This window comes from Acomys minous (genome assembly GCF_964271855.1).
Source record: "Acomys minous genome assembly, chromosome: 1".
In the NCBI taxonomy this organism is placed as follows: domain Eukaryota; kingdom Metazoa; phylum Chordata; class Mammalia; order Rodentia; family Muridae; genus Acomys; species Acomys minous.
In genome coordinates, this window is record NC_140483.1 from 94,870,614 (window position 1) to 94,989,523 (window position 118,910).

The following is a 118,910-nucleotide window of genomic DNA, read 5'->3' on the forward strand; positions in this document are numbered from 1 at the left end:
CAGGACAATCTATCTAGGCTGTTTTGAGATTTCCTTTGTCAATGCAATGAATCTAAATCTCTTCACTTTAGCTTTGGGCAGACTCTTCAGACACGGGCAAGACGCAGCCACATTCTTAGCCAAAATCATAAGAACGGTCTGCAGGTCACATATTAAATTTCTTCTTTGCTGAAACCTCTTGAGCCGGGCTCCCACAGTTCAAGTCACCCTTAGCACACTGCTTCCAGGTTTCTACTAGTACGGCCCATTAAGCATTGCACTGCTTTCTTAATTCAAAATCCCCAAATCCTCGTTCTTCCAAACAAAAGCATGGTCAGGTCTGTCAGAGCAATAGCCCACTCCTGGTACTAACGTCTGTCTTAGTTAGGGTTTTACTGCTGTGAAGAGACACCATAACCAAGGCAGCTTCATATTTTGTTTGTTGGTTTGGTTTTTCAGACAGGGTTTCTCTGTGTCACCTTGGCTGTCCTGGAACTCACTCTGTAGACCAGGCTAGCCTTGCCTGCCTCTACCTCCCAACGTGCTGGGATTAGAGGTGTGCACCACCATGCCTGGCTCTCAGGCAACTCTTTTCTTTTCTTTCTTTCTTTCTTTCTTTCTTTCTTTTTTTAGATTTATTTATTTATTATGTACAGGCAGAGTTCTACCTGCATGTACACCTGCAAGCCAGAAGAGGGCACCAGATCTCATTCTAGATGGTTGTGAGCCACCATGTGGTTGCTGGGAATTGAACTCAGGACCTTTGGAAGAGCAGGCAGTACTCCTAACCTCTGAGCCATCTCTCCAAGCCCCCAAGGCAACTCTTATAAAGGCAAAGAGTTCTTTAGAGCTGGCTTACAGTGTCATAGGTTTATTCCATTATCAGCGTGGCAGGAAGCATGGTGTCCAGTTCAAATTTGAATCAATGGCTGTGGTGGCTAAGAATGAGAAAGCCCTATACAGACTCACATATTTAAATGTTTGGTTCCCAGTTGGTAGACTGTCTAGGAAGGATTAGAAGGTGTGGCCTTGCTGGAGGTGGTGTGTCCCTGAGGTCGGCTTTGAGGTTTCAAAAGCCCACACTGGGGCTGGAGAGATGGCTCAGTGGTTAAGAGCACTGCCTGATCTTCCAAAGGTCCTGAGTTCACTTCCCAGCAACCACATGGTGGCTCACAACCATCTGTAATGTGATATGGCGCCCTCTTCTGGCTTGCAGGAGTACATGCAAGCAGAGCACTGTATACATAATAATAAATCTTTAAAAAAAAAAAAGCCCATACTGGTCACACCCGGTCTTTCTCTCCATCTGCCTGTTGCCTGTGAACCTGGATATTAAACTCTTAGCTGCTGCCCCAGTGCCATGCCTGACTGCCATCACACTTCCCACCTTGATGACCATGGACCCACCTTCTGAAAACGTAAGCGAGCCCGCACTTAAATGCTTCCTTTTACAAGCTGTCTTGGTCGTGGTGTCTGAGAACCAAGCAATAGAACAGTCACGAAGACAGTGGTATTGGGAAGGGCGTCAAGACCAAAGCAGGAGCTGAGAGGTGTCCTCTGGAATTTGAAGACATTTTGAACTGGTCAGTTTCAGAGGCTGGCCTGGATTGGCTCACACTGTCTGTTCCTGGCTCTGGTCTTTAATCAGTCTTGGTGTGGGCATGGTGCAACCACGGCATGACATCTGCAACTTCAAGAGCTGAGGGAATGGTGGGGATCGGGCAACTCCTTGTTCACTGTCAGCTGAGTCTTTCCAGCACTGCTGGTCGTCCTCTGAGGCTTTATGAGGTCTTGGAGGTCCTCTGAGGCTTTTAGGAGCAGTGGAGGTGAGATCCAACATGATCTCACAAGGAAACTACATTTAAGAGGGTGCAACACAGCCAGGCCTGGTGGCGCACGCCTTTAATCCCAGCACTCGGGAGGCAGAAGCAGGTGGATCGCTGTGAGTTCGAGGCCAGCCTGGTCTACAAAGCAAGTCCAGAACAGCCAGGGATACACAGAGAGACCTTGTCTAAAAAAAAAAAAAAAAAAGAGGGTGCAACACACTCTAAATAGTACAAGTGTCAGAATTTCTGGCCATAGGAGGTCTGTTTCTTGGCGATGTTGGGCAGTTTAAAAAATCCTATTCATTCTCTCAACCCAGGTTGAAAATTGAGGGTGGTACCTTGTGTGCAAATTCCAGGTTAATCCTACTGTCTGGCCCACCTTGCTGACAAAGGCCGGTCTGTTATCTGACCCTATAAGCCATTAGGACCCCAAAGTGTAAGTGTAAGTGATCCACCTGCCTCTGCACCACCACACCCGGCAGGACTCCTATTTTTGTGTCAGCATGGGACCTTGCATCACTGCTTGAGATTGTTCTGAACACACTGGCAACAGCCTTTGCTAGCCTGTTGGATCAGTGGTGGCTACCGTGGGACCATCAGATATCTTTGCAGCAACTCTTATAGAGCAGTTTTTTTCAGGGTGGGTTGCTTCATAAGCTTACCAGACCAGGTTGGGAGCTGTCATCTCTAGAATCATTACTGTTCTATCTGTGGTGATCAGGCAGCATTCCTACTTTTCAGTGGCTCCTTCATTGGTTGCTCTTTTTCTTTCTTCTGCTTTAGATGAGGGCAGCTCTGGGAGCAGTGAGAGTACAAACCTACCTCCTCAGGGGGTAACAGGAGGGACTGCAATACGGTGTCCTCATGGAGGGCAGTCTGTTTGGCTATCTGGTCTACCCTTTGCCTTCTCTTTTTTTGTTGTTGTTGTTGTTTGTTTGTTTGTTTGTTTGTTTTTCGAGACAGGGTTTCTCTGTGTAGCTTTGGCCATCCTGGACTCACTTTGTAGACCAGGCTGGCCTCGAACTCACAGCGATCCGCCTGCCTCTGCCTCTCGAGTGCTGGGATTAAAGGCGTGCGCCCGGCTCCCTTTGCCTTCTCTAACTCACTCAAATGTGACTCTGTGAGTAGCAGTGCACCACTGCCACATTCAGGGCCGGGACAACTTCTAGGAGATGGAAGGTTTGGTCTGTTTCTTTCTGTTGTTGTTTTTCTCCCTAAGGTAAACAGTTCCAGCAAGGCGTGGTGGTGCACACCTTTAATCCCAGCACTCGGGAGGCAGAGGCAAGCAGATTGCTGTGAGTTCGAGGCCAGCCTGGCCTACAAAGTGAGTCCAGGACAGCCAAGGCTACACAGAGAGACCCTGTTTCTATGTATTGTTGCCTTGAGTCTCTAAATGTGAGGGGCTATTTCCCTTGTGTTGGCTTCAGCTCCCATCAGTAAGAAGTTCAAAAGGACTAGAGCTGCACATTGCAGTTTTTAAGAATTACATAGGCACAATAACTTAAAAAGAATTGATACATAGTACGTTGTAACCAAAATATAACCTAACTTTGTATCTATATCATTGTAACCAAATATAACCTTAACTTTGTATCAATATACAGAGGTCTGTAAGAGTAGACTTAATAATCTACCCTTTTTTCCTATCATTCCTTTGTTATTTCTATATCTCCTTTTTTGTCTAAATAAAAAAAGAAAGACTTTAATACAAGCTGGGCGTGGTGGCATAGGCCTTTAATTCCAGCACTCAGGAAGCAGAGGCAAGTGGATCACTCTGAGTTCGAGGGTAGCCTGGTCTACAAAGCAAGCCCAGGACAACCAAGGCTACACAGAGAAACCCTGTCTTACAAAAAACAAACCTCTACTACAGTAGAACTATTTACGAAAGTTAAGCATTTTTTTTTAAAGTTTTCCACAGTGTCCAGCTTGGTTGTATTTGGAAGTTTTAGGATTAAGTATTTTTGAGTTCAAAGTTCTGTAAAATGTTGGGCTCATATGAACTCAGCAATTTGAATGTCCTGAGCAGCCTGCAGTCCGAAGCTGATCCTTGCGTGGCGTCTGTCAGCTCAGTGGCAATCCTGGCTAGGCAGAACGTAATAGTCAACTCAAAGGTGTCCACTGTTTGCGCAGAACCAGGCAGCAGAAAAAGCATGGAGCAATTTTTCCCAGTGGTTGGTGTCACACAATCCAGGTGGATTCATCATTGCCCCGGCCCATCATCTTATAAACCTAAAAGGTTACTGTGAGGAGTGGTAGAAAGCCTAAATAAACCTTTTAAATGCCATATCCAGCAGATCTCAGAAGGGTTTGAGGGCCATATCTTCTTCTTTTTTTTTTTTTTTTTGAGACAGGGTTTCTCTCTTTAATCCTTGGCTGTCCTAGACTTGCTTCATAGACCAGGCTGGCCTTGAACTCACAGCGATCCACCTGCCTCTGCCTCCTGAGTGCTGAGACTAAAGGTGCACCTGGCTCCTTGTTTCTTAAACCACACAAAGATTAGCAACACAAAGAATGCATTGTGCACCTCAACGGAACCTCCCAGCAGGCGTGGATAGCACAAAGCACAGCACAGAGATTTCAGGCAGAAGTGCAGCTTCTTCTCAGCATTTATAGCCACAGGCTGAAGGCAGCTTACAACCCCTGACAACTATCTGCAGCTGGCAAAACCATCAAGGGCTACACAGAGAAATCATATCTGGGGGGGGGGGGGTGGTGCGGGGCGGGGCGGGGAAGAGTTCTGAGATACGTAACATGTCTCAAAATAAATCACAATATAACTGTGGGTTGGAATCGCAGTTTAGTGATTGATAAGAGTATTTGTCTAACACTCAAAAGATGCATCATTATTTTGAAATTAGACAAGAAGAAGCTATGTGGTCCAGTGGTTAAGAGTGGGTGCTCCAAAAAAAAAAAAAAAAACGAGTGAGTGCTACGGGCTGGAGAGATGGCTAGGCCTTTAAAGGCTAGGCTCACAATCAAAAATGAGCAGCAGACTGGAGTTTGTAGCTCTCAGACCTCTGTGGTGGCGGCTTCAGGGAATCTGACACCCTTTCCTGAGCTCAGCTGACACCTGTAGTATGCACACACACACCCCCGGACACACACACCCATAATTAAAAAGAATTTGGAAAATATTTTTTTATTCAAGAGACTTTTGAGTGCTTGGTTCACTCCCCCCACCCCCCCACCCCCCATACCCCCCATCCCCCCCCACCCTCCCACCCCCCATCCCCCCTTCTCCGCGGCTCACTAGCCCACTTCCATACTTGGGAGTGCCCCTTTCTTAATAAACTGCTTCTTTTCTAGTACTAAAAAAGAAAAATAATCAAGAAAATATTGGGGTTATACTTCAATAACAGAGTAAGTGTTTAGCATGAGTTCAGTTTGCAGCATTCCTCTGAAAAAAGGGGAAAAAAACTTCAAGAAGAAAAATTATAGCACTAAAAGTTGTATCAGTTACCAGAAAATGCATGGGAAATATCCAGCTCCTACTGATTTTAAATTCAGCAGTGGGGGGGGAAACAAAAACAACCCTACGAACAAAAGAGAAGCCAAAAAAAAAAAAAAAAAAAAAAAGAGAGAGAGAAGCAAGGGAGGAAGGCGGGAGGGGGGCAGGAAGGGGGGCCACAGCTTGTTGTTTTCAGCTGTGCCTAAAGCAGAGACAGCTCATCCATCAGGCCAGACACCGCCCTTGAGAGATGAGATCATGCCTGCAGAGAGAGAAGGAGAAAAGGGGGAGGGGGAGGGGGGGAGAGGGGGGGAGGGAGAGAGAGGGATCACATCATTATTGACAGTCGCAGAGTAAGCTTCATCTGCGCTGATTTTGACTCTCTCACTGACAGCCCCACCTAGCTCACCCATGTTTCCACTCTAATAATAGAGAGAACAGAACGGTGACGCTCACTAGCGTAGGTAATGAGACCGAGAGGCGGACTCCACCCATTACCCCACCCTGTGGTGCTGGAGACGGAATCCTTGACTTCATGAATACTAAACGCATCAGCCTCAAAAGTGCAAACTTTGCCCAGTTAAGAGAGATTTTTTTCTTCTCCTTCTAAACTAGTTGCTTATATAAATACTTCAACTACATATAATTTGTCAACTTTATGTTCTTTCCACTCTCCAAGGAGTAAGTTCTTGTCCCATTGCTAACAACATGATAAACATTATCAATTGTTAAAGATATTCAGATTGAGCCCAGTGCAGTGGCTGTCACCTTTAATCCCAGCACTGCAGAGGCTGAGGCAGGTGGATCGCTGTGAATTCGAGGCCAGCCTGGTCTACAAAGCCAGTCCAGGACAGCCAAGGCTACACAGAGAAACCCTGTATCGGAGGAGGAGGAGGAGGAGGAGGAGGAGGAGGAGGAGGAGGAGGAGGAGAAGAAGAAGAAGAAGAAGAAGAAGAAGAAGAAGAAGAAGAAGAAGAACTATGTCTTTTACTTCTCCATCCATCCATGGATTGGATTAAAAACAAAACAATAACAACCAAAAACAAAACAAAAAAACCTCAGAGCATGATGGTGCACATCTTTAATCCTAGCACTCCAGAGGAGGCAAGAAAGGAAGGAGGGGAGGGAAGGAGAAAGGAGGAAAGAGAAGAAGCTCAAACATGGAGCTGGAGAGACAGCTTAGAGGTTAAGAGCACCGTCTGCTCTTCCAGAGGTCCTGAGTTCAATTCCCAGCAACCACATGGTGGCTCACAACCATCTACAATGAGATCTGGTGCCCCCTTCTGGTGTGCAGGCACACATGCAGGCAGAATACAGTATATGTAATCAATCAATCAAAATCAATTAATCAATCTTTAACAAAATTTACAAAAAAAAAAAAAAACCCCAAACTTCAAACAAGTTGATACGGGACGACTCCAAATTTGAGGCTGATCTGGGCTACTAATTTAGAGCTTCCTCAGTCTGATCTGTAGAAGATAAATGAACCGGGCCAGGAAATCCTGTTTCCTGCTCTTGTCCCCATCCTGGGCAGTTCTTTCCAGAGATCCGCTTCAGTAAATTCTTCTCAGTCCAGCAGAGGGCAGGAGAACCACACTGAAACCTCTGTGTGAACCAGGCCTCGTGGTGTCTTAATGGCGAAGTTAGATTCATTTTCTTGATGTAGGCCAGCGTGTCCTAACTTGAGGCCAAGGCTGGGGAAAAGCCAGCACGGCACGCAATTCTCGCGGCTCATGGCAGAACATGGCGTGCTCCTGCGTTGAATGTTCATTTCCCAGCTCTTGACAAAGGACCCAGTTCGTTTTTGAAATGTTGGTGTATGAAAGCCATCTGTTTTAACTTGATACCCAATATGCTCTTCCTGTAACTCCCGAAGGGCGAGCCTGTTCCCTTTGGAGGTTGCACTGTGTCCTGATCTCAGAGTAAAAGGAGAGAGTTCCTCCTCACCGATCTGGGTTTTTTTTTTTTAATCCCCCAGAAGCCACGCCCCCCACACCCTCATTTCTGCTGATCCACAGGCCAAGGCAACCTCACATGCTCCTTGTTGAGTTAAAGACATCGCTGGCAAAGGGAACGGAATGACTGTGGTTGACGAGGCCACAGGGCTATGCCCCCCGAGGCAGTGGAGGACCGCTTTCCTAAGCATCTGCACACAGCTGCAGATCGTTTGGCAAGGAAGACACAGAGCCTGTGGGATGTCTTCCTGGTCTGCGCTGTAAAGTTGGTAAGGAGTTCTCAAGAGCCTCACCTTCTGGCCTAGGAAGGAGAGAGGGGGAATTGAAAAGGCCTATTCAAACCTCACAGTGAGGGACCCCCGAGCTCATAGAAAACCAGTTCAGCCATAAGACCTAGTTGGGGGTGCTGGCTCAGTGGCTAAGGGCACCGCCTGCTCTTCCAAAGGTCCTGAGTTCAGTTCCCAGCAACCACATAGTAGTTCACAACCATCTGTAATGTGATCTGATGCCCTCTTCTGGCCTGCAGGTGTACATGCAGTCAGAACACTGTATACATAATTAATAAATAAATTAAAAGAAAAGAAAAAAAAGACCTAGTTGGGACTTTTGTTGTTGTTCTTTGTTACTGTGGTTCAGCGGTGGACGCATGGTGTATGTGCACGTTTGGACAAAGGCACACTGGAGTTGGGTGTTCAAGGCTCCCTGCTAAGGATGCTGACTTCAGGCCCTTGCAAATGCTTAGTAATGGTTCTACCAACTGATGGAGAAGCCCACTTCCTTCCTTCTTGCAGAAATATCCAAATCAGTGACTGGAAATTCCATTTTCACTGTCCCAGATGTTAGACCCATGGGAGGAGAACAGGATGGCTTACAAGAAGCCTTTCTCAGAAGATGAGGGAATGGGATTAGCAGGGAAACTGAGGACGCGATGCTTGGTCAGAACATGCCTAGTTCACATGCTTATCAACCAGGCGGTGTAAGGCTGAGGGACTGTCGCTGAAGGTCTTCTCGGCACTGGTGACTGTGCACTACATCGTGCAATTTCAAACTTCATGGTGGTCCCGGCCCATTGGATGAGTGGTATGCACACCAGACCAAGAACGGACAAGCCATAGCTGACCAGTGTCTCACTTCCTGCACTGGTTCACAGTCCCAAATCAAGCTCTTCGGTTTTTCAGGCTTTGGAAGCTGAGCGGGTAGAGAGAGCAGGGACACCAAGGGACTTGGGAACGAGTGCTAAGGTCTAAGGCAGCTTTAGCTGAGAGAAAAGGTGCAACTGAGGGGGTGAAGCCTGTAAGAGCGCGGGAGGCAGGAAAGGAAGTGCGCTGTTATTGTATGTCCATCCATCCAGACATGCGCAAAGGAGAGCCTTGGCCCCGCCCTGCTGCCAAGAATGTGCAACTCCAGAGAACTTCACTTTCCAGGCCTGGAAGGGCTCCCCTGCCACTGCTGCACACTTTTAATCTCTGCACTCGCACGGATCTCTGTGAGTTCGAGGCCAGCCTGGTCTACATAGCACGTTCCAAGCAGCCAGAGCTGCATAGTGAGACCCTGTCTCAAAACAAACAAACTGAGCCAACCAATCAAAAGCCCAACCTATCTATTCTCAGATTTCAGTGCCTTCTACTTCTTCCTTTTAGTCCTGTGTCTAGCCTTCGCTGACCCTTCCTCCCGTGACCTTACAGGGGGCTCTGTCTTGCAAAAGAGCCTAACCAGCTACTGTAAACCTCCCTCAGGGAGCAGCAGCACCAAGAGGCCTCACTGGCAATTCCAGGGTGTGCCCTTAGGACCTTTCAAAATTCCTGAAGATCAGGCGATGGTGGCTCATGCCTTTAATCCCAGCACTCGGGAGGCAGAGGCAGGCGGATCGTTGTGAGTTCGAGGCCAGCCTGGTCTACAAAAGTGAGTCTAGGACAGCCAAGGCTACACAGACAGACCCTGTCTCAAAAAAAAAAAAAAAAGGATTGTGCTGTCATTGTCATTTGGTGAAACCTCTGGAGTTGTGGAGATGGCTCAGCCCTCATGAGCACGAGCTGCTCTTCCAGAGGACCCATGTGTGATGCCCAGCACACACGTAGCAGCTCCCAACCATCTGTAACCTCTAGGTTCCCAGGGATCTGATGCCTCTGACCTCTGAGGGCACCTACATTCATGTGCACATACCTATAGACACATATGTGCGCGTGCACAGACACACACACACACACACACACACACACACACACACTGTCTCAGGGTTTTATTGCTGTGAAGAGACACCATGACCACAGCAACTCTTATAAAGGCAAACAGGTCATTGGGGCTGGCTTACAGTTCAGAGGTTTAGACCGTCATTACCTGCTGGGAAGCATGGTAGCGTGCAGGCAGACATAGTACTGGGGGGAGGCGGGGTAGCTGAGAGTTCTGCATCTGCATCTGCATCTGCATCTGCAGGCAGCAGCAAGAGACAGTGAGCCGCTGGGCCTGCTGGAGCTCTGAAACCTCTAAGTCCACCCCTAGGGACACACTTCCTGCACATCTGAATCTTTTCAAATAATGTCACTCCCTATGAGCTTGAGAGAGAGCCATTCATTCAAACTGTCATACACACCTATACATAATTTATTTTTTAAGTTTTTTTTTGGGGGGGGAAAGATGTAAAAAAAACCTTTGTGTTGCTTATATTTCTTTTTTTTTAAGATTTATTTATTTTATTTATTGCATATGAATGCTTCACCTGCAGAAGAGGGTATCAGATTACATTATAGATGGTTGTGAGCCACCATGTGGTTGCTGGGAATTGAACTCAGGACCTGTGGAAGAGTAGGCGGCGCTCTTAACCACTGAGCCATCTCTCCAGCCCATTGCTTATATTTCTTAACATAAAGAGAAAATGAGTACTGTAAGTTGGAACGAGGTCTAAAACTGTCTGTGTGGTTCTGGAGTGAGGGAACAGTGTCCTCTTTAAGAAGATCCTCTGCCTCCTATTCCTGTCAGCTGGTCCTCCTGTGGCTCTCTACTTTGTCTTGACCCCCCCAGCATCACTACGTGGGTCCCGCTGGCCAACTCAGCCTTTGAGACACAAAGCCACATGAAGGATGGGGCTGGCACCTCCTTTATTTGGCACAGGCTGGAACTGGAATGTGAGGCTGGCGCCCCCAGCCCCCACCCACTTGGCACTTCCAGTTTCCAGAGGCTTCTCCCCTACACTCCTTTGATCTGGGATCTGAGCAAACAGACTCCTCAGGGCCAGGTCACGAGGAGCCCCAGCGGCTTCCTGTACTTTCTCTTCAGGGATTTCCCAGAGTTGCCTTTTAAATGGCATCTTTGGCCCTCCTTCCCCAAATGATTTCCCTACAACCTCAGGGAACTCTGGGGCACAAAATCAGCTCTCCGCTTACACACCCGAAATTTCTCCCTTTCCTCTGGCTTAGATGAGGCGGAAGAGTCTGCCCTTGCTCCTCTTCCTAGCCTGCCTGTAGAACACCAAGTCTCTGTCCAAACGCAATGCTAAGTGTAAGGCCTGAGGATCTAAGAAGTGTTTGAGGGTGAGAAGATGTTTTAAGGCTGGTAATAAAAAAGTGATTTAAGCCAGGTGTGGTGGCGCACGCCTTTAATCCCAGCACTCAGGAGGCAGAGGCAGGTAGATTGCTGTGAGTTCGAGGCCAGCCTGGTCTACAAAGGGAGTCCAGGACAGCCCAGGCTACACAGAGAAACCTTGTCTCAAAAAAAAAATAATAAATAAATAAAAGTGATTTAAGGTACATAAAAACTCCCCCTCTCCAACTATGCTACTGTTGTATTTAGACTGTTCAGAGCTTTAACATTAATCGGATTTTAAATTGTCTCCCAAGCCAATTCATCTCTTTTTGTAAACTTAAAAAGATTCTTGTAAGCTTCAGGAGATGCACTGGAATCCACAGGTCACACTCCAGAGGGTGGGATTCTTCCCCCCACCCCCCCACCCCCACCCCTGTTCCCTGGTTTTGGGACTCCCTTCCCCCAACTACCAAGACTATGGGCCTAAAAGTTTCAAATGTAAACTCCTTAACTTTATCTTCTGCTCCTAACATATATATTATGTCCCAGCAAAATGCCAGGTGCTGCATCCAGAACGCAGCAGGTGCTCCCACTCAACCCTGTTGAGCGCAGTTTCTTAGCTACTGATGGTCTCACAGATCCTGAACAGCAAATACAACGGCCTGCCCTTCCCAGACGTGGCCAACACCTCAGCCTTCTGACCCCCTGTCGCCGCCCTACTGTCAGCAGGAAGCAGTCAAAAACCAGATTATTTCTTTGTCCAGTTATCCATTTATTATCAACAAAAGGCGGGGATGTTAGGTCCCGCTGCAGGGGCGGGGCTTCCCCTCGCCCCAGAAACCCGGTTACCAACCAGCTCTCTCTTCCCTTTCCTTCCCCCTCCTCGCTTCTCCCAACAAACCTGCACTTATATATTATAGCTTCGTCGCCAATTAGCACATGGCACACTCATTTAATCAATCAACAAGTTCTGGGGGACTGGCAGGCAAGCTCTCTGTCAGCAACAGGGTGGGACGCACAGCCCAAACCTAGTGAGTTGGTTTGCAGGCTTCACTCAGATGAAACTTGGCTGTTTTGGGTGGGTTTTGTTTTATTTTGGTAGAGCGTTTTTGGGTTTGGTTTTGGTTTTTGGAGACAGGGTTTCTTTGTGTAACCCTGACTGTCCTGGGCTCACTTTGTAGACCAGGTTGGCTTCGAACTCACAGAGGTTCACCTGCCTCTGCCTCCCGCTGCCATGCCTGGCTTGTTAGATTGTTTTTGTTTGTTGGTTGGTTTGGTTCTTTTACTCACTTTTCAGAATGAGTCATTATGAAGCAAATTTGGATTTATTTATTTTGGTTTTGTTATTAAGATTTATTAATTTATTATGTATTCAGTATTCTGCCTGCATGTAATCTCATTATAAATGATTGTGAGCCATCATGTAGTTGCTGGGAATTGAACTCAGGACCTTTGGAAGAGCAGCCAATGCTTTTTACTTTTGAGCCATCTCTCCAGCCCTATTTTGTTTTTTCCTAAGACAGGCTTTCTCTGTGAAGCCTTTGCTGTCCTGAACTCTCTTTCTGGACCGGGCTGGCCTCGAACTCACAGAGATCTCTGCCTCCCCTAGTGCTTGGATTATAGGCTTACGCCACCTTGCCTGGCTGCAAAGTTGGATTTATTAAAAAGAGATTTTTTTTTAAAAGTAAGAAAGTGTGTACTTGTTGTGGTTAATTTACCAGTATGGCCTAATAATGTTTATTATTAGGCCTATAATTTTTTTTTTAGGTTTTTTAATTTCTGTGCATTGGTGTGAGAGTGTCAGATCCTGGAGTTACAGACAGTTGCCAGCTGCCATATGGGTGCTGGGAATTGAACCCGTGTCTTTTGGAAGAACAGGCAGTGCTCTCAACTGTTGAGTCATCTCTCCAGCCCCCGGCCTATAATTTTTTAAGGCAGTATTTTCTAACCTAATCTAATTAGATTTTCTAATCTAATCTATGAAGACACAGACATCTGTTATATTTTAAAATAGCCTTCCGGGCAGTGGTGGCGCGTGCCTTTAATCCCAGCACTCGGGAGGCAGAGACAGGCGGATCGCTGTGAGCTTGAGGCCAGCCTGGTCTACAAAGTGAGTCCAGGATGGCCAAGGCTACACAGAGAAACCCTGTCTCGAAAAACAAAAAAATAAAAAATAAAAAATAAAATAGCCTTAATTAACGTGGGCAGGGCAGGTATTAATCCCCTAAACTACTTCCCATAGTGGGGCAGGTATGGGATTCCTGCCCCAATCCCATGCCATCTGGTTCTAATAATTTCTATCAAACTACCTCCCATCCATAATCCCAAATACTTGCTAATTGTCATCTGGGCCAAGTCTCCATCCATGCTGGCCATGTGCCTCTCCTCCACCTAACCCATGGCCTTCTTCTCCTCCCCCTCCTCCCCAGGTTCCTATGCCCTCTCTCTCTGTCTCTCTCTCTCCCAAGCCGTGCCCATCCCATTTGCCCTGCCCACGTGTGATGGCCTTTTATTGGTCAAACAGGTTAGGCTCTTAGGCAAAGTACAGGTGGGGCAGAGACAACAAGCAGTAATTAGAATCAAAGTACATCAGACCAACCTCCAGCACGTACTTAGATCTGAAGTGCAGGCAGAGGAGAGATGGGGCTCTAAGTATCTCAATAATGGCTATGTGTCTATTTTGTGGCTTTTCCCGTTTACTTGAGACAGGGTCTCATGTACCTCAGGCTGGCTTCAAAATTGCTATGTAACCACAGGCAACCTTAAAGTAACTCCTCATCCTCCTTGTTAGGGCTCAGGAATAGCCACATACTGACCACTCCAGCCCCAGACTCAGGTTGATGGAAATTTATTTGAACGCCGAGCAATCACTGATCAGTCAAGGCCAACATTCGAATTCAGGAATCAAGCAGTGACATTGGTCTGCTTCTAAGGCAAGTTTTTTTTTTTTTTTTTACTTTTATTGAAGGTGTATGATTTACACGTCATGCACCAAAATTCCTCTCCTCCCCCAAGTAAAATAAAACAAACAGACAAAGGAAAAATCTTATCACAGGAGCTGTAGTTTATCACGCAGCATAGCCTTTTATTCACATATTTTACTTTCAAATGTTCATTGCTATGAGTCATGGGTCTGGTTGGAGGCCTACACTATCATTACTGGATCCTCACTGGGACTGCTGTCGGATATCCCGTTGTGTGTCAAGGAGATTCTTAATCTTTGGATCTGCAGGTCTGGCCCCTTCATGTGTTCCAGCAGGTCATACATGGGGTAGATGTTGGGGTGAGGTCGACTCAGAGCCCTAGACCAGGGCCTGCTCCCTTGTCCTCAGGGCAAGGCCGGCTCTCCTGCTCCCGTGTCATCAGAGCAGGGCCTAAGGAAGGCTTTTTATAAGAAAAACCATAACCAGGCAACCAAGTAACTAGGTGGGAAGCAAGAAAGAGGGCAGCATTACAGCATTTTGACAGTTAAACACAAGAGGAATCCATTTTGTTCTGAGCACAATGCATTTTAAACTGACTGGTTGGGATTTAGGGAACTCTTGGGGGCGTTCCAGCCATAGCAGGATGTTGTGGCCTTAACTCTAATAGAGCATCATTTATCTTTAACCCAAGCAGAACGTGCGTTTCTCATCTATTGTTTTGTTCTAAGCAGCAAGCATTGAGCCTTCCTGGTTTCAGGCTCCTAGGGCCTGAGAACTTGAACTTAATTTCACCTTATGACCCAAATGGAGATTTGGAGTCAAAATGGTTTCTGTTATGCTAGGAACTAAAGTAGGTCTCAATGGAGGGGCTATAGAGTGTAAGCAGGTTAAGCAGGTTACAACACTCCGAAGTGCTAGAATTACAGATATGCACCAACACACCTGGCTTAAGCAGTGTGTGGGATTGAACCCAGACTGTGATTCTGTGCTAGGCAAGATGTTTGTCAACTGAGCTGCACTCCCCAGTCCAATTTTCCGACTCTTGAAGTTACATTTTCAAAGGATGTAATTTACAACCAAGTTCAAAGATTAGGCAAATCTTTAAAAGATCCATGGCAATGTCCCTGACAACATGTGAGTTCCGTCCTTTGAGCTCATGAGATGGAAGGAGAGAGGCTCCGGAGAGCTGTCCTCTGACCTCAGTAAGTGTATGCACACATACACACGAGTGAATACAATTTTAAGAAACTGTTTAATTGCCAGGCAGTGGTGGTGCACGCCCAGGACTCAGGGAGGCAGAGGCAAGTGGGTCTCTGTGAGTTTGAGACCAGCCTGGTCTACAAAGAGAGTTCCAGGACAGCCAGGGCTACACGGAGACCCTGTCTCGAGAACCCCCCCACAAAAAGAAAAGAAAATATTGTATTAAGTTTTAAAATGCGCTAAGAGAAGAGAGATGAAGAGGAGGCAACAATGATGAGAAAATCTATTTATGTGTTTATATGTGGCATCTGCAGCCCGTTCAGACCTCTCCTCTATAAGACACACTAGACAGGTCACAGAGATTATTGCCTACTGTGCACAGGGATGTCATCTATTACAGAATTCATCTAGATGAGCTCCCGCTGGGTCCAAATGAACCACTCATAGACAAAGAGTTAGAAGAGAAATCTGGCATATTCTTTGAATAGCTAGTAGAATGTGATACCAGTATGGCACCCAGCCTTGCCAAGATTCCAAAAGCCTTATGGTTACATTAAAAAAAAAAAAAAAAAAAAAAAAAAGCTAAATGGAGCATGGTAGCTCATGGTTATAATGCCAGAATGTAAGAAATTGAAATAGAAGGAGTCCAGCAAGCTCAAGGCTAGCCTGTGCTACACACTGAGACCCTGTCTCTTAAAAAAAAAAAAAACAAAATAATATAAAAACAAAAAAAGTATCCCCATAAAACAAAAACCAAACAAACAAAAATGGAGCTACAGAGACAGCTCAGCTGTTAAAAGAAAAAGCACTGACTGTTGTTTCAAGAGTTTGACTCCCAGCATCCACATGGTGGCTCACAACCAGCTCTAACTATAGTTCTGGGAACTCAAAGTCCTCTTCCAGCCTCCATGGGCACCACACACAGTGCACAGGCATACATACAGCCAAGACTCTCATACATAGGGCTGGAGAGATGGCTCAGAGGTTAAGAACACTGGCTGCTCTTCCAAAGGTCCTGAGTTCAATTCCCAGCAACCATATGGTGACTCACAACCATCTGTAATGAGATTGGATGCCCTCTTCTGTCCTGCAAGTGTACATATAGGCAGAGCACTGTATACAAAATAATAAATAAATTAATTTTTAAAAAGACACTCATACATAGAGAATAAAAATAAGAGCCGGGCGTGGTGGCGCATGCCTTTAATCCCAGCACTCGGGAGGCAGAGGCAGGTGGATCGCTGTGAGTTCGAGGCCAGCCTGGTCTACAAAGCGAGTCCAGGACAGCTAGGAATACACAAAGAAACCCTGTCTCGAAAAACAAAACAAAACAAAACAAAAAGTAAATTTGGTCTCCAAATAGAGTTCCAGGACAGCCAGGGCTATTACACAGCGAAACCCTGTCTTGGAATAAGTAAATAAATAGTTAAATTCAAAGAGAGAAGGAAGAGTTCTTTTTTTTTTCTTTTTCTTTTTTTAGTTTTTTGAGACAGGGTTTCTCTGTGTAGTCTTGGCTGTCCTGGACTCACTCTGTAGACCAGGCTGGCCTCGAACTCACAAGTGTGCGCCACCAGGATCAGCTTTGTTTTTCTCCTGGAAAATTCCCTTTTGTAGCTGGACTTGTGAGGTGGCTTAGGGACAAGAGAGGAATAGCATCTGTAAACTCTTGGGCTCCAGACCAAGGCCCTAAGCAAACAGCTCATCTGTTGTTCTGACTCTTAGATGTGTCAGGAAAGTGAGCACTCTCTCCATAAAGGCAGAGTCCCTGGCTATCTCCTATTGAAGTTCTTGGCTCTCCATCTGGAAGTGCAGACAGGGTCATAGGGTAAAGGACTCTGGCGCCCCCCCCTTTTAAAAAAATATTTATTATGTATACAGTGCTCTGCCTGCATGTACACCTGCATGCAGAAGAGGACATTAGATCACATTATAGATGGTTGTGAGCCACCATGTGGTTGCTGGGAATTGAACTCATGACCTCTGGAAGAGCAGCCAGTGCTCTTAACCTCTAAGCCATCTCTCCAATGCAGGACTCTGGTCCCCTTGTTGGTGTCCTCCTTGGATATCCCTACTTTTTAAAGTCCTGCCTCATCACAATTACCCTTTATTCCTGTGCCCATCCAGCCACACCCAGGAGTGCGTCATGGGAACCACCTTGTCATCAGGCATCTCTTTTCCCACGGTCTTTAGCTGGCCTGGGGGTAGACAGTGAGCCAAGGTAACCCGCCTGGATTTTCTTTTGTGGTTGTTAAGGGACAGCAGAGACCGGAGAGATGGCTCAGCAGTCTAGAGCACTTGTTACTCTTGTTCAAGACTGGGGCTCAGTTCCCGGCACCCACATGGTGGCTCACAACCACCCTAGCTCCAGCTGCAGATGACCCAACATGCTCTTCTGACCCCTGAAGATGCCAGGCATGCAGGCGGTGCACATTCATAAAATAAAATAGCATTGTTTTTTTTTTTAAAGTAATACTGAAGTATTCTGTTTCTAACCAGCCTGACAGGTGGAGATGTGAGCTTTTCCTTTCTGTAACATGACTAGGAAGGAAAGCTACAGTGAGATTAAGACCCTCACCATAGAGCAAACGAGGTATCAGAGCTGCCAAGACACTTTCTGGGTTCTGATTGCTTTTCTTCCTCATAAAGACATGTGGTAGGGAATTTTAGCCCCGTCTGTCCTGGATTCACTTTATAGACCAGGCTGGTCTTGAACTCACAGCCTCTGCCTCCCAAGTGCTGTGGTTAAAGACATGCACCACCATAGCCAAGCATAGTAGGGAGTATTAATGTCCTATTTTACAGATGTTGAAAGTGAGACAGAAGCGACAGATTGTCTAAATGGCATCAGATGATCTAGCTAGTCCTAGAAACGTACAACGTTGGGTTCTCTAGTTGTGTGAGCTATGTAGCCCGGTGGTAGATAGCCTAGGTTTGTATGAAGCCTGGGTTCAATGCCCATCACTTCTCTCCACCTATAATTAATTATAAGAACTGACTTAGGGCTGGAGAAATGCTTTAGCGGTTAAGAGGCACTGGGTGCTCTTCCAGAGGACCAGGCAGGGTTCAATTTCCAGCAACCATATGGCAGCTCACAACTGTCTGTAACTCCAGTTCCAAAGGATCTGACACTGTCTCACAGACATACATGCAGGTAAAACACCAATGCATAAATAAATAAATAAATAAATAAATAAATAAATAAAAAGAACGATTTAGATTGAGATACTTTTTATTAAGGAAGGCCTGACTAGCTGGGAGTAGTGGTACATGCCTTTAGTGGAAGTAATTGGGAGGCAGAGGCAGGCAGATCTCTGAGTTCAAGGCCAGCCTGGTCTACAGAGTTAGTTCCAGGACAGGCAGAGCTACAAAAGAGAAACCCTTGTCTTGAAAAACCAAAAGAGGACGAGGCTGTCTAAAATGGTGTGTGTGTGTGTGTGCGTGTTGTATGGGTATACACTGGGTACTGAACTCAAGGCCTCTTGCATACTAGGTAAGTGTTCTACCATTGAGCTATGCCCCCCATCCTCCCACGGCCCCCACCTCCTGAATCAGGCAGTTTCTGTAGAATCTAGATGCGAAGAAAGACAACCCTGGGCTGGAGAGATGATGGCTCAGTTGTTAAGAGCACTGTCTGCTCCTCCAGAGGTCCTGAGTTCAATTCCCAGCCACCACACGGTGGCTCACAGCCATCTACAATGTGATCTGATGCCCTCTTCTAGCCTGCAGGTGTACATACAGGCAGAGCACTGTATACATAATAATAAATAAAGCTTTAAAAAAGAAAAAAGAAAGACAACACTAAGCAGCAGAGGGTGCAGTGGCTACAGACAGAGCTGGAGGCTGAAGGGACAGGAAGTGGAGGAGGCTCACACCCTTTAACCTCAAGGCTTTATCTGTGAGGTAGTTCAAAGCAAGGTTTCAGGGGTGAGGAAAGGTGCCTGGTGGCTGGAAAACTGGAATTGCTGTAAACAAGAAAGGACAAGCAGCTCTCAGGCGCTCCAGGTTAGGCTTGCCTGCAGTTAGGAGAAGCAGGCAGGGACATCAAGGGAGGCCAGGAGGGACTGTGTAGGGGTGACGGTCTCAGAGAGACAGGAGGGACTGTGTAGGGGTGATGGTCTCAGAGAGACGGGAGGGACTGTGTAGGGGTGACGGTCTCAGAGAGACGGGAGGCACTGTGTAGGGGTGACGGTCTCAGAGAGACGGGAGGCACTGTGTAGGGGTGACGGTCTCAGAGAGACGGGAGGCACTGTGTAGGGGTGACGGTCTCAGAGAGACGGGAGGCACTGTGTAGGGGTGACGGTCTCAGAGAGACGGGAGGCACTGTGTAGGGGTGACGGTCTCAGAGAGACGGGAGGCACTGTGTAGGGGTGACGGTCTCAGTGAGACGGGAGGCACTGTGTAGGGGTGACGGTCTCAGAGAGACGGGAGGGACTGTGTAGGGGTGACGGTCTCAGAGAGATGGGAGGCACTGTGTAGGGGTGACGGTCTCAGAGAGACGGGAGGGACTGTGTAGGGGTGACGGTCTCAGAGAGACGGGAGGCACTGTGTAGGGGTGACGGTCTCAGAGAGACGGGAGGCACTGTGTAGGGGTGACGGTCTCAGAGAGACGGGAGGCACTGTGTAGGGGTGACGGTCTCAGAGAGACGGGAGGCACTGTGTAGGGGTGACGGTCTCAGAGAGACGGGAGGCACTGTGTAGGGGTGACGGTCTCAGAGAGACGGGAGGCACTGTGTAGGGGTGACGGTCTCAGAGAGACGGGAGGCACTGTGTAGGGGTGACGGTCTCAGTGAGACGGGAGGCACTGTGTAGGGGTGACGGTCTCAGAGAGACGGGAGGCACTGTGTAGGGGTGACGGTCTCAGAGAGACGGGAGGCACTGTGTAGGGGTGACGGTCTCAGTGAGACGGGAGGCACTGTGTAGGGGTGACGGTCTCAGAGAGACGGGAGGCACTGTGTAGGGGTGACGGTCTCAGTGAGACGGGAGGCACTGTGTAGGGGTGACGGTCTCAGAGAGACGGGAGGCACTGTGTAGGGGTGACGGTCTCAGTGACACGGGAGGCACTGTGTAGGGGTGACGGTCTCAGAGAGACGGGAGGCACTGTGTAGGGGTGACGGTCTCAGAGAGACGGGAGGCACTGTGTAGGGGTGACGGTCTCAGAGAGACGGGAGGCACTGTGTAGGGGTGACGGTCTCAGAGAGACGGGAGGCACTGTGTAGGGGTGACGGTCTCAGAGAGACGGGAGGCACTGTGTAGGGGTGACGGTCTCAGAGAGACGGGAGGCACTGTGTAGGGGTGACGGTCTCAGAGAGACGGGAGGCACTGTGTAGGGGTGACGGTCTCAGAGAGACGGGAGGCACTGTGTAGGGGTGACGGTCTCAGAGAGACGGGAGGCACTGTGTAGGGGTGACGGTCTCAGAGAGACGGGAGGCACTGTGTAGGGGTGACGGTCTCAGAGAGACGGGAGGCACTGTGTAGGGGTGACGGTCTCAGAGAGACGGGAGGCACTGTGTAGGGGTGACGGTCTCAGAGAGACGGGAGGCACTGTGTAGGGGTGACGGTCTCAGAGAGACGGGAGGCACTGTGTAGGGGTGACGGTCTCAGAGAGACGGGAGGCACTGTGTAGGGGTGACGGTCTCAGAGAGACGGGAGGCACTGTGTAGGGGTGACGGTCTCAGAGAGACGGGAGGCACTGTGTAGGGGTGACGGTCTCAGAGAGACGGGAGGCACTGTGTAGGGGTGACGGTCTCAGTGAGACGGGAGGCACTGTGTAGGGGTGACGGTCTCAGTGAGACGGGAGGCACTGTGTAGGGGTGACGGTCTCAGAGAGACGGGAGGCACTGTGTAGGGGTGACGGTCTCAGAGAGACGGGAGGCACTGTGTAGGGGTGATGGTCTCAGAGAGATGGAAGACTGGTTTGCTGAGACTCAGAGTATGAAAGAACCGAAGTGAATTTTTAACCTAAAACATTGGATTCTGAGACTAAGCTGGAGCCATTTAAAAATTTTTTTTATTTATTTTTGCTTTATTTGGATTGGTTGAAGCCATTAGATCCCTTGGAACTGGAGTTACAGACAGTTGTGAGCTGCCATGTGGGTGCTGGGAATTGAACCTGGGTCCTTTGGAAGAGCAGACAGTTGTCTTAACCACTGAGCCATCTCTCCAGCCCTCCCCCTTTTTGGGAAGGGTTTAAGACAGTGTTTCTCTGTGTTAGCCTTGCCTGTCCTGGACTCTCTTTGTAGACCAGGCTGGCCTCGAACTCACAGCGATCTGCCTGCCTCTGCCTCCCAAGTGCTGAGATTAAAGACGTGCGCCACCACCGCCCAGCGGGGGAGCCATTCTTAATTGTGGCAGTAGCTGAGACTGACGAGAACAGCTAGAATCAAGGGGAAGCCTCAGGCTGGGGGCGCGTTAAGGACACGAGGGCCAGCTACACACAAGCACAGAAGAACAGAAACCAACACATGGGTTATTACCAGACAGAACCACAGACGTGCAGACACAAAGCACAGGACGGCGTTCACACAGTAGTTACCACTTACATCACTTTTGTCTTTTTAGAACTGGTCTTCCTGCCGGGTGGTGGAAGTTAGTCCAGGACAGCCAAGGCCACACAGAGAAACCCTGTCTCAAAATAAAAAAAAAAGAAAAGAAAAGAAAAAGAAAGAAAGAAAGAAAGAACTGGTCTTCCCACTCAAATGCTACCCCAGGGCTCTCAGTCACAGGAAACAGCGTTTCCTTAGCCCAAGGCACACCGAGACAGCAAGTCACCTGCTCTGAGCAATTCCCCAACCCAATCATTGTTTATTTCTCTTCACTTACTTCTTTTCCCTGCCAGCAGACAACACAGAGAGGCTCTCACAGGGACACAGAGACATGTGTGTGTAGAGCTAGGAAGAACGTATGTAGAGATGTGTGCTGCTCCCCAAGACCAGGAACAGAGACGAGGAAAGGAGGAGAGAAGACAAGTGGATGACCGTAGGGAGACTTGAGAGGCGGGGAACAGCTGGTTAAGGTAAACCAAGTGTTGGCTGAACAACTAGCTAGAGAAAGCAGCTGCTGAGGAGAGGCTGAGGAGCAGAGGAAAAGGAAATACTCGAGACTCAGGCATATGCAGTACAAGATGAAGGTCTTAAAAGCCCTTTTCTTCTGGCTCTCTCTCTCTCTTATCTCTGTTTCGCTTGCTGCCCGTCTGACTCCTTCCCCTCTTGCTCGCTTGTTTGCTGTTTTTCTATCTATCTTCTTGCTTGATGTTTCCCATTTTTCTATCTCTCTTGCTGTTCCGCATCTCACTCTAGCCCTACTCTTTCTCATTTCTGTTACTTATTTTCCCCCTTTTCTTCTCCTCAGGCCAACCCCAGTATTTTATTGAGATGAAGTTCAATTTTTTTCAGTACAGATTACATCATGATTCCCCCCCCCCCAATCTTTACAATTACTAGGACAATCAAAAATCAATAGAGTTACAAGGAAATACAAAAGGGCCTGTAACCTACAAAAATAATCAACTAATTTCCAAGCAATGGTCAGCATGGTCTGATCATTATTTTTTTAAACAATACATGGGAAAGTTTAATCATAAATTTCCCCGGGCTAAAGCCAATGTGTTTACAAGATGGCCATAGCAACATAGCTTGAGCTAAATATTCTGTAAAGAAAAAAACTGACCCAATTCTGGTCCCAGACCTACAAGTGTGCTATCCAAGCCTAGGCTAACTACCAAGGGGTCACCTATTATAAAATATCTGTAAAACATGACGCTCCAAGCCCCCCTTCTAGGGCTCTCAAAGCAGATTCTAAGGAAACGTTTCTACAGCTAACAGTATCTAGCCAGGTACTGTTATACCAAGGTCTCAACTTTCTTTCATGCAGTTTCTGCTTGGGTGCCCACAGTCAGAACAAAATCTTTATCATTGTCTCAAGCTCTTGGCCAGATGGCCTCTTTCAACATTCTCTATGGGAAAAAGTTTTCCCTGTATGATTTTCCTCAGGGCTGAGAAATAAAGAGAAAAAAAGTTTTAGGAGAAATAGCACAGATTTCTAAACAACATTACAACTGGACCATACATAATATTTAGGGGCAGTGGTCATCAGCCGGAGGTCTCTGGAACTTTGTCAAGCAAACAAAGCCTCTATGACTTATCCTTATGTCTGCGGCAGACGTGCATAATCATGTGCTTCATAATCTTTGAGTCACTCCCCTCAGTCCTGTGACTTGTGAGTAAGATTTCCCCTGGGTGTTGCCGTTCTTGTTGACTCTGGCTGTGGTGCCTGCGTGGCACATTCACAGTTCTTGGGGGGAAAGGCAGACAGACGCCTGACATCTCTCTCAAGTTAGAGAGAAAGGCCTTGGCCCAGCCCATCCCTGGCTTACCACTTTTTTTTTTCTTTAGAACTGGTCTCAAATGCTACCCCAGGGCTTCCCAGTCACAGGAAACAGCCTTTTCTTAGCCCAAGGCACACCAAGACAGCCAGTGGCCTGCACTGAACGAACCTGGGGAAGTAAGATCTTCCCCAACCCAGTCACTCTTTTCAGCTCAACAAAGCAGCCTTACCTCACAAAGCAGTCAGCCTGGAAGGAGGGACCAGGGCAAGGCGGGTGAGTGGAACTAAAAAGTTAATTAACCTTCTAAGAGCTGGAGAGACACGTCCAGGGCTAAGAGCACTTACTGATGTTGCAGAAGATCAGGGATTTGGTTTCTGGTAGCTTTTAACTGCCTGTAATTCCAGTTCTCAAGTGATCAAATGCCCTCTTTTGGACTCAGCATCAGACATGCATGTAACATACAAACATATATGCAGAAAAAAACCCACTCATCCACAAACGATAAAAATAATAAATTAAGCTGGGCGAGGTGACCCACACACCTGTAATCTCAGGACTCAGGGAGGCAGAGGTGGATCTCTGTGAGTTCGAGGCCAGCCTGGTCTATAAAGTGAGTCTAGACCAGCCAAGACTATACAGAGAAACCCTATCTTGACAAGCAAAAACAAAAAAGAAAGAACTAACTAACTAATAAATAAATGCTTCAGCCAAAGGAAACTATGAGGCAATAGATGTTGCTAAGAGGGAAGGGGCATGCTAAAATTTCCATTTAGAGCTGCCAACTCAGATAGTACCTGGCACCAATAAACATGACTGCTTAATGTGGAAGGGGCTGGACACCAGTGGCCCTGGAAGTAGGAAATCCAAACAGAAGCATCTGATAAGGGAAGAGCAGGGGTTTGGTCTGGGATCAACACCCTACTGGGGTGAAAAGAGAAAGCAGAGAAGTACCCCAGCACTCGGGAGGCAGAGGCAGGTGGACCGCTGTGAGTTCGAGGCCAGCCTGGTCTACAAAGTGAGTCCAGGACTGCCAAGGCTGCATAGAGAAACCTTGTCTCCAAAACCCAAAAACAAAGAAACAAAAATTGATAAGAAAAGCTGGTTGGTGTGAGCTCATGGGCTCCTACTAATGCTAACTAAAGCACCTACTGTGAGGCCGACATAGAGAGGGAAGGACAGCGCAGCTTTTATGGAGATGAGAAACAACAATGTATAGAAATGCACTGTTTTCTTCCCCTCTCTGAATTTCCCATCATGCCCCTTCACATCTCCAACCCTCTCTCTCTGCTGTCTTTCCTGCCAAGCTTTTGGAGTCCCTGAGTACTATGTGCTTTTACTTTGCCGCCCAACCACTTTGCCCGTACAGGACTTTTATCTCTATATGCCAGAGCCTTGTCATGGCAAAGTCATTAATGATGTCCATGCTACCAAAGCCAATAAGAAGGGCTGGAGAGATGGCTCAGGGGTTAAGAGCACTGTCTGCTCTTCCAAAGGTCCTGAGTTCGATTCCCAGCAACCACATGGTAGCTCACAACCATCTGCAATGAGATCTGGTGCCTTCCTCTGGCCTGCAGGTGTACATGCAGGCAAAACACTGTGTACATAATAAATAAATAAATAAAGCTTAAAAAAAAAAAAAGAGCCAGACGTGGTGGCGCACACCTTTAATCCCCCAGCACTCGGGAGGCAGAGGCAGGCAGATTGCTGTGAGTTCGAGGCCAGCCTGGTCTACAAAGTGAGTCCAGGATGGCCAAGGCTACACAGAGAAACCCTGTGTCGAAAAAACCAAAATAAAATAAAATAAAAAAGCCAATAAGAATATGTAAGTTCTCAACTCCAGAAAGGTGACGCTTGGAAGATGGAGAACTTAACTTCTCACAGTTTGGGCTCAATGAAGACAAATGGAGAATATATAAATATCTGAAGGCACAGAAAACTAAAGGATGCTGACTCCTTTTCCCCTGAATGGTATCTGCCAATCAACGCCAGCTACAGCAGACAGCTAGGAAGTGTTTGTGGGTTTGATTTGGTTTTGTGTTTGTTTGATGAACAGAACAAGGACTGAGATGGTTTTGAACTGCCCGAGTGAGCGCTGGTGTGAGGCTCCCTTTGGCTACGACACTAAAAGCTGAACTCCAGAAGATAAAGGGGGTTGTTAGGGTCAAAGAGCACCCCCAAAAGGCAGTGTGGGTGACACTGTGCTGAACGGGACACTGGCAGAGCCTAAAGGTGGGTTTCTGTAAGGACCGTTTCTGTTTATCAAGGACCTTCCTTAATCTGCCCGCAAAGATGAACTATTCCTGGCAAGGGCATCTAGTTCCCAGTCAATCCAAACAGCCTGTATCAGCTCAAAAACCCCACTCTGCGGACCATCGCCGAAATCCACTTGCTTTTTTTTCACTTTGCTTCTCTCTGCGACCCTCCCCCACCCCCCACCCCCCACCCCCACGCCCTGAGAAATAGCCTTGGCAGTTTGTCTCAATAAATCGTCCTTTCTACCCACGGAATGGTCCAGGTCGGTAGTTTCCCTGCGTTCTTGCTTACATTTGATGTCAAAACCCAGAATAGACACTGCCCCTGCCTCCCAAAAAGAAGCCTTGTCCTTCCTACCTGAACCACGTTCCTGAAACGGGCCCTCCGTGGATAAGGATCACTTGCCTCTGCTGGTTGCTGCCGCCCCGCAACATTCTCTGTGCACTTTTTCTAGCCTCCGCTCTCTCCTCACCTACTTAGCTAAGTGTCCTCTCTGAGCTGCCTTGCTGGGCCTTGCTTTGATTTTCTCTCTCTTTTACTAGAATTTGCTATAGAACTCATCCTGGCACGTCAGGCTGCTTCTCTATCCCTTCTGGGTGCCCCATCCTGTGGAGGAAGAATCCCCTTCCACCCATCTGGACATAATTGTGACAAGTCTGTTTACTTGGGGATACCCTTGGATTGAGGCTCTGTCTCAGCCCAGTGGTTGTGGCAGCACTTGGGAAGCAGATCTCTGTGAGTTTGAAGCCAGCCTGGTCTTCAGAGCAAATTGCAAGTCAGCCAAGGATACACAAAAGAAACTCTGTCTTTGGGCTGGGTGTGGTGGCGCACACCCTCAATCCCAGCACTTGGGAGGTAGAGGCGGGTGGATCACTGTGAGTTGGAGGCCAGCTTGATCTACAAAGTGAGTCCAGGACAGCCAAGCCTACACAGAGAAACCCTGTCTCAAAAAAATAAAAAGAAAGAAAGAAAGAAAGAAACTGTCTTAAAAAACCAGAGAGAGAGAAGAGAGAAGAGAGAAGAGAGAGAGGAGGGAGAGAGACAGACAGAGAGACAGAGAGACAGAGAGACAGACAGAGAGACAGAGAGACAGACAGAGACAGAGAGAGGGAGAGAGAGAGAGAGAGACAGAGAGAGAGAGAGAGAGAGAGAGAGAGAGAGAGACAGAGACAGAGAGAGAGACTGACTCTGTCTCATGAGAGTGCCCCTTACCATGTGACCTTCTCTGTGCCTATGTTCCTGTGCCATCAGAATCCTCCTGGCAGGGTCCCCACTTCCAACCCCTCTTCCAGGTATCTCCCACATCCTCCTGGTCCTGCCCCTGGACATGTTTCTGTCCTTCTTGCTACCTCACTGGACCTACCTCACTGAGCTAACCGTGGGCTCCTATTAGACTTGCTCGCTAGTCATCTGCCTTCTCTGGTTTTCTTTCCCTCCTCAGACTCAGGGATTCTGTTGAGCCACACGGTCTGGTTGCAAACAGCTCAGCCTCAGCACACACCAGTCAGTCAGTCTTGGCAGGCAGTGGTGGCTCACGCCTTTAATCCTAGCACTCTTCTGGAAGACCTCTGTGAGTTAGAGGCCAGCCTGGTCTACAAAATGAGTTCCAGGACAGCCAGGGCTGTTACACAGACAAATCTTGTCTCGGAAAAGAAAAAAAAAAAAAAAAGAAAGAAAGAAAAGAAAAGAAAGAAAGAAAAAACAAAAAAGAAAAACAGAGTCAGTCTCAATGGCCAGAACATCGCACACTCAAGTTTTCCAGACTCTCACAGATTATGACAAATTCTACCTAATGAAGCAAATGGTTCAAAAGTGTAACTCAAAGCCTCCTCTACTCTCTGTCCTTAAAAATCTCTTCTAAGCCTTCTTTGCTTCTCTCTCTGATCACTGAGTTAAGTCTTACTAAGATTCGAATGTCTTTTGGGTTGGATAAAATAGGGAAAATGTCACGTTGTCTTACTGTACTAGAGAGCTGGGTCTGGAGATGAGCTTTGGCTGCTCCACAGCTGAGCACGCTTATTTACAGCTTTGGTCTGACGCCTCTGTCCTGGATCAGGCTGGCCCCAGACTCTGTGACAGGGAGGAGAGCAACACAGAGCAGCCAAGGAAAGCAAGAAGCTATGTGCCGGGGAAGAGCTAAGAGAAACCATTTCCAATAGAGGGTCTCTCTGTGTAGCCCTGGCTGTCCTGGACTCGCTTTGTAGACCAGGCTGGCCTCGAACTCACATTAATCTGCCTGCCTCTGCCTCCCAAGTGCTGGGATTAAAGGCATGCACCACCACACCCAGCTGTATTTACAATTTAAAGTTTATTTTGATACTAAAGATCTTCAACTCAAAATTATAACCTTTAAGGATCAAACTTAACAGGGATAAAATTATCAAATCTTAATCCTACTAACTTGTTGTAAACAGTTGGAGATAATTAAGACATGCCAGCTAAGGGTCAGTCACCTTAGCTAAGTGGTCAAATTCTTCAGTGTGCTCAGAACTATGCTTCTAGTCATGATAAGCACAAATGTAATCCATTTATAGGAACAAGCTTGGAAGAAGAGACCAATTTACATCTCTTATTTTATAGCTCTCTGTATATGTTATCAAGGTTAGCCTAAACCAAGTAACGAAAAACAAATTGAAAATAAACTTAAAGTTTGTGAAATAATATATTAAAATTAGATATATTAAAAAATAAATAAAAGAATTGGAGCTACTCCATGGCAGCCTCCAGATCCCTCAGAGGGATGCACTGCCTACGATGGTGCCCAGCCTATTTCAGTTAGTTACTGTTTTATTGCTCTGAAGAGACACCAAGAAACAAAAGAAAGCATTTAATTGGAGGCTTCCTTACAGTTTCAAAGGATTAGTCTATGGCCATTACAGGGAACATGGCTGCAGGCAGGCATGGAGCATAACTAGGAGTTTTTACCCTGATCAGCAGGCAGAGACACAGGCTGGGCTGGCTGGGTATGGGCTTTGGAACCAGCAAAGACCGCTTCCAGCAACACACCTCTTCCGACAAGGCCACACCTCCCAATCCTTCTCAGACAGTACAGGAGCCTCTGGGGGCCATTTTTACCCAAAGCACCACACTCAGGCTCGCTTTGTGAGACTCCTTTATCATGCATTTTGTACCTGTAGCTCCCCTGCGCCCCACCCCTCCCACCCCCGCCCCGTACTCCCCCCCCCCCCAACGCCTTGTCTAGTAGTGCCTTTCAAATTGCTTCTTAGGGATCAGTTTGGGGTTGTAGATGGACTTTTAAAAGCTCACTTAAAAGCTGCATGTCTTAGCAGTAGCCACAATTTGGGGGCTTCTTAAGTTCCGTCACTTAAAGGGTTGCCGAGGGTCAACCCCCATCAGTACCTTTTCCTCCTGTCATCTCCCCACCCCCTCTGTTGTTAAAAAGAATGAAAATCCCAACTGTTAGGTTTTGCCAATAAAGACTCAGGAGGCAGCAGGGCATGGTGGCGCACGCCTTTAATCCCAGCACTTGGTAGGCAGAGGCAGGTGGATCGCTGTGAGTTCGAGGCCAGCCTGGTCTACAAAGTGAGTCTCAGACAACGAAGGCCACACAGAGAAACCCTATCTTGAAAAACCGAAAAGGAAAAAAAAAAAGACTCAGCAGGCAGATGCTGAGGTGATAAACCTTACCAGAGAGGCAGAGAAAGCACCTAGCTGAGTCATGACTTAGTTCATGTCTCAGAGGGAAAAGCCCAAAAGCTCACTAGCTCAGCTGACAGGCAAGGGAAAAAAACAAAAAGCAACAAAAACCCAAGGCTTGCTAGCTCAAAGCTCAAAAGCCCCTTCTTCTTATCCACGATGTCTTTGTTCGTTTGTTTGTTTTTCAAGACAGGGTCTCTCTGTGTTAGCCTGGGCTGTCCTGGACTCACTTTGTAGGCCAGGCTGGCCTCGAACTCACAGCGATCCGCCCGCCTCTGCCTCCCAAGTGCTGGGATTAAAGGCGTGCGCCACCACGCCCGGCCTCACGCTGTCTTTTTTTAAAAAAATAAATTTATTTATATATGAAAGCTCTATCTGCATGTATACCTACATACCAAAAGAGGGCATTAGATCACATTATAGATGGTTGTGAACCACCACGCGGTTACTGGGAACTGAACTCAGGACCCCTGGAAGAGCACACAGTGCTTTTAAGCCGTAAACCATTTCTCCAGGCCTAGCTGCATAGTCTTAAATACCCTTCACCTCAAAGTCTCTCCTCCTCGTTAATCCCTGTCAGCTGGTTTCTTGCTCCACCTCTTGACCTAGGGTTGACTTTATTAAGCCCTGTGTACGGAAAGCTCTTGGATTAAAGGTGTGTGTTAGAGCGGAACCAAGAAACAGGTGTTTACAGTTTACAATCTCGGGGCTCACAATGGGGGCAACTATTCCGCAACACCTCACCTCCAGGTTAAGTGAGATCGTAGGGTGGTCCCCTGAGACGCGCTGCTTAAGACCAAAATCCACTGAGGACGTCATGGGTCCACGGGGCTGAGACGTGTCCTTTAGTGTCAAGGCAGTTTATAACAGGTTTTGCTTGTGAGACTGCTAAAAAATTGCAGGTTTAAATGGGTGCGGAGAAAGGCCACACTTAACCACATACCGAGGCCTTAAGTTTAAGTGTGAGCCACTTTTTTTTTCTTTTGGTTTTTCTTTTCTTTTTCTTTTTCTTTTTTTCTTTTCTTTTTTTTTTTTTTTTCCTTTTGGTTTTTCAAGACAGGGTTTCTCTATGTTATCTTGGCTGTCCTGGACTCACTTTGTAGACCAGGCTGGCCTCGAACTCACAGTGATCCACCTGCCTCTGCCTCCAGAGTGCTGGGATTAAAGGCGTGCGCCACCACACCTGGCTCTTTTGGTGTTTCAAGACAGGCTTTCTCAGTGTAGCCCTGGCTGTTCTGGAATTCACTCTCTAGACTTGGGCAGCCTCTAACTCAAAGATCTGCCTGTCTCTGCCTCCCAACTGCTAGGATTAAAGACTTGTGCCACCCCGCCACCACCTAGTGAATTTTGACGTTCTAATTTGGAATGTCTCCAGATAAGAAGAATGTCATTGGGCTGGGGAGATGGCTCAGTGGTGAAGAGCACTGGCTGCTCTTGCAGAGGACCTGAGTTTGATTCCCAGCACCCATGTCGCAACCCAGGACTGTCCATGACTCCAGCTCTACAGTACCTGACCCCTCTCCTCTGGCTTTCACTGACACTGTACATTCATGTAGTGAACATACGTACATATAGGCAAGCAACCCATTCATACACAAAATAAAATAATACTGTCTCTATGTAGGCCGCCTACGGCAAAGGTTGTTGACTGGGCTGCACTTCCTGATTCTTGATGCTGACATGTGGCAACCAGATTCTCAGAGATGTCAGAGTAGGAACTCTCCATTTTCTCACTTTTCCTTAATTGTCTGAGGGTTTGTTGTTGGTTTTTTTTTTGTTGTTGTTGTTGTTTTTGGTTTTTTTTCCAAGACAAGGTTTCTCTATATAGCCTTGGCTGTCCTGGACTCGAGCTGGCCTCAAAGTCACAGTGATCTGCCTGCCTCTGCCTCCTGAGTGCTGGGATTAAAGGCGTGTGCTACCACGCCAGGCTAATTCTCTGACTTTTAATCTGGCTCAAGATTCCTTTCTCTAAAAATAAAAACAAATTAAAGGGGGACTGGGCAGTGAGTGAAAGGCAGACAGCTCAGACAAGGGTCAGCCCCAGTCAGCTCTGCCTTTGTGACTTGGCTTGCTTTGAGATAGAGCCTTAGAATGCAGCCTAAATTCACTCTACTCTTTAGGGTCTGCCTGCCTCAGCCGCCTGAAGTCTTAGGATCACAGCTCTGTGCCACATCTCCCCCATTAATCCCCAAAGTTGGAGGAAAGTTGGGAAAGTTTTGGTCATTCCAAAGTGTCTGGAAGAAACAAACCTCGAAGCTCTCTGGAAGAGGACATCAGTGGTCTCAAATTATTGCTACAACTTTTGCTCACCCACCCCCTCCCAAGTCATGGTGTTTTGTAAATACAATGTTTCACCCCTGAAGAGGTGAACGACACAAGCAAAAACTTGAGGCTGTAGAGCTTCCCACCCTGTTGGAAGTATAATGAGTGGACTTTAAATTCTGTGTTTATTTCTGTGTTCGAAAGCAAGACTGAACATTTCAGTAAAGACTTGGGAACAATAAAAAGCAGTTGAAACAGAAATCCTAGAATTAAAAAAAAAAAAGCAAGTTAATAGTAAGTCATTGAGAGATTTACAATTCACTCAGTAAGCTCAAGAGACTTTCTGAGTAGAAAATGACTTTAAAAATAACCAGAGGTGGTGAAGAAAGACAAAAATGAGAGCATTACAAACAAAAGAAAGGAGATGGTTCCTAAAGGATGTGGAGGTCAGTGCTAACACACATGGGGGGGAGGGGGAGGGAGAGGGGGAGGGAGAGAGAGGGAGGGGGAAGGGAGAGAGGAGGTGGGGGGGAGGGAGAGGAGAAACCTGAAGGGGCTAAATTGGCAGACAGAGGAACTACATCAAGCCACAGCTTCCCTATTGGGCGCCTCATCCAGTACCACTCCAGGGATGGACCAGACTGAGGTGACAAGGGAATGAAGAAAAGACAAATACAGACAGACACGCAGACAGGACGCTGGGATTGAATGGTCTGGGCTGTCAACTGGAGAGACCACAACATCTCAAAAGCTCAGCATGTTTATTATATGGGGCTGCACAGAGAGGAGAGGTCATAGTTATGTACAGCTGAGCAAGGAGACAGGGCTAGTACACACACTCTCAGGCAGCCTTTGCTCTCTCTCTCCATGGTCTGACTGAGGCTCTGGGGTCCCCGACCCAGCAGGCTCATGTCAACACATACATCCCCTCAGGCTTTCTCTGCTCCCAGCAACTGGGGTCTCTGTCTTTGCCAGTAGCACACAGAAGCAGTTCATCCAGGACTCGTGGGTGCTGCTCTGAGCAGCAGCACCCTTTACACTAAAAAGCCACTTGGCACTATAGAATAAAATCATGGTACAGTTGGAGAAAAGAAAGAAATTGTGGTACATGAAGTCTTCCCTGAGTCATAAATGGAAGGGCTGGGCGGGGTGGGGGGGGTGGGGGGGTGGGGAGGGGGTGGGGGGTGTGGGGGGCACCTCCTCAAGTAGAAGCATTTCCCATATAAGGACAACACACGAGTGCCAGAAAAGACCTTGGACTGCCTGACATCAAGCTGGGCTTCCAAGTCACAGCACATGAGACAGAAGCAGCTGATGGGGGTGGGGGTGGGGGGCGCAGGGGGACTGTGACCAGGCTTTGCCTTGGGCTTGCAGCTAGAGCCAGTTATTGGAGGTGAAGATTCCAGAGGAGCGCCCACGCTCCTATCACAATGAGCAAGCCCCTGGAAGGCCCACCGGACTGCCACAAAGGAAGGGCCTGAGGATTACCATTCTTCTACACCGGAAAAGCTGACATGGCATTCCCACCCTTCAGAGTACCCGCCCCTGCATCCCGAGTGGGCAAAGGACACCATAAAGGTAGCCTGAGAATGATCTTTGAAAAGCCAGTACAGCCAGGCCTGGTAGCACAGGCTGATAGCACCACCAGCCACTCTACTCAGGATCCTCCGTTTAAGGGCTGCCTATGCTACAGAGTGAGTTCAAGGCCAGCCTGGGAACTGAGAAAGACCCTGTCTCAAAATAAAGGGGAAAAGAGAGAGAGCATTGGTTAGTGGTAGAATGTGTGCTTGGAGTGAACAAGGCCCTAGGTTTGATCCCCAATACTGAAGGAAAAGCAGAGGAGAGGAGGGGAGGGGAGGGGAGGGGAGGGGAGGGGGGAGGGGAGGGGAGGGGGGAGGGGAGAGGAGGGGACAGGGGAGGGGAGGGGAGGGGAGGGGAGGGGAGGGGAGGGGAGGGGAGGAGCCAGAATGATTTCTGCACAGCAGCCCAAATGTCTTCAAGATGTTCAAAGCTCTGTGATTCATACACAAAAGGAAAGCAAGCTTCGAAGGCAGCTCATGCTGTTATTGTACTTTGCAGAGAAAAGCAAAAGGCCATCTCTGAAGGACGGAACTTGCAGTAAGAAGAAACCACAGCATGTCAAAGAACATGGCTTATGACTCCAATTTTCTTCCCAATTGTGTCACCTTGGTTTTTTTTTTTTTTTTTTTTTTTTTTTTTAAGGTTTGCTATGTAAGCCCTGCTTGGCCTTAAACTCACTAGGTAGAACAGGCTGGCATTGGCATTGAACTCATACAGATCGGGACAGCCTCTGCTCCAGAGAGCTGAGGTTAGACGCGTATGCTATGTGTCTGGCTTTACCGCCCCATGTTAACGGTGTACCATATGTATAATTCGGGGCTGTTGTTGGTATATTATTTGGGAGTGGAAAGAATAGAGTGCAAAGGAATGGAGATGAAAGAGGAACACTTTGGTTAAAACTTGGGGTCTGATTGGGGGAATCGTGAGATAATAGAAACAAGTAGAGTATTGGTTCTATGCCCAGAATGTTTTTATCTTTTCTAAATAATTTAATGGTACCATAAACAAGGGCTGGGAGCTACTGTTGAAAGCTGTTACAGCCCGAACCTACAGGCAAAGGTGTCCTCTGCCTGACCTTAACAACAACAAAAGACGAAGCCAGGCGTGGCAGCACACACCACTAATTCCAGCAATCAGGAGGCAGAGGCAGGCAGAGTTACAGGCTAACCTGGTCTACATAGAGAGCCTGCCTCAAAACAACAAACAAACAAACAAACAAAACCCCCTAAGTTTCCGAGTTAACTTGCTGTCACTGGGTGTTTTGTTTCTTGAGACAAGGGCTCACTATTGATGTAGCCGGGGCCGGCTTGGAACTGGCTTGTACTGAGGATAGCCTTGGACTCCTTCCTGACCCTCCTGCCTCCGCATGCCAAGAGCTGAGATTACAGGTGTGCTGGCCCCGCCTGGGGGATGTAAACTGAGTGAGAAGTCTTTGTTAGAGAGTGGACCCAGCAGGACATACTGCCCCAGAGTTGTTAATTCTCCAAATTAGAAGTAGGCGGAAGGCTCTTTCATTTCTACACACAAAGTTACAAAAAAATCAATTTGTCCATCCAGGCGGCTGGCTGAAGGCTTGTGGGGGTGGCTGATGGGAGAGGGCATGTAAAGTCGCGAGCCTGTGCTTGTAGGGTGGGAGCTTTTGGAGCCTCTATTTTATAAACTTTGAAACCCAAAACCATTAGGGACAGAGTTTAGTCACTGACCAAAAAGTTTCACTGAGTTAGAGCAAGAGCTGGTTGTGGCCAAAAACCTCTTATCTCAGATTACTAATACTGGGGAACAGTTCATTTGAAAACACAAAACAGCCTTCAAGTAGAACCCCAAACTTTGCAAGTATGAAGGGGAAACGCAGGGAAAACACGGATATAGACACATTCATGGATTCTCTGAAGAAGAAGCAAGTTGCTTAACCTGACAGAGAAATGCAAATTAAAACTGGGTTGAGATTTTATCTCACCCTAGTGAGAATAGAATAGCAGTCAATAAAAAAACAAACTGTAAAAAAAAAAAAAAACCCTGTTGGGTGAGGATGTGGGAAACTCTTACACGTGGCTGGTGGAGATGAAAACTGTGGTGGGGTGTCCACCAGAGAGGCTGCCAGAAGCAGAGCTACAGAAACCAAAAAGCAAGGTGGTACGTTCACAGACTTTCCCAGAGCTGTGGACTTTGATGGATTAGGTCTTTGTTTTCATTTTCACTTCGTTTCTGTCTCCGTGCTGAGTTTTACAGCCTGAATGATATTTCATCATGGAGTTAGTTGTGCTAAGCTCTGGGGCCCTGTTACAAAAATCAGTTCAGAGCTGGGCAGTGGTGGGCTTTAATCCCAGCACTCAGGAGGCAGAGCTAGGTGGATCTCTGAGTTCGAGGCCAGCCTGGTCTACAGAGTGAGTTCCAGGATAGCCACGCCTACACAGAGAAACCCTGTCTTGAAAAACCAAAAACAAAGAAAGGAAGAAAGAAAGAAGACAGTTTCATCTCTGTAAATCTGAGAATTTGTACAGAAGTCCCTCAAAAACCTAAAAAGAAAAAAACTAGTCTGTACTCTGAGAGGTAAACATAGGAAATTCAGTAGTTTAACGTGACCCTTGGCTACATAGAAAGTTCAAAACCAATCTTGCCTACCAGAGACCCTGTCTCAAGCAAAACATCAAACAAGAAGCCCAAAGAAGCTGGGCAGTGATAGCACACGCCTTTAATCCCAGCACTTGGGAGCAGAGGCAGGCAGATTGATATGAGTTCAAGGCCAGCCTGGTCTACAAAGTGAGTCCAGGACAGCCAAGGCTACACAGAGAGACCCTGTCTGGAAAAACCAAAAAAGAAGAAGAAGAAGCCCAAAGAAGCAAAAAACTTTAAGTTAGACCTAGGAGCACTTCCTTCCTTCCTTTCTTTCTTTCTTTCTTTCTTTTTTTTTTAATATTTATTTATTATTATATATACAATGTCTGCCTGCATGTACACCTGCAGGCCAGGGGAGGGCATCAGATCACACTATAGATGGTTGTGAGCCACCATGTGGTTGCTGGGAGTTGAACTCAGGACCTCTGGAAGAGCAGGCAGCGCTCTTACCCACTGAGCCATCTCTCCAGCCTCAGCACTTCCTTTCTTACATTGGACCAGGTTCAGTTCCCAGCATCCTCATGGCCGCTCACAGCCCTCTGTAACTCCAGTTCCGGGATGCCCTCCTCCGGCCTTCACAATCGTTGCACATATACTTGAAGGCAAAGTACTTATAAGCATTAAAAAAATAAAAAACTAAAAGAAAGAAAGAAAGGAGTAAATCTTGAGAAAAAAGCCTAAAACGAGACCTACGACAAGCCTCAGCTACTGCACCTCTAGGCATTTACCTAAAGAATTCCAAGGGACACATTACAGAGATGCTTCACGCCAGTGTTTACTGTGGCAGTGTTCATGGGAGCTAAGTTATGGAACCAACCTGAGCATCCATACCTACCTACCTCCCTCTCTCTCTCTCTCTCTCTCTCTCTCTCTCTCTCTCTCTCAGGGATATATTTTTCAGCCATGAAGAACGAAGTCACATCCTTCACAGGAAAGTGACTACAATTGGATATGATCAACCATAGAAGGCAAAGTAAAGCAGTTTCAGAAAGACAGATGCCACGATGCCACGCAATTCTTCTCATTTGTGGTCCTTAGAATGTAGATGGACAGGGCTGGAGAGATGGCTCAGAGGTTAAGAGCACCGACTGCTCTTCCAGAGGTCCTGAGTTCAATTCCCAGCAACCACATGGTGGCTCACAACCATCTATCATGAGATCTGGTGCCCTCTTCTGGCCTGCAGGTGTACTTGCAGACAGAACACTATAAATAAATAAATCTTAAAAAAAAAAAAAAGAATGTAGATGGACAGATGCAGTCATTTACATATGACATGAAAGCAGAATCAAAATGTCTAGTGGGGCAGGTGTGGTGGTGCACGCCTGTAATCCCAGCACTCGGGAGGCAGAGGCAGGCGGGTCACTGTGAGTTCGAGGCCAGCCTGGTCTACAGTGCAAGTCCAGGACAGTCAAGGCTACACAGAGAGACCTTGTCTGAAAACAAACAAACAAACAAACAAACCAAAATGTCTGTCTAGGGGAACAAACGTCTAAGGGAACAAGGAGAGGATTTAAAAAGTAAATAAAAGTCAGCAACAGATTGGAAGACTGAACACAGGCTGGGTGTGGTAGCTCACGCCTGAAATCCCAGTGCTTAGCAAGTGAGTGCAGAAGGACTGGGAAGAGGAGGAGGAGAAACACTCGATTACCACAGTGCGACAATGACACAAGGACAGCAGAGAATGAACTAGAACCGAGTCCAGAATCGGCTGCTCACACGTGTGGACGTTTGTTTATGACAAAGCTCGCACCACAGAAGAGCGGACAAAAAGTGACAGCTTTTTCAGTACATGGGCCTGGGATAATTGGGTACTTGAGTGACAAAAAATGCTATTTTCCCAAAGTCCCATGGTGGCTTTGTGGTAAGCCAGGCTTTGACTGTGTGTGTGAAGGGCTCCTAGGTCCATAGTCTTCATGCATTCACAACTTCCTTGTTACCTCCTAAACCAGCAGTGAGTAGCAGGGTCCTAGTTACACATGTGCTTTGTCCCTTCCTCTCACCAAGTGCAGCTGGCACAGAGCACCCACTTCCCTTGAGAAGGCATGGTCCTCTGGTTAGCTTTTTTCCCTCACATACCTTTTTTTTTTTTATTAATGTGTATCAAGGTTTGATTTTGTCGCTCCGCTGCTCCCCGTCCCCCTCCCCCACCCCTGAGACAGAGTGTCTTTCTCTGTGTAGTCCTGTAGACCAGGTTGGCCTTGAACTCAGAGATCCATCTGCTTCTGGCTCAAGAGTGCTGGATTAAAGATGTGAGCTCCCACTGCCACAGCCTGTGTATGAGGGCTTTACCTGCATGTATGCCACGTGCACGTGTGTATGCCACGTGTGTGCCTGATCCCTAAGAAGGTCAGAAGAGAAAGTCAGATCTCCCAGAACTGCAGGATCAAAAGGTTGTGAGCAACTATGTGTGTGCTGGAAACTAAATTCGGGTCCTCTGAAAGAGCACAGTTTTGTTTTTGTTTTTGTTTTTGTTTTTGGTTTTTTCCCACCCCACTGAGACAGGGTTTCTTATGTAGGCCCCTGGCTATCCTGGAATTCACGTTGTAGACCAGGCTGGCCTCGAACTCAGAGACCTGCTTCCCAAGTGCTGGGATTAAAGGTGTGTGCCTCTACCGCTGGCACAACTAAAGTGCTCTGAACTGCTGAGCCATCTCTCTGGCCCGTCTCTGACAGACTGTCCTGAGGACTGGCCATTCAGTGCTGTGATAAAGGCTGCAGAAGCGTAGTGAGTACAGAAAAGGTTCATCCTCAAAAAAAACAAAAACAAAAAACAAAAAAAAAAACAAAACAAAAAACAACAACAACAAAAAAACCAAAAAGCTGGGCATGGTGGATCGCTGTGTGTTCAAGGACAGCCTGGTCTACAGAGTGAGTTCAGGACAGCCAGCCAAGGCTACACAGAGAAACCCTGTCTCGAAAAAACAAAACAAAAAAGGGCTCATCCTTTGAGATTACATCATTAGCTTGGTCTATTTGTTTATATTTATTTATTCTATGTGTATGAGTGTTTTGCTTGTATGTATGTGTATGTCTGTCTGTCTGTCTGTCTGTATGTATGTATGTATGTGCGTGCACCACTTATATGCCTGGTGCTGGAAAAGGTCAGAAAAGGGCATTAGATCCCCTGGAAGTGGAGGCACAGATGGTTTTGAATGCCCATGTGGATGCTGGGAATCAAACCCAGGCCTCAGCTGCTGAGTCTCCCTTTCAGCCCCTTGCTTGTCTGAGGTAGGGTTTCCTGCGTTATGAGCTCTGTTTGGGAGGCAGCAGGATGTAGGCCACCAGATACCCTCAGGACAGGATCAGCGTTTCATTTTGGAAGCTGAACTTTGCATATCTGGAGCTTCCTTTTGTGGGATGAGCCAGACGGAAAACACGAAAGCCTGCTTTCCAGAGAAACTTGCGCAAAAGGCCTGGTTCCAGAAGGACTCTGTGGCATGCCCCTAGGGGTTGCCTCACAACTGCCACTGGCTGTCCCTTCTTCTTCTCCCCTCTCTTCTCTCTGGCTTCCTGGCTTGGCAAAATAAACCATGACCTCAGAGTTAGGGAGGGGCTCAAAAAGCCCTGCGGGTCCTTGTTCCCTTGAGGAAGAGCCCTAGAACTCTCAGAGGTTGTGGGCAGCGAACCTGTGCCATAAAGTAGGCACAGCATGGGGCTGGAGAGATGGCTCAGCGGGTAAGAGCACTGACTGCTCTTCCAGAGGACCCGGGGTTTAATTCCCAGCACCCACATGGCAGCTCACAACTGTCTGTAACGCCAAGATCTGACACCCTCATATAGACATACGTGCATGCAAAACATCAATGCACATACAATAAAAATAAATTTAAAAATTAATTAATTAAATTAAATAAAAATAAAAAGTAGGTACAACATAGGGAGAGTGCCCAGACGCATGAAGCGAAGCGAAGCAGAGCTGAACTCCAGCAACCAAACTCACAACAGCCAAGCCAGGGACTCGGAGGACATAATCTCAGTTAGTAGTGTCCCCATACAGAGCTAGGTACGGCGCAGGCTGGTGTCTGGGACAGCTGGCCCAACAGATAAATTGGCTACAGGAGAGGTTTCTTTTGTCCTCAATGTGTAGCCCTCCCCCTTGTCGCTGTGGCTGGGTAAATATCTATGTGGAGTAAGCAGAGTAGAACCTGAGGTCTGGGCTGATGCAGTTGATCCCCCCCCCCCCCCCCCCCCCAGCCTGCTTGTGGCTCATAAAAGCAAACCACGGGGCCCTAGACTTGCTGGAAACAAAACATGAGCCCTAACATTGCCTATGGCTGGGAACATGCAGAAGGTTAAGGAAGAGAGTGGCAGTTACCCTTCCTTTTGGGAAGAGGGTGCTTGGTGGGGAGGAGAGGGAGGAGGCAGGCATCCAGCCTTGAGGATGGCGTCTCTCCCCCTGCGCAGTCACTTCCTGCCGCAGCCTCGCGGTGGCTTCTACCTTGGGCTTCCCAGGACCACAGGTGCCGGCCCGGCCCCAGGGAAGCACAGTCCGGGAGGATCTGTGCCATCTGTGAACTCGTGGTGGTGTCGCTGCTCGCAGTGAACGTCAAGAGGCTGAAAACCCGATTGTTTCAGGTCCATGTGGGGTCCTCAGCGCCGCGGCGAGGGCCACTGAGGCTGGCTACAGGGCTGATGGAGGAGAAGGAGGGGTCGGTGTCAGGCACTGTGTCACCCCAAGTAGGATGTGCGACCTCCTCGAGCCTCAGTTTTCGGTGATGGGGCTGCTGTAAGAGCATCACAGAGCAGGGGAGGGATCAGAGGTGTACAGCTATTCACTGAGTCCCCCAGGCATTTTCCCTCCATTGTCTCCTGTGCCACTGTCATCACAGGAGGCCAAAGCCAGGCAGGAAGCACTCCAAAGGTCCTTGCAAGCCCCAGTGGCCTTGACTGGATCCTTGAGCTGCAGGAAACTCTTGCTGGCTGGGTGTCATGGAACTGACAGGAGCCTGGCAAGGCCAGGCACACAGCCCTCACACCCTACCACACAGGATTCACAGATAAAGGCATGCCCTCTAGTTGGCTGTGCCCTGGAATATTCCTCTCACGCAGGGACTGAGTCCAGGAGCACAGGCCAAGCGTCCTGTGTTTACATCTGGCCGGGAAATGAGACTCCCATAGCTCTGGGGCTTAAGTCTACATCAAAATCCAGATGTCAGGGTCTGCCTGGGCCGAGTCCAGGGCTCCTGGAGTCTAAGGCCAAGGCTCTAACTGGCAAGAGGGTCTGTTCATTTCCTCCGAGGCTGCTGTTCCTCCCGGCGCCCCTGATCAAGGGCCTCAGCCAGGTTTGCTTCTCCAGACCCAGGGTTCTGTGCTCCCTTCCCAATGTTTCTGTCTTTAATGTTTTTATTGCACAAGAGAAATGGGCATGGGGGGCTTGCTGCACTCAGGACAGTGGCAAGAAATTTCTAGAAGTCTCTCCAATCTGGCCCTCAGGGATTCCACAGTGATGCCACATCCTACCACACATTAACAGGACTCAGGCCTACACACACACACACACACACACACACACACACACACACACACACACACACACACGAGAGAGAGAGAGAGAGAGAGAGAGAGAGAGAGAGAGAGAGAGAGAGAGACACAGACAGACAGACAGACAGACAGACAGACAGACAGACAGAGGCCTTCCTCTCCTCCAGGTGTTGTTAAGACCCATAGCATCCCAGGGGCACCCCCTTCCCTGTCTGTCCCACTCCCACACTGTCTAGCTAGCCTCCACTCTCACTCTTTTTTTGCTTTTTCTTGTGGTGTTTGGGATTGAGAATCTGGGGTTTACACATGCTACACCTGCAGCATTCAGCTTATTTTTCTCAATGTTGGCATTTCCTGAAACATGAACACCAGCTACCCATGGGTACCCAGAACGAGAGCCTAGGCCTAGTCTGTGAAGGAAGGTGAAACACACTCACAATATTCTGCTTATGTTTCGATGCCCACCAGCAATTTCACAATAATATCTGCACTAAATTAAGCAGAATTTGACACAACTCCCTGCCATATATGGAAATAGTCTTTTTTAATTTTTTCCCTTACGCCTCTTTCTAATAAATGAATATAGGTCCACTTTATTGTCTATAGCTATAGTAAAATGTACTTGCACAGTCCCCTCTTGATGGCATGGAGAGGCATGTTAATTCAGAACATGGCTGCTCTGGCAAGAGATCACATCCGAAGACCTTCTAGGTCTGTGTGATCCGGCTGGAATATAAATACACCTTGAATCCAGGAGACAGAGGCAAACAGCTGTGAGTTCAAGGCCAGCCTGGTATAGAGCAGGTATCAGGTAAGAAAAGCTTAGGTGGAGGCATGGTGGTACATGCCTTTAATCCCAAACAAAGGTAAAGTTAGTTTGTAGAAGGAAGCATCCATGTCTGAAAGTGCTGTCTAATTGAGTAGCACAAAAGGGGACGAATCAGAGATTTGACAGAATAGGATATGCCCAACTCTCACAAGAAGAGAGAGGAAAGGGAAGCTACTTAAGAGGGAGTTTTACAGAGAGAGGAGGAGTTTTACCAGGACAGTAATAGAGAGATGGATTGCAGAGAGAGAGAGAGAGAGAGAGAGAGAGAGAGAGAGAGAGAGAGAGAGAGAGAGAATTCAGGTGAAGACAGAATGAGCCAGAAAATGAGAAAGAGCCAGAAGATTAGAGCAGATTGCTGAGTTAGTTTGAGGCCAAGCAGAGCAATTCCAGGCTGAGAGAGAAGCCAGATTAAATAAGTCATCTGGGAGAGGAGTTGGAGCCAGAACAGCTGAGTTGAACCAGCCAGCCCAGAGCTCAGAAAGAACGTCTAAGGGAGAGCTTATTCAGCAGTGAGTCTCAGACTGAAAACATTCTAGGCCTAGGTTAGCAGAAGGAGGCAGTTAGCCTCCACAGACCACAACTGAGTCAGGAGAACAGAAGTTACTTTTATACGAACTTGCCGAGCCAGTCCATCACAGGAAAGCTGCCAGGCTTTCGCCTCAGAGTGGGAGGGTGAGAAAGAGGCTCGCCACCATGGAAGCGCACCACCTTCCTAACCTCGCCATGGCCCCTCTCCCTGTGTGTCTGCCCACTAGGACGTCTGTCTAACTCCTAGCTTTTCAGCACTATGCTCAACAGTACCAAGTCACGGTTCCGTTTCCCTGCAAACTCTAGTACACTCCAATGCCAGGGAACCCCTGTCACTATCTAGACAGAACCTGCCTGGGTGCTTCTCGCTGTCTTCACCCCAGGGCTAATCCAGCCTTCTCCCACACTAGATGGAAACGAGTGGGCTCTCCGCCATCTTGCTTTGCCTAAGCCCTGGCTTCACTTTTTGCACCCAAGTCCCACCTGGCGAAGGGAGGATGGGTGTGTACATACGTCAGAACCTGGCATGGTCTAGCCTCCCTAGGGGAGGAAGGCTGGTTGTCTTAGGAAAAAGTAGCAACCGAAAAGCCAGGCCTCAGGGACAGTGTCAAACTTGATTTAGAAATCAAGCTGAGCCGGGCGTGGTGGTGCACGCCTTTAATCCCAGCACTTGGGAGGCAGAGGCAGGTGGATCACTGTGAGTTCGAGGCCAACCTGGTCTACAAAGTGAGTCCAGGACAGTCAAGGCTACACAGAGAAACCCTGTCTCGAAAAACAAAAACAAAAAACAAAAACAAAAAAATAGAAATCAAGGTGTGCCTCTAGCGCTTGTCAGTCCTCAGGTGGCAGGGAGGCTGCATGTGGCTCTAGCCGATTCCTTTCTTTTTTTTTTTTTTTAAAAGTGGGTGTGGGTCAGGCTCGGTCCTGCTGTTTTCACAAGTGAAGACCAGAGCTACAGTGAATTCCTTCGGATCACAGGAAAGGTTAGACTAGAGAGCTTCTGGAAGTTTGTGTGTCAGGAAGGCAGAATTATGCAGGAGCCCAAGGGTGAGTTCTGAGGGCAGGTCATTAAAAAAAAAAAAAAAATCAAGAGCACGTAGAGTTCTGGAAAGGGAGCCTGACTTTCCCAGAGACACACAAGGGTAAAGGCAGAGAAAGCCAGCACAGTCGTAATGACCACCTCTAATGACCCGCGACAGCCTTCTGCCCTTCACCTCCAGCCACCATGGTATGTGTCTCGCTGGTGTGCGCATGCCCCCTCAAATGCCTCCGAGTTCTGGTCGAATGATGTTATCACCCTGTAACACCAACCATACCCACAGAGCTTTCTCAGTCTCGTGAGGAATGCAACAGCCACATTCCCCGGCTGGAAACACGGTCAAAGAAGAACATGAGGGTTGCCTGGCGGGACCGGTTCAGCCAGATCTCACTTTGCATCTGACAGGGTAAGAAGTTCTAGGGTCTCACCGTGTAGTCCAGGTTCGTCTTGGGCTCATAGCGATCCTCCTGTCTCAGCCTCCTGAGTGGTGAGACTACTTTTACGAGCCCCCATATGTAAACGTTCTGTTGTTCTTTTTTTTTTTTTTTAAAGATTTATTTATTTATTATGTATACAGTGTTCTGCCTGAATGTACATTTGCAGACCAGAAGAGGGCACCAGATTACAGTATAGATGGTTGTGAGCCACCATGTGGTTGCTGGGAATTGAACTCAGGACCTTTAGAAGAGCAGTCACTGCTCTTAACCTCTGAGCCATCTTTCCAGCCCCCCATTCTGTTCTTCTAACCCAGACCTTACAAGTTGCCGAGGCCTGCGTTCTCTGTGGTTTGGTGGGACAAACAGCCCTGGTTCCTGGCCTAGGGCCTTTGCAATTCTCTCACTTGTAAGAAAAAATTACTTTCTTACAAGTAGCGCTGCTGGAACCTTTGGTCTCACATTCAGCTCTTGCGGCTGGCTCACATCCCGTGAACTCCCCTGCAGGACCGGAGTGACCTATGTTCTGGTGAGGTGACGCCTGGTGGACTCCTGGACAGAAGTGGCCATTAGGAGGACAAATCATGAGGAGAACGTGGGACCCTGCACCCCCCACCCCCCTCACCCCCAGTCCAATCACACCGGAAGGAGTGATGACTGCTAAGGTTCGGCACATCACCGATGGTCCCTATGGAATCAGCATCACAAGGTGAACCCAGCAGAACACTCCAAAGGCTCTGGGCAATATACAGAGAAGTGTGTGAGGGCATAGCCAGGGAAGGCATGGAGTCCCCTCTCCCCTTCCCACAGGCCTCACCCTCTGCCTATTATCTGACTGCTCAGTGGTAGCTTCTGTAAATATTTGTGTGCGTGTATGTGCATGCACGCCTGTTTAAGAGCTACATGTGTACACAGGAGAAGGCCAGAGGACACTGCTTTGTCTTCTTCTTCTTCTTCTTCACCTGAGGTTTTCACACGGATTTTGGGGATTCCAACTCAGCTTCTCATTCTCGCACAAGCCCCCTTATCCACTCACCACCTCCCCAGACCCAATATCCTTTATTTATTCCATTTTATTACACTTACATTTATTATTATTGAACCCAGGGTCTCACATACACAAAGCAAGTGGAACTATTTCCACAGCCCGTGCGACCCACCTCCCCATCCCCCCCTCCTTTTTTTTCCCCTAATTTTGAGACAGTGTCTCACTAGTTTGCTCAGGGAGGCCTTGGATTTTTGTGGTCCTTCTATGTCAGCTCTGAGAGGCTGGGACGACAGGCCTGGATGGAACTGTCATTTTATAAGAAACTGTAAATGTATGTTTCCCTGGGTTCTGTGACTCCTTCTGGCAAATTAGTTGAAGCTGCCGTAGGGATCCCAGGAATCTACAGGCAGCTGGCCAGGGGCACAGGCCTCAGCCTGCTACCTGCCATTGCTGGTGGTGGCGAGACAATCTTGTGACTGAGTCCTTAGCCTGTGGCGTGCAATTCGGACTCCAGGTAGATGGTACTGAATGAGTGACACTACAGGCCATTGGACTGGAAGCACCTGTTTGGTAGGAAGAAAGCCCACACACTTGGAACACTGTCAGAAGATGCAGTGAACGGGGGCTGGAGAGATGGCTCAGCGGTTAAGAGCACTGGCTGCTCTTCCAGAGGTCCTGAGTTCAATTCCCAGCAACCACATGGTAGCTCACAACCATCTGTAATTCCCTCTTCTGGTGTATAAAAAAACAGAGCATTCATATGCATAAACCAAATAAATAAATCTTTAAAAAAAAGATGCAGTGAACTGCTTTTTCGATCAGACTTGATAACACTATGTCAGAAGGGCCGAGTGTATCGTGCTTGAAGGCCGTATCTAACCATCTCCCATGGATTCTCAGGCCAGAGGCTACTGAAGATTCCTTTGTAGGGTAGACAACCCAGATGGCTGCAGGGGGCTGCATCTCACAGACCTGGCATTCGGTAGGAAAGCTACAGCAGCTTCTCCTGTGCACTGACTTCCTTTGGCCTGTGTCAGGGTCAGCAAACCAGCCAGTGAGAGGCCTGCGGTGCCGGCACCCACTTCAGGCTGCCCCCACGGGCACCTGCCTACATGTGCATACACCCTCAGTTAAAAATAGAAACAAGCACTCTGGAGGCAGAGGCAGGCGGATCGCTGTGAGTTCGAGGCCAACCAGGTCTCCAAAGTGAGTCCAGGACAGCCAAGGCTAACACGGAGAGACCCTGTCTCGAAAAACAAACAAACAAAAACCAAATTTTGTGTGAGAGACATAAGAGGGGGCCATTTTTGCCTTCTTTTAGGGAATCACGCCCGCCACTGTGACAATACACCTCAGAGAACTAGAATTTCCTCAGAAAGCTCATGCTGGAAGGAAGGAGCCAACCTGTCAGCCAGAGAGAGAAGTTGTCTCCTGGGAAGAGATTTCCCCCACTGCCAGCATCTTGTCAGGTGACTTTGCAGGAGAGACTGGGAGCTTAAGACACTGGTGATAGGTAGGACCACAGCCTGGCAAGGCCTATTTTGCAGTATACAACTCCTGCCCTCTATTTAACCCTAAACCTATGTTAGGACTGATGCTGACAACTTGGGGAGGGGCACTGATCCTCCTAAGTTCCCACACTGAACCAATCTCTTATTTGCTGCTTTAGTTGGCTTACTGAGGACAGGCAACCCTTAGGTTCTGATGCCCCCCCAACTCCAGGATCACTAGTTTAGAGCCACTGGCTAAACTTCCTGGGCTGGCAAGAGACCCTGCATGAGGCAACAGCAAGTAACGCACACCGTGAATACTTTGCACAAATGGCTCTCAGATCCATCCTCAACCAACCTGACATTTGTTGAGAACAGCAGACGATGGCCAGAGAGCTGCTAGGGACAATTTTATTTTGAGTTGGAAATAGGTACTGTGTGGTGAGTGAGTACCTGTGTAGTATTGGTCATTAGTTTAAACTTAGCATCTCTTTTAAGCCTGAAATTCGTCTCTACATGGTATCGTACCCACTTACAGATAATGAAGGTCCCACGAGGAGGAAGCATCTGACTTCTAGGAGCTGTGTGTAGCCTGTTGCTGTCATCGTGTGTCCCCTCCCTCCACCAACCCAAACCCCTTAAATCAGAAGAGAAACCACAGTTACAAAGATAGGGTCATTTATTCATGTTATATTACTGCATTTCAAAGGCAAAAATTGTCTGTTCTGAACATCAAGGTCAGAGACAGCCACCCTCTCCCAGCCCCAGTGGTAAATACATTTGTATACATGGGATATCAAAATACATACATAGTATCACAGGTCTGTGGAACAGCCCAGGGGGCAGTGGAGACCCTGGCGGGTTGAAGGCCAACGCAGCATTTCATTCGCCTTCCTGTGCCTCCCATCCTTCCCAAAGGCCGTGCTGCACAGGTCACCAGCAAAAACACACACAGAGAAAGGCACAGCGTGGGCTGCACCCGGGTCAGAACTCCCAGGCAAAGGAAGTGTTCCCCAACTCCTAAATCCTCCAGCCCCCAGCGAAGATGCTAGGCCGGGTGCAGGCGCAGGCCCGGCAGTGCTTTGGTTGTGCATTGGGCCTGAGGTGCTCCAGAGACTGTTGGAAGGTCAGCAGATGCAAGGGACAGGCGGGACAGCTTCCCTGGTGCTTGAGAATGGACCACAGACCTGACATGAAATAAAACCCAGCAGGGACAGCACAGAGGAAAGTCAGAGCTTTGCTTTAGGAGTGATAGAGGAAACGCAGGTGACAGCACGCAGCGCATCTGCCTCTCTTCTTTTAAGGCACTTTAGAAAAGTCAGGATCTGGGGACAGAAAACAAAACAAAACAAAACAAAACCCTCTCCATTCCCCAGAAGTCCCCTCCGTGCAGCCTGTCTCAGTTTTAACGGCCTTCTAGAGGTATGGAGAAGTGAGCGAGCAGAGATTTTGTACAACCTGGCTGCTTTGGCTGGGGAAAGTAGTTTCTAACTCACACATTAGAAAGCTTCTGGAAAAAGCAGCAAGTTAGGGACTGTGCCGCTCAAAGCAACAAAGGCACAGGTAGGATCAGGGCCAGCCATCTGCTCAGCCTATACACTAAGGGCTTAGCTCTGGGTTTAGACGGCCTGCCGCATCTTAGGATCTCAGGCCAGGCTGCATCTCTCAAGCCCTCCCGGCCTGATGCGCTGAGCACCTCTAGCCAGCTCACCTCAGGCATCTCCACACAGGGGAGTTCGTGGCTGAGCAGTGGGAGCACCCGCTAAAACCCTGAGTGGCGATGAGGGGCGTAATAGGCACCAGGATTCTCAGGAAAGATGAGGGTGTGGGTTCGGGTGAACTTTCTAGACCTAATTAAAAGGCACAATCCTGCTGGAGGATGAACAGTCTGACCCTGAGTGCCACAGGAAATTTTAGGGAAGGAAGCAACAGAGTGAAAAGGGAGAAGGAGGAAGAGCAGGAGAAAAGTCAGGGCTGGTTACTTTGGGTGGGTCGGGCGGGGGTGAGGGTGAGGTTGGGAGTGCAGAAGCTCAGAGGGATGGTAAACAACCTGACTCTTAAGATTTTCAACCTCATAGCCTAGGGCTCTGAGGCGTCAGTTCTGGGAGCCTGAGGGTCCTTCCATGCTGCCCACCTAGGGGAGTGGAGGGAGAGCTCTGTCCCTGACCCACCCTGGCAGGATGATGCTGGCCTGAAGGCTTTGCCCTCATCAAGGGACCTGAAAGTGATTTTGTTCTTCATAAAAATCTCGCCCGTCAGCTAAATCAGACGCTCATTTGTGACCCCTACAGCATACACTAACCACCCCCAAAACAGTCAACCCCTTCCACACATTTAACATACCACAATAAAAATACACAGGAAATTCAAGTTTAACATAGCATGCCCAGAAAAATAAATTGTCATGATTTAACACTCAATAGCTATTCCAATTTGGATCAACACAGAATCAAGCTATAACATGATCAGAATTCAATTTATTCTTTAAAATACTACAAACTGCTTTTTAAAAACAAAAACAAAATAACAAAACTTTACATTCAGAAATCAGACAGGGACCTGGAGACAGGTCGCATAAGTGAGAGTGCCTGCTCTGAGTATGAGGCCTTGGGATCCACACAACAACAGGATACCAAGTTCCAGGCTCAAGTTTTAAAATTCTTTTGCTAAGAAAAGACACACACACAGTGATTGTAATAGTTGCACACCGGTGAAAGAAAGTAGGAAAGGGACAGAACACAAGACTGATTAAAATTTTGATTTTTGTATAAAAAAAAAATATTCAGAGAATATCGCATTAATGTGAATCCAACAGCAGCCTTCATTTGTCATGCACTCTGAACATCACTGGTTAAAGCAAAGTTCTTATCCATTTCACAACTTAGCTGTCTCAGCGGTGCGAATGTGACCCGGGTCACTAGGTTTTGTCCTGTGTACAGTTCTGACTCTTTGAGGGCGAGACTATGGACAAGTCCAAGAAGCCTCCAAAGGCTGACCGTTTTACACTGACAAACGCCTTGTAGAATTTCATCCAGTGCCGAGCCAGGCGGTAAACATTACATTCACCTCGGGCATCTGGAAAGATGTCTGAACGATAAGCAAGGAAAACTATCACTCAGATTGTACAAATGAGAGGGACCAGCCCAGTCGACTGGCAGAGACACGCATCTGAGGTCCCTGGCCATTTTCAGGTCTCTTATTTGTACCAAAATGCTATCTCGGTGTCCCGATGTCCACTGTGATTTTGGTATATAATGGGTATCTTTGTATGTCCAACACCTGGTAGGTAAGTGAGTTCAAACCATCAAAACGCATAGTTTCCTTTGTGTGTGCAATCCGGTCAAACCTACCAGGAAAAAAAGTGCGAAGGGAATGGGTTAAAACGTAATTGGAAGAAACTGGTCAACAACATCTGTACTTCTTTCCCAACAGCTGTTTTGCCCGGGATGGTTACCACAGATTGGCTACCCGGACCACTGTGCAAGCCTCACTCGCAGCCTGCCCCCTTTAAGGAAGGAAGAGTAATAAGAACATACCCGGGCGGGGGGGGGGGGGGGGGGAGGGGGGCTGGAGACACGGCCCTGGCCGCTCTTGCCGAGGAAACCCACAAAGTGGATTACAACTCCAGTTCCAGAGGATCCGATAACCTCTTCTGACCACGAGGGCACCGGGCACACATGGTGCACATACTTAGACACAGGTAAAAACATGCACACACATATAATAACTCTTCCATGAAGAGAACACATACAGAGAACATACCTCTGAGGATTGGGTTCATTTTTCTTGTCTCTTGAGTGTCGGATCATGCGACACCTCCCCACCACAGCGCTTGGGCGTGATATAGACATGCCTTTGTGAACTAATCTGCAGAGAGTAAAGGCACAGTCATCACCGCAGCTGTCAGAAGGCTTGGCTCTAGGAGCCGGGCTACAAGACTATGGACCCAGCCACGGGCCTGTAGATGGTCACTAAGCCCAAACCATACGCATCATGCTGGGACACAGCCCAGAAGGCTTTAGGTAAAAATGTAGACTCTTTCCCAATTATACAGAAATGACAGATTCTGCAACCTTTGTAGTGTTTGCCTCGTTAAGGCCCCAAAGTGAAACATCAAATATCCAAGGGGACTGGCGGCTCTGGGTGAGAGGCGGGTGTCTAGCCATGCTGTCCCTGTAGGCTCATCTTCCTGTCTGGCATACAGTAAGCAGGTGTATCTTCATCTCTTGGAGAGCTACACTATCCATGTACCACCCATCTCTCCAGTCCTACTCTACACGCCTCCCTTCCCCAATCCTGCTGACCACTCAAGGCTGTGCTACCCCGTGAGCCTGATGCTCTGCCCCAGCAGTCCAGACGGCTTCCCAGGTAAGGGGTATGGAGGAGCAAGTGTCCTGTCTGAACCCTGTGGTGAGGTTCTTAGCATCAGGACGGGCTTTACAATGCTCTAAATGCAGTACATATTCAATATGCGCATGCCTGATAACCGGTTTGCATACGCTAACACTCAAGTTTCTGTCAAGGCCTTTATTAAGGATTTGGAGCTTTGGCAAGTTCTCACAGCGGTAACCTTGAGCAGCATGGACGCTGTTCTGACAGCCACTTTCTGTTAACTCAGCCAGTGCATCCCGATGCAGGCAACAAGTTCAGATTGGCTCCCAGATGGCTTTTACTACCCACAACCTACAGGAGACAAGCTGCTAGTTTAAGAAGTGCCTGGGGAATGTGCGAATAGGGTAAGACTGGCCACAGCATAATAAGCACGGATCACGTGGCTCTACGTAGGCTCATTAAATTACTGTCTTTTTAAAGACAAGGTCTCGCTATGTAGCTCTGGCTGTCCTGGAATTCTCGATGTAGACCAGACTCATGAAACTCAGACATCAGCCTGTCTCTGCATTTCAAGTCCTGAGATTAAAGGTGTGTGCCACTGTGTGTGTGTGTGTGTGTGCGCGCGCATACATGTGTGTATGCACATCTGAGTGCTGATGCCTGAAGACTCCAGAAGAAAGGTATTGGATCCTCTGTAGCTGGAGTTACAGGAAGTTGTGAGACACCTAAACTAAGATAGTGCTGGGAACAAAGCTCAGGTCCTCCGCAGGAGCAGTGTGTGTTTTTAACTGCTGAGCTGTCATTCCAGCTTCTACTCTGGCTTTCCTTGTTTGTGGTTAAAATTATTCAAAATAAAACCGCAGCACTAAGATGCCATGGAAGGAAACTTGCTTTACAGCAGAAAGGGACCACAGCGAGCTAAAGTCTTCTTTGAAAGAGACCCTCACATCTGGGGATCGCCCTGCTTCCCCTGCCTCATCTCACAGAGCGTGCACTGCCACATCTGGGTTTACGTGGCACTCACGCTCTCATGCTCGCTAGGACAGTGCTTTCCACACCAAGCATCTCCTCTGTGACGGTGCCTTCACACAGGACACAGGTTTGCTTCTTCAGTACGGAAAGCCATGGAGGGAGTCCAGGTAAACCTGCCCCTCCAATTCCTCCCCACCTCACATTTCCCTAAGATACTCCAAGGCAGACGCTCACTTTTGTACAGACTCTGCTAAGCACCTGAAGACCTACACTGGCGTGATCTCAGCACAGGCTGAGTACTGACTGCTTCCTCCTGGCTGCCAATCCTTCTAGAATAACCCAGCCCCTGACCCAAACACCAGAAGTGAAGCCCGAGAGGAGACAGAAACCGTGAACCTTACCTGTTAAAAATGTCGTCATCTTCCCCTCCCCAGCCCCAGTAATTATTAGGAAATCCATTGATGGCCAGAAACTGCTGTTTACTGAGAGCAGAGACACCTCCAAAATACTGAACATAAGGCAGGCTGGGGAGGAAGACAGACAGAGGGCCATGGTTAGTCAGTTTTGACCCAAGTAATGACTGACCTAGAACTCACTATGCAGAGCAGGCTGGCCCTGAACTCACAGACTCAGGCCTCTGTCTCCTGAGTGCTGAGACTAAAGGTACCTGGCCATGAGAATATTTCTGAAGTTTCTCCTTAGGCACTGGGAGGAAATTTCCATAACTGCGAGTTATCTTTGTTTAATTTGTTTCCTTTACTCACTATCTTTTCACAACCTGCCCTGAGCCAAACCAGTTCGCTTAGCTTTTGACGTTTAATTTGCTTTATATCAGGGTTCAGATATGCAGAATCTCCTTCTTTCCTAAGAGTACAGTACTGAGCCTCTGGTTCTCTAGGAACCAGTTACAAGCAGGCTAAGTCCAGCTTTTGCCCTGTGGTTCTGGAATGTACCTTCTGTGAACCTTGTTCCTGCAGAGAACCACTTAGGCAGGCGACCCTGCTCGCTGTCTTCCCTGCTTACCCTATCGGCCAATCACTTTTCCTCCCAAAAGCACAAGGTTTGAACACTAGCCCTAATGTGGCAACTGCATCTCTGGAAACTGCCTCAAATTTTCTACTTTATTCTGAGGTAGTAAGGTGCAGAGTCTACTTTTCCACATTGCCAAGTACTGGGACACCAGGGACTTTTGTCCTTCTATACCCTTTTATATCTTAAAAGCGTCATAGTAGGAAAGATAGATTCTGCCCCAAAGGCCACACAAGAGCCTTCCTGTTACCCTGTTAGGACACTGCTTCAGCCTGCCTACTTGTGACGTCATTGCCTACCTGCTTGGGGGCGTGGCCCTGCCCAGGGCTATATAAAAGGATAGACCCTCCTGTGGCTCTCTTCTCTCTCTCTCTTCTCTCTCTCTCTCTCTCTCTCTCTCTCTCCCCCCCCCCCCCTTTCCTTCTCTCCCACACTCATTTAATGAACTCCTTTATAACATAATATCTGCTGCCTGGTACCTTATTATCTTATTGCCTTATATCTTATATTATATAAACATAAAACTAAGTGCAACTCCAAACTATACTTTGGTACATATTGAACTCTAAAGAGACCATTATATAACTACATAAACTAAGGAAAATGCAGAGCATACACAAATGAGCCATATAGAACAAACACTACTGAACATCAGCTGTGTTCCTTTTCTTTTTGGAGAGGAAGTTGTATGTGGAGAAAGGGACTCACTTTGTATCCCAGGCCAGCCTTGAACTCATGATTCACTGGCCTTGGCTTTCTAAGTGCTAAGATTATAGTTATGTGCACTTGCGTAGAACTTGGGCCCCCTCCTACCTCCCCCATCTCTCTCTCTCTCTCTCTCTCTCTCTCTCTCTCTCTCTCTCTCTCTCTCTCATAAACACACACACACACACACACACACACACACACACACACACACACACACACACACACACACAGTCACAGAGTCACAGCCTTGTTCTCACCTGCCTAGGCTATCTTTGAACAGATGGTATTCCCAACCTCAGCCTCCCAGTTGCTACAATTACAGGGATAGAACACCTCGCTGGCTTGAAAGGACCTCTGGAGTTCTGCTTGAATGAATCTAAAGCAATGGATTCAGAGTCAGATGCTATGACTAAGGGCTCATATTATCCATTTTGGCACACCTCACATACATTTTTGGGGGGTTGGGAAGGTGTCAAATGCAGAACTGGGGACTGAGCCCTGGCCTCAACCATGCTGGGCAACCAACTGCTCCCCCACTGAGTTATAGCTCCGCTTCTACATCTGTGACGCCGGTTAAAGCCAAAGGCACCTAGACCAACACTAGGTCTTGTTAATCAGTGCTTTTCTAGAAATAGGTTCCTACTTCAGTGGAGTACTGCTCTCTTCACTAGACTCACTTGTGCTGCCTCTCCTACTTTTCTTATCTACCGGCATTATTTACAGAGCATCACAGGGTGTCTGCAAACCGCTGTCGGTGCTATGGTAAAGGGTTCAGTGTCTACTTGGGCCTCACCATCACACTTCAGGAGAAGAATAGAGGGTCAGAGTACAAGCCGCTTAAAAGGAAGACACTCAAAGAGAGGGAAGGAGGACAAGTGGCCACAGATTAATTCCTGAGGAGTCTAAATATGACGTTCTGTATAGAGCCTGAACAGCTCTGACCATAAAGAGACCTATGTTTTATGTGGTCCATCAAGGGAGGGGAGGAAGAGAGGACGAGAATATCTCACAGGGCAGCTGTATTCACACAAAGGCTACTAGCACAGCCTAAGCTCAAATAGCTGCAGCACAGCTTCCTGGAGCTTCAAGTTTACTTAAGGAAGGGAAGATAAATGCTTTTCAAATATGTGTTCAACTCTTCAGTGCAAACAAGGATGGACTGTGAAACAAAGCGAATATTCATTTACTCACTGACTTAGATTTTTTTTTTTTTTTTAAAGACAGGTCTTACTTTGAAGCTCTGACTGTCCTGGAACTCAGTATGTAACCAGGCTAGCCCCAAACTGTAGAGATCCACCTGCCTCTGGCTCTGGAGTGCGAGGAATACAGGTATACACCAGTATGCCTGGGCTTTTGACTTTTACAATTAAACAACTGACTATAACACTATGTTCCACATATATCAATAAGCTTTGGGTCACACTGCTGCCCTTGGGGACAGGAATATTTATCCTCTTCACTAGCAGGTTGATAGAAACGTCAGAGCCACATCTTTGAGCAGGAGCCCACGCCCTTTTAAGATTAAACAAATGACTAGAAGCCTATGTTCCAAGCAGTCCGTGGTGGCACGCCCCTGTAATCTCATCTCTCTGGGAGGCAGAGGCAGGTGGATCACTGTGAGTTTGGAGCCAGCCTGGTCTACAAAGTGAGTCCGGGACAGAGAAACAAACAAATAAAAAGACTATGTTCCACATGTGTCAATAAGGTTTGGGTCACACAGCTGCCCTTGGGGACGGGAACATTTGTCCTCTTCACTAGCACACTGATAATAAAGTTAGAGCCCCACATTCGAACAGCAGTCCTTGTTTTTGGAAACAGAACCGTGTTTCTTTGAAAGTGCTGAGCGATATAGACCAAGCTACCCAATAACTAGACTCAGTGAGCTTTGGAGAGTCCACTTTGCTTCCCAAACTATGTGGGGCAGAGGGGAGTAGAAGGTGAGGAAATCCAGCCACTGTTGGGAGCCCAAAGATAGGAGTCAAGCCAAGTATTAACCACTGTTATCAGGGTACACAGTAATTACAGGCACTCTTTCCTTCTCTGGCAATATATGACTCCAGGCTTTTTTAAAAAAGCAACCAATTCTCAGAAGTGGCATTCCCATGCAGAGCCTAGGGACACTGCAGAGGAACTGCAATTTCTAGTCCACCCCTAAAAACACAGCACCTTCGTAGCAGACTCTGGCCGAGGGTGTCTTACCTAAACCCGAATTTGTCCATTGCAACAGAAATGTGCCGTGGTTGTGAAAAGCACCTGTAGGCGTTATGGTCGTCCATCGGGATGAGGTCGACATCGCTAAACACAAAGCAGTTGTAGTCATAGTCCTTTAAGGCCTCTTGAAAGCCAACGTTGAGGAGCTTAGCTCGATTGAATATGGTGTCTCCAGCCTGGTGCAGAAACAGCAAGCGGTATGAGATGCCACACAAGCCCTTAAAGCGTAGCGCGCACAAGGGTGGGTGACGTGTCTGCTACACGATGTCACTAGTTAACTCTGGGGCCTCATGTTTCTGCCCTTCCTTCCCAAATCCATCCTGAGCGTCAGCTCTCTGAGTCAGCAAGCCCATTCCCAGGAGCCTGTCCAGTGGGAAGGGCTTACATGTGTGTGACAAACTGGGAACAATACTCAGTGTCAAGTGCCCATCAGAACAGCAGATCGCAAACAGTTACATAAGCATCACTGGGGGACTGGTTAAATAAGCCATGTGCAGCCACATAGTGAAACAGAGCTGCAAATAAATTAAATAAATAAATAAATAAATAAATAAATAAATAAATAAATAAATAAGGGCCAGGCATGGCAGGTGTACACACCTGTAATCTGGCACCCAGGCGCCCAAAGTGTGTACATTATGAGTCTGAGAACTATGTGCAGCTCTAAAAGAAAAGGTGACAGGCATTTAAATGTCATGTATAGTATTATAAACAGACCCCAGCAACACTACACAGGAAATAGTGAAAACTGGGTGCCTCTTCACTTCCGCTCTCTGTTACAGCCTGACTGACACATGGTTGGACTTCTACCTGCCCACCAGACCACCAGCTAGATGCTGGAGGACTGCCCTTGTAATGCTCACGGTATAGAGCAGGAAGCAGTCAGCGACACATGATAGAGACAAAGCACCTGCTCCAGGTCCCCAAGCCTGATGGTGGAAAGACCCTTCATATTTCAAATGACTTACCCTGGTTTTTTCCCCCAGTATCACCCATGAAAAAACGTGTCACAAAGACTTACACTTTTGTTTTTCATTCAACTGGTGCCCCACTGTCATAAAATAAAAATGTAATAGCTGGATGGATGGATGGATGATGGATGGATGGATGGATAGACAGATAGACAAGTTTCAATGTACAATGGCAGAGGATGGCACTTTCTATAAATTTCCAACCTAAGCATCTCCCTGAGGGTCACTCTAGGGTGTCTGTTCTTACCAGTGACCCAGGGTTAGCAGAGATGTCCCAGCATGGACGGCCCCTTAGCAGTTCACACAGCATTTCCTGAGCCTGTGCTTTCATTCTGACCTCACTGAAGCATGTGATGCACAGAGGACCCCCCCCCCACACACACTTTGGACTCTCCATCACTAAGGCACCTTTCCGTAAAATTCTTGGGATCAAAAGACTGGAGCTTCTACTCTGAGCATCACAAGGACTTGACGTCCATAGACGAAAACTCCCCTCTCCCTGCGCCTGCATAAAAACTTGGAAATGTTGGCACTCCCCAGCCAGGCCATCAGCTAGATAACTCAGAAACCATGTAGGAAAGGCAGGAACCAGGAAGTCAGAAGACAACCAAGAATGGGTTAAAGAATCATCTGGCACACAGGTGATTCTTTTTTCTTTCTTTCTTTTTTTCCTTTCTTTCTTTCTCCAGACAGGGTCTCTCTGTGTAGCCTTGGATGTTCTGGACTCACTTTGTAGACCAGGCTGGCCTCGAACTCACAGTGATCTGCCTTCCTCTGCCTCTCGAGTGCTGGGGTTAAAGGCGTGCGCCACCACGCCCGGTCAAGAGCTCTTTCTCTAGCCCTAACAAAGCCCTTCCCCCATGCACAAGGAGAGCAAGCTGTGCCTAAAGGAACACTCTGTTCTTTGGCTGCTCCACCACAAAGAGTTGATCTGAAATTCTGGGTGGAACTAATTCCATGTAAGCCACAGGGCAAAAAGTCCAAATAGTAGAGACTGAATAGGAAAACCAAGAAGTTATTGGACCCACTGTTACTGTAACAACATATTGCTCATGTCCATAGGGAGATCTCATATATAAGGCATAGAGTAAGTGTTTCTACCCTAGGGGTGTATGGCTTGATCATCTTGACACTCTTTTAACAATCACTGTCCCAACCCAAATTCCACTTTGGAACACAAAGCTCCAAATGACCACTTTTCTAGTAAGTTAAAGGAACGCATGCCCAAAGGCTCTTTAATCCCTCTGTGGTTATACCCTAAGAGTATCTCCAGACCCACAACTATGCCCTTCCTCCTTAGGATACTCCAGAGACCCGGGCTGGGGATCCCTGGTGGCCTCCGCTGTACCACAGGACCTGCTGGCAATGACTGTTTGAGCTAAGCATTGCCTGAGACTAAACCGTGTTCGCTTTCCAGGAGCTAAAAATTTAGAACCATGAACAAGCAAGCACCTTGGAGGCCAAAGCCCATAAACAATGGTAGCTTTGGAGCAGAGTCCAAGCAGGCCTGCTTCAGCCAGTTTCCCTGAGGGCAGTGTAACACAGTTCCTTCAGCTCAGGAAGGGCCCACGTTTAGAACTGGTCAGACAATTCTCCAAATAACCTGACCTACGCTCTGCCTCCTGTGTCTCCTCTCCAACTAGCGTCATCTCTATGAAGCAGGAAGAAGGAAAGTACACGGCAAGGCTGGGGCCCACTGGGAACCTAAAGTGGGAAGATGGGCAAAGTGTGTTTTCCTCTTCCTCCTTTGAGATTGCAGATTTCTAGTTTTCTTTGGGTGAAGTTCGTACATTTCTTGGTCAGAATGACAAACTCAATTATCTCTTTCTTTTCTTTTTTTAGTTTTTTATGAGACAGGGTTTCTCTGTGTAGCCTTGGCTGTCCTGGACTCACTTTGAAGACCAGGCTGGCCTCCAACTCACAGGGATCCACCTGCCTCCACCTCCTGAGTGCTGGGATCACACACACACACACACACACACTCTCTCTCTCTCTCTCTCTCTCTCTCTCTCTCTCTCTCTCTCTCTCTCTCTCTCTCTCTCCCCAAAGCCTCCTTCCCACCCCATGACCCTGACCACCTGCTATTTCATTCATCTAAGTGCAAACTGACTAAGCACCTAGTGCCAGGTCGGGCCAAACCCACACAGGGAGACACACACAGGGAGACAAACACAGGGAGACCCTTACTTTCGTTCCGGTCTCCTCACCTCCTGGATAACTGACTGGCTAAGTCATACCTGTGCCTCAGTTTCTTGCTTTGTCACATGGGGATGATGCAAAATGAGTTGTGAGAAATCAAATAGTATGTGAAAGGCCTCAGTGCCCTACCTGCTGACAGTTCAGCTACCACCACAGTTATGGGAACACGCTTTTTATCCACCTGGAACTACCAGATTACCAAAATGCTTGAGTCCTGTAGCCGTTTGCTAACATTCCTGGGGACTCCATCTTCCTTTTATTAAAAAAAGAAAAAGATAGCCGGGCGTGGTGGCGCACGCCTTTAATCCCAGCACTCGGGAGGCAGAGGCAGGTGGAGCGCTGTGAGTTCGAGGCCAGCCTGGTCTACAAAGTGAGTCCAGGATGGCCAAGGCTACACAGAGAAACCCTGTCTCGAAAAACCAAAAAAAAAAAAAAAAAAAAAAAAGATTTATTTATTATGTATACAGTATTTTGCCGGCATGTATGCCTGCACGCCAGAAGAGGGCACCAGGTCACATTATAGATGGTTGTGAGCCACCATGTGGTTGCTGGGAATTAAACTCAGGACCTTTGTTTTTGGGGTTTCTGTTTTGTTCTCTTCTCTTCTCTCTCTCTCTCTCTCTCTCTCTCTCTCTCTCTCTCTCTCTCTCTCTCTCTGTCTGTGGTTTTTCAAGACAGGGTTTCTCTATGTTATCTTGGCCATCCTGGACTCCCTTTGTAGACCAGGCTGGCCTCGAACTCACAGTGATCTGCCTGCTTCTGTCTCCCACTTGCTGGAATTAAAGGCATGCACCACCACTCCTGGCTGAACTCAGGACCTTTGGAAGAGCAGACAGTGCTCTTAACCGCTGAGCTCCAACAGGGGACCCCACATTTCTTAGCATTTGCTTATGGCCTTTCCCACCAGCTTCAAGAGTCCCTGTCAGCTCCTGTTTCTCTGACACACAGGTCTGTTCTAAATAGGATCAGGCTTAACTGAATTAGCCTGTGACTCACACGATTAAGACTCTAGCAGCAGCAGGGAGAGAGCTTTAGAGAGGAGGTAAAAGGTGGGCATGCACACTGCCAAGTCTGGGGACGAAAGGCTTCGTCCTGAAGCAAAGACCTCTTTAAAAAGTGACTTGGGCTTTTTGTTGGATTTTTGTGTTTGTCTTGTTTTGGTTTTTGTCTATTTAGGTATTTTGAGACAAGACCAGGCTGGCCTTGAAATTAGAGACTGAGTGTTGGGATTAAAGGCATGTACCTACCACCATGCCCAGCATGACCCAGTTCTTAAAAATGGGCTTCTCACATCTCACACTGGTAGAAAAGACCTGTAGTTACCCCTTCCTAACTAGAGAGAGAAAACAGGAAAAAGAAGAAAGGCCCCAAATAGCAAAATCTCTAAATGACTGAGAAGATGTGGGTGAGACCAGACTGACTCTGGGGGTAGAGGTACAAAGGCATCGTCTAGAAAGAGGGTTTGGAAAGACTGAAGAAAAAAGACCATTTTAGAAACTACAAGGATTTAAAACAGGCGAGGTAGGCCCACATGTTTTGCATGTCAGGAGGCACTTGTGTCTCAATCCAAGTAAAGGCAGGGAGACCAGCTCAATTAGAAAGCTGTTGCATCATGTAAGACAGCCATGTCCAGGAAGCAATGGTGGTTAAGTTTTTAATTCCTCCTCTAAGGAATCAAGGAAGAGGCTCCACTCACTCCTCATGCCTTCCTGGCCCTAAGCATGTGCACTCATAAGAGCCCTTTTTTTTCCTTTCTGGGTTTTTTTTGTTTGTTTGTTTATTTGTTTTTTGAGACAGAGTTTCTCTGTGTAGCCTTGGCTGTCCTGGACTCCCTTTGTAGACCAGGCTGGCTTCGAACTCACAGCGATCTGCCTGCCCCTGCCTCCTGAGTGCCACCACCGCCCAGCTAGAGCCTTTTTGTTGTTGTTGTTGTTGTTTTGTTTTGATTCAGGATTTCTCTGTGTAGCCTTGGCTGTCCCAGATTTGCTTTGTAGACCAAGCTGGCTTCAAACACAGAGATTCACCTACCTCTGCTGGGATTAAAGGCGTGAGCCACCACGCCTGGCCATAAGAGCCTTTTGAGGGGAGGGAGCCAGGACAGGTACTGGAGTCTAGTCTGATCTGCAGGAAAATCCTGAGGGCAACTAAGGAGGGCAAGAGTAGACTTCCTTTGGTTACAACAAAGGCCAGAGAACCAGCTAAAGAAAACCACGTTTTACTTGTCTAGGTCCCAACAGCCTCTAGAATATTCATTTCATCCACCCATCTGCCTTTTAGGGATGCAGGCTCAGATGTGTCACCAGCAGATATATGCTGAGACCCAGATGGATTGGGGACATACCATATATGCTCTCCAGCAAAAGACAGTTCAACAACAAAGTTGCTCCCAAGATTCTCTATGAATCAGAGGATCTGCGGCTGAAGAGACTTGGTTGCTGGGGTGCCGTTACAAAGCCATCTCCACTCAGACAGTTACCTCCAAATCTAGGGGTAGGTCTGTAGCCAATGGCACATGGTAACTATGCCCCAAGTGTCTTTCCATGCCTCCTCAGATGCCGAGAAGACCTGGGCTGAGTGGGCTGTGAGAAGCTGAAGAAGCTCTGGCTGGGCAGCCCTGCAAGCCCCAGTCTTAACAGGAGATAGGCTGGAAGTGGTACCCAGAGTGATGTGCGAGCCTGGGACTACACAATCGCCGAACAGCTAATACCCACTCTTCTTTTACCTCCTAGTTGAGTCCTGGTTTTTAATCCATAATAAAATGGTTGCCTTGGGCTTAGACATGGCCAAAACACTTGACTCTGAGGTTGAGGGTTTTTTTTTTCCCCCAATAAGTAAAAGACATAGGCTCTTCAGAATGAAGGCCCATACTCTTGGGAGGCAATATTCTGTTAGCTACAGTAGTCACTCACAAGGGTGAGCACATTTGCTTCCCAGAACAGAGGCTGGGGAAAAAGCTGTGGGAATTCTGAGTGGTGTAGGCAAAACCCCAGTTCCACAGAGGCCAGAGCAGAAAGCTTGCCCCCTTCCTGGGCTCAGGATATAGACACTTCTGCAGAATTCAGCAAAAGGTGGCACTAAGCACTTCTAGAATGTGTAAGACACAAGCTAAAAACAGAGACTTCTCTTTCAAAAGGCAATTTGTCTATTTGTATCAGCTAACTTTAAGTCTGTCTGTCTGTCTTTTTGTTCTTTTGGTTTTTCTAGACAGTTTCTCTGTGTTAGCCTTGGCTTTCCTGGAATTGCTTTGTAGACCAGGCTAGCCCTGAACTCACAGCAATCCCAGGTGCTGGGATTACAGGGATTACACCATGCCTGGCTGTAAACTATTTCTTAACATACAACTCTGTATCTGCAAACCAACCAGAGGAAACAATCTTGAATGCAGAAGAAGCCAACACAGAGCAAACTTGAGACCTGAGGATGTTTGCTGGGGTTTATTTAGGCTTCTAATAAAGGAAAAGGTAACTGTGGTAGAACTCAACGATCAACTCTGAAAGCATGGAGGTTGTGAATGCAGAGACCACGAGACAGCATGGAAAGACGCTAATGAATGCGAGACCGTGAGACAGCATGGGGAGACGCTAATGAATGCGAGACCGTGAGACAGCATGGGGAGACGCTAATGACATGGACCTGAAAAGAGAGGCGAGACAGGAACATTTACATACATGCACTATGAGCTCTACCAGGGTCTGCTCTAAAGACAGCGAGGTCTCTCAGGCTCTACGCCATGAACTGGCTTCCACGCATCTTCATGTTTTCCCAGCAAGCCCATAGCAGCCCTGCGCTTGCTTGGGAGGCCCCCCCAGCTGGAGGACAGCACAGCCACAGGCTTAGTCACAGCTTCCCTTGTCCAGCAAGGCCTGGCACTGTGTCAGATGTGAGGACATTACCAGGGTGGCGGTGGCAGCAGCGGTGGTGGCGGCAGCGGCAGCGGTGGGTGGCAGTAGTTAGGATAGCGGCAGTAGATAAGTCGCCTTTTCTTTCTTTAGAGGAGGCAGAGAGGATGGAAGAGAAGGTGGGTACAGAGTAAGAAGTCGCCCACAAATAGGAGCTCCTCCTTCAGCTTGCTTTGCTACAAATAGGAGTAACAAGTAAAGGCAAAACTCCCCAATGAGAAGGGGGGAAAAGCACATGCAAAGGAGATGGGTAGAAAGGTAAACTCCAAGCTGCAGCAGAGAAAGGACCCACCCTGACCACCCTTATTCCAAGGCCAAGTAAGCTGTCATTCCCTCTTTGTGGAACCACGGGCACACAAAGAAAAATGGCATTTGCCGGCACAGTGTCTGAGGGCCACTCAGTAGCAACCGAATACCTGTAAGTACTGTGGCACACTCCTGTGTACACAGACGTGTTCAGAGAGGGAGACAACAGGGCAGAGGGTGGCACTCAGGCTGGGGGTGACAGACACCCTCAACCTTCCCACAGCACATCCATGTCAGCAAGCTGAGAGGTCCAAATGTCCCAAGGAAAGGGAGGATGAACAGATGAGCCCCCACAGTCCTTAAGTCCCCCCACTCCATACACACATCCACTGACAGCTGGAAGAAGAAATAGAAGACAGAGGTGACAGGTGACGTAAGATAATCAAGACAGACGTCACATCATGGGCCATAGGCAGGCATGCTCACGGCCCTGCCCCCGTGGACCATAACCCAGAGAGGTGCAGTAGTGGCTGCTCTTGCTCCAGGAGGGTACAAACTATCTCTAATTACAGCCACAAGCTGACAGAAACTATCATCTTTCTTTTTTGTTTTTAAGATTTATTTATTTATTTATTTATTTATTTATTTATTTATTATGTATACAGTGCTCTGCCTGCATATACACCTGCAGGCCAGAAAGGGCATTAGATGACATTATAGATGGTTGTGAGCCACCATGTGGTTGCTGGGAATTGAACTCAGGACCTCTGGAAGAGCAGTCAGTGCTTTTAACCTCTGAGCCATCTCTCCAGTCCCCGGAACTATCATCTTATTAGCCCAAAACTATACTCAGGGTGAAGGGCTGCTCCTGCTGAGGACCTGGGTTTGGTTCCCAATACCCACATCAGAAGGCTAACAACTGCTCACAACTCAAACTCCAGCAGATCTGGCCTCTGTGGGCACCTGCATTCATGTGTGTGGGCACACACACACACACATTAAAAAAATTGTTCAAAACAAAAAAATCGAGCCAGCCAGCCAGCACCACCTGCCCTCCTAGCCCAGGCTGGCTCTCCTGCTTCCCCCAGCCTGTCCAGCTAGGTCTGCCTGGAAGCATAATAAGTCAGAAAGGCTCCTGGGGGCTCTGCAGCTATCCCTCACAAGCTGCTGCCCCCTCACATAATCTAACAAGCCTCACAGTACGGCAAATGAATGTGGTACATTCTAGTAACAAACATGGCAAGCCGTACACTCCTTAGCACCCCTGTCTAGTCCCAGCTCTGCTACTGGCCATGATATCTTTGCAGTCTTCATAGCAGGGACAATCAGGCGCCCTCACTGGAGGGCTATGGAAGTCAAAATGCAAAGGAACACAAAACACTTTGCTTTTGGTTTTGGTCTTGCTATGTAGCCCAGGCTAGCCTTGAACACGCTATGTAGTGAGGTCAGTCTCCAACCTGCAATCCCCCCCTTTTGTACTACAATTACAGGTCTCAATCACCTATCATGTCTGGCCCCAAAATGAGCTTTGTGATCATGAACCAACACAGGGCTAACGTACATGTACTTTCCCTCACCAAAAGTCTCCCCTAAGGGGTTTTACTACAGTAGCCCATGTCCTAGTCAGCAATCTACAGGGACTTCAGCGGAGGGGTCCTGGAGGAGCGCTGTGCCAGTTCTACAAGGGTCACGACAGCCAAGTAGGAAAGGACAGGGGTCCTGGGTGTAGCCATCAGTAAATAGGCAGGGCTCCAGGGAAGATATCCATGTTTGAAACCCTATAGAGGCCACAGTGGGCGGTGGAGGAGGGGCACGGTCAGAGATGTGGGAGCCAGTCTGGCCAGGGACTGGGAATCTAGGGCCAAGATGAGGCACAAAAATGGTTAATTGTCCCTTGTGAAGGGGGAGAAGTCACCTCTCCTCCAGGGGCTTCACAGAGCTGATGAGGTAATGGAAAGCTGAAAACAGACCCAGAAAATGTCACTGGCGGAGGCCATGGGCAGAGTAAGCCAAGGCACGGGGGTGGGGGGGGTGGGGTGTGGGGGTGTGAGGTGGGGGAGACAAGTGTCTGGGTGGCACACTGTGTGAAGGGTGACAGGGAAGGACTAGCCCAGATGGTATCACCCGCTAAGGTTTCAGATCACTCAGGCCTTTGCCAGTGGCAGAGGGAAGTCATTTTAAAGACAAGTGACAAGGGTGGAACCACAAAGATCTTAAGCGACTGAGAGAGGAGACAAAAGCTGTCAGAAGCAAATAAGTGAGACTGGACAAAGCTGACTCTGGGACAAAGGACTGTCACGGTGGTGACTGTGTAATTTTTATGATGGATATTCCCTGAGGCTTCTCGCCTCTGTTTTTCTTTCTTTCTTTCTTTCTTTCTTTCTTTCTTTCTTTCTTTCTTTCTTTTTTTTCTTCTCCATTTAAGTCTGGTGCTACCTGGTGGCACCTTCCTATTACCTGGCTCTGTCATTCCTAACTAAAGTACGAGGAAGTAGCATCCAGCACATGCTTGCCTTTCTTTATTTCTTCCTTCCTTCCTTCCTGTATGACACCTCGCATTCTTTCCCACACCAAGCCCCATCCCAGTGCTGGACTCAGCCGGATACCTATGTCTCAGAGCGGGGATCCACAGTGCTACGTAGGACGTGCAGGGACTCTAGCAGAACCTACCTAGGATGTCAAGGCAAGAGGAGAAAAAAAGCTCAAAAGACACCCTTGCTCCTCCCTGCAACAATTGGGGCGCCCCTCGCATACACCCCTCCAGCACACTTGTTTTGAGCTTTAAGTTTCATAGCAGCGGGGGGAAGGGGGCTACATTGAGCAAGGTTAACAGCTCCCTACAGACAGAAGTACAAACCATAAAAACTCATGGGAGCTCACTTCTGTGTGTGGGACTCAGGACACAAACCTCCCCTAAAGACGTTGACAAGGCATGGCCCCGGAGTCTTCCGAGAACCTGTCGTCTGACTCACACTGGAATTCATTGTCTTCTGACCCTATAGTGGCCTAACAGGCGGGAGGCAGGACCCTGATATTGGAACTACGGTGGGGTAAAGAGCAGGCAGGAAGACAATAAAGAGTTTATCAGCCAAGCACCAGGCTGCGGCCTGAGGCAGGAAGCCCGGGGAGAGGGGAAATAACAGCTAATATTTACTAAGGGTTTGTCACTGTACAGGTGCTCCCCAGCACAGCGAGGAAATACTAACTTCCTTTTCTTTCTTGGAGGGAGCTGAGTTATCAGGGGCTTGGCTCTCCAGGTACGGGGCTTATTCCCAGCCCTGGATTTGAGGAACACCCCAGGGAGAGGCTAAATGGCCTCAGAAAGAGCTCCCCAGTGGAGGGGATTATTAAACTCCGAGTCTGGATTGGGGTTCACTTGAGCCCACTATTACTTATGTGACTAATTACTCTTTGAGCCCCTTGCCTGTGACACAGAGCAGACATCCCCGCTCTCTGCCCTCCAGGGTCTAGGCAAGTCCTGGCAAACAGCGAAGGGGACGAGTGAAACATTACTTTTTGGCTTTGCGGCAGTGCTGACCCGCAAAGCCGTGCCCTATGAATGCATGGCAAGCACTCTACCGCTGAGCCACACCCCAACGCCTAAAAAAAGATTCCTTTTCTGTTACAGAGGTACAAGCGGGGGAAAAAAGAGAGAGGGGAGTCCCTGGTATCCTGGGGAAAGTAAGGAGGAAGCAGAGAGTGGGCTCATTTAGGGTTATTTTCTCCGTAGTGTGACTCACAACATTCTCATCACTGGAGATGATTCTGGCAAACAGCTTTCTCTCTAGACTGGCTCAGGAAAGCCTCCGGAGGCCGCAGTATGCCAGTGGATGGAGAGTTCGCCATCATTGAGATCTGCCATCCTGGCATATTTAGGAGCCCCTGTTCTAGCTGTGTCAGGGCACAGCCTTCTTGCCCTTCCTTCCTCTGAGCACCCAAAGCATTAGACACTCACCATCCAGCACATGCCTGCCTTTCTTCCTTCCTTCCTTCCTTCCTTCCTTCCTTCCTTTTTCAAATCGGGTTTCACTGCGTAGCCTTGGCTGTCCTGAAACGCCCTCTGTACACCAGGCTGGCCTCAAACTCAGAGATCCCCCTGCCTCTGCCTCCCGAGTGCTGGGATTAAAAGAGTGCACCACCATGCCTGGCTTATCCCCAGTACTTAAATGCATGTTTATATTGTAATCTGGGCACACTGACGAGTCTGACTTGCCTGTGTACCAAATGTTTTATTTCAAGCTAAACTTTGAACCTGCCTGGGGTGGTAAGATTGCTAACAGTCCTCTGCCTCCATCAAAGTCAGGGAGCGTGATGTTACTTCCGGGAAGCTAAGATAGCTGTTTGCTCGTCCAGCTGAGGGCTGCTGTAGCAAGGCGCTGCCTCAGTTACCACAGGAATGTTTAGACGTGTAAGAGCCTGCCGCCCTCAAGCTTCCAGCCCTCTGACGGCAGCTGAAACTTTGTTATGAGGCAGTCTGTTAACAACTGGAACTATCACGTGAGCCAGGCGGTGGTGGTGCACACCTTTAGTTCCAGCGCTCGGGAGGCAGAGGCAGGTACAGATCTCTAGAAGCTTGAGGCCGGCCTGGTCTACAAAGTGAGTTCCAGGACAGCCAGGGCTACATAGTGAGACCCTGTCTCCAAAGAAACTTTAAGAAGGTTTGGTAGCTATCTGAGTCTCCACAGGCTGTGGTGTCTTCAGCATTCGTGTCCTAACAGATGACAGCCTCACACCCATGATCTGATGCGCAGGGGGAGACGCAGCCCAGTCCACACCAGTCTCTGAGGCTCCAGAATAGGACTTTCCCAGACCCAGGAGCGACAGCCTCCTCTGGGTATATGGTCTCTTATGGATGCCCCAGGAGAAAGACACAGTCCAGTTGGATCAATGTCAGAGTTGTCCAAAAATCTGACATAAAAATGGATTATTGCTTTGGGATTTGTTTATTTATTTATTTTTGTAGAGTAGAAAGAAAACTATAGCTACCTAAAAATGATAAATAATCAGTGCTTTACTTTGTGATAATTGGAGATGTCTTTCTTTTTCTTTACTTTTTGCCAGAAGGTTACTTCCACAAACCCAAACACACCCTACCTGTTTCCCTTGGCTAGCAGAGCAGATAGCGACAAGCAGGCACCCCGTTTGGAGTTTGGCTCACTGCACTGTTTACATAAGGACAGCAGCGGTGACAGAGTTGGCATTTCCCTGTAAAATTGTGCTCTTTGAGATCACTCCCTTCTTTCAGCACTGACTGATCTCACTTTTGTGTGTTGAGTTCTACCTTCCTCGTCCCTTCTTCCCAAACCTTACCTGATTGATGACGTAGATGCCATAGTCGAGTTGCTGGCGCTGTAGGACCGGATGCAAATAATACAGCCAATATTTGAGGTGCTCCTGCCGGTTGCGGAATGGGATGATGATGGCCACCTTATGGGGAGAGACACAGTCCTTGGGGGAGTAACGGCCGCCCATCTTTACCTCAGGGTTCTTCTTTGCCAAAAGCTCCAGATCCACAGGAATATTAAAGTCAATCACCATGGGGCCAACTAGAGAGGTGGAAGGAAAAAGTTAGCCAGCCACAGGGTCCGTTATGCCACAGACTGCATTAGCTGAGCAGACCACAGCTACAGAGAAGACGGCTCCTCCTGGAGGACGGAGACAGGGTGCTGTAGAAGGGGCATTGGTGCCAGGCATGGGGGCACACACTTTTAATCCCAGTGCTCGGGAGGCAGAGGCAGGTGGATCACTGTGAGTTCGAGGTCAGCCTGGTCTACAAAGTGAGTCTAGGACAGCCAAGGCTACACAGAGAGACCTTGTCTTTGAAAAGCAAACAAACAACAACAAAAACAGAAAAAAAAGAAAGAAAAAAGAAAAGAGCATTCGTGACCAGTACTAATGTGACCAATCACTGCCGGAAAGCTCTTGCTCCAGAAACTCCCAGTGCCGGGCAAACCCAGACAGTCACCCATGTCATCTGCGTGGCTTTAGACCAAGGACTAACATGGCTCTTTCTAAACCTAATCTAACTAGAAAGGAAAGAAGGGTACAGTGGTGGTGGTGGGGTGGTCTGTGGAGAACGGTAGGGGGGCGGTCACTGTGGGGAAAAGTGGGGGTGGTCACTGTGGGGAAGGGGGGCGGTCACTGTGGGGAAATTAGCTTCAAAATGAAGGTGGTCGGGAGCAGGAAGGACTGAGAAGGGCAAGGGCAGTGAGACCCCAGAGGAAAAGGAGACAAAAGGAACAGCTGGAAAGATGATGAAAGCAGGTTTAGTGACAGTGGCTGATAATGCAACCGTATCCATCAAAAGGCAAGGCCAGGATGGCTCCAGAGCTCCTGTCCTGGAAAAACAAGTCAGGGAAACGGGACAGTAAGAGAGTGTTTAGCTCAGACAACTAGGGAAAGGCGGACAGTAGATGCTGGCTCGGTGGTCAGGAACAGGGGGAAAATGAGGCTGTGTAGGGCACCAAGTGGTCCAGGCAAACATGGGGAATCCAGTAGAGCCCCAAAACTGTAAGCCCGGCTCATGGTACTCCACGCTCCTCAGACAGCCTCAAAATAGGTCCCAGAAACTTGAGCACCAGCAAGATGCTGCACAGGGAAAAACTACGGCTGGGACAAGGCAGGGTGAGAGCTGCAGCCATAGGCAGTGAAGGAACAGCAGCGACAACGGAAGCTGCAGTCACGAGATCCCTTGCAGTCACTATGTCATCAGTCCCTAGATGTGCGTCATCACAGGACTAATGCTGTCTTTTGGGGGGACTGTTACTGTGTTGGGACCAGCTTCACATGTGGAACACACCAGGCAGGGGAACACAGAGAGGAGCCCACAGAAGGCGGGAACACTAACCAGATCAGAGACACCTCAAATACACTCATGAGAACCACTCACTTCAGCCCACACCCGTGCAGACTCCCATTTGTCCCATTTATTATTTTTTTTTAATGCAGTTCATATGCCCAGGGATTATTTGTCTTCCTCAAGTCTTCCTCTAGCAAAGGAAGCTATGAGCTGCCTCCATGCCTGTCTGCAAAGTATTTCTGGACAGCTGCTGCCTGCTGTCCCTTTCCTGGGATCCTCCTCCCTCTTGTCTCTCTGCCCCTTTCCCAGGACCTGCTCCCATCAGTGCTGTTTCTTCTGAGACACAGGTCGGATCATCCCCTTCATGGTGAAAGCCATGTGGCCTTGTATGAAATGGGGCAGCAAGGCCCAAGCACTCAGCTGTCTTCCCCGCCTCGGCGCCTATTTCCTTAGCCTTTCACACTCTCCTTGAACCAACTAAGGCAGATCTCAGCAGAGCTGATAGCCACAAGACTCAGGCAAGGCAGGGGAGCCTCACTCAAACAAGCTGTGCCTTGAATCCAGGCTAGGACATCCCTTTTGGAGGCCAGGGGTCTTACAGAGCCAGTTCTCAACAATACTGCTGTTGTCCTGGCTCTGTCCTCCCATGATGCTCTGCTCTAGGTCTATGTTAGTGCTCACCTGTTACAGTCTAACTCCAGCCTAGCAACAGAATCTCCTGGAGTAACTGGCACAAACACTCACTCTCGCTCAGTCCGACTCAGCTAACCTTGGGAAGGGCTGAGTGGATAATTAACAAGAAGCCCAAGAGACTTTGGTTTTAATTTGTTTGTATGCTATGTATCTATGCATTCCTGAGTATGTGTAAGTGTATATATCCATAGGCCAGAAGTCAACATCATTTCCCACTCGCCCCCGCCTTGATTGCTTTCCACTGTAATTTTTTGGTTTTTTGGTTGGTTGGTTTGTTTTCCGAGACAGGGTTTCTCTGTGCAGCCTTGGCTGTCTTGGGACTCCCTTTGTAGACCAGGCTGGCCTCGAACTCACAGCGATCTGCCTGCCTCTGCCTCCCCAGCGCTGGGATTAAAGGCGTGCACCACCACACCCCGCTTCCACTGTAATTTTTGAGATAAGGTCTCTCACAGAACCTGGAGCTCACTGGCGCGGCCAGGCTGAGCTCTAGGGATCTGCATGTCTGTTCCTGCTCTGGGCCGCAGCACTGAGTCTGTGGTGTTTGCTGCCGAGCCTAGGTGCTGGGGAGCTAAACCCAGGTCCTCACGCGTGCGCAGCAGGCACTCCACTGACTGCGGCTCCTCAGCCCCAAATACTTCTTACTGGGTAAACTGACCACAGAGATGGCCCGCTCGCTTTCACAGGCCTTTCGGGCCTTAGGGAGTCCCATTCTTTTCTGCAAGACCTATTAGGCTTAGGGTTCAACTCCCCAGCCCTAGCACACGACCTCTGGGAGATCCCATGCCCAACACCGGGTTCTTCTTCCTTCAGGAGTCCCTACACTGTCTGTACCCTACACTACCCTTTGGTTCTAAAGTGACTGAAAGACAGAACCCTATTTACAAGAACCCAAGAGGCACCTGGGCTGGCTTCCTCCTGGCTTGCTTATGCTTTCGGAAACTGACCCAGAAGACAGGCGTTGACATGTGGTCTGCCGAGCCTCCCCAGGTGTACACCTGCAGGGTGAAAAGTGTCCTGGGTTGCCCCGGAAGAGATGTGTTGAGGCACAGAGGCCCAAGTAAGAGGGGATGCCCGGACCCCAGTGCAGCCGCATCGGTGACTTCCTGGGTGACACTGGGACAGTGTCCACATACTCTCAGGGTGCCTGTTTTCCCACTCGTAAACTGCAAGGATTAGGCTAGATGAACTCAGGTCCTGACAGGCTCAGAGTGGGACAGGCCCCAATCCAGGGTCTTCTGAAACCCCTCCTTCTCACTTCCCTTGCTTCCAAGACAGCGCGAATGACCAAGCACAAGGGACAGATGTTCCAGATGGGGAGAGGAGGAAGAAGGAACCAGCTACGCAGCGCCCTGCCCACTCCCGCCCCTACCTTACCACCTATGCCTTCTTAGCCGCTTTCCCTGATGCAGCCACCCTCCCTTTTGCTCAGGTCTCTGACTTAAACGCTCTGTCTCCATTCCCTTTCTGCTGGCTACCTAGGTGCCACAGACAGCGTAATAGAGCTGCTCCAATAGCCCGTGGCCAGGTTGCCCTTCAGCACCTACTGGCTGACTTTTCTCCTCCAAGGTTCCCTTGGCAACAACGCGGCTATCTAAGAAGTGAGGGAGTGACACGGGCAGTCTACCTTCCATTCCTTCCTCTTCCCACCCAATTCCAACACACACACACACACACTCACACCCACACTCACACACACACTCACTCATACACACACACACACACACACACACTCACACACACACTCACTCACACACACACTCACTCACACACACACTCACACACACACACTCACACACACACAACACACACACGCACACACGCACATACACTCACACACACACTCACCCACACTCACACACACACAACACACACACTCACACACACACAACACACACACACACTCACACACACACTCACGCACACTCTCTCTCTTCCTCCCTCCCTCCGTTTCTGTCTGCCTCTATCACATGAATGCACATGTGCGAGACACTCATGCACACACATACACAAACAAAGTATAAAGAGCCCACCAAGAATGAAATCAGCCTTTACTCTCTCTGAAATGTTTATTTCATTCAAACTCACCTTGTGACAAGTTAAGAACAGTTTTCAATTTCCATCAGTCAGTGCTTTCTGGGCACCAACTGAATGTCAATTTGTACACGGCCCAAGAAGAGCGAGCGAGGGAACAGGAGGAGGCGGCCACCTCCCGGGAGCTGCCTGCTGGGTAACCCTAAGTGAGAACACCCTGGTCACCAGCTGCCCACGGAACCTGTTCTTCCAAAGGCTGCACAGAGCTTGGCCACTAGTCAGCCTCTCTCATGTTCCTGCTCCACTCTGTACCAGGCTCACAAGCCCATCACACCTCCAGTGGACTGAGAGCACCTCACCCCACCCCCACCCCCATGACATCCCAACATTCTGGGGGGATCCTGCCGCTCACATCTCTAGAGTGAAGAGTATGCAGCAGCACCAGGCCTAGAGGGTGAGTGCCTTCTTGGGTCCAGTGTCAGCCAGGAAGCTGCAGACCTTCTGCCATACTGTAGGGGCTAGCCTCCACTACACAGCCAGCTCTACTGTAGGGGCTAGCCTCCACTACACACCCAATTCTACCTCAATGAGAAAACCCCCCAGAGCTAGACTCCAAGGACTGACACTATTCCCAGACAAGAGCCTCTGCTCCTGCTTCTCAGAGCTACTGTTGATGGACACAGGAAGAGGAGCAGAGGCAGCAAGAGGCCTGAGCACTACTGATAAGCCTCAGGCTGGGCCAGGGCACCCTTGCTGTGTGGCGCATGGCGTGTGCTTCTACAGGCTCTCGGCCCTGCTGGGCTGGCTCTGAAAGCTGGGAAGCAGGGTTACGTAAGCACAGATGTCGGCTGTCCTCAGCTCCTCAGGCCCAAGCACTGCCACGTGGACCTCGCGGCTGGGAGCCCAGGTCATGCCCTTTTGTGTAAGTTGCTCAATAACTTCAATATGTGAGTTCAACTTTACAAATTCCACTGCTTCCTTAAGGAGACAGCAAACCCAAACACACATGGGCCCCTCTATTAAAAGCAGGGCTAAGCTAGGTGTGGTGGCGCATGCCTTTAATCCCAGCACTGGGAAGGCAGAGGCAAGTCCATTTTTGTGAGTTCAAGGCCAGCCTGGTCTACAGGGGGGAGTTCCAAGACAGCCAAGGCTACACAGAGAAACCTTGTCTTGAAAAAACCAAAACAAAATAACAACAAAAGGAGAGGTAATCTAAACCGACCCCAGCACAGGCTCAAACCTCACTCTCATGTTGGCTGGGCACTGGTTCAATCCCCTAGCCTCAGCAGAACAAGCTGGAACATCCAGTTTCCTGATTTCCAGCTGACAAGCCAGTGAGTGGTTTAGGAAATAATCCATAGCCTGAGACTGGGTCGTGAGAACAGTTTACCAGGCTGAGTGCTGAAAGCACGGACAGAACAGCACGCTGACATAACCTACCCACACAGCCTTCTTTCTTTCAGGACTGAGTGCTTCTTAGTCTCGTCAAATGTCTTTTCTTCTTAGATGGATTTTTGGTGTTGGAATGATTTTTTTAAAATCTTACTTTTAAAATATCCTTCTTGATATTCAAGGGTCAGGCCCCTAAATTTCTTCTGAAATTTTTCTGAGCAAGAAACTCTACCATTTGGGGAACATGTGTGGGAATAGACAGAGCCCAGAGGCTGCCACCCAAGAGCTGGGGTTTTGTTTTTGTCTTTTGGGAGCCAGTGTCAATCTCACTGTCTGGTCCCTTTTCTGACTTTCTCCCTCAATAAGGTGCTGTTACACACACACACACACACACACACACACACACACACACACACACACACAGAGACAGACAGACACACACAGACAGACAGACAGACACACACACACACACACACAGACAGACGCACACACAGCCTTTCTTCTCTGTCCCTTTGTGATTCTGAATGGCAGGAATGCACCGGAAGCCAATAGTCTCACCACCTGGGAAGTGTAGCATGATCAGAGGATCAAGACCTGCCTGTACTACCTGTGACGCTATCTCAAGAACATCAGCAGCCCCTCCCCCCAAAAAAAGACTCAAATGGTCTTTAGCCTAGACATGAGAGCTGCTGCAGAGCTCACCCCAAACCTCCTTTCTCTCCAGCACTTTGAGGAAGACAAGCTCTCTAGATATGCCCACCTACTAACTAATATCACCAAACCTATTCACGCCTCACGTGACCCCTGCCCCCCAGGATGCCTTCCCAGGAGGTTTGTTCTTTCTTTTCTTTTTTAAATTTATTTATTATTTATTGTATATGAGCACTTTATCTGCAGAAGAGGGCATCAGATCACATTTAGATAGTTGTGAGCCACCATGTGGTTGCTGGGAATTGAACTCAGGACCTCTGGAAGAGCAGGCGGCGCTCTAAACCAGAGCCATCTCTCCTGCCCTTGTTCTTTATTTTCATCCACTTAATCAAAATAGTCACACTATCGAATTCACTCAAACTTTTACCCCATTAGTAATTACCATGCTCCAGGGGTACCAGGCCGACAAAGGGTAGGTCAGGAAGTGCCTGTTGCCCTCAGTGTAGCCGCTGGGGACAGCACAGACAAAGCATGAGGTGGCGGGTGTGTGACAGTCAGCAGCAGTGCCAGGGAGGAGTCAAGGAACGCGCAGACAAGCAGCTGGCTCAGCTGGGCCCTCTGTGCCTCCTGCGGAGGGTTCATCATACAGATTTGCATCCACTTGCCAGTGAGTTCCCTCAAAAAAACCAAAACGGGGGGGGGGGGGGGGGGGAGAAACCCATATCAATTGTCCCTGCACGCTGTTCTTGTGGCTCTTCAGCTGACACAGACAACAAAGCATCTCAGTAAAGTCCAAGTGAAGACTTGATAACCATGGGTGAAGACCATCAGAATGGACTCCCAGTTCCCATGGGAACGTTTCTTACTGAGTTGGGCAGGGGATAGCTCAGAGGGGAGGTGCTTCCTACCATGACTAATGACCAGATGACCCCCAGGACCCATGTGGTGAGGAAGTGACCCGACTCCTCCAAGTTGTCCGCTGACCACCACGCCTGTGCTATGGCACAGAACATATAAACACCAACACACACCATACAACTTAATAAACATGCTCATTTTTTAAAAAAAGAATGGAGCTAGTGAGGTGGCTCAGTGGATGAAGGCACCTGCTGCCATGCCTGAGACCTGAGGGCATCCCAGCCCTGAACATGGGGATCCAAAGGGTAGATGGAGGAAACTATCACTCACAAGTTGTGACCTCCACATGCACACATGGCATGTGCTCACCACATACACACACAAAATAAAGAAAATGCCATCTGAAAGTTTTGATTAAAAAACATTTAACTCAGGCGTGGTGGCACACGCCTTTAATCCCAACACTCGGGAGGCAGAGGCAGGTGGATCGTTGTGAGTTCGAAGCCAGCCTGGTCTACAAAGTGAGTCTAGGACAGCCAAGGCAAACACAAAGAAACCCTGTCTCAAAAAAACCTAAGCAAACAAACAAATATTTAACTCAGAAAGATTTCAAAGGCACTATAAATGGCTTATCTTTTTTTTCTTTCTGTCTTTCTTTTTCTTTTCTTTTCTTTTTTTTTTTTTAAAAGACAATCCTGGCTGAATTTCTGGAACTCCCAGAGATCTGCCTGCCTCTGCTCAGAGCATTGGGGTTAAAGGTGAGCATAATTTTACTTCTTAAATCATACATTTGTATCATTTTATTGCACTTTTGGGGCTTGTCTTTAAAACTGAACTAAGACTAATTTAAACCATAACCCAAAGAAAGGTGATTCCAGCTCTTACTTAATCTCCAAAGGAAACACCATCCAGTATAAAGACTGCACCTGTGGGCTGGCAACAGGTAAAGCTATTTGCTGCCTGACAACACAAGCCCAGTGAGCAAGGGAAGCGCCACCCTCCACTGGCTGTCCACAAGTGTGCCATGCACACACACTCAAGCACACACACACACTAAATATATAAATGCAAACAAAATTTAAAGAGTCAAATCATATAACTTTTATTTTATCTTATTTCGAGATAGAGTCTCATGCAGCCCAGGCAAGGCTCAAACTCACTACGAGCCGAGGATGATCTTGAAGGTGACCTGAGGGTGACCTTAGGCTGGTCCTGCCTCTACCCCTCAAGCGATGGGATGACAAGTGTGTACAACCATGCCTAGTTTCAAGCCACAAGACTTGGCTATCACAAAAGAAAAGGCCTTATCTTTCCCTGCTGCTGACATGGCATCTTAGGCACATGCACAGAATGCACGGTCCACATCCCCTGTTCTTTCTGCCACCTCATCACCCACTCTTAGTCCTGGGGGGGGGAGCAGGGGGGAGGGGGGGAAAGAGCCCATTTTCAACAGGAAACAGAACACATCTGTGGTATAAGAGTTCTATACACACACACAAGAGTTCTACACTTAGAGACAGAGAAAAACAAAGTATTTGCTCAAAAAATAAAGGAATCTGCCAGAGCAGACCTACAAGAAAAGACTAGAAAGTCAAGCCGGAAGCTGCACCACAGTGGGGCTAATTTTCATCTCTCTGCGGGGGGGAAGTCTTGTCACTCGCCCACACAGCCCCACTTAGTAACCTTCCATGCACAGAAAGAGGCCTCACCATCAGTGAGCCACCAAGGTTAGGGAGTTGTCATTTTTCACACAGTGACATACGGCTATCTATATCACTAAAGACCTACCCCGGCTTCAAAGGCCAGGTGCTGTGGTTGGCTTTGAGTGCTGGTGAGCCTGCCATTGATTCACACTCAAGCTGTGCAGTGAAGGGAAATTTACACTGAAACGTATCTACCCACCCAGACATTTTGAGTAGCCCAGAAAGTCACATCTTTTACTTTTTTTTTTTTTTTTTTGGTTTTTCGAGACAGGGTTTCTCTGTTTAGCCTTGGCTGTCCTAGACTCACTTTGTAGACCAGGCTGGCCTCGAACTCACAGCGATCTGCCTGCCTCTGCCTCCCAAGTGCTGGGATTAAAGGCGTGTGCCACCACACCCGCAACACATCTTTTACTTTTATTTATTTAGTTGTATGTGTATGGGTGTTTTATCTCATTGTACTCGTACCACATGTATACCTAGAGCCCTTGGAAACAAACAAACAAACACAATCAGATCCCCTGGCTCTGGAGTTAAAACAGTTATGAGTCCCCATGTGGGTGCTGGGAATCGAACCCAGGCCTTCTGAGAGAGCAGCAGCTGGTCTTAGCCATGGAGCTGCATCTTAACATGAGACCTAAGGTTGTTTTTTTTTGTTTGCTTGGCTAAATGGTTGGGTTTTGTTTTGAGACAGGGTTCCGTATAGCGAAACCACTCATTTCTAAACTCTCAGCATGCCTTTTGTTTCCAGGCACAGCTCCAGACTCATCAGCTGCAAGGACGGCCCAAAATAAATTTAAAATTAAAATTAAAATTTGAATTTCCTTTAGGCTTTAGGTCTATAATTTGAGTTGTGGCAAAGAATGGCCCCACCTAATGAAACAACACTGCCTTTCTTCATCTGCACCTCACACTGCCATACAAACCAGGCTCTTCACCCTGAATAAGCCCAAAACACTAAATCCCAAAGTCTGATTCAGACTGTGGGGGGACCAGAAAAGCTTCAGCCTTGGCCATTCCATACATAGAGCTGTCATTAAAGGTGCTAAGATCTAAATTTAAGTAAGGAGACAAAATTATGACCAGATTATGACCGTATGTCAGGGCCCATCCTGCCCAGGGCCAGACACCACAGTTCCCCCAAATGGAGAGAAGTTAAGACAAGAGAGGCTGACACAGTTGTTCAGGCGCAGTCTCAGATCTGAAGAGCTGCCCTGCGTCGCCTTCACCAACCCTTTAGGGTTCTGGTGGTCATGGCACAGGTAAGTGGAGGATAGGCAGGTGGTAGCAGTACCGCCTCCGCTATGTCCTCTGTCTGGCTCTGAAGCCTTCTTGGCTTCCAGGGAGTAAACTGACGGAGGCAGCATAAAGTTGCTCTTGATTTTACTGTGATAAACTCTTTTCAAATGTTATATGTTGCTTGTGGCTCTTGAATTCAATGGGTACACTAGGAACAAGACAGTGCAGGGAAACCCCCCCGGAGATCCCAGAGCTGGAGATGTGACAGTTTGCTTCTGTCCGAAGATAAAAAGGTTTCTATCCACGGTGAAAACAGAGGCCCTAAACTCTGAGACTAAGTCTGTGGCTGGAGGTCAAGAATGTCCAATTAATTAGCTTGGTGTTTACCTCGGTGGGGGAAATCCAAGAATGAATTTCTGCTTCATTTGGTGCAAGTCTAACTTCCTTCTTATACCCCTTAGCTGGGATCTGTATAAAGTGTACCTGTCTTTAGCTGTCAATCCCAGAAAGAAGGCTCCTAGAAACCGCATGGTGGGCTGGTGAGGCAGCTCAGTGGGAAAAGCATTTCCTGCACAAGCATGAGGACCTGAGTTCAAATCCTCAGACCCCACACAAAGCTGGGCTTGGCATCATACATCTGTAACCCCAGCCCTGTGTTTAAGGATGCTCCTCAGAGTGGTCTATGGGCAGGCAGTGCAGGAAGCCATTAAGGAAAAGACAGGAGGAAATCAGAGTGGGCAGATACCATAGAATATCCCTGGGTACCAGCCAACAGGCTAATAAGTGCACACATGGTAACAGGATTGGAGCCTAAAAACAAAAGTGAACCCATGGCAGCTAATTCTTGTTTTCTAAATATATCCTCTCCTGAAAAGAACCAGAGCTTACTGGAGAAATGGCTGGAGCAGGGCAGAGCTGGGGAAACAGCAACCTCCTGGAATACCACACTCTTTCCTAAAAAAAGCTGTATCCTTTAATGACGGATACAGGAGCTGCCAGGAGGATCCGCTGGTGACCAGGTAACCGGGATGGCAGCCATCAGAACAAACAAGGACAGTAAAAGCAACAACCGCAGTAACCTACTGAATAAAGTAAAAACCAGCACCCAACAGTCTGTGAGCGGGTTGTTTAGGCATTCAGGAATATAGATGCATATACATACGCATATAACAACAATTAATGAAAAAAAGAAGACCATGAATTTGAAAGAGACCAGGGAGAGGTGTGTGGGAGTGTCTGAAGGGAGGAAAGGGAAGAGGAAAATGATGTAATTATATTATAGTCTCAAAAAAATTTTTTAAAGAATTCAGTCTGTATTGATCTATAAATCAGAGTTGAGAAAAAGAGACAATTGTTGGGGGGGGGCTGTTTTAAGTAACAAATGCAAAGAAATCAACCACCATAGTAATTGATTTGGGAATAAGAAAATAACTACAGATGTTTTTTAAAATCCAGTGGAGGAAAAACAGAATATTTACATAATAATAGGCTGAGGCAGTAGCCCTGGAGGAACCTAAGTGTAAGGGTAGCCTGAGCTACATAGTGAGACCCTGTTCAAGCAAAATAGATGAAAAGTGTAAGCATTAACAAACTGCAAACCGGAGGAAACTTCTACAAAATAACTGGCTTGTGCTCTTCAACAACATCCTGCCACAAAATACAAAGGAAGTCTGTGCTACTGTGCCTGATGGAGAGGCTGAATATAATACGTGATTTCTGATTTTCTTTTCTTTTTACCACATTACTGATACAACAGACAAATTTTCATAAGGAGCTAGTCATGGTGGTGCATGTAAGGCCAGGACTCAGGAAGCTGAGAAAGAACATGAATTCTAGACCAGCCAAGACCATACAGCAGAGATCTGGCTTCAACACACACACACACACACACACACACACACACACACACACACACACACTCACTCCACACACACACCCTACACACACACCACACACACACACCACACACCCTACACACACACACCACACACACACTCCACACACACACCACACACACACACACCCTACACACACACACCACACACACTCCACACACACACACCACTCCCTTCTTTTAAAGCGGGCGCTCAGTGGTAACTTGCTTACCGCTCATGTGTAAGGCCCTGGGATGAAGAGAGATAGAAGGAATGAAAATAGATGGCTAGGGATGATAGCTCATACCTAGAATTCTAGCATGTGGGAGGCTGAGGCAGGAAGAATATGCTGAGTTCAATGCCAGCCTGGCCGACACAGTGAGTTCTAGAACAGTATAGACTATAAAGCGAGACTCTGTCTCAAACAAAACAAAGAGTTGTCTGGGGTTAAAGATGGGAGGAGAATATGGCGAATCGTGGGGGCTTGAAGGGACTAAACTGCTCTGTATTTTGATTATGGTGGTGTTCACACAAATATAAGCATGTTCGAGCCCATACAACTACATGACAAATAATCCAATTCAATGTTTCAAGTTAGAAATACATACATGCACACTCTAGTTGTTTCTATGTGGCAACTGAAAACACATACGCTGCAAGCAGAGGAGGAGGGCTGCTTATGGTAGGGTTCAATAACGGAAATGAGAATAAAGACAAAATACAGCAAAAAATAAATAAAGCAAGAAAATACATGAGCGGGCTGGAGAGATGGCTCAGAGGTTAAGAGCACTGACTGCTCTTCTAAAGGTCATGAGTTCAATTCCCAGCAACCACATGTTGGCTCACAACCACCTATAATGAGATCTGCATACATAATAAATAAATAAATAAATAAATAAATAAATAAATAAATAAATCTTTAAAAAAAACATGAGCAAAAAAAGAAAAAAAGAAAATACATGAGCAAAACAATGATCATAATAGGCCATGGACGTTTGATAAGTGGATGGGAAAGAAGAAAATAAAAACAAAAGGAAGAAAATAAGGAGTGACAGTCTAGAGTGGGATGGTTTTCGAGGGCTGCTAGGGGAGGAAGGAAGAAGGCATCTGACTCCTCCTGGGCCTGCAGATCTAGGTTGTCAGCCACCGCAAACAGCTTGATACGATCAGAGGCCAGGGCAAAATTACTGCTCTACCCTGGCTTTTGACTCCTCGGCTCTCTGAGCATACTGTGACCTCTGTAGGGCTGTTTACATCTACAGAATTTTTTTCCTTTCCTTTCCTTTCCTTTCCTTTCTTTCTCTTTTTCTTTTCTTTTCTTTTCTTTTCTTCTTCTTCTTCTTCTTCTTCTTCTTCTTCTTCTTCTTCTTCTTCTTCTTCTTCTTCTTCTTCTTCTTCTTCTTCTTTTTTTTTTAAGACAGGGTTTCTCTGTGTAGCTCTGACTATCCTGGAAGACCGTACTAGTCTCAAACTCACAGAGGTCCACTTGCCTCTGCCCGCAAAGTCCTGGAATTAGACAGGGCACCGCCACTGCCCAGCCCCATCCATAGAATCCTACACCACTTGCCACTTTTGCTCTTTCCACTTTTCTAGCACCCCAGCATATACATACACAAAGTTGTATTTCTAAGTCAGTTAGACCTTTGATCAATTCTGGAGCCCTGATGCAATTTCTGGACCAGCAACGGTACTTACATGTACCTCTTTCTCCCTCCTCCTAGGTTCAAACCTTATTCTGTAGAAAGCCTTGTAAGCCATCTGGGCAGTCAGCCAACTACGCGTTCCCAGCAACACTAAGATATCAGAACCATTATAAGCGGCTCTTCCATTAAGGGCGGGGATAATTATGCCTTCCACAATTATCTTCCTTTCAAGAGATAAGTGAAATAACACACGCACACAGTCTTATCACAGTGCCTGGCACTTAGAGATGTTCACTGTTAGCTTTCCTTTCCCATCAAACTCCCTAGAACATCAAACCTTACAGGTAAGTGCAGTTTTATTAACATAAATGTAAAAACTTCACAGCTCAACTTTGGTCCATGGGCATCTGGGGTGGATTTGGAAGAGTCTGGTACCTCCGAGGGTCCCCACAGACATGGCCAGAGGCACTGCACACTGGGACAGCTACTCTGCTCACCACCCAGTGCCAGTAACAAGCACTGAAACTTCAGGGTGCCAACTCAGAAAGGATGAAGCCTTCCCCAATTCTGAAAATAACCTAAAGTCACAGTTCAGAGATGAAAAATCAGAACGTCTGTGTAGCTAAAGATAGCAGAGATAAAATTAAAAGATGAGTGACACTTTCTATATAAACAAAAAGTTGGGTCCCAGGTGGCTTTATCAGAGAATTCTACCAGATGCTTAAAGGGGTAAAATAAACTGACTACAGAGTCTTTCAAATACAGAAAAGGGCAGGGCGTGGTGGCGCACGCCTTTAATCCCAGCACTCGGGAGGCAGAGGCAGGCGGATTGCTGTGAGTTCGAGGCCAGCCTGGACTACAAAGCGAGTCTAGGACGGCCAAGACTACACAGAATACTTCCCTCCTTGTCCTCTGAGGCATTATTATCTTCATAAAAAAACAGACAAAAGCTGACAAGGTGGCTCACACCTGTAACCCCAGCACTCAGGAAGCAGAGGCAGGTGGGTCTCTGTGAGTTCTAGGCCAGCCTGGTCTACAAAGTGAGTCCAGGACAGTCAAAGCTACACAGAGAAACCCTGTCTCAAATAAAGTAAAAAAGAAAGAAAAGAAAGCCTGTCTCAAAACAAAACAAAAAGAAAACCAGACAAAGGTCACAAGGAAAGAAAACCACAATTCTCTTACAGTTAAAAAAAACTCAACACACTTTCAAACTCAAACAATAAATAAGCACTTAAATATCTGGTCATGCAAGGTTGATTAGTATCTAAAAACCATTCGGTGTGTAAAATATGTCACATTAATAGAGTGGACCAAAAAGGAAAAAACAAACAAACAGACCCACATGATTGACAAGCACTAACAAAACCCATAACCTTTCGATGATAAAAACACCAGGCTAGGGATGGAGAGGACTTCTCAACATCAAAAGGGCGTATTCGTGAAAGTGCCAATGCTAACACCATTCTTTTTCATTTTTAACATTTACTTAAGTGTGTGTGTGCGTGCGTGTGTACACACAAGCCACAGTATATACATGGAGGACAGAGGACAACATGAGGAAGTCAGTTCTTTCCAAACTCAGGTAATGAGGTTGTTAGGCTTGGCAGCAAGCCCCTCTACTTCCTGGGCCATCTTGCCAGCACCCAACACAATTGTTTGTGTTTGTTTGCTTGTTTGGGGTTTGTTTTTGTTGTTTTGTTTTGTTTTTGAAACAGGGCCTCACATGCAGACTCACAGATCTACCTGCCTCTGCCCCTCAAGTGCTGGGATTAAGAGCATGTGTGTGTGTTTGAGAGAGAGAGAGAGAGAGAGAGAGAGAGAGAGAGAGAATTTCTTGTAACTCCATTGCATGAAGAGGAATTTTAATCCAGCAACATGGCTACAGTGGCTGGCGGACATACCCTTAGCACAGACCTTTAATCCCTAAGAAGAACGTAAAGTTAGTTGGTAGAAGGCAGCACCAATGTTTGAAATTGATATCTAATTGAAGACGCAAAGTGACAAACCAGAGAAAGGTTCGACAGAACGAGTCCCAGAAGATTAGATTGTACGGAGGCTAGAAGCTTCCAGGACTAGTCCTAGGTTAGCAGACAGCGGCAGTAAGCCTCTGCGGTGACAATTAGATCTGGGGAATAATAGTTATGCAACAATTAAATCAGGTGAGTAAATGTTACTTTTACCATTGCACAGTTCTCGAGTGTGGGTTTGTAGATGACAGCATTATGTGAGGGCAGGGCAGGGCAGGGCAGGGCAGGGCAGGGCAGGGCAGGGCAGGGCAGGCGTGTATCCCTCAGTTCCGGCCGGACGACCACTCTCCCAGCAGTACAAGGCTGGCCCTAAGAAGCACTCCAGTGTCTTACAATAAAGCCTTTTAGCTAATCATGGCTACACGAGTAACATCAAGCAGGAAGATGTTCCGATGAGCATGCAAAGCAACCCCCACCTTAGCCAGATATTACTCAGTACATTGGCAACAGAGCGTACTTTTGGATTGGGCATTCTGGATTTCAACTCCAGCCCCATGTAGAGCACACAAGGCTACCCCAGGCCTGTGCCGGACATACAACCTAGCTGAAAGCACTTACATTCTTTATTTATTTCATTGTTTCTCTTTTTGAGACAGGGTTTCTCTGTGTAGAATTCTCCATTTTATTTACTTTTTAAAATAAAAAAAAAGATTTATTTTATGTGTATAAATGCTTTGCCCATAAGTATGCATGTGCACCATATGTTCTTGGTGCCTGAGGAAGGCAGAAGAAGGCTTCAGGTGCCCTGTGGTTGTAGTTTACGGATGGTTCTGAACCACCATGTGGGTGCTAGGACCAGGACCAGGACCCTCTCTCTCTGCAAGAACAGCCAGTGCTCTTAACTGCTGAGCCATCTCTCCAACCCATGTTTTTATTTTAACAACATATCTTCTCATCTCTTGAGGCTCCACAAAACATCCAAAAAGCTTTCAACGTGTGTGGTCTGACTATCGCAACAGACTGTGTCCACCTAGAGAAGCCCGTGGACACAGCCACACATACCCGGCCCACCTAAGGCATGGAAGCATCCACTCCAAGTCCCCAGCGTGGATTCAACAAGACGAAGCCTTTTTCCTTATGGCCTGCAGCAGGTCTGTCCACCCCGGCCAGGCCGTCTCCCCCAGCCCACAACCCAGAGCTTTCTTTCACACTGCCCTAAACTTTGGTCACGGTTTCACGCCTCTTCATTTGGAAGACACTTTACCATGTCAGCCCAAGGAACTGAATGTTTGCCTCCTGTGCCCAAGGAACAGTACTGATCAATAATTATATGCTTCGTGCCATCAAATCCTCTTGTTGACCCTCCAAGGAAAGACATGATGCTATTTCACAGAGGAAAGAACACCTCTGGCCTGATTCAGTGGACACACGGTGCCCTATTACAGTCAGAAGGGAACTATGAATTTGGTAGAAGATACAGGAAATGATTGTTAGAAGAGAAAGGCGCTGTTCCTTGTAAGTTGAGAGCGTCCCCATCTCCTGAATCTATAAACTGTGGTCATTTGGAAGCACGGGCTCTACTCTCTTTACCACTTATGCAATTACGCAGGCTTCTATTCCTCTCCCTAAAGGCCTGTCCTGCCACGCGTAAGGCACTGAATCCCGTCTCCAGCCCTGTCAGCCACGTGAAGGAGAAACACTAACTCTTCATATTTGCAGATTTTAGGCAATTGCATCACCCTTTTTTTGTTTTGTTTTGTTTTTCAAGACAGGGTCTCTCTGTGTAGCCCTGGCTGTCTTGGACTCACTTTGTAGATCAGACTGGCCTCGAACTCACAGCGATTCACCTGCCTCTGCCTCCCGAGTGCTGGGATTACAGGCATGTGCTACCATGCCCAGCAACTTATTTTTAATCCAATATAATTTCAGTGTTCTTTGATTAGGGCAGTTATTGGAGTCTGTAAATCTGAGCTGTTCTATGGCAATTTGTCCACTCAGGTTAAATGACCAAGCACCCAAGCTAGCCTACCAAAAACTATTAGTAACAGCCTCTACGTCTGATCCTATTCTACAGGTTTGGCTTTACATATAACAAGGGAGCAGGAAAGAGGGAGGGGACACCAGAGATGTCATATGAGGATCAAGACAGAGTCATCACTCTCTTTGGACCCACATTCTTAAGCCAGGAATTTCAAACTTGGAGCCCATGAGTGAACCCAAACCTCGCAGAAAGCAAGGTGGCAGCCTGGAGCCATGCTGTCACGATGGCCTTATCTGGCCTACAGATTTCTCCAAGAATGTCACCCAAGGGAGTAACGTCTCAAAAATGTACCACAACTGAAATAACAAGCTTATGCCCTACAAAATGTGCTCAAGGTTCCGATGGTGAAGCCTGGAATGAAGACCACTAAGAGTAGCAGTGAGCTTAGTAAACAGGCAGGGGCTGAGGCAGGAGGATTATGAACTGCAGGTCAGCCTAGACTACATAACAAAAACTAAAGGAACTGAGAGAAGGGAAAACGTCATCGGAGTATATCATATGAGAAAATTTTTAATTAGAAAAGTAAAATTGTGTTATTAAGGAAACAGTTAAGCCTGGTGGTGGTGGCACACGCCTTTAATCCCAGCACTTAAGGCAGAAGCAGGCAGATCTCTGAGTTGGAGGCCAGCCTGGTCTACAGAACAAGTCCCAGGACAGGCAAGGCTACACAGAGAAACAATGTCTAGAAAAAAAATCATAAATAAGTAAATAAACAAATGAACAAACAAAATTTAAAAGCTAAAAAAATACTAGGCAGCCACAATCAGGTTAATTATAGGCAAAATTATACTTTGGAAGGTAATGGACAGAAACAGATGACTATAAATTAGTTTCAGAGATCCACCTACCTTTGCCTCCCAAGTGCTGGGATTACAGGTGTACGCCACCAACGCCCGGCTACACATATATTTCAAAGTAGAAGTTTTGTTCCAGTGGCAGGGAAAATTTTTTAAAATATTTAATGTGGTACCTTTACATTTTCAACTATAAAGGAAAGAGAGCCCATAAAGCAAAAATCAAAGACAGGACAAGTAAGTGGGAGGGAAGCGATGGCTTAGTGGGAAAAGGGCCTGCTGAGCAAGCCTGATGATCTGAGTTCAAACCCCCAGCATCCTATAAAAGTCAGGCATGGTGGCACATGTCTGTAACCTTAATGCTGGGAAGAATGAGATAAGTAGGACCCTGAGCTGCCAGCCGACTACCCAGTAAACTCAAGATTTAATGAGACCTACTTAAAAACTAAACTGGAGAAATACGAGGAAGACTTAGGACTCCAATCTCTAGACTCCATACACACACACACACACACACACACACACACGCGCGCGCCCGCGCACTCATACTCAGGAGGCAGGCTGAGGGTGTGGCTCAGTGGTAAAATGTCTAGAACATACAAGGTTTCCAATTCAATTCCTGACCCCTGATAAGGGGGAAATTCATCAAAAACAAGAATTATGAACTGGGCGTGATGGCACATGCCTTTAATTCCAGCATTTGGGAGACAGCGGCTACCAACTGTAGCCATAAGGTTATTGTGTAATTATTTTTGTTTTTAAAGATTTATTTATTATGTATACAGTATGCATCAGATCACATTATAGATGGTTGTGAGCCACCATGTGGTTACTGGGAATTGAACTCAGGACCTCTGGAATAACAGTCAGTGCTCCTAACCCCTGAGCCATCTCTCCAGCCCCTTGTGTAATTCAAATGCTGATGTCTGTATACCACCCACCATATCTTGTTGCAAGTCTTGTTCTGAGACTCTCTTGTCTCCATGTTATGTAAACACTGCTCTCCAGTTGTCCCCTGGTGTGCTGATAAAGCCAATTGCTGAGCAGGGGAGAGAACAGGGCTGGACTTCCTGCCGGCCAGGGGAGGAGGAGCTAGAGGAGGAAGTAGGGGATTCAGCCACCAGCAGAGAGGTCCAGGGGACATCAGGAGACAGAGCTGGAACAGGGGAAGCTACAAAGTACAAGTATCTCTGGGATGTAAGCTGGGAGGAAGCCAAGTGAACTTAGAGGGTTAAGAATAGAGTAATAACTGCTCAGTTATTGTATTGTGAAGCTTATTATTAAACACATATAAAAGAGTCTCAATTCTTTGTATGACAGCCAGGTTAAGAAACTGAGAAATAAACCAGTTTTATAAAAATAACTTTTACTTTGCATTTCTCTGATGACTAAAAACATTGAGAATTTCTTTAAGTGTTTCTCAGCCATTCGATATTCCTCTGTTGAGAATTCTCTGTTTAGTTCTGAGCCCCATTTCTCAATTGGGTTATTTGATTTAGTGGTGTTTAATTTCTTGAGTTCTTTATATAGTTTGGATATTATATCTTTGTCAGATGTAGGGTTGGTGAAGATCTTTTCCCAGTCTGTAGGCTGTCGCTTTGTTCTGTTGACAGTGTCTCCTGCCTTACAGAAGTTTCTCAGCCTCATGAGGTCCCATTTATTAATTGTTGACCTTAAAGCCTGGGCTGTTGGTGTTCTGCTCAGGAAGTTGTCTCCCGTGCCAATGTGTTCCAGGTTCTTCTCCACTTTTTATTCTAACCGATTTAGTGTCTCTGGTTTTATGTTGTGGTCTTTAATCCACTTGGACTTGAGTTTCGTGCATGGTGACAAATTTGGGTCTAATTGCATTTTTCTACATGTAGACAACCAGTTAGACCAGCACCATTTGTTGAAGATGCTACCCTTGTTCCATTGAATACATTTGGCTTCTTTGTCAAAAATCAAGTGACTATATATGTGTGGATTTGTATCTGGGTCTTCGATTCGATTCCATTGATCAACCAGCCTATTGCTGTGCCAGTATCATGCTATTTTAATTACTATTGCTCTATAGTACAGCTTGAGATCAGGTATGAAGATTCCTCCTGAGGATCTTTTATTGTATAGGATTGTTTTAGTTATTCTGGGTTTTTTGTCTTTCCATATGAAGTTGAGAATTGACCTTTCAATGTCTTTAAAAAATTGTATAGGTATTTTGATAGGGATTGCATTGAATCTGTAAATTGCTTTTGGTAAAATGGCCATTTTTACTATGCTAATTCTCCTGATCCATGAACAAGGGAGATCCCTCCATCTTCTCATGCCATCTTCAATCTCTTTCTTCAGGGACTTAAAGTTTTTTTCAAACAAGTCCTTCTCTTGCTTGGTTAGAGTAACTCCTAGATATTTTATACTGCTTGTGGCTAATGTGAAAGGTATAGATTTCCTAATTTCTTCCTCTGTAAGACTGTCATCTGTATATAGGAAGGCTACTGATTTTTTTGAGTTAATTTTGTATCCAGCCAGTTTGCTGTTTGTGTTTATCATCTGTAGGAGTTCTCTGGTGGAATTTTGGGGGTCACTTATGTACACCATTATATAATCTGCAAATAGGGATTATTTGACTTCTTCCTTTCCCATCTGGATCCCCTTGATCTCCTTTTGTTGTCTTATTGCTCTGGCTAGAAATTTAAGAACTATATTGAAGAGATATGGAGATAGTGGGCAGTCTTGTCTGGTCCCCGATTTTAGAGGAATTTCCTTGAGTATCTCTCCATTTAATTTGCTGTTAGTTATTGACTTACACCCATCAGAATGGCTTAGATAAAAAATTCAAGTGACACCATATGCTGGCGAGGATGTGGGGAGAGAGGAACACTCCTTCATTGCTGGTGGGAATGCAAACTAGTACAACCACTTTGGAAATCTATCTGGTGCTATCTCAGAAAAATGGGAATAGGGCTTCCTCAAGACCCAGATATTCGACTCCTTGGAATATACCCAGAAGAAACTCCAGCACACAACAGGGACATGTGCTCAACCATGTTCATAGAGGCCTTATTCATAATAGCCAGAACATGGAAACAGCTTAAGTGTCCCCCAGTAGAAGATTGGATAAAAAAAAAAAACTGTGGTACATTTATACTATGGAATACTATTCAGCTATTAAAAACAAGGAATTTCCGAAATTTGTGGACAAATGGATTGAACTAGAAATGATAATGAGTGAGTTAACAGAAAGACTCAAATAGTATATACTCATATCTGCATACTAGCCCAAGGGGTATGTCCCATAAAAGTCTTCCTTATCAGGAAAGTGAGACAGAGGGGAGGACATCCTCTTGGGACTTTAGGTGAGAGAAACATGGGAGAATAGGGAAATAGAAGGATCCAGAGGGTCCTAGAAACCTACAAGAAGAACATTATGACGTGCGGATCTGGGCCAAGGGGTCCTGCTCAAACTATGGCACCAGCCAAGGACAATACGCGCAGTAAACATCAAACCCTTACCCAGATCTAGCCAATGGACAGGACATTCTCCAGTTGAGTGGAGAGTGGAGACTGACTTACACACAAACTCTGGTGCCCCATATTTGACCACGTCCCCTGGATGGGGAGACCTGGTGGCACTCAGAGGAAGGATAGTAGGCTACCAAGAAGAGACTTGATACCCTATGAGCATATACAGGGGGAGGAGGTCCCCCTCAGTCACAGTCATAGGGGAGGGGAGTAAGGGGAAAATGGGAGGGAGGGAGGGAGGAATGGGAGGATACAAGGGATGGGATAACTACTGAGATGTAATATGAATGAACTAATTAAAAAAAAACTTTTACAACAAAACAAGTCCAGGGCAGCCAGAGCTATTATACAGAGAAACCATGTCTCAAACAAAACAAAAATTATAGTAGCCCCGCCTTATTCAGGTTCCCAGCCCATTCTAGTAATATCTTCTGTCTGAAAATACTACATGGAAAATCTCAGAAGTAATTCACCATTCTTAAATAACTTTTATTACAACATATTGGCAACAATTATAAAATTTCTCCATTTTTATTGCTATTGTCTCTTACTATGCTTGATTTAGAAATTAAGGTTTGGCCAGGTAGTGGTGGCGCACGCCTTTAATCCAAGTACTCGGGAGGCAGAGACAGGTGGATCTCTGTGAGTTCAAGGTCAGCCTGGTCTACAAAGAGAGTACAGGATAGCCAAGGCTCCAGAAAAACCCTGTCTCACAAAGAAAGAAAGAAAGAAAGAAAGGAAGGGAGGAAGAAAGAAAGGAAGGAAGGAAGGAAGGAAGGAAGGAAGAAAGAAAGGAAGGAAGGAAGGAAGGAAGGAAGGAAGGAAGGAAGGAAGGTTTGTCTTGGGCAAATGGGGGTCAGTACAATTTGTGTGGCCTTGGTATACCCAAGGGACTATATAGTATTTCTACTATCAATGATAAGCAACACCTTCAGAGCTTCACATATGTTAGGCAGTATTTCAGGCAATTTCATAGCCACCTCCTAACCCTCTCATCTCTTAAGGAGATACCATTCCTATCCCCATTTTACACATGAGAACACTGAGGCACATATAGTAACAGCCTTCTCACATACTCCTAGCTGCCTAGGATGACAGAGACATTCCTCACTTCGGGGTTTTTTTTTTGTTTTTTTTTTTTTTTTGGTTTTTCTGAGACAGGGTTTCTCTGTGTAGCCTTGGCTGTCCTGGACTTGCTTTGTAGACCAGGCTGGCCTCGAACTCACATCGATCCGCCTGCCTCTGCCTCCCGAGTGCTGGGATTAAAGGCGTGAGCCACCAACGCCCGGCGCCTCACTTCATTTTATAAAGTCATTTTCTTTTGGTTGGTGTCTGTGTGAGTGCATACTCTATGTGTGCAAGTGCCCACAGAGGGCAAGAGAGCATCAGATCCCAGGAGCCAGAGTTACAGGTGCCTGTGACCCGCCAGTGCTGGTGCCGGGAACCAAACTTGGATCCTTGGGACGAGCAGCACACGCTTAACTGGTGCTCCATCTCTCCAGCCCCCTTGCTCCATTTCTCACCTGCTAAAATCATCATGCCTGTTTGACAGAGATGACAGACTCCTCAGAAGAAGCCTCACCACAGATGCTCTGAAAGTAGTGGGCGGTGAGCTTCACCAAGAATTAATTCACAAGGCCTCTCACACTGCACACAGAGCTACTACTTTTATACACACACGCCACCAGGATTTAGGAAGCGGAGAAAAACAGTCCGCTTGAACTTCAGAGTCTAGATCAGTCTAACACCAAAGAGGCAGAACTCTGAATCCACAGCTGGTCCAGGCGTGCCCCTGCCCTCTGCAGACTGTGCAACAATTCTTTCTTTGCTTTTTATTTTTCAAGACAGGGTTTCTCTGTGTAGCCCTGGCTGTCCTGGACTCACTTTGTAGACCAGGCTGGCCTCGAACTCACAGCGATCCACCTGCCTCTGCCTCCCGAGTGCTGGGATTAAAGGCGTGCACCACCACGCTCGGCTTGCACAGCCATTCTTGAGGCCCTTCCTCCCCCCCCCCCCCCCCCCGAGGTCCCTCGGCCTTCTGCATCCTACAGCAGTGCCCAACAGTCTGAACTGCACCACGGCCGCTCTTTTATCTTATTGCACCCCCTCTGCCTGCACTTCCGTTTATCCCTTACCCTGTGGGTAACTATTCGCAGCAGCTGGAGATTTGACTGTGTAACAGCAACGAGAAGAAACCATGGGCTGTTTCCAGCAATACCCCCAGCCCACCACAACACGGCAGGGTGTTCAGGCAGGCTGAGACAGACAGGGCGCCAGCAACAGTGTGTGTTCCCGCCCCTTGGTTTCTGCAGCTGGCCCCAGTCCATTTTACTCCCTGCCCCTTGGAGCCCCTGAACGTCAAGGCCTCTGCACGTGGCTGGCCAAGAGTCACCCATAACTTTTGCACTTCATATAATACAGTTCCCTATAAAAATCTGCCGTAAAGCAAGTCAGTCCATGTCTGTCCCTGCCCTTGGGGGTCTTTCTTAAATATGTCAGCCAGCAGGGCCTCTGTTCAGAATGCCTACAGTGCTTATCCGAATATAAGAAGCCACCAGGCTATATCCCCGGGCTTGTCTAAGACCAACGCCGGCTTCTCTGAGTCTCCCTTATCTTAGAGTCCCTGTCTGTCTGTCCGTCTCTTTTTTCAAGCTGTTGGTGTCTTGTCACACCAGCAGCAGCTCTGTGGTTTCACGGTGTCAAAGTCAAAAGGGTATTAAGCAAAGGAGGGAGGAACTTCTAAAGGAAATGGTAAAGGCAGTTTTCGAATGAGCTCTGTCGTTGGGCCAAGCACTTACTAAAGGCCCTGCTAGGCCCCTCCAGGCTCACATGGAAAGGCAGGAAGGAGCCTGACCCTAGACGCTGCGTGCATGGCTCAAGCTGGTCCGGCAGAACCCTGCCCCTGCCGTCACCCTTCCTCTAACCCCCAAAGCTCAGCGAGATGCACCCTAGCAGAGTCTCCACACCAAGCATCCCCCTCAGAAGAGAATCTAGCTCCACTGAGGGCATTCAACATGGAATAATAACATCACAATATACGCCCTGGGAACAGCCAGGCATAGCAGTCTGAGGCTTTACTGACGTAATCCACCACATCCTCATAGAAAGCCAGCCTCTGCTGCTCTCCCAGGCTTCCCTTAAGAGAATTCCCGGAAACGTAACAGATTCTCACTCCCCAGCCCCTCCCTAGAACTCAGGAACATGTGGTAGTAGAAAAAGAATGTCGCATGTTTCAGAATTGGATTTGCTGCCTCATCTGTGTCACATCTCGATGACGTCAACAACGCTGGGTTAGCCCAGTAGTATGCATCCAGCACTCAGCCCTGGAGCCATATTAGGCCATATAAGCCCACCCAGGGATTTGGCAGCTAAGGAAAGTGGAGAAGTCACTGAGGAAGCATGGTCCCAGGTCGCAGTCACAGCAGACCTCTGCTCAGGCAGATCTACAGATGTGCTCACCACTGTCCACTGGCCCTGCCCCAGACGCTTCCTGAACCTGCTCTCTTTTTGATTAGAATTCTAGACATATCATTCCACATAAGTGATAGTCATTTGACAGCATTGTGCAAACCTGTAATTTTCCATCACACTTAACCCTTTGTAAGGAGGCGTGAAACCTAGTACTCCTCAAAAGAAAAAAAAAAAGAGAGAGAAAAAAGCTCCACCATACAAAAAGTACAGTTTTGTGCACGAGACTCACCACATCACCAGGAAAACAAAAAATACACCTATCTAACAACAACCAAGTGATAAGAAAGCTACGCTTAGGTGCTCTTGTCACTTATTGGTTAGTTATGTTTTATTATTTTCTTGCAGCGCTGGGGCCAAGCCTGGGGCCTCACACCTACGAGCGATCACCCTTCTGCTGAACTGCATCCCCATCCTACCTCTGTGATGTGTTTAAAAAGATGCAGGACTAACACTGAACCAGAACCTTAATGAAAAAAGCATGATCACCAGGCATGTACATGAATTTATATCCGTTTCTTCCTCTTGTAAAGATATCAGCTTTAACTGATTTACCTAACACTGAGGGCTTAGTTAGGATTTCTATAGCCTGATAAAGACCATGACCAAAGGCTACTTGGGGAGGGGGGTTTATTTCATCTTACAGCTAGCCACGGGGAGATGCTGCACACCGGCTGCTCCTTCCTCATGGCTTTCTTATACACCCGAGACCACCTGTCCGGTGTGGGACCACCCACAATGGACTGGGCCCTCCCACATACGTTAATTGCTAAGAAAAAACGCACCACAGCTTACTCAGAGACTAATCTGGTAGGAGCATTTGCTCAATAGAGGTTCTCTCTTCCCAAAGATTTAAGTTTGTGTCAAGTGACATAAAAATTAGCCAGTATCTAAGTACGATGCCACCACACCTGGAGTTCAAGCCCTAGGGAAGTTGAAGCAGAAGTTAAAATCCTAGGTGACTTTGCCAGATATCGTAAAAAAAATAAATAAATAAATAAATAAATAAAATACACACACACACACACACACACACACACACACACACACATATACACAAGGCATCAACTATATTCTTATTCTTTTTTTTTTTTTGAGACAGGGTTTCTCTGTGTAGCCTTGGCTGTCCTGAACTCACTTTGTAGACCAGGCCGGCCTCGAACTCACAGCGATCAGCCCGCCTCTGCCTCCCAAGTGCTGAGATTAAAGGCGTGCGCCACCACTGCCTGGCTCAACTATATTCTTAAACACGCAAAAAGAAAAGACTAATAGAAAATAGGAGTGTCTGTCTATCTTAGGTGAAAAAATGTGAGTATGGTTTTCTTTCTTTAACTTTGCAAATTATTTTCTTTTTTTTTAAGATGTCCAAATTTTATTTTATTAATTTATTCTTATTACATCTCAATTGTTATCCCATCCCTTGTATCCTCCCATCCCTCCCTCCCTCCCATTTTCCCCTTACTCCCCTCTCCAATGACTGTGACTGAGGGGGACCTCCTCCCCCTTTATATGCTCATAGGGTATCAAGTCTCTTCTTGGTAGCCTGCTATCCTTCCTCTGAGTGCCACCAGGTCTCCCCATCCAGGGTACGTGGTTGCACATTATTTTCAATGTGCCTGGTTTTTTGTTTGCATGTTTTCAGAGTTGGGGGATCATTAAATCTAGGACTTCACAGAAGTGTTCTTCACTGTTATACACCCCTACCCCCGATCACTCTCCACAAACAGAATGATTACTCCCACCCTGAAAAAGAAAAGAGAAGAAGGCCTTTAATCCCAGCACTCGGGAGGCAGAGGCAGGCAGATGGCTGTGAGTTCGAGGCCAGCCTGGTCTACAGAGCGAGTCCAGGACAGCCAAGGCTACACAGAGAAACCCTGTCTCAAAAGACCAAAAAAACAAAACAAAACAAAAGAAAGAAAAGAGAAGAAGGCAAAATAACGAAGAACCACAGCCTTTGTCCTGACACCTATGAGGCAAGTCACTATAGTTACACAACACACCCAGGACATACTTGAAATCACTGCCAAACAATTCGATAACAGCCCCTGGCCCCTATTTGTATAAGGAAGTGGAGGGCTGAGGCCCAGCTGAAAACATGGAAGCTGCACACCGAGCATGACTCACTCCTCTGTCTTCTAATGACGAATCCCTTCAGGCCACGTTCACCTAGAACCAGCTCAGGCCAAACCACAGCAGCCCTCTAACCCAGAAGCCTCTCTCTGACTTTCAGACAGGCCTTGGAGAACTCTCCTCAGGACAATGGCACCCGCACCTCACCCTGCACAGACCCAGACAAACAAGGCTCAACAAACAAGGCTCCACAACCGAGGTCTTTTCAGTCACAGCTGCAATCAGCTTTCAGGAGACTTTGCCTAGTTGAGATACAAGAAGGCTATCTCTATAGACAGCATCAAGTTCAAACCCATGCCTTGCTATGGTCCTTCAGTTTACAGGGGCAGGCTGGCCACTGGCTCAGGGGACACATCAGCTATGGCAGAATCAAATGTAAAGTCACCACAGTGCCAGAGTCTCCGAGGATTTGAACCAAAATGGAAGTCACTTTGTTGTAAAGCCATTCCAGAGCGGGGGAGATGGCCCAGCGGGTAAAGCTCTTGCTGTGAAATCCTGAGACCCTGAATTTGAATCCCCGTGGGAAAGCCAGACCACAGCATGTCTGTATTCCCAGTGCTCCTACAGCAAGCCTGGGAGGTGGAGACCGGAGACTCCTGAGCAGCCCATGGGACAGGTTCCCTGCTGTGCGCAGCAGCAAACAAGGTGTAAGCAAGAACCACTAATACCTGAAACTGTCCTGTGACCCCTCCGAGAGTACCATTGCAAGCATGCCTACACACACACACACACACACATACACACACACACACACACACACACACACACACACACACACACTTCTTTTCCTCATAAACGATTACCACTCCACTGCATTAAAAACCCTGCAAGGTGCAAGTGGACATTGATTTCGGCAGAATTCCAATCTCGCCTAGCAGGAATGGGAACAGGTGAAGGAATTACCAGGTTAGACCAAAACATAGCTAGGCCACTGTCACAGAGACCCTCTGTCCACTGCCGCGGTCACAGAGACCCTCGGTCCACCGAGCCCAAGATTAAGCTGCTCACTGTGCTTCCAAAGTCTGACCGTCCCAGGGCAGAGCCTGTGGGAGAGCTCAGAGTGCTCCATCATTCGCAAGCCCTAAATTAGCCTGGAAATCCCTACCCTGCTGCTCCTCAAAGACCATAATACCCAGGCAGATGGCTGTTGATATCTCATTATGATTATTATAAAGCAGCAGGTTAAGATTACCCAGCAGAGCTAATGGACGGCTTCAGGGAAAAGGAAAAAATTTTCACACAATCAAATAAAACCAGGACAGAAGAATTCTGGTATTAAACCTGAGTTTCTTTCTGAACGAATGTAAGGTAGGATAGAGTACTAGAGAAAGGGACACACACACACACACACACACACACACACACACACACACACACACAGGGGGGGGGGGGGGGTGGCAGAAACATTAGTGCTCATCGGATGCCCTTCTGCCAAAGGTGGCTCCCACACTTGTTCAGAACCTGGGATATTTCTCCCTAGTTCTGGGATTAAGTCCAAGGCCTTATATATGCAAGCACTAAGCCACATCCCTAGCAAGTGTAGAATAAATGACAGGTGGGATTACATCTCACACTATTTGGGAGAAACTAACAGGTTTCACCATGAAAAAGATCCAAACTGTCATGGATGGTATTTCTGAATGACCTTGGTAATCAGGTTTCTGTTTTATGGCCGCCTGACTGCCTGAGCTGGGAAGAGTTGAGGCCTTGCCATGCTTTTCCTGGGATGTACATCTCTGCTCCGGGTTGCTTAGGGTATGTCTAATATGATGGTTAGATAAAGACAGTGCGATCTGTGTGTACATCCATAAATTATGGCCTCCAGAGAAAACACACACACACACACACACACACACACACACACACACACACAAACCTTCCCTTTGCACAAATGAAGGGTATCTCCTTAAAGCACAGTTGGGCAAGAGGAGCCTCTGAGGTTTCAGCTGCCCAGAACTCACTGCCCCCTTGAAGGATTTGCTCTATTTGTTCTAGGTCCCCGCTGAGCGGGCCAGCCCGGCTCCCCCAAATCAATCCTGCCTCTCACGCTCTCCGTCTTCTCTACAAACACCACACCCAATGTGTCTGTGCCACAGCCAGTCAAATCTTGTTGAGCTGTGCCAAACTGGAGCAGATAAAACATTCTGGAAAAAGATAAACATTCCGGGAAAGAACCACAAGGCTTGCGGCTCCTCCCACCTCAGGCAAACATCCAGGTGACCAGAAAGGAGCACCTCTTCGACAGTCAGCGGCAGAGTGCGTGGTGCACAGTTACCTGAGGCCTGTCACAGGGCTAGAGAAAAAAGCCTGAGCTCACTCACTAGAGCTCTCTGGGCAAGTTGGAGAGCTTTTCAGGCAAGGCCAGCTAGCGCCCCCACCTCCGTAGGCCACACTGGGGGGCCAGGGACTTGCACAAGCCCCACAGAAGAAAGGAGTCCCCACCACCACGAAATACAGTCTGCCCCAGTCGCGCACATTGCCGAAGCACAGTGCTAACCTCAGGCTATCTAAAGTCCACGCAAACGTTCTGACTAACCAAAGACAGGTTAGAACAGCCGCCTATATCAGCAACCTGGTCTGGCCCCTTACCACTTCAACGTCACCAGCTATCAACTGAAAAGGATCCAAGCCACCTGGCTTAGACTGCTGGACACCAGAAAGTAGAGGAAAGTTAGGGAAAGGAAGTGCAAGTAGTGAAAAGGCCACTTCGCTAACCTCCAGGGATGCTTTCTCCCACCAAACCTCAAAACCACCACCGCCTAGGGCTTTGGCTGACACCTGCCCAGTGGGAACAGATGGGCCTGACCCACCCTACGCACGCACGCACGCACGCACGCGCACACACGCACACAGTTAAAGCTTTCTTGAGGTTCCTCCTGCCAGGAAACACCCTCCAAAAGCTGCACCTAATCATTCAAATCTAAGGACTCAATTTATAAAATTCATAAAACAAAACAAACAAAAAACCTTTCACCCCGTTTCTGAGGTTGTAGCCTCAGCAGCAGCCCAAACATCAGTCCCATGCAAGTCACATCAAAGTAGCCAGGCTAGAAAAGGACCAGCCTCTGGCTCCACAGTCTAAAAATGTTCTCTCTCAGAAAAGACCTTTTCCAGCTTCCTATTTCAGAATCAATGTAGCAACACACATTACCAAACCAAGCCTAACAGAACTATAGTTACCACTGTCGCTGGACTCCTTTAAACCACTATAAACGTGGGTACTAGTTTTCTTTTTGAGACAGAGTCTGATGTATCCCCAGGCTAGCCTCCAACTTACTACACGGCAGAGGATGACCTTGAACTTCTGATCTATCCTGCTGCCTCCACCTCTCATGTGTTTCCGGCATGTACAGCCATGCAGTTGTATGTGCGGGGGTCAAACCCAAGGCTTTCTGCATGCTAGGCAAGCACTCCACCTGGGCCTGGCCTAGGGTAGTTCATTTTACTAATTAATTTGTCTCTTCCCCACCCCACTTCCTCTCCTGCATTAATGCTCAGGCAACAACCAAAAACAAAAGCAAAAGGGCCCAGACACTCCATGGTGTGGGGGACTCCTCTCCTCCTCTGTGCTGTTTGCTGCCATGGGACTGGCACTTCAAATCCTCCAGCTGGGTTGCTGACTGTTTGCTATCTTGTATGGAGCGCCTACGGTGTCCACAATCTCAGTGAGTCCTAAAATAACCTGTGGGGTGAGCTCAGACAAGGCCACTTCACACACTAGGGAGGGACACTAACTCTTAACAGGCTTTTAGTTTGGGTCATTTAAATATTCTACTTTACTCTCTGCAGGACTGACTATTCCTGTTCCTCAGATTAACAACCAAGTCCAGAGGAATTCAACTTTCTGCTCATGTTTGGCCAATTCCAAGAACTTCCTCCCAAACTTGATACGAAAATATTGAAGTAATTACTGGGGAAATTGAGCAAGAGACTATAGGAGGGCCTGCTCTGCCACAGCTCTCTGGAACGTGTCGAAACTCCTGGCACGCTGCCTGGCTGTTCCTGGGGAGGTGGGGGTTCACTTGGACCACATTCTCCAAAACCTGGCATTAGAAATGAGCAGCCACCTGGCTGGTAAAGGCGGAAACAACCTGTGGTCTGCAGGTCAAACCGAGGTCTACCCTGGGACGCTCTCCTAGTATAAGAAACGAAAACCCATGGACCTGGTACCCTGCCCGGTGAAGGCCAGGGTTCAGATCAGCTGGGCAATTAATGTCAGAAAAGTGCAGTCCCCCCCACCCCCACCCCCAGCGATCTGGTTAATTTTAGCCCTCCAGTCCCCCAGAGTCCTTAGGCCCCTCCTCTGCCCCTGGAGAGGGCCCAGCTCGCTTTGGTTAAAGAGGAACCTTGAGGAGGAAGAACCCAGGGTGGGAGACAGAAGGCGCCTTTGGCCCAGGACTAGCAGGAAATCAAGCCCACAACTGTAGCAACTTTCTAAAAAGTTCGCTCTCGTTATTTAAATCCTTAGTTACAGTGTTTCGTTTATTCCTTCAAAGCAACTGCCTAAAGCCATGCGGTGTGTCGGCTCCATTTACCAGAAAGAACCCTTAAAGAGAAAGTTAAGCCACTTGTTCAAAGGCGGGCTGGAGGCTGGTGGCTGAAGGAGATGGTTTGCTCACTGCCGGTCCTGTCCCGGTGTTGCTACAGGTAGGAAAAGTCTAAACTGACCCCAACTTCAAAACTTCCTGAGCCCTGGGCCAGAACAAGGGTGTCCCCAGGGCCTTCCCTGGTGCCGGGGGCCAGAAGAGCTTGCGGTCTTCCCAACAGGGCCCCAGCCTCTTGAGACACCAACCAAGCTCTCTTTTAGTTGAGCCCGGAAGCCCATCTTGGGGATTATGGGCTCTGAACCAAACCTGGAGGCTGGCAGTCCTGAGAGATCTTAAGGTAACGTCCTGGGAACCCCGGTGGAGGAAATCCGAGGAGCCCATGTCCTCGGATCCTAGTTCTTACCGAGCAGCGGGGACTCCTCAGGGCAAGCGGGCAGCGACAGCAGTGCTGTGGTGGTGGGCACTGGAGCCGAAGTCAAGTTGCTCTTCAGGCCGGGGCCAGAAGCCGCACCAGGAGAGCTGGAGTCGGGACCCGGGTGAGGCATCAGGGAGACGCCTAAAGGAGGCGGCGGCGGCCGCAAGCCCCGGGGCCGGAGCTCTCCCGAGGGCTGCCTGCTGGCGGTGGCGGCGCCGTTCGTGCCGCCCTGGAGCGTGGAGGAGACTCCCACCAGCTGGGGCAGACGGCTCAGGTCCCGGCCCGAGAGATAATAGAGCAGGGTGAGGCCGAGGTGCAGCGCGCAGACGGCCACGAGCAGGCGGCAGGCCCGCTGCAGGGTCGCGCCCGGCATCGCCGCGCTGCCGCCCAGGAGCGGCTCACGAAACCTCATCTTCCCGCCGCGGCTTTAAGAGGGGGTGGGCTACGGTTCAGAGGAGGACGGCCCGCCCGCAGGCCGCCCGCCAGGCTCTACCCGACCGCAGCGATCGAGGGAGGGGCCGGGGAGGAGGGGGCTAGAAGCGCGGCGGCGACTGCCCGAGGCGGAAAGCCGACACCCCGGGCCGCGGTACTCTAGAGAGATCAGCAGGGCACCACCGGCGCGGAGGGGCACGGGGCGGGGCCTGGGTGGGGGCGTGGCCTATGATGGGGGCGGGGCCCCGACCGGGTTTCCCGAAGGCGAAGTGAGCAGAACCTGAGGGGGCGGGACCTGAGGGGCGGGGCCGCAACGCGGGTCTTCTGAGTGGGGGGCGGAGCTTGAGGGACAAGGCTTGGGGAGGGGACTGAGGGGCGGAACCTTCAGCCGGGATTTTTCTGGCCGTTAGGGGAGGGCGGGGCTTGAGGGGCGGGGCCTGAGGGGCGGGGCCTCGGGAGGGTGGGATACAAGACGCCCCGGCTCTTTAGGACTAAACGTGGCGCTCCGCCAGCCCGACTACATCCTTGGGTTGAACCGGCATCTCACGCCCAGAGGCGTTCAGCTTTTCTTCCATAGCCGTCACCATGGGGCTTAACTCTCTCCCAAACCGCGCCTCTTCGTTCAAACGAGATGCTCTCGGCGGCCCCACCACTTCCTGGCGTACCCAAAGTCTCGGGTGTGGGCCTGGGACAGCAGCGCGTGAGGCCAGGAGGGCTGGCGGGTGGCCCTGGGGGTAGTGAGAAGCTGGAGCGGAGAAAGGTCGTCTAGGAAACCGGCTGCGAGGCCAGCGGACCGATTCTCTGGGGCGTTCCAAAGATCCTATTAGCCTAGCTGGGTCTGCTTGCCTGTGAGGGGCTAGCAAGGGGGAGCGGCTTATTGGGAGTCTTGCTAGGGAAATGACCAAGTTGCCTTACTCTTACTCCCACTTTGGTGTTTGCCGAGTTTGGGAAACGCAGGGGGTCAGCCCAACTTGGTTCTGGGTGCCACAGAGCTTCTGTTGCGTGCTGCCGGAAGAGGAGACTCGTGCGTGTGGGGATGGGCCTGGCAGCTGCTTTAATTCCCAAGCTTGCGTGCAGAACAGCCCCCAATTTGCAGAGTTCAGGAATCCGAGATCGGTCAGTGCACACCTGTAATACCGGACTCTGGTTGCGGAGACTGGAAAAGCCAGAGTTTGGAGTCAGGCGGGACTACACAGCACACAGAGTTCACTGGGTACCGGGAGAAAATAGGATTGCTTGTAAGATCTCACAGCTGATGAGCTGTGGAACTCGGGCTCCTGAACACTTTGTCACTACACACTCCTTTACTCCTTGTTGATTTTAAGGTGGCGCCTGGAATGCCTGAGAGGCTTAAGCCCCTGAGGCCTTGACCACAAGACTTCTGACCCACCTGTCCTTGAATATAGTGAGAACCTTTAGGACAAGGAATGCTAACTAGTTCTAGCTACTCCTGTATTTGGCGAGTTTATTGTCAACCAGTATATGCCACGAAATAGGGGTAGTTAACTCTCTCTTCATGGGTGAGAAAGCAGGCTGAGTAGTTTGACATATGGTTGCAGTCGTGCAAACTGCACTTTTGTTCGCCTGACTTCCTGACCACCCCTCTGGCCTCTATTTGGACTGCTCCTCCCCTGTTTGTTGATGACATCTTTAGGCTCTTTTAGATCTGTACTCCTTCCTTAGGTGTTGGCACCACGAATTTCTGTCTCCAGCCACATCTCTTCACTAGCAGCCCCCCTTCCTGTACCATCTCAACGGAAGGAGTCCTGCCCACAACAACTTAACCCCTACATTCCACGCCCCCCTCGTCTCCCTCAGAGAGAGGCACCATTGTGATCCCAGTACCCTAACACCCAAACTTGAAAGCTGTCCTTGCTCTCCCAAATGCCCTTCCCAGTCCCCTGAGCACATCTCTTACTGTTACCTTCAAACACCACCTGCAACTCTGTTGCAATCGCCACAAGCCAAGCCTCTATCATCCTGGCCTGGGCTGTAAGGTTGCCTTCTAAGCAGTTACCTGTTTCCACCCCTCCCCTAGGTGTCTTTTCTTCCTGTCTCAGGACATTTGTGCTTTACCTGAGCTATTCTTCCCTCAGTTCATTCAGAGTCCTCAAATGCTACCTTGTGGAAAAGACCCTCTTGGACTACTCTATTGCTCTTGCAAAATCTGCTCAACCTGCTTGAGTTGTTTTCTGTTTTGAGATTAGGATCTCTCTGCATTAGTCCTGGGTGCTCTCAAACTTAGCATCTTCCTGCCTCAGCCTCACCAATCTGACATAAGTAGGCCTACGTTACTATGACCAGGAATACCTGTGAGCATCCATCTTTCTGTCTGTCTTCCTTCCTTCCTTCTTTTTCTTTTCTTTCCTTTTTGTTTTGTTTTGTTTTGTTTCTTTGTTTGAGACAGGGTTTCTCTGTGTAGCCTTGGCTGTCCTGGACTCGATTTGTAGACCAGGCTGGCCTCGAACTCACAGCGATCCACCTGCCTCTGCCTCCCGAGTGCTGGGATTAAAGGTGTGCGCCACCATGCCCAGCTTCAGCCTTCTTTTTTTTTTTTTTTTTTTTTTTAACCAGACAAATACAAATGCTTTATTTAACAGTTGCAGGTCATTCCATGGGTTAAGTGGTGGATATCCAGGACCCAGCAGCAGGGTCAGCGCAACCTCCGAGCCTCTCTTTCTGACTCCAATAAGGTGAGCACATCACCCTCTCGAACGGGGCCTTTGATGTTTCGGATGATAGAGCGGCTGGTGTCATCCATAAATTCCACACGCACCTGCGTGCACTGTCCCTGCGAACCGGTCCTGCCCAGCACTTTGGTTACCCTAGCCAGCTTTATGGGCTGCACGCGGCTCGTGTCCATGATGGCGGCGATCTGGCAGAGAGGCCAGCCTTCTTTTTCAACAGGAGCCTACACTATAGCTTAACCTAGCCTAAAGCTCTCTACAAAATCAAGAGCTGTTAAAATCAAAGGGAATCAAGTTAAAGAGTAAAACCTTGGGAACCTTTTTGTCAGAATGTGATCCCATAGCCCCCTGGTTTGCCGTATTCAGGTCAACTAACCTCCCGATACCGTCCAATCCTTTTAACAATTGGCTCCTTTGTGGGGTCAATGGCAGCTGACGCCAATGGCCATGATTAATGGAGGAGCATTTGGTAATACTACTTTCAGCTGGAATACATCTGACCTTTTTGAAACTTCTAATGCTTTAGTGACTACAGGACGCAATGTTTCTTTTGGCCCTACTCCTGTATGCGTTTGGCCACCGCCTTAGAGGTTCAGACCAACATAAATGCACACTTGAAAGGTGGCATCATGATTTTAAATCAACGCGTTGATCTGGTACAAGAACAAGTAGATATCCTGTTACTGGTGGTTCAGCTCGGATGCGAATGGAAATGTCAGGGTTATGCGTTACATCTGTGCCATATAACAATTTTACATGAGCTGCTAACTTGTCTAAAAGTCTTTCAGCTTATCTCCAGGGGAACTGGTCCACCGAGTTTGAACATACCCTAAGAGATCTGCGCCTCGCCATTGTCACTGTGAATTCAGTGCGAGTGGATCCTCCCATGGCATTGGGCTTCTCCCCCTGGATGTCGGCAGCTATGAACTACCTGAAAGAGTGGGCGGGAATAGGAGCCCTGGGGTTCTTGATGCTTGCAGTATGTGTGGTATGCTTTTGGTGTATTTGTCGCTTGCATGCGTCTCAGATGCGTACTCAAATCATGATGGCTCAGGCATTTGCAGCAGTTGAGGCGGGGCAATCTCCACAAGTGTGGTTGTCGGTCCTGAAGAATTGATCACCTCGTCACGCTCAGGGTGCAAGGCAGAGTACTGCACTGGAGGTACATTGTTTGCAGTTAATGGCCTCCTGGGGAGCAAGTCTGATTGCATGTGGGTTGGTACCCCAGAACCCACCTCCAGAAAAAAGGTACCGGATGGGTCCAGTGCTGAGCCAAGTGAAGGGCTTTGGCTGAGTACTGTTGTACATCAGTGTCCATTCGACAGGACGGGTTCAGCACTCAATCTGGTGGAGGGCTTAGATTGTGGGCTGTTATACATCAGTGTCCTCCTGGAGATCAGACCTCTACTCTCACCTGTTGCGTCAGTGCTAATAAAACAAAAAGGAGGAACTGTAGAGAGCCACAGAGCCCTTTGTGGACCTCACCCCAAGATGGTGCCTGGCATGAGTCAGAGCTGCCTCGGTGGAGGTAAACAAGTCCTTATTTGGAAGATGCCCGCTGCTTGCATTAGATCCGCCTCACGAGCCTATCAGCGTGTGAGACGTGGCTTAGTGTGATTGGCTGTTTGGGTGGTATAAATGAGCGTGATGGGAGTGGCTCGGGGGATTTTCCTGGAAAGAAAAGCCTGAATAAACCGCTTGAGAGAAGAACTGGTGATCGCATCTTTCTTGCTGGTCAAGCGAGGCGCGACAATCCAGGCTGGCCATGAACCCTGAGAACATTCGTTCTGCCTCAGCCTCCCAAGTGCCAGAATTGTAGGTGTGAGCCACCGTACCTGGCTTCTAGAAATGGTTGGCTCAGCATAGGAAAAGGAAAAGCGAGCCTTGATTGCTAAGTTACTGTAGAGCACAAAGCCACCCGGCACCTTCTGAGAGTTGGTCAGGGTGAAGCGCTGACTCGACCAGCCTATGCTAGTGGGGAAATGCTGCCTGGGAGTGAGCTAGGCCAAAGCAGGGTAGTTCCCCACCTGAAAAGTAGGCAGAGGAAAATGGAGTCAAGTCTTTCCAGGTACCGATGACAGGAGACAGGATGAAAGTGTTAAGACCACAGATCTATCTCAGGGCCTTCTGGGCCAGAAATCCAGGAAAAATAACACCTTCTAATCGTCTACTGAGGAGGAAGACAGAGAGCCCGCCAAGGACTAAGCCTTGTGTATGCCTGCCAGTTTGCACTCCTGTTTCACTCAGTATGTCAGAGGAGCTGAGAACAGTACCCAGCGTGCACACAGGTCTGCAATGCAGCTCCCACACAGTGTGACAACAGCTTTCCACAGTGGGTTGTTAGCTGGAAGCTCTGATTCCTGTAGTGATAACCAGATACTATACTGTTAGAAACTTCAAAACCGCTTCATTCAATGTTTCTCCTCGCTCCTATGTGTGCCCTGGTGATTGTGCCAGTGGAGCCTGGGAGCTCGTGAGGCCCAGCTGGCTTGAGTTCTGAGACTTTTATTCCTGAAGTCGACCCCTTCCCCAAAAGTCTTTGCATGTAATGACTTAGGCTAGCAACTGCTTAGGTTTCCCCCACAAAGTGGAGGACGCATTCCAAAAGTGCCCAAGACAAACGGAGGAACGTTTCCTAAGACTCAGCCTTGAAACTTCACTTCTTTGTAAAAATTTTTTTGTTTGTCATATTTGTGGGGTATGTATGTGTGTTTTCATACATCACAACAAGGGTTTGAAGTTCAAATTACAACTTCCAGAAGTCACTTCTTCCACTGTGGGACCTGAGGATTCAACTCAGGTCATTGGGTTTGGATGGAAAGCACTTTTGGCTGCTGAGCCAACTTGTTGAGCCCCAAAGCATTGCTTCTTAGAGAATTCTTTTGGTTAAAAATAAATCTCAGAGTTAGGTATAGTTACACAGGCCTGTCCTCCTAGCAGCACTTAAAAGTGAAGACAGGAGAATCTTGAGTTTGAGACCAGTCAGGATTTCATAGTGAAACTCTTGTCTCAAAAAAAAAAAAAAAAAAAAGTCAGACATGGTGTCGTGCAGCTGAGGTGGAAGCAGGAGAACCATCCTTAGATAAATAGCAAGTTCTAGTCTAGCCTGGGCTACAGACGTCCCTGTCGCAAAGTGAATGAGAAAGTTATTGGGCAGTCTAGATTCAAGGAGAGTTAAAGAGAAAAGATTTCTTGATAGATGTAGGAGGAGGTACATCTTCAATGTACCAGTTGTTTCAGCAGCTATAAATTATTTAGATTCTTCTCATATGCAAAACACACACACTCATGTACATACACACACTCACACATACAGTCATACACACACACACATACACACATACACACTCAGGTACACACACACACACACACACATACAGTCATACACACACACACTCACGTACACACACACACACACACACACACACACACACACACACACACACACACGGTTCCAAGTCCTGCTCTCCCAAAGCTCATTCAAGTGGAAAATTTCTTCATCATCACTACCATCTAAATGAGTTCCAGGTACAGGAACCTATGAGTTATGAGCTAGAACGCCTTCTTCTTCCTCTTCCCACCTTTCCTGAGAAATTCAGTGACTAGTTAAACAAGGTAAGAACAGGCTGGCAGAGTCCAGCCAAGAGGTGGAAGGCAGGGCTGGGTAAGGAGGCCCGCAGCCTGACATAGTACAAACACCCAACAGAGTAAAGGGACATCTACAGTGGCTCAGGAGTAATGTGCAGGAGAAAAGATTTTTGTTGTTGTTGTGGTTTTGGTTTTGGTTTTGGTTTTTCGAGACAGGGTTTCTCTGTATAGCCTTGGCTGTCCTGGACTCACTTTGTAGATCATACTGGCCTCGAACTCACAGCGATCCACCTGCCTCTGCCTCCCGAGTGCTGGGATTAAAGACGTGCGCCACCACGCCCAGCAGAAAAGATTTTTATAATGTAGAGCAATTCAAATCAGGGTAGCCCAAGGTGGGGAAAGGACATTGTTTAAATACAGGCAGATAATTTCAAAAAGAAACTCCATAAGTATGTGGATAAAGAGAGTTAGCCAAGTCTTCAACTGTATGCCAAAGGGAGGTAACCACTGAGAGAAAAAAACAGAATGAATCCTTTAATACTTTATTTAGATACACAAAACTGATATGAATTCATAACTTCCCATGTAGAGATATTACTTTTGCACTGTTGATGTTTGAACCCAGAACCTCACAGGTGCTAAGCAAAGGATCCACCAGGGAACTGTGCCTGCCATCTGTCACGTTAAAGACAGAGAATAGAATTGATAAAAGACATCAGTAAAAGCCCGGCGTGGTGGCGCACGCCTTTAATCCCAGCACTCGGGAGGCAGAGGGAGGCGGATCGCTGTGAGTTCAAGGCCAGCCTGGTCTACAAAAGTGAGTCCAGGACAGCCTAAGATACATAGAGACACCCTGTCTTGAAAAAACCAAAAAAAAAAAAAAAAAAAAAAAAAAAGACATCAGTAAATGTCTGGTATGCACTGTGTGTCATAGTATTTAAGTGTAATCGCAGTGCTCAGGAGGTAGAGGCAAGAGGACTCAGATTTTTAGCTTTTGAACTATCTAGTGAATTCCTGGCCAGTCTGAGATATATGAGACCCTATCTCGGGGGAAAAAAAAAAGGAAACTGAATACAGGGCTGGGGATGTAGCTCAGTAGATAGAGTGCTTACTTATTGTGCTTAAAGGGCCTGGGTTCCATTCTCAGTACTGAATAACCCAGGCAGGGTGTCCACACCTATAATAACCAGGCAGGGTGTCCACACCTATAATAACCAGGCAGGGTGTCCACACCTATAATAACCAGGCAGGGTGTCCACACCTATAATAACCAGGCAGGGTGTCCACACCTATAATAACCAGGCAGGGTGTCCACACCTATAATAACCAGGCAGGGTGTCCACACACCTATAATAACCAGGCAGGGTGTCCACACCTATAATAACCAGGCAGGGTGTCCACACCTATAATAACCAGGCAGGGTGTCCCACACCTATAATAACCAGGCAGTGTGTCCACACCTATAATAACCAGGCAGGGTGTCCACACCTATAATAACCAGGCAGGGTGTCCACACACCTATAATAACCAGGCAGGGTGTCCACACCTATAATAACCAGGCACGGTGTCCACACCTATAATAACCAGACAGGGTGTCCACACCTATAATAACCAGGCAGGGTATCCACACCTATAATAACCAGGCAGGGTGTCCACACCTATAATAACCAGGCAGGGTGTCCACACCTATAATAACCAGGCAGGGTGTCCCACACCTATAATAACCAGGCAGGGTGTCCACACACCTATAATAACCAGGCACAGTGTCCACACCTATAATAACCAGGCAGGGTGTCCACACCTATAATAACCAGGCAGGGTGTCCACACCTATAATAACCAGGCAGTGTGTCCACACCTATAATAACCAGGCAGGGTGTCCACACCTATAATAACCAGGCAGTGTGTCCACACCTATAATAACCAGGCAGGGTGTCCCACACCTATAATAACCAGGCAGGGTGTCCCACACCTATAATAACCAGGCAGGGTGTCCCACACCTATAATAACCAGGCAGTGTGTCCACACCTATAATAACCAGGCAGGGTGTCCACACCTATAATAACCAGGCAGGGTGTCCCACACCTATAATAACCAGGCAGTGTGTCCACACCTATAATAACCAGGCAGGGTGTCCCACACCTATAATAACCAGGCAGTGTGTCCACACCTATAATAACCAGGCAGTGTGTCCACACCTATAATAACCAGGCAGGGTGTCCCACACCTATAATAACCAGGCAGTGTGTCCACACCTATAATAACCAGGCAGGGTGTCCTACACCTATAATAACCAGGCAGGGTGTCCCACACCTATAATAACCAGGCAGGGTGTCCCACACCTATAATAACCAGGCAGGGTGTCCACACCTATAATAACCAGGCAGGGTGTCCACACCTATAATAACCAGGCAGGGTGTCCCACACCTTTAATAACCAGGCAGTGTGTCCACACCTATAATAACCAGGCAGGGTGTCCACACCTATAATAACCAGGCAGGGTGTCCACACCTATAATAACCAGGCAGGGTGTCCACACCTATAATAACCAGGCAGTGTGTCCACACCTATAATAACCAGGCAGGGTGTCCACACCTATAATAACCAGGCAGTGTGTCCACACCTATAATAACCAGGCAGGGTGTCCACACCTATAATAACCAGGCAGGGTGTCCACACCTATAATAACCAGGCAGTGTGTCCACACCTATAATAACCAGGCAGGGTGTCCACACCTATAATAACCAGGCAGGGTGTCCCACACCTATAATAACCAGGCAGGGTGTCCACACCTATAATAACCAGGCAGGGTGTCCCACACCTATAATAACCAGGCAGGGTGTCCCACACCTATAATAACCAGGCAGTGTGTCCACACCTATAATAACCAGGCAGGGTGTCCACACCTATAATAACCAGGCAGTGTGTCCACACCTATAATAACCAGGCACGGTGTCCACACCTATAATAACCAGGCAGTGTGTCCACACCTATAATAACCAGGCACGGTGTCCACACCTATAATAACCAGGCAGTGTGTCCACAACTATAATAACCAGGCAGGGTGTCCACACCTATAATAACCAGGCAGGGTGTCCACACCTATAATAACCAGGCAGGGTGTCCCACACCTATAATAACCAGGCAGGGTGTCCACACCTATAATAACCAGGCAGGGTGTCCCACACCTATAATAACCAGGCAGTGTGTCCACACCTATAATAACCAGGCAGGGTGTCCCACACCTATAATAACCAGGCAGGGTGTCCACACACCTATAATAACCAGGCAGGGTGTCCCACACCTATAATAACCAGGCAGGGTGTCCACACACCTATAATAACCAGGCAGGGTGTCCACACCTATAATAACCAGGCAGGGTGTCCACACCTATAATAACCAGGCAGGGTGTCCACACCTATAATAACCAGGCAGGGTGTCCACACCTATAATAACCAGGCAGGGTGTCCACACCTATAATAACCAGGCAGGGTGTCCACACCTATAATAACCAGGCAGGGTGTCCACACCTATAATAACCAGGCAGGGTGTCCACACCTATAATAACCAGGCAGGGTGTCCACACCTATAATAACCAGGCAGGGTGTCCACACCTATAATAACCAGGCAGGGTGTCCACACCTATAATAACCAGGCAGGGTGTCCACACCTATAATAACCAGGCAGGGTGTCCACACCTATAATAACCAGGCAGGGTGTCCACACCTATAATAACCAGGCAGGGTGTCCACACCTATAATAACCAGGCAGGGTGTCCCACACCTATAATAACCAGGCAGGGTGTCCACACCTATAATAACCAGGCAGGGTGTCCACACCTATAATAACCAGGCAGGGTGTCCACACCTATAATAACCAGGCAGGGTGTCCCACACCTATAATAACCAGGCAGGGTGTCCACACCTATAATAACCAGGCAGGGTGTCCACACCTATAATAACCAGGCAGGGTGTCCACACCTATAATAACCAGGCAGGGTGTCCCACACCTATAATAACCAGGCAGGGTGTCCACACCTATAATAACCAGGCAGGGTGTCCACACCTATAATAACCAGGCAGGGTGTCCACACCTATAATAACCAGGCAGGGTGTCCACACCTATAATAACCAGGCAGTGTGTCCACACCTATAATAACCAGGCAGGGTGTCCACACCTATAATAACCAGGCAGGGTGTCCACACCTATAATAACCAGGCAGGGTGTCCCACACCTATAATAACCAGGCAGGGTGTCCACACCTATAATAACCAGGCAGGGTGTCCACACCTATAATAACCAGGCAGGGTGTCCACACCTATAATAACCAGGCAGGGTGTCCACACCTATAATAACCAGGCAGGGTGTCCCACACCTATAATAACCAGGCAGTGTGTCCACACCTATAATAACCAGGCAGGGTATCCACACCTATAATAACCAGGCAGGGTGTCCACACCTATAATAACCAGGCACGGTGTCCACACACCTATAATAACCAGGCAGGGTGTCCACACCTATAATAACCAGGCAGGGTGTCCACACCTATAATAACCAGGCAGGGTGTCCCACACCTATAATAACCAGGCAGGGTGTCCACACCTATAATAACCAGGCAGGGTGTCCACACCTATAATAACCAGGCAGGGTGTCCACACCTATAATAACCAGGCAGGGTGTCCCACACCTATAATAACCAGGCAGGGTGTCCACACCTATAATAACCAGGCAGGGTGTCCACACCTATAATAACCAGGCAGGGTGTCCACACCTATAATAACCAGGCAGGGTGTCCACATCTATAATAACCAGGCAGGGTGTCCCACACCTATAATAACCAGGCAGGGTGTCCACACCTATAATAACCAGGCAGGGTGTCCACACCTATAATAACCAGGCAGGGTGTCCACACCTATAATAACCAGGCAGGGTGTCCCACACCTATAATAACCAGGCAGGGTGTCCACACCTATAATAACCAGGCAGGGTGTCCACACCTATAATAACCAGGCAGGGTGTCCACACCTATAATAACCAGGCAGGGTGTCCCACACCTATAATAACCAGGCAGGGTGTCCACACCTATAATAACCAGGCAGGGTGTCCACACCTATAATAACCAGGCAGGGTGTCCACACCTATAATAACCAGGCAGGGTGTCCACACCTATAATAACCAGGCAGGGTGTCCACACCTATAATAACCAGGCAGTGTGTCCACACCTATAATAACCAGGCAGGGTGTCCACACCTATAATAACCAGGCAGGGTGTCCCACACCTATAATAACCAGGCAGGGTGTCCACACCTATAATAACCAGGCAGGGTGTCCACACCTATAATAACCAGGCAGGGTGTCCACACCTATAATAACCAGGCAGGGTGTCCACACCTATAATAACCAGGCAGGGTGTCCCACACCTATAATAACCAGGCAGTGTGTCCACACCTATAATAACCAGGCAGGGTATCCACACCTATAATAACCAGGCAGGGTGTCCACACCTATAATAACCAGGCACGGTGTCCACACACCTATAATAACCAGGCAGGGTGTCCACACCTATAATAACCAGGCAGGGTGTCCACACCTATAATAACCAGGCAGGGTGTCCCACACCTATAATAACCAGGCAGGGTGTCCACACCTATAATAACCAGGCAGGGTGTCCACACCTATAATAACCAGGCAGGGTGTCCACACCTATAATAACCAGGCAGGGTGTCCCACACCTATAATAACCAGGCAGGGTGTCCACACCTATAATAACCAGGCAGGGTGTCCACACCTATAATAACCAGGCAGGGTGTCCACACCTATAATAACCAGGCAGGGTGTCCACATCTATAATAACCAGGCAGGGTGTCCACACCTATAATAACCAGGCAGGGTGTCCCACACCTATAATAACCAGGCAGGGTGTCCACACCTATAATAACCAGGCAGGGTGTCCACACCTATAATAACCAGGCAGGGTGTCCACACCTATAATAACCAGGCAGGGTGTCCACACGTATAATAACGGGCTGTGGTGGCCCATGCCACTAATCCCAGCATTTGGGAGGCAGAGACAGGTGGATTGGATCTCTGTGAGTTCTAGGCCAGCCTGTGCTACAGAGTGAGTTCCAGGACAGCTAAGGCTGCACAGATAAACCTTGCCTTGATAAAAGAAAAAAAGAAGGAAAAATGGAAAAAGAAAAAAAGAAAATGATTATGACTATCTGGAAGCAAAAATTTAACCAAGGCAATGAGCACATTTAGCCACCAAATTTTATTTATTTTGTTTGTTTTTTGAGACAGGGTTTCTCTGTCTGTCCTGGAACTCACTCTGTAGACCAGACTGGCCTGGAACTCACAGAGATCCTCCTGTCTCTGCCTCCCAAGTGCTGGGATTAAAGGCATATACCACCACTGCCTACATAAATCTTAATTTCTTTTTATTTTCTTTTTCTTTCTTTCTTTCTTTCTTTTTTTTTGTTTGATTGTTTGTTTTTTTTTTGGTTTATCGAGACACGGTCTCTCTGTGTTAGCCTTGGCCATCCTGGACTCACTTTGTAGACCAGGCTGGCCTCGAACTCACAGCGATCCGCCCACCTCTGCCTCCCGAGTGCTGGGATTAAAGGCGTGCACCACCACTCCTGGCTTTAAATCTTAATTTCTTGAACCTCACCCTATAGTGGGGCTATTGGACCCACCAACTATATAAATACAGGTTTATTAATATTTTAAAACTTAGCTGGGTGCAGTGATGCACACCTGTAATCCTAGCAATCAGGGAGGCAGAAGCAGGCAGATCTCTGTGAGTTTGAGGCCAGCCTGGTCTACAAAGTTAGTCCAGGACAGCCAGGGCTACACAGGGAAACCCTGTTGAAGAAGGAAGAGGAGGAGAAGGAAGAGGAGGAGGAGGGAAAGAAGGAAGGAAGGAAGGAAGGAAGGAAGGAAGGAAGAGAAAAAAATGTTTTAAAACATAGGGCTTTTGCTGGGCAGTCTCCTGACTATTCTAACCTGACTAATCCTGACACTCCGACTGCCAGGTGACTAGGTCCACCTCTCCCTCTGGTCCCTCCATTCACCCTCCCTCCCAACCCCACCCACTTCCCCATGTCCAATCCTGAGTCTCCCACCTCTGATTTCTTCTCCCAGAGTCCCGCTCTCTCCCTGGAAGATCCCTTCCACTTCCTGCCCAGCAATTGGCTGCCAGATCTTTAATACAGCCAATAGGCCAGTGAAGAAGGATCGATATTTACAAAATGAGACCAGTGATGGGCCATAGAAATAACAAGTCCAAGATCCAGCTAGTATTTAACTCTCTGTAGAAACAGAATTTACAATTGAATATACAGAGACACACCTTCACATAGTGCATCCTAACATCTCCTTTTAGTCCAATAAATGGCTTTTTCTCTAACATCAATAAACTGTAAATAATATGACCAATTATGAGAAATATCAGGTAAGAATTATATTCACGCCCGGGGTGGTGGTACATGCCTTTAATCTCAGCACTCAAGAGGCAGAGACAGGAGGATCACTGTGAGTTCAAGGTCAGCCTGGTCTACAAGAAGAGTCCAGGACACCCAAGGCTGTTGTACAGAGAACCTGTCTCAAAAAAAAAAAAGTTATAGTCACAATGTTTAGTCCAATCCATTTGTATTTGGCAACTTTGGAAAAAGCATTCCACTATTTTATCTTGATGAGTCCGAAGTTCTGTACCTAAATCACCCTCTAACAATCATAATGTGTATTTACCAATCTTAAAACATCTTCTGGGGCTGGAGAGATGGCTTAGAGGTTAAGAGCACTGACTGTCTTCCAGAGGTTCTGAGTTCAATTCCCAGCAACCATATGGTGGCTCACATGTGATCTAATGCCCTCTTCTGGCCTGCAGGTATATGTGCAGACAGAATATTGTATAAATAATAATAGATAAATCTTAAAAAAAAAAAAACCAACATCTTCTTAGACCTTTCAGCCTCTATAACTTGCATTTATCAGGCTTTAAAACATCTTTTTAGAGCCTTCACAACTTAAGCTTATATCTTTATCAACTTACGACTCTTTTGTGAATTTTCTTTTTGCATTTGATAACAAGGAAAACTATAGGACTATAAATATCTAGTCTTCAGAAACCGGAGAAGGATAAATTTTACCTGAGTAAACGGGAAGTGCTGAACAATCAGCTTCCAAAACTAGACATGACAGAGACTGTTGGCTACCTAGATAGCCGTCCAAGATTCCTCTGTATCGGTGGGGCATCCATCTTTGGCTGCCAGGCCCAGAAGTTTGGCAGGCTTTTCTGTGAGGCAAGACTTTTGAAGAACTGTCTTACCTGGACTCTGCAAAGTGGGGCAATGGACTTTGCCCTGTCCTGCCTTCACACAGTTTAGACTGCATGCTGTCAGCAGTATATGGAAGGTCACTTTTCTGCCGAGTGGCCAGCTTTGCCACATTTGTAGCAAGCTTCATGAGGAGGCTCTTCAGCACCCACCATTGTCTTTGAAGTAGACTGGGGAGATGCCAAGAGCTGATGCGTCTCTCTGTCACAAAAAGCCTTTTGTTATCAAATGCCATATCCTGCAGATCTCTGACGTGTTTGAGGACCATCTGTCTATTTAAAGTGTATCTAAGTAGACAAATGTTGCTTATATCTGTTTATTACTTTCTGTTTAACTTTGAAAATATATACAGGAGGCTAAATAAAGCTTATTTCTGTAATTAAATAAAGTACATTTTAAATGAGTTGTGTATATACAATACCTTAAACAAGAGTTGAATAATATATACAGTATGTTGTGGCAAAATATAACTGGGGGGAATATAACCAGAGACGCACCTTCACATAGTACACCTCAACACCATCCTACACAAAAGGACTCAGGAGAAAAGCCTAACTTCATGATAAGCCAGAAAAATTACACAATAAGACTGAAAAATCTAGCCGGGTGTGACAGTTCATGCCTTTAATCCCAGCACTCGGGAGGCAGAGGCAGGCAGATCACTATGAGTTCGAGCCTGGTCTACAAAGTGAGTTCCAGGACAGCCAAGGCTACACAGAGAAACTCTGTCTCAGAAAAACAAAAACAAGAAACTGAAAAATCTTAAGTCAGAAAATAAGGAAGACGTAGAAGAATGTTAATTCAGAACATGGCTGTTCTGGCAAGAGATCACATCAAAGACCTTCTCGGTCTGTGTGATCTGGCTGGAATACAAACACACCTTGAATCCAGGAAACAGGCAAACAGATTTGAGTTCAAGGCCAGCCTGGTACAGAGCAGGCATCAGGTAAAGAAAAGCTTGGATCCAGGTGCATGCCTTTAACCCCAAATGAAGGTAAAGGTAGCTTGTAGAAGAAAGCACCCATGTTTGAAAATGACATCTAGTTGAGTGGCAGGAAAGGTGACAAATCAGAGAAGATTTGACAAAATAGAATACACCCAACTCTCATGAGAAGAGGGGAAAGGGGAGCTACTTAAGAGGCAGTTTTACAGAGAGAGGAGGAGTTTTACCAGGACAGTAATAGAGAGATGGGTTGCAGAGAGAGAACTCAGGTGAATAAGGAATGAGCCAGAAAATGAGAAGAAGCCGGAAGATTAGGACAGATTGCTGAGTTAGTTTGAGGCCAAGCAGAGCAATTCTGGACTGAGAGAGAAGCCGGATTGAATAAGTCAGCTGGGAGAGGAGTTTGAGCCAGAACAGCTGAGTTGAACCAGGCAGCCCAGAGCTCAGAAAGAACACGTAAGGATGAGTTTATTCAGCAGGAAGTCTCAGAGGCTGAAAACATTCTAGGCCCAGGTTAGATTATACAGAGTCTGGAAGCTTCCAGGACTAGGCCTAGGCCAGCAGAAGGAGGCAGTAAACCACCCAGACAACAACTGAGCCAGGAGGATAAAATTAAGAGGACGATGAATTATATCATATCAAAGGTGACTATATGTGAAAGGATTCAGAACGTAGTTCAAAAGATTCCAGATGGCCAAGGTCAGAACAGCTTAAGCATGAAATTAAATATTGACAGAAAGAGCTTCAGCTGAAGAGTAGAATTCAAGAGGATGTAATCATCACATGAGTAAATATATACAAGTCTGATAAAGCACACATATAATTTCAAAGTATTGCTCAATGAAATGCTAATAATTTCTAAGGGAAACAGAGCAATCCAAATGGCCAGATATTTTATAAAATGACCACTTCCTAGAACCTTCCAAAATGTCAATATCATGATTGTGAAGGAAAAACTGGAAAACTATTTTCATTCTAATTGTAAAATAAAGAGGAACAACAACTGAATGCAACATGTGACCCTTAAGGGAATCCTTTGCCAAAGTACAGTATTGAGCTACATAGTGAAATTGAGTAGGAACTAAGGGCAGAATTTATAGTCATGTGTCAATGTTAATTTCCTGATTTTTATACATCATTATATATAGTAAATACATAATATATATTATATGTCGATACATTAATACATTAAGGTTATATTAAAGGTTTGGGGGTATAGGCAGGTTAACCATTTTCTTCATTGGTGTACACACTAATGAGTTGCTTATGCTTCAAGAAACAACACCCCCCGACCCCCATGCTCAGGCAAGCAACCCTAATTAAACTCAGTAGTCACAAAAACAAGAACAAAGACATGAAGATAGTACAGAAGAAGGGAACTTAAGGAGAGGTTCAGTAGCTGGGCACAGTGGCGCACACCTTTAATCCCAGCACTCGGGAGGCAGAGGCAGGCGGATCGCTGTGAGTTCGAGGCTAGCCTGGTCTACAAAGCGAGTCCAGGACAGTCAAGGCTACACAGAGAAACCCTGTCTAGAAAAACCAAAGAGGGGGGTGGGGTTCAGCGGGAGGGGCATGAGCCCCAGGGTAATGAGCAATGAAAAAAAGCAAAATACATTATGCACATGTGTGAACTTGTACAGATTTCAATTTCTTAAAAAGGATTTGGGGATAATTTGGAATCATATCAAACCGACTCTCAAGCGGCTCACAGCATTATTTGTATTTATGCCGCGACTCTTCTGTAACTTATCTTCCTCACCACCACCCAGCATGTAATGGGGAAACAGACAATAGGCAAACCATAACCGAAACTCCCGTTTAGAAGGAAGTTATTTAGAAGCACGTAGCAGCCACTAGCAAATCTGAAAGCCAACCGCGCCCCTTCGGACAGCCCCCGGCTCTGCTCCAGGGCAGCGGATTGGCCCCTGGCTCTTTCTCCTTTCTGCTCACGGCTGAACTCTTGGCTCAGAAAGCAGTTACTCCTGTGAGTCATTCCTCTTGGTTCCTAAGACACTGTGCGTGTTTTTGTCCAGCAACTTGTTGCTGATGATTTCCAGGGTTCCCAGTAACATCTTTTCGTTTAGAACCATCTTTGTGTATTCCTTGGTGTGCCCGTGTGGGAGCGCGCGCATGCGTGTTGGCGGTGTGGTTTTTTTTTTCCCCATGAATTTTCTTGCACTTCCCTCATTAGATCAAAACCACAGCCTCAAATCCCAAGAGAAACTGTTCCCTTCTTTGTCTTGGCTTCTGAGTGAGAGAGCTGGAAGGACAAAACACTTAAGTGT

General features: G+C 47.8%; 2 protein-coding genes and 1 long non-coding RNA gene across 4 annotated transcripts; 1 reads left to right on the forward strand and 2 right to left on the reverse strand.

The window, feature by feature from the left end:
- The first annotated feature begins 46,999 nt into the window (after positions 1–46,999).
- LOC311594303 lies at positions 47,000–47,535 on the forward strand. Its single transcript, XR_014778037.1, has 2 exons — positions 47,000–47,144; positions 47,179–47,535. It is a non-coding gene; the product is annotated as an uncharacterized lncRNA (long non-coding RNA).
- Positions 47,536–48,794: 1,259 nt separating this feature from the next.
- On the reverse strand, positions 48,795–101,269 carry B4GALT1 (beta-1,4-galactosyltransferase 1). 2 transcript variants are annotated; one of them, XM_084775721.1, is made up of 6 exons: positions 100,628–101,269; positions 68,210–68,445; positions 55,627–55,760; positions 52,038–52,160; positions 50,095–50,199; positions 48,795–49,678 (listed from the first exon to the last, which is right to left on the reverse strand). In XM_084775721.1, the coding sequence occupies exons 1-6, from the start codon at positions 101,049–101,051 to the stop codon at positions 49,546–49,548; spliced, it is 1,155 nt and encodes a 384-aa protein (XP_084631847.1). In that variant the 5' UTR covers positions 101,052–101,269; the 3' UTR covers positions 48,795–49,545. The 2 variants fall into 2 exon arrangements, with proteins under 2 accessions (XP_084631847.1, XP_084631846.1); XM_084775720.1 differs by having other exon boundaries at positions 55,573–55,760; positions 100,628–101,267.
- Positions 101,270–103,613: 2,344 nt separating this feature from the next.
- Positions 103,614–103,962, reverse strand: LOC311594277 (small ribosomal subunit protein eS28-like). The gene has a single exon (XM_084775866.1). It carries the CDS (start codon positions 103,932–103,934, stop codon positions 103,725–103,727), a length of 210 nt encoding a protein of 69 aa, XP_084631992.1. The 5' UTR covers positions 103,935–103,962; the 3' UTR covers positions 103,614–103,724.
- Positions 103,963–118,910: the final 14,948 nt, after the last annotated feature.

Coding starts and splice junctions, on each gene's coding strand:
- B4GALT1 (XM_084775720.1), bottom strand. CDS start 101,051: ATGAGGTTTCGTGAGCCGCTCCTGGGCGGCAGCGCGGCGATGCCGGGC. Junction 55,761..68,209: donor GCATCTACGTCATCAATCAG/GTAAGGTTTGGG, acceptor TTTCTGCACCAG/GCTGGAGACACCATATTCAA. Junction 52,161..55,572: donor ATGGACAAATTCGGGTTTAG/GTAAGACACCCT, acceptor CTTCCTCCCCAG/CCTGCCTTATGTTCAGTATT.
- LOC311594277 (XM_084775866.1), bottom strand. CDS start 103,934: ATGGACACGAGCCGCGTGCAGCCCATAAAGCTGGCTAGGGTAACCAAA.